This window comes from Clinocottus analis, unplaced genomic scaffold (genome assembly GCF_023055335.1).
Source record: "Clinocottus analis isolate CAN_PGR_092001 unplaced genomic scaffold, fCliAna1.0.p SCAF_10, whole genome shotgun sequence".
NCBI classification, from domain to species: Eukaryota; Metazoa; Chordata; class Actinopteri; order Perciformes; family Cottidae; genus Clinocottus; species Clinocottus analis.
This window is the reverse complement of record NW_027175821.1, coordinates 7,404,394-7,545,345: the sequence shown is the minus strand read 5'-3', so window position 1 is coordinate 7,545,345 and position 140,952 is coordinate 7,404,394. Positions and strand designations below refer to the sequence as shown.

At 42.1% G+C, this 140,952-nt stretch overlaps 13 protein-coding genes across 23 annotated transcripts; 7 read left to right on the top strand and 6 right to left on the bottom strand.

Moving 5' to 3' along the window:
• Positions 1–26,481: 26,481 nt before the first annotated feature.
• Positions 26,482–29,980, bottom strand: rhogd (ras homolog gene family, member Gd). The gene is made up of 2 exons (XM_068585255.1): positions 29,902–29,980; positions 26,482–29,308 (listed from the first exon to the last, which is right to left on the bottom strand). The coding sequence occupies exon 2, from the start codon at positions 29,277–29,279 to the stop codon at positions 28,704–28,706; it is 576 nt and encodes a 191-aa protein (XP_068441356.1). The 5' UTR covers positions 29,280–29,308; positions 29,902–29,980; the 3' UTR covers positions 26,482–28,703.
• A 1,768-nt stretch (positions 29,981–31,748) lies between these two features.
• Positions 31,749–40,629, bottom strand: fhdc2 (FH2 domain containing 2). The gene is made up of 12 exons (XM_068585242.1): positions 40,485–40,629; positions 38,799–39,386; positions 38,634–38,695; positions 36,968–37,070; positions 36,619–36,704; positions 36,266–36,366; positions 35,849–35,919; positions 35,524–35,631; positions 35,116–35,186; positions 34,514–34,631; positions 34,272–34,436; positions 31,749–34,184 (listed from the first exon to the last, which is right to left on the bottom strand). Exons 2-12 carry the CDS (start codon positions 39,267–39,269, stop codon positions 32,283–32,285), a joined length of 3,258 nt encoding a protein of 1,085 aa, XP_068441343.1. The 5' UTR covers positions 39,270–39,386; positions 40,485–40,629; the 3' UTR covers positions 31,749–32,282.
• A 17,108-nt stretch (positions 40,630–57,737) lies between these two features.
• Positions 57,738–71,779, top strand: LOC137790708 (UDP-N-acetylglucosamine--peptide N-acetylglucosaminyltransferase 110 kDa subunit). Of its 7 annotated transcripts, none has more exons than XM_068585196.1 (22): positions 57,738–58,121; positions 59,966–60,116; positions 60,768–61,011; positions 61,334–61,402; positions 64,690–64,806; positions 65,025–65,104; positions 65,402–65,630; positions 65,756–65,896; positions 66,026–66,126; positions 66,418–66,571; positions 66,960–67,061; positions 67,166–67,363; positions 67,671–67,829; positions 68,000–68,089; positions 68,242–68,367; positions 68,478–68,648; positions 68,778–68,894; positions 69,147–69,317; positions 69,734–69,886; positions 69,963–70,215; positions 70,381–70,504; positions 70,585–71,779. In XM_068585196.1, exons 1-22 carry the CDS (start codon positions 58,085–58,087, stop codon positions 70,763–70,765), a joined length of 3,168 nt encoding a protein of 1,055 aa, XP_068441297.1. In that variant the 5' UTR covers positions 57,738–58,084; the 3' UTR covers positions 70,766–71,779. The 7 variants fall into 7 exon arrangements, with proteins under 7 accessions (XP_068441297.1, XP_068441289.1, XP_068441281.1 ...); XM_068585188.1 differs by having other exon boundaries at positions 59,936–60,116; positions 67,166–67,345; XM_068585180.1 differs by having other exon boundaries at positions 59,936–60,116.
• Positions 71,780–72,715: 936 nt separating this feature from the next.
• On the top strand, positions 72,716–76,668 carry gcna (germ cell nuclear acidic peptidase). The gene is made up of 13 exons (XM_068590015.1): positions 72,716–72,873; positions 73,162–73,261; positions 73,546–73,735; positions 73,826–73,898; positions 74,010–74,053; positions 74,193–74,268; positions 74,370–74,440; positions 74,538–74,960; positions 75,065–75,203; positions 75,309–75,447; positions 75,590–75,725; positions 75,882–76,086; positions 76,212–76,668. The coding sequence occupies exons 2-13, from the start codon at positions 73,172–73,174 to the stop codon at positions 76,441–76,443; spliced, it is 1,818 nt and encodes a 605-aa protein (XP_068446116.1). The 5' UTR covers positions 72,716–72,873; positions 73,162–73,171; the 3' UTR covers positions 76,444–76,668.
• Positions 76,669–77,418: 750 nt separating this feature from the next.
• LOC137794190 (olfactory receptor 1B1-like) lies at positions 77,419–79,307 on the top strand. The gene is made up of 3 exons (XM_068590876.1): positions 77,419–77,634; positions 77,751–77,852; positions 78,702–79,307. The coding sequence occupies exons 1-3, from the start codon at positions 77,419–77,421 to the stop codon at positions 79,305–79,307; spliced, it is 924 nt and encodes a 307-aa protein (XP_068446977.1).
• A 329-nt stretch (positions 79,308–79,636) lies between these two features.
• cetn2 (centrin, EF-hand protein, 2) lies at positions 79,637–81,941 on the bottom strand. The gene is made up of 5 exons (XM_068585100.1): positions 81,604–81,941; positions 81,264–81,428; positions 81,043–81,171; positions 80,639–80,776; positions 79,637–80,432 (listed from the first exon to the last, which is right to left on the bottom strand). The coding sequence occupies exons 1-5, from the start codon at positions 81,691–81,693 to the stop codon at positions 80,343–80,345; spliced, it is 612 nt and encodes a 203-aa protein (XP_068441201.1). The 5' UTR covers positions 81,694–81,941; the 3' UTR covers positions 79,637–80,342.
• A 122-nt stretch (positions 81,942–82,063) lies between these two features.
• nsdhl (NAD(P) dependent steroid dehydrogenase-like) lies at positions 82,064–86,290 on the top strand. Of its 2 annotated transcripts, XM_068585087.1 has the most exons (7): positions 82,064–83,295; positions 83,400–83,561; positions 83,933–84,079; positions 84,182–84,310; positions 84,715–84,857; positions 85,380–85,482; positions 85,633–86,290. In XM_068585087.1, exons 1-7 carry the CDS (start codon positions 83,275–83,277, stop codon positions 85,963–85,965), a joined length of 1,038 nt encoding a protein of 345 aa, XP_068441188.1. In that variant the 5' UTR covers positions 82,064–83,274; the 3' UTR covers positions 85,966–86,290. The 2 variants fall into 2 exon arrangements, with proteins under 2 accessions (XP_068441188.1, XP_068441178.1); XM_068585077.1 differs by having other exon boundaries at positions 82,064–83,561.
• Positions 86,291–88,661: 2,371 nt separating this feature from the next.
• Positions 88,662–101,428, top strand: znf185 (zinc finger protein 185 with LIM domain). The gene is made up of 33 exons (XM_068590864.1): positions 88,662–88,721; positions 89,594–89,656; positions 89,941–90,052; positions 90,145–90,252; positions 90,366–90,392; positions 90,566–90,622; positions 90,715–90,765; positions 90,851–90,922; positions 91,008–91,088; positions 91,254–91,316; positions 91,410–91,517; positions 91,597–92,517; positions 92,981–93,046; positions 93,164–93,235; positions 93,491–93,559; positions 93,780–93,860; positions 94,066–94,146; positions 94,503–94,553; positions 94,689–94,742; positions 95,606–95,656; positions 95,764–95,808; positions 96,024–96,071; positions 96,844–96,909; positions 97,080–97,151; positions 97,278–97,340; positions 97,634–97,744; positions 98,002–98,049; positions 98,325–98,360; positions 99,033–99,104; positions 99,211–99,285; positions 99,398–99,463; positions 100,291–100,396; positions 100,899–101,428. The coding sequence occupies exons 2-33, from the start codon at positions 89,647–89,649 to the stop codon at positions 100,998–101,000; spliced, it is 3,045 nt and encodes a 1,014-aa protein (XP_068446965.1). The 5' UTR covers positions 88,662–88,721; positions 89,594–89,646; the 3' UTR covers positions 101,001–101,428.
• On the bottom strand, positions 97,795–106,554 carry fut11 (fucosyltransferase 11 (alpha (1,3) fucosyltransferase)). Of its 2 annotated transcripts, none has more exons than XM_068585063.1 (5): positions 106,434–106,554; positions 104,327–104,665; positions 103,808–104,188; positions 102,516–103,138; positions 97,795–102,349 (listed from the first exon to the last, which is right to left on the bottom strand). In XM_068585063.1, the coding sequence occupies exons 2-5, from the start codon at positions 104,663–104,665 to the stop codon at positions 102,199–102,201; spliced, it is 1,494 nt and encodes a 497-aa protein (XP_068441164.1). In that variant the 5' UTR covers positions 106,434–106,554; the 3' UTR covers positions 97,795–102,198. The 2 variants fall into 2 exon arrangements, with proteins under 2 accessions (XP_068441164.1, XP_068441155.1); XM_068585054.1 differs by lacking the exon at positions 106,434–106,554 and adding an exon at positions 104,980–105,390.
• Positions 106,555–107,047: 493 nt separating this feature from the next.
• On the top strand, positions 107,048–133,343 carry si:dkey-27i16.2 (regulator of cell cycle RGCC-like). Of its 3 annotated transcripts, none has more exons than XM_068585131.1 (7): positions 107,048–107,134; positions 125,564–125,671; positions 129,524–129,600; positions 130,596–130,754; positions 131,400–131,480; positions 132,133–132,195; positions 132,753–133,343. In XM_068585131.1, exons 3-7 carry the CDS (start codon positions 129,579–129,581, stop codon positions 132,758–132,760), a joined length of 333 nt encoding a protein of 110 aa, XP_068441232.1. In that variant the 5' UTR covers positions 107,048–107,134; positions 125,564–125,671; positions 129,524–129,578; the 3' UTR covers positions 132,761–133,343. The 3 variants fall into 3 exon arrangements, with proteins under 3 accessions (XP_068441232.1, XP_068441240.1, XP_068441223.1); XM_068585139.1 differs by lacking the exon at positions 107,048–107,134 and adding an exon at positions 125,434–125,452; XM_068585122.1 differs by lacking the exons at positions 107,048–107,134; positions 125,564–125,671 and having other exon boundaries at positions 129,471–129,600.
• rab9b (RAB9B, member RAS oncogene family) lies at positions 107,105–110,330 on the top strand. Its single transcript, XM_068585110.1, has one exon. The coding sequence runs from the start codon at positions 107,105–107,107 to the stop codon at positions 107,714–107,716; it is 612 nt and encodes a 203-aa protein (XP_068441211.1). The 3' UTR covers positions 107,717–110,330.
• Positions 110,881–116,988, bottom strand: plp1a (proteolipid protein 1a). The gene is made up of 7 exons (XM_068593236.1): positions 116,927–116,988; positions 114,739–114,925; positions 114,458–114,614; positions 113,946–114,114; positions 113,010–113,083; positions 112,824–112,889; positions 110,881–112,421 (listed from the first exon to the last, which is right to left on the bottom strand). Exons 1-7 carry the CDS (start codon positions 116,928–116,930, stop codon positions 112,341–112,343), a joined length of 738 nt encoding a protein of 245 aa, XP_068449337.1. The 5' UTR covers positions 116,931–116,988; the 3' UTR covers positions 110,881–112,340.
• Positions 118,844–121,852, bottom strand: LOC137794173 (protocadherin 20). The gene is made up of 2 exons (XM_068590853.1): positions 119,893–121,852; positions 118,844–118,854 (listed from the first exon to the last, which is right to left on the bottom strand). The coding sequence occupies exons 1-2, from the start codon at positions 121,850–121,852 to the stop codon at positions 118,844–118,846; spliced, it is 1,971 nt and encodes a 656-aa protein (XP_068446954.1).
• Positions 133,344–140,952: the final 7,609 nt, after the last annotated feature.

The window sequence follows — 140,952 nt, the reverse complement described above, 5'->3', positions numbered from 1 at the left end:
AAGAACTTTATTTTAAGAATCACATTTTTCAAAGGCTTCTTTTTTTTTAATCCAGCCTTTATTTTAAGATAATGTATGTGTTATAAGAGTATGTATTATTTATAATGAATCCAGTTCAATTAGAAATCTGTAATAAAAAATATTGTTTAGATGTTATTCAATTGAACTTTCTTTATTTAATTTGATAGTCAGTTGTTGATTACATGCAGACGTTAATACAACCGTTGGCTACTTCAATACATATGGCACAACATCATTGGACATTATTGTGATGTTCCAGACCTTTGCATGATGACATTCTCTCTAATTGGACCTCGCTGAGTTTGAGTTGAATACCCCTGCCCTTGATCGATTCTAAGATGACTTATTGAATGCAGCCTTTGTATCATCTTGTCTGTTTTTGGTCAGTTTTTTTTCTCTATCTGTCTCAATTGAACTGAGCAGAACCAAAGATCAACCTGCCACTGCCCAGTGGTCGTCCACTCCGTCTAGAAGTCCTAATGATGTTGTCTTATTGTGGAACTTCCTGTCAGCACCATGCCTGCAGCCTAATGCGATTCAGCTCTGCGTTGCCGCGGGTTAATATTGAGGTTAAGACATGAATCACAAGGTGTTGGCTGAGTCGGAAGTTGCATCTCGTTCAACATCAGATAAATAGAATGGTGTTATCAGGCACGCTGGTAACCTCTAAGAAGCAATGGAGAGATCCTCCTGCTCTGAGAAGAGGATTAACAACAGATTAGGGTTTGTCACAATCCTTAAGAGTCTCCAAACAGCAGGCTATTCCTCTCTCAAACTACACAATAGTGATAATTTACACCATCCAATCAGTCTTCGCTGAAACATTCCACAACGTCACTAACACTCAGCCCGTCTCCAACTGGCTGCCGATGGCTGAGAAATCCATAGAAAAGATTCTACTTTGCAGCTCATTAGAGAGTATTGCCTCATCAGCTCCTTTTCTCGTATTTCTCATCTTTCAGCATTGGCTTGGACAGCGACAGAGCGCTGGCCGGACTCCCAGGCTCACAGGAGAGTCTTCAGAGCGCGTCTGAGTCAGGACGCATGCAGAGGATTGAAACAAGTCTTCCCGACTTAAAATTCTTGTTTACTGTGGCAGAAGCAGCGCAGTCTGTTGTGTTGGAGTCCTGTTAGACAAAACAGACATCCCTGGCTAAAACCAGTGTTTGACTTTCATTTGTGCCTCTTCATTTGCAATGCTCTTTCACCCTTTGTCTTTCTTTCCTGCTATAACCCTCTGAAGCTGGCCTTTTGACTTATTATGGATGCACTAGGAGAATTTGAATTTGATAGGCTCAGCCACTCGACAAAGGGAATACGTATGCTTTGAAATGAAGAGGTAAAGCCGACTAGTGGGAACAGGGCGGACAGAAAGACATTCTTTGACAGAATATATAACCGTGAGAGATCAAATCTCTGAGTTGTAGCTGTGGGCATTATCACTGGACAGAGGTGGAGCTAACCATGGGGTCCCCCTTTAAAGTCACTTCCGAAAGTTTTTACTCGATTGGCACCCAGGGCCCAGACGATGAATTCTAAATCGAGCCCTTCCCTTATACAAACTGCTGCATCTGAAGCCTTTTCTATGGTGTCACCCGTTGAAATCTGATCTGATTAGATGCATAACTCTAAGGAGAAAAAGGGAAGACTGACAGAGACTGACTTTTCTTCTTTATTTCTCGATAATGCCCTATTGACCACGCTAGCCTTGAGAGAGAACGGGATGTCAAAGCAAACCTGCCAAAATGCTTCCTGGGCACAGCCTCCTCCTTTTGCCTTTTTGCTGACACACAGAGTGCCTTACATTTGCATGAAAGAGCACCTTGTAGATTTATTTCGAATGGCCAGCAATACATTAGCATCTCATTTCTTCAGAGCAGGAGTTATCTTCAGTACTGTCAGCCCTCCTGACAATTAAAGCTCAGCTGAAAGTGATCCTTGTAAAATACAGTGCTGCAGTTGGAGTCTCGGGATACTTTAGTATTTCTGTAGTCAGGAAGGGTTCCACATTTAAAGATTAACTTTGTATGCAGGCAGTGTGTATGTGTTAATGGAACGTGGCTTTGGAAGAGATAAGAGAACTGAGGCCTAATTGTTACGCCTGAATAGGGAGTGAAGAGCGGGCCGTCAAGCTAACACACTCACAGGTTTGCATTGGTTTCAAAACTGTAGCTTCTCATTTCTCATTGGTGTGACCGATTGCTTTGTTATAATGATTCTTAGTGGGCATGCATAGAACGTATTCTAAATAAAGATCACAAAGGATAAAAAAAGTACATTACATCCATTTGTCTGTTTAAAAATGATAATTGATTAAATACTTAATTTACTCCAATATTATTTTTAAAAAAAACCTAATTCAAGTTAAATCTAAGTAATAAAAACTAAGCTGTGTCTGATTTGATGTTGTGGATGCTCCTCAAAAGTAAGGTTCCTTTTTTGAATGTAAAAATGTATCACATGGGGAAATTGTTTGTCAGACAGAAAACCAGCGTTCACCTTGCATAGAACATTTTAAGATGTTCTGTAAGTTCATTAAAAAGATGTCTCCAGACATCTGATTCCTGTAAATCACAGAAATGCCATTACCTTAATCCTGTTATTTGCAGTGTTTAAGTTATGCTTTCGAATGCAAACGTGATATTTCCAAGCGTGTGCATGTGTGTGTGCATATGAAAGTGCACAGTCAAAGGATGTGAAAGTGCAACATGCACATGCAAAGGATGTGAAAGTGCAACGTGCACATGCAAAATATGCAATCCGCAGGGCAGCTGGTTGCTTTCGGAAACATGTGCTTGCCCATAAATGTTCTTTAAACAATTGTATGCTGTTTAATGGAGAGCAGTGCTGGCTCTCCCCGGAGGCCGTCCACGCAATCAGCAGGAGACACATGCTCTGGAAAGAGGCAGTGGGGAGGAGACGCGGGCCAGAGAGAATGTGTCAGACTCCGTTAACAGCCTTTCCATTTCCATCATTAAAACCTGGGGCCTAATCCTGCAGCTACTTTAATCTCCTAATTCCGCACCCTTTTCTCTTTATTCCATCTCTCTCTGTCTTCCTCTCCTTCTCTCTCTCTCTCCCTCACTGATTTAAAATCATGTGTTTCCATAGATTCAGAATGAAGTGAAGCTCCGGCACACACACACACACACACACACACACACACACACACACACACACACACACACACACACACACACACACAGTCCCAGTATTTCAGTTTAGTCACTTTACTTGCTTTTATCCCCTACATGCATTCGCCTCTGTGTGATGAGCGAGCGTAGAGAGTTTTCCTCTCTGCCGTCATTGTGAACCCCTGAATGTGATGAATGGTTCGTAAGAGGATATACAGCAGCATCATGGGTAGTGCTGGTAATGGTGGGGTAGCAGGCATGTGGAGATGGAGCAGCATGAAGTAGATGGAAACATTAGATGACTTGATAACCAATCGTTCACAGAAAAGAGTGAACAAGTGGGATGGCGCGGCAGATGGCTTGACAGTCCGATCTGTGAGCCAAGTGCTTGGCCCGCTACTTTTCTCCGTGGAAAATATGACATGGCCCATCTTAATGCGAGGCACATTGCCTTGTTGCTGTTTTGCAGAGAGTGCTGCGTCATTGGAACAGCCTCTCTACATGGGAATTATAACCAAATATAGAAACAAATATCCAACAGCCTAAGCCTCCTGCAGGAGAGCAGTATATTTATAAGTACTTGTAATAATTGGACAACCACACGGTCGAGATGTGATGTTCTTCACAGCTTTGATTAAAATTCAGCCAAGTCATTCGACCCGAGCGTTCTTGCTACAAATCATTCATTATTCCGTATTATTCTGTTCCATTGTGCAGATAGTTGCATTTTTATTCATAGCAATGGGTGCCCTGCTGACACGTCCCTGCAGGCCATCTGCTGTCAACGTGCAAAGGAGCGGGCCCGGGAACGCAGCTTGACGTGAGTTTATTCTACAGCATCAGAGCCGTCTGGCTCGGGCTGTCCTCTGACTGGTGCTGTCTCTCCGTGTTTTATGAACCACGGGATGGTTACTCACTGGAATCGTGTCGCGCTGCGGAGATGTCAGAGCGCTGTGTGCGCACAAATGAGGCGAGGCATCCAACGACTGGATTATTTTAGGTGAAGTCGAAACAGTGTTAAAAATACAGAATATATCTGACTGTAGGAGACAGACGCATGCCTCACTGAGAGTGTTGTGAGCAGCGGGAATTCTGCTGATGATAATGATGTACAAAGGCGTTTGTAGAAGATGTCTGTAAAAACAAGATGCACTATATTCCTGTACTGGCCAAGTGTATTTGTTATGAATACAAATAATGGTGACTGTTAACCCACTTACAATCAAATGTGAAGCCTCGGCTTGCAAACTTTGAAGTGCTTAATTGTGCTCAAACCACAGCTATAGCACACAATACTAGCAGGGGGCAAGACTATTGACATCAGACAGCGAGAAAGCTGTCTTTTAAACACCAATTAGCTCTTAATCCTATTTGACCCGACTTCACCTTTAATGGCATTTTCAAGACCGTTAAACCTCACCTGCATATCCCTCGTTAGCTGCAGTCTTATCTCTCATTCAGCAACAACACAAACATTGCTGTTTCACCACTGCAAAATAAGAATATTCCCCTGATGCAGTTTTACTTGCCTTTCGAATATTCGGCCAACATAACAAAATACATAACTCTAACTTGAGGAAGACATTTTCATGAGTTCTCATCATGAGTTTTAATTTGAGGCCTCAAATTGACTTTATGTGAGAAATATTTCCTTCTGAGCTTTGCCAACAAGTTCCATCTGTTACGAACATGAAACACAGTGCTGTCACCTAAACTATAGCATACCACACAAATCATCATCCCTATGCTAAGAGTGAATCATTACATATGGAAATATTGTAGTGTGTCTCATGCTGTGTCAATTGTTTAAGTGAACATTAAGTATACCCAAGCCCCAAATTCATGCATTCTTTATGTGGCGTTGGACAGCTCAGCCCAAATATTTTGTCGACAAACAACTGTAAGAGCGACAGAGAGAAAAGATGGCCTATTGCTCCAGTGTTCTCAGAGGACACTGCCCATATTGTCTGAAAATCCCAAGTGTGTAACGGTGACATTATTAAAAACTAAAGTAAAATAGTTTCCATCAAAATGTCAGAGGCTTTGGAGCTCTGGGACTTGCACTACATGTCGCTGTCATTAGCAAGCTTTAAACAAAATATTTCTTTTGGTATTATTGTTTAGTGAACATTATTTTACCAAAAAGTTCTGCAGGACCAAATGTGCTTTTTGACTCCTTCAGCACAGCATGGAAAAACAAAGAGACTATTAACCTCTAAGGGGAACAAAGAGGGAAAAACTCAGAATTGCAAATGATCAACATTCAGGGACTCAGGCAGCAGACGACATTAAACAATATTACCATTAACAATGAGGCCAGGGAGGCTTTGAATGGGGTGTGAAAGCTGCAGAGCGACATTGTTTCTGGCTGAGGAAGAGTTGAGGTGCACAGGGAGTAGATAGACGTTTCCTTGGCCCAACACTCCCGCTGTGTCAGCCTGAGTCACTGCGCTCTCCTGGCATTGTGTATTGCTGAGGAGGCTCCTCAACACACCGAGGCTGTACATCATCATCAGTCCCTACGTACATTATGTGTGTGTGTGCCTTGTCTGCGAGTCTCTCTTGAGACTCCGCAAACTCCCGAGCAACAAACAAACAAACACACTGCAGCAACAACAGAGGCTGCTCAAGTCCCCCCGCTGTTCCTGAATAAAGCAGGAACATCATTGGCTTTCTTTCTCTTTGCATCCATACGGGCGTTACGCATTAGGGATGCTGCTCACTGTCTACACACAATACACCACGAGTTCCCACCTCAAAACATATCGTAGAAAAAGTACAACCACCGCTCACAAAATAGACTTTACTGAGTGCTTTGTTGAAATGTTACAACAAATATATATATATATATATATATATATATATATATATATATATATATATATATATATATACATTAACAAATATATAAACGTAGCCTTTGTAACATATATATATATATATATATATATATATATATATATGTATATATATATATATATATATATATATATATATGTATATATATATGTATATATACATATATATATATATATATATATATGTATATGTATGTATATATACATATATATACATTAATGTACATTATATATATATATATATATATATATATATACATATATATATATATATATATATATATGTATATATACATATATATATATATATATATATATATATATATATATATATATATATATATATATATATATATGTATATATACATATATATATATATATATATATATATATATATATATATATATATATATACATTAACAAAGGATCCAATTACTTCTTTTCATTCATATGTTGAATTTCATAGTATGACTCGGTAAGGTCTACTTTTCTCAATTTCATTTTCCACTGAAAATAGTGCTGAATCCAAATTTGTAAGGTTCTTAGCAGATGGTCGTTGCAACATTACGTTAAACATCTTTAACACGACACAAGCGCACAAGCTCACTTTGTTCTCTCCATGGACTCTTTCATCGGCAATCAAACACAGCAACGTTTGTGCTCCGTCCAAAAAATTGCGGTCGCTTTTGAAATCTTGGCTGTTGAAAAATGTCAAGTTGTGTTGCACCACTGTTCATTTATTAGGCGATTCTCTCGGACCAATCAGTGTTCTGTGTTTTAACTACGGCCTCTAGTATCGTCTCAGCTCGCTTGGAAAGCCGACCAAGGTGATCCCATAAGAGTAGCAGGTACCAGGCGCTATCCATCACTTTAGAAAAAAACCTGTCTACAAGCGAGGCCAGTTAAATCGTGTCGTATCATACAATGGGAATTATCACTATACTGCAGCTCTCCTCAGGACGAAGCAACTGTTTGCTGATGTCAGTGGTGTCATCAGGATTATCTTGGATTAATTTTAATACAGAAAGCCTGTGATAAGAACATGGATCCCAAGACATTTGGTCATTCACAACATGACCGGTTGCAGTGTGGTGTCCAGTGTTTATAGCGCTAGGGGGGAGGGTGAGGGGGGGGGTCTCTCTTTAAAGGAAGCTCACTTACTTGTAGTGCAATGCTAAATTGCTTGAACACGCCCTAAGTAATTTCGTTTTTTTCCTCTAAACATGCCAAATATGTCTGTGCTTGGTAACAGTGTAGGCAAGAGAAGTGAGACTGACAGTGTGGCAGAGCGTCACAGTGACTGGCATGTGATCACAGTTTTGCTGGTGAACGTCTCTACTAAATCAAGCAGTAGCAGCAGCCTCTCCAAGGGGGGGCTCTCATCTTATTAAGGTGCCTAAGGAATAATTACCTCTAAATTAATTGGGAGGGAAGAACAATGCACTTCAGAGCGGACTGCTCTTGTGTCATCCATTATGTATAGGCCCTCCGACGGCTTTGAAGTGATCATCACACTGCCGTATTCTTCTCCCAGAGTTTTCTGAAGTCTCTATTATGGCCTGTGGCTGTGTGTCTCTGTCTCCAACACATCAAGGTGAGCAGAGCGAGAGCTCTTCCCTGCAGCCACAGCTATTACAATGTACAGACAGAATTCAATTAAAAAACACCACGAACTGAAAACGTTGGAGTTATTGAGATTTAATCAGTCTGTCGCACTGAAAAGCTCTTGCTGAATGCAACCAATTAATGGAAGGAAGAATTAATGGATTAATGGAGGCCTGAAAGAGCTAAATGCTAATTTCTGCCTGTTACACATATTCTCAGGACTGAATTTTTCGATTTTTGTATTGTTGTAAATCTCTAAATAGGAATGCATTTGAGATTTAGCTTTTCAGCTACACCCATTAAATAACACTTTAACACACACATCCTGAGTTCTCGAGATAATGAGTACAAGTAAAAGTCCAAAAGTGGGTTTCAAGCGTTTTTATGTACACATCTCAACCGAATTAGGTGGCCCCAAAAACGCCAGGTTCATTACTTTTTTAGGCTATTCATTGCTTGTTTTTAGGTTAACACAGGGCACATGGAGCTCCCTAATCTGGCCATGATGGCAAATCATGTCTGCTGTAAAATGTTTCACACTGAGATCATGAAACAAAGAGGCAAAGAGCAAAATATTGAGAGTTTTATTCATTTTCATATAATATCTCCTTAATTTATTTATCAGTCCTTTGTCCTAGTTATACATACGATGTGTAAATATGTAAATGGGGCATATCTGTCAACAGTAGTACAAGTATACATACTTGTACTACTGTTGACAGATATGCCCCAATATACATCAAACAAACTGTGATGCTGGAACATTATAATTTTTACATTGTAAACTTTTCCAAGAAAGACACTTTTTTTTAAAGACTTCATTAATTTGTCGCTGAGTAGGAAACATACTTGCACTGTCAGTATTTTTTATGCAGATGTGCCAGGACCAAGATATTGAGCCGTTGCCTGAGCCCTGTCATATTTCATTTCTCAGTATCTGTTTATCATGGTATTGTAGCAAAATAGTGTTTATCAACACTCCGCTCAAAAACAGAGCGATATTATTATGCTTGCATTATTAACAGTTTTTTTTCATTTTATCCTTCAGCTGTCAACATAGCTAAAAAAATTGCTTGAAATGACATTCTGCTGCAACGCGTCTCTGCTCAGCGCCTGTGCAGTGCGTCACACCGTGTTCCAGGCTTTTCTCACCACATTTTTCCGAGGACAAGGTCTTTCACAGAGGACACAAGTCTTCCTGAAGCTGTTCATTATCTCAGTGAATGCAACCTTGATCTGTTGATCCTTATCTGGAGTCATTCAAAATTTCAAAAGACCCATTGAATCATGTCAGTCATTTCAATATCATGGTTCTCCTGTGGATTCAGTTGAGCTTTTGGGGCGAGCCCAGATAATTGGATTTTCCAACCTCAGCCTGTTGACACTACCAGAGATGTTTAGGGAAATTAAAATCTTCCCTGTGCAGTGAATCAATATAAAAACAATCCCTACTCACTCTTAAAATGTGCTAGACATGCACAGAAAAGCAATTAACCCACTGCAGGAATTGATTTGGTCCACTTCGGCTTATCTGTTTTGGAGTGACCATGCTTTTACAAACCCACTGGGAAGATCAAAAGTTGTTCTTGTTTCAAAACCTGACAACATCAGAGGATTAGCGCTGATTTTTATCTCCGCCAAGCAATTACCTCTTATGGTAATCAATGCAGACCTGCTGTCTTTAATAGTCTGTGGTATTGCCTCCTTTGCAGGCTGTGCAAATTACAGTGATTCATCACCGCACTGCACTGCCAGCTACGCTGAATACTGTACACACACGCTGTCACGTTGCTGTTGCTCCTACGTTAGCTGCTATCTAGCGCTCTGTATCCTGGTGGAGAGTTCGCTGAGAGATTGTCTTTTGAAAGCAGGTGTTTCATCAAGACTATTTCAGCCAGAAATTAACACAGGCACAGCTTGAATGAAGACATTCACAAGTTTTCGATCTCACACCAGAAAATCCACAGACCCACAAACACAAGCTGCCAACAGTAGTGAAGCATCTTGGTGAAGCGGCTTTTCAAATTTCCAACAATAAACTTTACAATCCTTGAGTGTTAGCTAACATATGTTAACAGCCTTCATCCGGTGTCTTGCAAGCACGTCATCTAGATCCCACTATAAAAAGAGATGAGGAAACTATTTGTAAACACCAGTTTTATTAGGGACTGCGTTTGGCCGCTGCAGAGTAAAATTGATCTTAAATTCAAACAGCAACAGACGTCTTCATGAGATGGAGAATTAAAGAGGATGGCCTCGGGCTGGTTGGATGGGGTTGGAGGTTAGAGCAGCAGCCTCAGAGAAACTGATGAACTCCAGGACAAGAGCTTCTGCTCCAATGAGCTGCAATGAACACATCTGGCCATTCTGCTGAATCGCTCTCTTCTTTAATTTTGTATGCACGTGCGCCAGCTCATGGAAAGAAATCAATGGCAACCCCACCTGTTCCTGTCTCCAGGCAACACTTGCCAACTCCTGCAAAAGTAACATCTCACACCGAGACGTTTTAGACAAACACAGCCGTTGAGTAGTGCTCTACAGGAAAGAGCAGAGACAGAAAAAGTCCAAACAGAAGAGATCTGTGTGCTTCCACGCCTGACAGGCTGGATACATTCTGGGGAAAGTAACAGGGGGGAGGGGCTGTTTGCTTTGGAAACAGGATGGACGGGTGGGAACAAGGCACTTCCTCTTCTGGTGTCACAACATTATTTGGTTTATTCATGAATTTAGTGATGGGGGAAAAAGAAATTGGAAATATGACAAAGCTTTTGACACTATACGGCACTGCTCTGCAGACGACTGTGAGACCGTGTATAGGATTACATTTGATTCAGACTTTTTATTTTGTGATTATATGAAGCATGTTTGATAGTTCTATCACTGGGAAAAACCTGATTATGATCCTTACAACTCTGTTAGCAACTTGTAATCTGTGAAAAATATTATATTTATATCATATATATATATATATATATATATATATATATATATATATATATATATATATATAATATTATATTTTCATGTAATATGACTATTCTTGTCCCACACTTTCACACCACATTAGTTAAATTACAAGTAGAGCATCTCTCCCACCACTACATTGGAGATTGGTAAATAACCACTCTTAATTTAAATTATAAAAACTACCGAATGATGTGACTCTCACCCCATGGCCCTTCTTACACATTTGAACATGCATGCCCTCAGACAACAATGGCTCCATGATGGAACTCGCTCCTTGCTGCTTCGTGTATAGATGGATTGGGCTACGTCTGGATTCCTGTCTTCCTCTGTGTGCTGACATGGGCTGAGCAGAGAGACCCATCTTATTCTGAGCTCTGTTGTACACAACAGGGAACCGTATCTGAACAATATCCTCTGTGCTATTCGGTAATCCAAACAGATTGGCGGATAAACACTACCCAGACTAAATCCCTGGCTCACGATTGCAACATTTTCTTCAGTTCAAGCCCCATGGGTGAGGGATCAGCTGTGTGTGCATCAGCTGCCCAATTTATTTCGTTATGAGGCAGATGCCGCTGATAAGAGGCACTTAAGATGCCCACAGGTTGTATGTCTCAGTATTCCACTGTCACAGTATCACATGTATGCAGGGAAATGAATAGAAGAGATGGTTTGTTATAAAAACGAGGGACTTTTAGTGTCAAAACAGCTTTAAATCTTCAGTCCATCAAACGTGCATAAAACAAGACTCTCAGATGCTGTTAAATTGAAATTGCCGTCGTTGTGGTTAAGTGCATCGACATGAGCAGAATGTAAGAAAAAAAAAGATTAAAGTTTAAAATTGTCTGATTAACGGTGCAGCAACATCAAATCATAGATTTATTTGTCGTTATTTGGGGGTTTATTCATTAACTTGTCATCTGTTTATCATCAGCTGTCGTCTCAGACACAGCCACGCGCTGCCAATATAATCACCTCACATGATTTACCACACTCACCTGGTTCTCATTCTCTATTAGTGCCGCAGTGCATATATTATACATATTCATGTATTCACTACCTGTGTTTTCTACAAAGTATCTTTGAGCTTTGTGTCACAGCTTTCCAGCGTTGTGTTTTTGTTTAGCTTTTTGTAAAAAAATAAATTAAAAAAAGTGACAGTTCCAGTGATGAAGCGAGCTTTTAGATCTTTTACTGAAGTAAAAGTATCAATATCACGATGTCCTGCCTTCAAAATATATTGAATAATAAATTTAGATTATCGGCACAATGTTGCTCGGTTGATATGGATCGTAGATGTCGAAGCCCTTTGACGACTTCTCATCCATGTTGCCATCCACACAAATGCTGAGGAAGATCATGTGATCAGATTGAAAGCACACGATCAGTTATGTCATAAAACTTCAGGTAAAACTATGAACTTTGAACCTTAATATACAACTTGTTTATTATGATGTTCATATCATATTATTGATTTGGTACAACTGATGCCATGTCATAAAATCTGAATTTTAGTTGCAACTGGCTGTGCTGACAATACAATCTACACCACAAACTGCCAGTTATTTGATTTACAGTGTTCACAGCGGCCTGAGTCTAATTGATCACTGTCAGCAAATGATCATTATAACCTACCCCCCGAAAAACAATATTTTTTTCTAGATTCTCATCTCAATGAAATTCGCATAATTATTCCATGAAAATAAAGTAGTGAAACGGACAGCTTTACCATTTCCAGGATTTTTATTGACTGGTTCAAAAATACAGAACATCTGTTTTACGCTTTAAAACAATTTCCCAAATATTGTCAAGTATGAAAAGACCCCGAATGAACACTGTACTCAGTGGACTACTCGATTGTCATAAGTAAAAAAAAATCTGCAGACCACGGACACTTACAGGAATGCTCATATATATGCACAGACATGCATATTATTATATGGGGATACAGCAGAGTGTCTGAGGGTAAATCCCTCAGAGCCTGTGTTCAACTCTTCTTACCTCCATATCACAGATTGTGGATTAGGGTGTCACTTCATGGGCAGACCTCGCTGTAAAGAGTGGACTAATTCTTACTCTCAGAGTTCAAACTTCCTGTTGAGCAGCGGACAAGCATCAGGTGAAAGCAGCGCTTAAATTTAACCACATGCCAGAGCACCTGTCCACTGTTTACAGAAACTTAGAGGGCCTATTCACTGTTTAACTCTGGATTTCCGCATGGGAGCAGCACATTTTCTACAATGATAACATTTACTCTGCTGCAGGTGTGGTGTAAGCACAACTCAGTTTGACGTGAACATGCTGTGCGGAAGGGAAAAAAAAAAGAGGAAACTCAGGTTGAGAGTTAATGGAACAATTTGTAGTCACATGGCATCACATCCGTCCCATGACAGGTGGGTTTGTGGGACTTTGTTTCAAACACTCTGCCGTTCTATCTTCGCTCACGAACACCAGTGTGTTTCGGGGCTTTCGCGTGCCAGTGGGGATGTGTTGAGTGCTCAGATGTGAGCTGAGAATATGTCAGATCCTGCGCTGGATCAAAGCAGCCATCACTGCCACTCTGTCAGCGAAGACAAAATGCAAGCAGTCACATCTGGCTCGCTGGCTGCCGCTGCTGTAAAAGCTCAAACCTACTCCGACGTCTTTGTTATCGCAGTTATCATACATTATTGCCTTTATGTGCTTCTCTGCTGCTCCTCGCATCTCTATGTCTCTTTCTGTCTCTCTTCCACCACAAGCTGCAGGGTGAACCTCGACTAAGAGAACAGTCGTGCTTGTAGCCCCACAGGGTGGACGAAGGTAAGTCGAGAACAGGATGTCGGTGTCTCATGTTTGTGAGTGTTTACATATTCAGGGATGTGAATTTATACAGAAATCGCCTTTGCCTGACCAAACTAAATAAGAGCGGCTGCCTGAGACATAAAAGTATTGCTTTGGACAGAGCACAAGCTTCTATATGTAAACACAAGGGCTCTGTTTATTGAATTAAAAGAAAGACGGCATCCTCCGGCACTTTGATGACAGCGTGTTTGCAGGGAATGTGTCGCATGTAATACTGATGAGATTTGATTGCTCCTGATCTCACTGAGGTGGCAGAGTTTCTCCCTTCAAGCCAAGTTCATTTTTCTTTGCTCAGTGCATGTGGACGAACAGCTGACAACTGTCCGTCCCTCTTTCTTTCTTTGGCTATGCTCGATGACTCAAAAGGAGCAGTGGGGCTGTAGAAACATACAACAGCACTTTGGCAGCGACATGCATTCCTCCACTTTTCTTTTTCTGCATAAAATGTTCATACAGACCACAGAAAAGCCCCCTCCAAAATATACCTTTCAAAAATATGAGGTAATAGGAAGGTGACACGAGGACTGTATCTGTCTCCTGTCTGAAAAGGAAAATAAAAAGTGTACACAAGTGATTAAAAATACATTAGTGGGAGCCGTCGTCTTCTGACTTCATACCCTGCCAGTCTCAGGGGCTCCGGCGACTGATGCATGAAACAAGCTAGTATTTGTTTTTGTTCGATGCAGGTAGCTCCAGTTCCCACGAGAGGTTTGCCGTTAATGACTTAGCCCGAGAAAGAGCGTAGGCGTTGAGGTGGGTTGGAATTAAAGGAGAAGGGAATAAAAGCACAAGCAGAGGCTAATCACCAAAGGCTAATTAGTCTTTCAAATGTATGCAAAAGTGTTCAGGTTTGTAGTCTGGAAAGATTTTAATGCAATCTGTGTAATTTCAAGGTAACTCAGCCAATGACAGTTTGGCTTAATACTGTCAAATTATTTTTGCATCTGATTCCTGGAGACTATTTTAATTTAACGTGTGAAATGATGCTTGAGGCATCGGTTTAATTAATTCAAGGAATTTTGGGAAATAAACTGATTTGCTTTCTTATCAAGAGTTTGATGGATTGATACCACAACCATGTCTGTTCGTTCAATTATGTATGGAGCTGGAGGCCAGCAGTCTGTTAGCTTCGCTGGGCATGAAGACTGGAAACAGGGGGAAACAGCTTTTCCTAAAGGCAGCAAAAGATGGCGACATGTTTGTGCTCAAGATGAGGGGTTATGTGCCAGACTGTTTCTTGACTGAGGAGTCCTTAGGAGCCTTAGAAGGAATATACATTTTTTTTCTTTACATATAGCTATTCTTCAGGTACTGTGTATTGATTTATCAATATGTTTGTAACTTAAAACCCGCTCTGCGGCACATTTCCAGCCTCTGTTCTCAACGACTTCACAGCTGATATTTAAGACCCGGGCCTTGTGTTGCTTCTGGACTCTATTTGTGAATCATTCTCAAAACCTTTTGCTTTCAACACGGCCTGTTTCCACCGGATTGAATCCCTACCCCGCTGGTCACCTTGCCCGCCAGACATGCGTGCCCTACTCAATCCTCAGCAGCTTTATGTGTGTCAAGGCTAGGATGGAGTGTGCCTGCTCGCAGACAGACAGCCAAGTGGGAAAACAGCGTCCACCCAGCTCCGGGCTTTATTACCTCCATCTGTTTCCTGTGAGCGAACTCCAGCTGTGGCAAAATAACAGCAGTGCATTTGGGAAAAGCAGCAGCCTGATTTAGTAGTCGCAGCACTCCCTCCACTGTTCCCGTTTCCACTCTTCATACTGAGGCTCCCTGTGCTGCATTTCACATGGGCACGCTCCTGTTTAGGACAAATTATGTCTCTTTTTCTTTCTTTGTCTTGTTTTCCCTCTCTTATTTCCTGCTTCCTTGATGCATCCTCTGACCTCACTCGTCATGCTCTTCCACTGCCATCCTCTTCTCTCCCAGCACCTTTCACCCTCTCTTAGGAATACATGCTATTTAGGATGCCGCTCTCCCCTTAGGCCCGAGAGACGCCTGCCCTTAGTCTCCTCTAACCCGCCGTTTATAGATTGTTAAACTTCCTGTGAGCTCATTTGCTTGCACACATGCAATAGAGAACTACTGAGCCGTCTCCCCAGTTTTCCCTATTCTCCTCTCAGTCTTATCAATAATTCAAACCCCACTCATGGCGGCACAGGCAGGGTGAAGCGGTGGAGGCAGCTCGGGCTTTGAACAGAAGGTCAGGTCTCACCTGGGCCTCTGGGATGGCATTAATTAGATACTTCCTGGTGCCCCCTAAACAAACATCTCCACACAACTGTTCTCATTACCCTTCTCCTCGCAGCAGGTCCTGAAGAGTTTGACACATCCACACAATAACACCAAACGCTTTCGCCCTTAACTGGTAACCCGCCTCAACTGATGCCCTTACCGCCACCCCCACCCCCTCTGTGTTAAACACACACAGAAGCACACTCACACAACCTGACCTCGATCTGTTACCAAGCCCCCTGTAGCAGCTATTTCTGTCTCCCACTAATACCACAGTGTTTATGCTCTTCCTCGTCTCGTCATACCTCTCCGTTCTGACCTCCAGGCTGACCTCTGATGAGCTGATCCCTCCTCCTCCTCCCCACTACCCACTCACCCTAGTTTGTGTCCCAACAACTCATCACAAGAGTGATGGCTCACTCACGCTCCCCATCAGGCTGTCCGAGGCAGACGCCTCCATCCTGATCTGGGGCCATCCATCTCTCTGGTAAAAGGGAGAGGAAGGAGGAAGACGATAAAGTAAAAAGAGGGTGTTGAGGTAGACAGATATATTGAAGAAGAGCTGAAGTGTGGACCTTAAAGCTAGACAAAGTCTTGTTAAGTCTGTCTTGTTAAATGGATGGTGGAATAGAGTATCTTTGCCTTTTTCTGTGACAAACTATTTATGCGTTTCCTATATTTCCCTTTGGAGTACTGAACCACCAAAAATTCCACTCAAAATGTAATGCCTGTAAGCTGCAAGAGTAAACGTCTGTGTTGCAACATTTCTGTGCTGCCTACATTAGGTATTTGCTTTAGAATATGCATTATTAAAATATCTGCACCTGCTGGAACAAGATTAGTCTCAAGCAGCATAGAGGCTCTGTGAGGTCGTACTTAAAGCTAGAGCTGGTAACTTAAATACAAATATTACAATAACAATGTTGTCATATTTGCTCAAACTCTCACTATATTCTTTTAGTGGCTGACGAATAACAATCAATAACAGCCAAGAAGTCTCCAAACACTGCTGTCAATCACTCCTCGTGAAGCCGATCAAATGAGACTCAAAATGTTGTCACTGCATATAAATATGTTTCTCATTCAAACGTTTCCCGAAACATATTTAAGTGCTTAGCTGTCATTTTAGTTCTGTATGTTAGTGTGCCAACATGAGCAACTCGGCTTTGACTTCTATACACAATTTTGATTCCTTTTTCTGCAGCAGGCATGACAGTGCTCTCATTAAAGAAAGATGACCTGACACATCAACAACCCTCAAGGTCAAACCACAACAACAGCCACAGCCTCTCCGTTCTCGACGTCCTCCCTCGTCAACCGGTCTATCGGGACGTCTGACCAAAGCGGACAGAAATATGGACACACACATCACTCCACCGCAGGCTACATGGATACAGTTTATTGCTGAGGCAGCCTGGTAGGACAGTGTACAGCACACCATTTGCCTTGAGGCATTCCTTGGTCTTGTCTTTCCAGCAAGATAAAGGAGAAGGGGTTGTCTTATTCCCTGCATAGTAAGTATGATTTAAAGAGGAAACGGAGAGAAGCCAAGATACCTCTCCCTCCCCTGCTGCTTCTGCTATTGATTGAAGACTAGCAGGGGGAATGAATCGGCTGGCTATCCGTTGGTGTGTCAGCAAGAGCCAGACGGGAAGCTTAAGATTGGAATCTTGTGTTTGTCCAAACACCTGAGGCCTCCGGCATACTAAAGACCTCTCACGTCTTCATAAAAAACACCACTGGGCTAGTTGTTGTTTTTTTACACTCATTTTACTTTCAAAGGCAATTTAGACCTGAGCTCTCGAGTCATTTAACCCTGACCTCAAGCAGACAATGTCACAACATTAAATATTGGTTTTCATGAGTCAATTCCCCCCGGAGCTCCTCATTTCTTTTTAAATCCACTGCCGAAAAACAAAGGCTGGTGGAATTGGATATTAATTGCGTTCCATCAGAGTTGATTACTATGGAGGTGTGTGCATATTTGTTTGTTAAGTGTGCGCATGTGTGTGTGTGTGTGTGTGTGTGTGTGTGTGTGTGTGTGTGTGTGTGTGTGTGTGTGTGTGTGTGTGTGTGTGGACACTGTGTGGGCTGATGAATCATAAATCTATTTTGGTATTGGAGAGAAGAAACGCTGAGCATATAATTACAGTCATCTCTGTCAGTGACGGAAAGTCTGACGGAGACCAGGGCACGATGGGCCCTGCAGGTTGATTTAAACACACTGAGCAATTACTTACACCTGAACTCTAACACGGGCCTACAGGTGTACAATCACATAGAGAATAAGACTCTGGGAGAGCAAACTCATTTTCAGATTCTGTTACCAGGGAATCCAGTGGGATATATGAGGTGAGAATTAAACAAGATCCCGGCTTCTTCTTAAAGGCTCGCCCTCCAGGGAACGATATCTCCCCTCATCACACCAGAGGCTTCATGATGAATTCCTCCTCAGTTTTTGAAGTGCATTTTACACAATAGGTTCAAAGATGCCTTGCCCATTATTAATCCTCGGCGAAAAGAGACTGTGAGAATACAGGCTACTTCACATGGGAAGGAAGATTGTTTTTGTGGTTTCTTTCTTTAGATTATTCACCTTGAAAACCCTGATTCGAAGTGTCGGAGCTTCTTCACGGGGATAACCTAGCACCAGGCAGTATATGATGCATAATGTAGGATGGGACTTATATGGGAGAGGATACTTTTTTTCTTTAGCCGTGCAAGCAGCTTGTCAATTGTTTTTTATAATAAAAAATGTGTTTCTTACGTCTGAATTTATTTTCCCCCCCGCCCCCCATTTCATTCTGATCACCTGCATCTGGAAGTATTTATTAGGTTATGGTGACTTTGCATGTATCCTGGTTATGTTACACAATATTAAAGTTGTACTCATGGGTCATGAGTATTGTAACTTGGACTTGAGAGTCATAGTTGCAAGTCCTTATTTTTGTCCAAGTCTCTCTGAGGTCCACAGCTCTGGTCCAGACTTGTCGCTATATTTTGTATTTCTACTGTGCTGTTATGTGTGATGTTATATTGTCATTATGATATGTAATACATTCTAAAAAATATATAATATCAATAAAAACCCACTGTGTCCTTCTGGTCCTCGAGTTTTAAAGGCAACAGTCCTTTTTCGAGTTAGCCTTTGTGGCATAATATTCCTCCGCTGTCTCTCCTTATTGCATCTCACTGCTGTCACAAAACTTCCAGATAATACAATAAAAAGCATAATATATATAATGAAATAATATTTCTAAAATGTAATTGTAAATAAATCGAATAATACCTTTTAATGAACACATGGCAGCAGAGGGTGCCAATGTCTTGACGGGTATGAAACCGACTTAAACCATCCTAATAGATTTCTTTCTTCATCCTCATTTTACTTCTAAAGCTTGCACACAACTCAGCACTGTGGGCACTAGAGATTCTCACTCAATGTTTTATTCAGTACAAATCTTGTTCATTTACCAATGTGCTTTGTGCCAAAAGACAGTGTCGTCTCATCTCTTCAGCTGTGAAATTAAAAGTGGAGAAAAAAAAGAAAAAAAAACCCTGGAGGGGGTCGCAGAAACACTTTGAGGGGAAATGTGTGGCTGACCTTCCGAGTGCAAGCACATCTGTGTGAAGTGATGCAAGCACAAACTGCATGTCTGTGTCTGAACAAATGTTTAATGCAGGATAATTCTACGTACTATAAATACAGTGTGCAGCGCGTCCTGTGGCACCAAGTATTCCTTTCTGTGAGACCTCTTGTTTTCTAAGTGAACGCTGTGTGTGTGATTGAGTGTTTATAGTCATCCTGACCTTCATTACGGGAACAAACTGAGAAGGCAGGCAGGGGTCAAACGCACTGTGCCGGGTGGCGGTAGCAGTGGTGGGGAGGAGGTAGACTTCATTAGTGATTAGTGCAGAGCCCCAGGGGAAGCCAGCTTCAATTACTGCACACAGCTTGCTTCCCAAGCCATCGAGGGAGCTTCACCGCACACTACTAATCTGCAGATACCACATCTGGAAGGAGACATCTCTCTCTCGTGGAGCCAACCAGACCTCTGGTAGACTTCAGTAGAGCTCAATTAGCTGTGATTTAAAGTAAAGGGTTAAGCTCAGACTTGTTTCTGAGGGAACTGGGAAATGCACATAGAAATGTCAACACGTGAAGCGTTATCTCTCATTTTAGAGTTTTTCTCTCATCTCCACTCTCCTCTCCTCTTCTCAGTTACGCTCTTCAGGAAGCGAGTGTCTAAGTGTCAGCCTGCAGATTACCGTAGCCTGTGAACACGCTAATTTCCCGTTTCCATAGCCACAGAAAGAGCTGTCACTCTCAATATGGCATACGTTATAAAAGCAAACCATCTATTAGAGCACTCGAACATGCACTGTCGACACACGGCTTCACGGGCAGACATCAACACTGAGAACACACACGTTGAGTGCATCTCAGACAGTCTTTTGCAACGAGTATGACGCTGGAAAAGTTGGGCTCCTTAATGTTTCCTGTTTACAGATTGGGAGTCAATGTTTCAACAGATGTGCCATGTATCATTATCAATTATGTCTTCTTGTATTTGAGTTGAGTTATTCTTCCGACCCCAACTTCTGGTGTGTGTGTGTGTGTGTGTGTGTGTGTGTGTGTGTGTGTGTGTGTGTGTGTGTGTGTGTGTGTGTGTGTGTGTGTGTGTGTAATATGTAGTACATATTTCTAGTAAGCATTGCAATTTTGCATGATATTTTACTATTTTTTTGAAGACAGCTAAACCCGATATGAGAAGGATATGAGGTAGGTACATCAGGACTTTTGTAATGAAACCACTGAAAGGTAAAGTATGGGTATTTGCAGAATAATTCTCTCTCAAAAGACATCACCTTTTTTTATTACGTGTTCATGTGCTTCATTCAATGCATGTAGACCATTTTTTCTAACAGGGTGTAAAAACATTCATAAAGCTCTGACAGAAATGTTTCTTTTTTCTCTTTTTCCTGCGCTAGAAATTGACACTGAACCCTGATGTCAGAAAGCAGTGAGTGTGAATCACTGCAGGCAGTTTGTGACTGTGCGATTGTTGGTGTGCATACTGTACTCTATAGCTTTTACCATTTAAAGCTGTTCAAACGTAATTTCAGATGAGTCAAAGTCAAGTCAAAGTCTTTATTAGCAAATTGCACAATTGTCTGGTCTGCCTCTTCATAAAGAGTCCAAGGCCAAGACTTGACGCTCCAGCGTTATGTTACTTTTTGGGGAAACAATCCCAGCTAAAGGCTCTATTTATAGTAATCATATAACATGATAAATGTCAGCAGATGGATTTTGTTCCGTTTTCATGGAACTGAAGACTTTCATTGATTTCATTCCTGAGTGCTTGAGGGACTGCATGTTGACTTCAAAGTTGAGTTTTTAAGTTAATTCCTGATCTTTCTGTAAGCCCTACTCCGACTCATTTTTGGCCCAACAATAGTTTGTATCCCCCAAACTTTTGAAAATATGAATCCCTCTTCTACCAAGGAGGATAAAAATATCCATCCATTCATGTCTGGGTCCTTTTGGGTTTCCAAGTTAAAATCAGGACAAGAGACAAACACAATGAACAGAGCCAGATGTAAATGCAAACACTTCTCTGAGGATCCACTGAAGACAGAAACAAAGAGGACGAGGGGAGATAGGATAAAGGGATGCGAATAAAGAACGTCTCAATGCTTACTTAAGAGAAGCTGCTACCCCAGGGAGAGTTGCATTTTCCCTTGATCAGATTTAGTCCTCACTGGCTACCTAATTGCAGCTTAACACTAATGAAAGTCACAGTTGAAGCACTAGCTTCTTTTTCTCAACACAATAAGACCAACGTCAGATATTGCTCCTCGAGGGTAAAACAGCTTTTTGAAGCAGCACAGCATATTTCATTTCGTCTTTTGATGAAATGCAGCTTCACCACTTAACCGACAGGAGGAGATGAGGTATTGAGAGCTAAATACAACAGCCTCCAAGGCAATGACGTGTGGCCTGTCCAGAAGAGGCTCAACTGCAGAGGCTGACCTCTAAGTAATCCATAAACATTTCGGGAACACAAACACACTCACATGACCACAGAGAACCCAATCCCCTTCTCCTCACATGGGACTATAGACAATTGGATTAACACTTGGAGAGCGAGGGCTCTTTCCTCCACAGCTTAAAGCACCTGGAAGTGCCGTGACAGTGTCATCTTCAATGACAACAAAACCCTCACAAATGAAACCCCGCCAATGAGAGATACAAATGAGCATTTCAAAGAGCAGAGACCCGTAGTGAAAAGAGATTGCCTCGGAAAAACTCCAAGCCCAGCTAAGAAGAAAAATAGCTCCCCTTCTTCTGGAGAAAGCATTTTCCACCTGGTTTAACCACACTCCGATGTGAGCAGAACGGTAAAATCTGCTCCTCAAAGACAAGACGGGTAGGATCAAAGCCGGCACTGCACAGGAGAGCGGTAATCAAGGCAGCACAGGATGTTCTGCCTCGACACACACTGAGGCCGCAGTCTCAGAAACACCAAGGCTCTCTCTCTCCTGATGGCTGAATGGCTGAAGTGTGTGTCGTAACAATGAAGCATCAAGACTCCAGAGGAACAGTGTCTGATTGCGCCGTCCGTCCGTCCATCAGGTTGCAGGTGCATCTGACGGAGCGTTTGCAGATGTGTTGAAAGTTGGCGACCTTTTATGGGTCGGTTCAGTACAGGGCAGCCTAAATTGCTGAGTGACCTTTTGCTCGCTGCCTGAATTGGCAAGTTTTCTGAAAAGGTTCTGCTCGGTTACTGACAGATCCCAGGGATAGAAGACACTGACGCACACCAGAAAGCAAAACAAAGAGAACAGAGAGAGAGGGTGAAAGGAAAGAAGAAGATTGTGGAAATGTGGCTTGTTTGGATTTAACAGTGTTTGGTTTCACACCGTCTCGAGTTACGTCATCTCCGACAAAGCATAAAACCAGAGCTGGTAATAGTGAAGGGCAAAAGGCTGTCAGTGTGTGGTCTGTCATATGTCTCCTCCGATCTTAATAAAGAACCGCGAAGCTCATTCTCAGCTAATCAATTGCTTTTACTGACATCTAACCACGGCTTGTCCCACAAAGATCTCACCTTTTCTTTCTCTTCCCTTTTTCCCCCTCATTTCTCACGTCATCCCTCTGACCCCGCGGTAGTGTGAGCGTGCCTCTGAAAAGTGCCAGAGTTGACTTGCTCCGGCACCCTGTGCCATCTGGCCTCTCCTCACTGTGGCAATAGAGACATCGCTGAATGACAGCGTGTGAACAGCCTCTTGTGTGTTTAAAGGGATCGCACATCCACAATGGCCACACACAGGACATCTAATCAGCCCGGTTTCATTCTGCGTTTCAGAAAACGGGTTTGAGCAACCAGAATGCGACGGGGGCACTTGAGGACTTTCTGTTCCCGACGCTGTTCCTTCAGTAATTCGCAGACAGCAGTTTCCCGCCTCCGAGCTGCAAACCGACATCATTATTTCTTCAGTAGACCTGTCAGTCCTTTTCTGCTCCTCTGTTCGCGTCTCTTTTTACGCACTTGTTATAGTTCAGCGCCTGCAGGTCTTCATTTGGGTTGGTGTCCCCACAGCTGGTGGCAAACGTTCAAATAAACTGCCCAATTAAATTAAAGTTAAATAACTTGTTTGATATTTTTGGAAATAGGCTAATCCATTTTCTTGCTGAGAATTAGATTGGAAGATGGATTACACTGTGCGTTCAATTTGAATTTAGCTAACCATGCTAAGCCACGCTTAGCTAGCATTATGGAAAACAGGGGCAACAGCTTGTCTGGCTCTCTCACAGACTCCACCAATGAGCACTTCCAAAGCTCACAAATGAGCACATTGTAATGTTTGTTTTCAATCCAATCAAAAGCTGAGGCGTGAAAACAACAAATTTTGCTTTTATTTGTGGTCCTATGCCGGTTACAGTGACTTTCTGGAGTCTTGTCTTCACAATGAGGTTGCCGGGAAATCAACTACTGGTTTTCATTTGTCTACCTGTGGACAGAGCTAAGCTAGCTGGTTCCCCCTGTTCCCAGTCTTTGTGCTAAGATAATAAAAAAAACCGGGTTAGCGAACTGAACAAAACTATCTCCTAAAATGTCAAACTATTCTGTGAAACCAACCACTCAGCCCATGAGCCCTCAGGATGAAGAAAAGTGTCAAATCACCATTGCTTTTTTTCTTTATCCACCAATCTTTCCCTCCCACCAACCTTCTCTTTGCATTTACATCTGAAGACCAGAGTATTCTCTACTCAATCATTACTGTGGTCCATTTGCTGTCTTTCCATTTGTGTCTCAGCTCAACACTGTTTCTTCTCCACTGAGTCCTATTTTGTTGCAAACACAGCTAAAGGCTTTTACCCGCCTCTGTGTGTTCTTTTGCAATCACATTTTCCCTCTCCTACCGCTGGAACAGTTTGATTTTCATGCAGAACTGCAACTTTCTCAGTCTCCGTCTGGCTGCAGGCCGTCTACTAGATCAAGGCCTTTTGCTTTTTCGTCTTTAGACAAGCACAAGAAGAGGAATCTCCACAGTTCCTTGACTGAATAGTGCCGAGAGCTGCCCATCCTTTTGGCTTTACCCAGCACATCATCAAACGGACAGTAAGAGGGAGGAGAGATAAAGGGAGATTGAGGAGCAAGAGACGGAGCTGAGATCAAGGTCCCGACGGAGCCCAGCACTCCCACTCACTCCACGCTGATGACTCACAGAAAGCATATCTGCTGGTTGTCTTACTCTGAGCTGTATACTTCTATCAACCAGGAGGAGATGGAGCATTGAGGAAAATCTCACCTTCTGATACGTTCAAAGTCACAAGGTTCACTGTGTGACTATGCGGCATGAAAAACATCCACATTCATCGTAAATAGCACCCCGCAAACTAAACGCACATTCAGTTTGGTGACTCTAAAGATCTGAGATGACTTCATCTTTAACAGTGCAGTCTTAAGAGTATAAAAGCATGTCGGAGTAGTAGCGTAAAGCTATTAACAGCATGTATAGGAGGTGTGCGTGGAGCGAAGCCTCCCAGAATGCTCTAGGGCAAATACCGCATGGACTTAAGTCTAATTTTATGTACATCCCCACAGTATTCAATGCGCCCCGTAATGTTTCCATAATTTCCAAAACGTTCATTACGGATATATGATGATTTTATTATGCGCCAATGGCGTCAGACGTGAGCGATGTTTGTGCTAAATAGGCGAGCTTAACTCTCATTAAATAATAAAGCAGCATTACTTATAATAAAACTTAGCTCAGCTAACACACCTTTAGGTATACAGCTGTATTTGATCCCCTTTGTGTATTCCTAACAAGATAAGTCTATTGTTTATGGTTATAATTATATAAAAAGGAATTGATTGATTGATTATTAAGTCCAACAACATACAGCTGCAAGCGAATGAACATTTAATGCAGTTTCGTATTGATTTGACCAAATCACATTATAATGCTATGGTTACAAGCCATTTCTTTCTTGTCTTGTTATGGTGAGGTTGCTGGGTAATGTATTCTTTTTTTTTTCTCAGAGTATCCAAAACTAAATGTATATATTGTCATGTAATTGTCATGTAGTAATTTAAATCTGTATTGTAAATACAATTAAATAAAGAATAACTACACCAAATAGATTTCCATTTCTACTGAAGGGGGGGGGTTGATGTTTGGGCTTCACCCTAAACCATCTTGGTCATGATCCACCTAGCTGAATATGGTTTGGGCTAATGGTCTTGTTGCTACGACAACAGCTTCAGATAATTGTTTCCATTGCCATTTTTTAAGAACTGGAAAATCCAGACATGTGCCAAATTATCAACAATCAAGCTGACTAAAAATATCCACATAAAAAGAATGAGGCTCAGGTCTCTTTGAACCAGGATGAGGAAAAAGGAAGGAGGAAACTCCTTTGGCAGTTCACTCATTGAACAATGGATCACCTTAACCGGCCCGAGTCTCATTAATCCGCCTGCCTGAGTTAAGCACATTGCAGACTGCACCAGTAACTCATCCTCTCTCATCTTATTTAACCATCACTCTATACTCAGTTGTGCCTCCTGGACGTCTTTTACAATCACTTCATACTGGGCAGAGTTCACTGAAACCATACATCAAGCCCCCACACAGGCAGTAGCGAAACTTTTACAGGCTGTAAATATACGTTTAGCGTTGTCTTGGTTGTAAAACATTTAGACAAATCGCAAAATAAATGGGCTCACAATGTTGCTGCAGTGGTTTTGTAATGAGCCCTTGGTGGAGTTCAACACATCTGTCATTTGTCACAGCCACCACCCATAAAGGTCAAGGGAATTGTTCAGAGTATGCAGCACGCTGGCTCTTTAAGCTCCTGCAACTGATTGGACTTGTGGGTGTCGGGAGTTGAATGATGGCCCTGAAAACAGGAATGGGTATAGGCCATTAACTCCAAATTCATGGAAAAAAAGACAAAAACCCTGAAAAATGACACTTGTTCTGGATAATATGGAGCTGTGTCCATCTAGTGGTCGGTCATGGTATTGAAATAACATACAGGAGGGAAAATTAAGCTACGTTACAACCAAGTTACAATGTGCACGCAGTGTGGTTTGCTTTGCTAAAAATACAAGTTGCTGTGTGTAATGTATGACTGAGTTCATAGCATGACTTTATTCTTCTATTGTTATCATAAAGCAGTAAAGTGATGTTTTATTAATTATGTATAATCTTAAAGCTATTTTGTCAAGTCAAAAAACAGCAAGAAAATACAAATAGTGTCTGGTTTAAACCACCTTTTTATTTGGCATAATTTAAAATCATCTCACTGTTAGTTCATTTATACAAATATGCTTTTGTTATATATAAAACAATTACAAACAGATTTCTACAAATCAAGTTCCCAGTGTAAAAGCGTAGTACCACGCACACGGCAGAATACGGCTCCAGGACACAGAGAGCCCACAGGTGTATGTTCCACTTCAACAGCATTATCTGAGTGAAGGCAGGACATGGCAAAAAAAAAAAAAAAAAAAAAAACTAACCACAGTTGACAGTTTGACATATTGTGCACTTACATTCAACCCTCCACACAACGCTCTGGGAAAATTTCACACATCCTTTGACAGATCTCAAACCACATACACGTTGTTACACAAAATCTCCCGCTCGTGCTCGGTTATGCTCGACTTTACGCAGGCCACAATCTAGGTTTACTTGTCAAACATCCTGCTCGAATGAGTAAATGAATAGAACTGTTAAAAGGGATGCTGTTATTACTGGTTGCTGAAAGCACAAATGAGCAACCAGTAAAAAAAACATTTTATAAAATGTATAAAAATCTTCAGATGTGACAAGGCACGTTCCACCACTATACGTTGGTAACTGTATGTGCAAGTTCTGCTTGTGCCGATGCAGGGATGTAAACCACAATCTGTGAAAGAGCTGCGGGCCACGAGCGCGCCGCTTCATGTGCTTCGTTTTACAAATGCACACAGACGTGTCAGTTTAACACCTGTGTCTTACAAAGGGTGGAAGTGTTTACTGGCAGAAAGCTTCAGTATTTTTTTTAAGAATTGATGGTCTCGTGGCACTTGCATCACTATAATAAGAACTTCTGAGTTCAACAAAAGAGCCCTGCTATGGTCTTTGGTTTAGATAAGGCACCCGACCAAATAAAGGGCTTTTTAGATATAGATAACCTGCTCGTATACAAGATGAAAGTATTTATACAGCCTAACACATGTCAGGTAAAACATATTCTGGTATTATATGCTATACTGAATTTTTATTAGGCAGTGGTCATAGTCTGTTGACCTTAAATGTAAGGCAATAATGTAAATGACAAGGGGAGCATTATGGAGTTCTGATTTATAAAATATGAGTATTAACCATTACACACAAACATCTTACTGATCAAATAAACATAAGCTATTACAAAAAATATATTCAACTTTGGCCATAACCACACTCGTAGGTTAAAAACATTTGAGAAAAAAAAAAATCATTTACAGAGTCAATTCAACATAATTAGACAACATTGTCTTTTTGACCCCACCCTGTCAAAAAGTAATTCTTAGGCATGATTTAATGGCACTCTGTGTGAGCCTCAAGAGTTAAGACATAGACAGAAGAGCGCCGTACTACAACCTGACTTCCTGATATGCCAGCTCCAGAAATCCTGTACAAGTGTGGGTTAATTTGGCCGTGGCCTTGTGACACCTGCTCCTCTATTACTGAAGAGGGCAAATGGCCAGCTGCTTTCAATGGGTCCCGCTTATCTTCAAAGGCCTACTGGCTCTTCCATGCGTGGCAGTGAGAGAGCAGTGCAAGAGGCTGGAAGGGCAGCCTGCCAGACAGCTCCAACACGCCAGACTGAGCACAAGGAGAACTGCAGCTCGAGAGTTTAACCTCTAATCTGGGCATATTGGTTAAGGGGTACTGGCATTTGTCCGGGAGTCACCACATCATGTCTGTATTCAAGCTGCTTTAAATTAAAACTTGGTCACCCTCTACTTGGCTGTTTATTACATCTAAATGGGCAAATCAAAGCATTTTGACTGTGATGTTGCTTGATACTTATGAGATGCAACCTAGGTGAGAGTATGAGGTAGTCATTATTTCTCCACCTGAAGTAAGGCAGATCTCTTCTCTCCAGTCAATCAGGGTCCTTGGTTCCGATGTTATTATGGCTATTGACAACCATGATCAGCATTTATAAGGCAAAGCAGAGAAGCTACAAATCTAGAACAGTTGTAAAATTGGAGAAAAGTGTAAATATCAAAAGTTAAAATGTAAGGAAAATAGTGGAGATCCGGTCTGTTGCCCCAATTTTGGCATAGTCACTTTGGTGATGATGGCAACGGAGTAAAAATTCTCCAGGAGATGAATAAGGAAGAGAGAAGTAACAGAGGAGCTGAAATCAAAGTCTTAACTGCAGTTATGGAGGCAGCCAGACGACGACGTTCATTTCTCAGCCTTTGCATCTGTGGATCTCCAGCATCCTTCTCCACAGTCCAAATCTGGCAACCGTTATTACAACAGCACACACTTCTTGGGGTTCTTTTTCGTGACTGGATACAACACTGCCCTCACAGCTTCAGCAAAGACCTCTCTAACACCATCCTGCAGCAGAGCCGAACACTCCATGTATTTGACAGCCCCAATCTGCTTGGCCAGGGCATTTCCTTGCTGCTGGGTGGTCGGAGCCAGGCTTTGCTCCTTCAGCTTCTTTACGGTTTCTGCATCGCCCCTCAGGTCCCTCTTAGTGCCCACCAGCAGGATGGGCACATTGGGGCAGTGGTGAGACACCTCAGGGTGCCACTTGTGCCTGACATTGGCGTGGGAAGAGGGGCTGCCAATGGAAAAGCAGATGATGAAAACGTTGGTCTGAGGATAGGAAAGGGTGCGCAGTCGGTCATACTCCTCTTGGCCTGCTGTGTCCCACAAATTGAGGCTGACGGTGCGGCCGTCCACGCTCATCTGAGCGCTGTAGTTGTCAAACACTGTGGGAATGTACTCTTCAGGGAAGGCATTGGTGGTGTACGAGATGAGTAGGCAGGTTTTACCGACCGCCCCGTCACCCACCACCACACACTTTATGGTCTGCATCCTGCCTACGACCACTGGGGCTGCAGCACCTGACAACAAAAAAAGCACCTGGGTAACTTATATTATTCATTCACCGAGATGCTCATCTGAAGTTCTCAAGACCAGTGAGAATGACACAACAATAAAATTGCCCGCTTGTAACTTTAACCGACAGCTGCTTGTTGTTTTGTTTTGTTTTTGTACAGTATTACAACTTTTTACCCAATTAGCAGACGAGCTAACCGCCGCCAAAGTTAGCTTGTCGACGTAATTAACGTGACATAGGTGAGCTTCACTTCCACAAGCAAACACCGTCTGGAAAGTGAGCAGAGCCAACTGTAGTCCTTGAACCAAGGACAACGAGTGAAATAAAAAGGTGAGGCGTGTATTATGTCGCACGGTCAACTTATGATACTAGGCGTTCCCCCCACCTCCGATGGCTAGCGTCAAGCTAAGGAACTAGCGCGTTCAGCGGCTAACAAGCGAGCTAGTTAGCAAACAAGTTAAAAGTTTATTTGCAAAGCACTTCTCAAAGAGGTCTGCTCCCGATAACCGCCCACAAGTGACTCTAAAAAAATACATGTTGTTGTTATATAAGTCTTAGAAGTAGTTACTTGCTGTAACAGAGGATTTTGTGACTTACCGCCACTTGGCTTTCGATCTCTTTTTGCCTGGTCTAGTCAATCACAGCCGCATCCGGGGAGCTGTCCATTACGTTAAAATCGCCGTTAGGACGCAGTGTAAACTGGGAGTTGTAGTTTTATTTTTCAGCCGACGTTCCTGTGACACTCCATGGACGCTAGATGACGTTGTTGAACTGTTCTGTTTTTGTACTTTACAACTCTGTGCGTTAAAAGCACTGTTGTACAAACACTGCAAGTGTGGTGACATATTATCGGGATAGCAGGACATTTCTGGTAGCTTAAATAGTGATTTCTTTGTAGTGATGGAAGAAGTATTGAGACTTAAGAAAAATATTTTTACTTCTACTTTCCGGTCGTTATATTTAAGTTTCTTGATGCATTAAAATGTGTAAACTAATGCTGATTGAAGTAGAGCTCGTATTACTAGCTTTGAGTAGTTGTAACAATGCTTCATAGTGTGTACATCATATATTTTGTATTTAGAATATACATCTGCAAAAAGGTTTCAAATAAATGTGAGTTAAAGAGTACATTATATGATACTGAAATCAATACTACGCTATATGTAAAGAGAAGCAAGGTATAGAGATAATCAACAAAAGTAAGTCTCTATGTACTTCAAAACTGTAGTGAAGTAGAGTACTTACTATGCACCTCTGTCCCCAGTCTCTCTCTCTCTCTCTCTCTCACACACACACACACACACACACACACACACACACACACACACACACACACACACACACACACACACACACACACCTTTGCCTTCAAGGTCTTCAAGGTCATAACTGGTGGATACATTAGTATAGTTTGGCTTTGTTTCCATAAATGTGAACTATTGACCACAATTGTTAGGACTTTAAATACCTATTTTACACCTTGTAAAAATCATAGACTGTATAAGCTCTCTCAAAAGTGCCAAAAAAAGAAAAGTACATCCCTAAACCTTTCTGCATGGATGCCTAAAGACCTTCTCTGCCAGCGTGTCCCTTTGTGTCTCATATACAAAGATCGTAAACCAATCTTGTCTCTTGGACCTCATCCTCTCTTTGGTGAGCATTGGTCTTAAGGCCTATAAATTACTTATTCACCTTCAGACAAGTCATTATTCTCACAAAGCCAGTGCTTTCAAATACATAAAGGCAGCTAAAAGAGGGACCACTTCGGACTACTCTGTCCTGCATCCCTGGAGACCCGTTGATGATGTCACCTCTATACACTTGGGCAGGTTAAGAGGCCAATGCTGACCGACAACCGGACACTCAAAAACACAAAGAGGAACCGGTTTATTGCCTTTCCCAAGAGGTTCTGGCGTCACTGCAGCTTATAAAGAGAGAATTCCCACTGGGACCCTACAGCCACAGTCACCCTCCACCCCAACCCTTGCACCCCACTATTCTGCCAGGAGATTCCCCGGGACGTCTGTGGCATTTCCATGACAACAGCCACTGACAGAGTTGGGGGTGACTGTGTCAAGAGATGCAGATGCAGCGAGAGAGAGAGAGAGAGAGAGAGAGAGAGAGAGAGAGAGAGAGGAATGAGGTTGACTGGAATACAGGACAGCAAGATGCAAGAGCAGCAACTGATGAGGAAGAGCGGAAACCTTGAAAGAGAAAGCACTCATCGCAAGCACTCGTTTGAATGAAAAAAAACAAAAGAATAGATGCCAATATATATGAAAAACACACAGGTACTTTTTAATTTAACCTTTGATTACCATCTTTATTCATCTTCTCTTTTTTATTTTGTATAAATCCACATAATACAATGAATAACAACCAATGCTATTCAATTAAGTTATATAATCTTTTGATACAAAATAAAATGACAAACATAACAGTAATATCTCCTCGCCGTTTTTTAAAGTGCATCAGAACAATGAGGCCTCTCAACAAGAGGATAAACAGTCAATATTGTACCGAGTTCCTTGTTGAGTTCAGTAAGAACACTTCGGAAAGGGGTCACAGTATTCATAACATTTGGATAAAACTACTTTTTTTTGCAAGAGATTGAAAAACAGTTTCCCAAATATCATTTTTTTCAATGCACATGTGAATGGACTAGGCAGAGTAATGTCAGTTGGTTGTGTTTCACTGACCGAATTTGCTCCTGTTTCACTGCTGTTCTATATATATATAGGAGCAGTTATTGTAAGATGGGTGGTCTTGGGGTGTCCTATTGCCTGCAAAGGACACACATGGGTATAAAAAGGAGGTAGGATTTATTCTGCTATTGGGTAAAACACACGAGATAAATGGTCTCCGATGCCCCCTGTGCAGTTCCCTCTCACATATGTAGAATGCAAGCACTCATAACTACATACACATGTCATAACACACTTCATGAAGACCTACACTGTCTAAACACTTATTCGTCATCACCTCCATGATGGCGAAGCTGCAGTAGCCCTCGTCATTTTGAGACCAGGTATCCGTGAAACTGTAGGGATTTTAGAGCTAGCAGGAGAGGTGTTTGTTGTCTTAGCAGTTTTATTTTGGGCAGCAGAATTGACAGTTGTGCGTATGGTCTTGGCCGTGGCCGATGACGGGCTGTGAGCGGTGCGAGGCTGGTAGGGCGCCTGCGCCTCAGAGTTTGGGGCGAGTCTTTTTGACACACGAAGCGGGGTTCCTCTGACGAAGGCCAGCCGGGTGCTGCCTGAGACCTTCTCCGGTACGGATCTGTCTGAGGTCCTGCGGGTTAAGGTGGGCTTCCCTGTGGTCTGTGGCTCACTTAAAGTCCTCTCCCGTGTGCTATTACTGCGCTTCACATCTGTCTGAACCGCTGTAGGCCGTGTGATAGTTGACGAGCGCATGGATATGCTGCGAGGACTAGGCAGCCGGCTGGGAGTGGATGTGTTAGTGGGGGTTGGGTCCCCATTTGAAGGCTCAGTTTTGGAGCGCACCCTGGGAATGCTTGTGCTATTGGAAGGTCCTGTACGGGATACAAGTCCCCTTTTGGCCCCTATTCCACTACGCACAGGGATCTTCAAGGTTCGAGTCTCCTCCTTTGATATAGCAGACCCTGGAGTTGTCCCCGCTCGGAGGTTGCCCTCCCTCTCTTTCCTCCACTTGGAGCAGAGGCTCGGTGCTGGTCGTGGGAGTGGGATGGTTGGGGTTGACATGGCATCATAGGATCGTAGGCCTTTCACCAGAGTGTGGCACTCCACTGTTTCGCCCACGCGGGAGTACGGCCAGTCAGAGTACTCTTCTTGCTCTGATTGGCTAAACTCCAGTTGGCTGGAGGGCATCCAGTTTTCTTCCACAGGTGTGGACACCACTTCTGTGTTTGTGTGCTTTGTTAATCCTCCATCAGGCAAAGGTATCACAGCACTTGCTGTTACGGCGGGCGTCTCTCTCGCCTGTGGTTGGGACTGGATCTTCTCTGGATCATTTACACATGATTGCGATTGACTCACAAATCTCTGGTACCTTAACGACCCAGTCCTGGTGTCACTGTGAGAAACTATTTCACTTGTATGAGGTGCTGACTCATTCATACGAGAGCCATTCGATTTACTCTGAACCGGCTGAGTCTTGTCTGTACCTGGCAGGCCAAACCTCTGCCTCTGAATAAGGGTCTGGTTTTTCACACAAATGGCTGGTTTATCGGTGGGTATCGCAGCGGAGTTTGAACAAGATTCAGTGGTCATCGAAACCACGCGCTCTTGTGAAATCTCAGCTTCTTTTTCAAATCCTGTTGTCTTCGATTGGCCTTGCAGCACATAAGAAATTCTCTCAGCCTCTTGCTGCTTGACTTTAAAGCCACGTCCTTGCTGAGAGGGACCAAACATGGCGGTGTGCGAGCCCTCAACGGCATCCATGTTCCTGTTTGTTGCTCGGCTGTGCTGAGACCTGCTCCTCTGACCCAGAACAGGTTCTTGGCCGATGGGGGAGCATGTGCGGTCAGTCTCTGGGGAACTACCAAGCACAGCGGTGGTCTCGTGGTCGGAGGAGCTGTTGGAGTGATAACTGGTCGACGTGGGGCTGCTGCCCAGCTCGGGGAAGCCCTTGAGCACGGCGTCATTGTGGAGGTAATGGGAGTGTCTGCGGGACTCAGAGCTTCTCAGGCTGCGTCGACTCCAAGAGTAGCTCAAGTTCTTCTCCAGCAGTTTCTCCAGCTCTCCTTGGTTCTCCTGGCGCTGAGGCTCTCTGGCGAGGCTGAGGCTGAGGCTGAGGCTCAGGTCCAGCCCCGTACACACAGCCAGTGAGCGACGCTTTTCCACCATCTCCCGTTGACGCTCCAGACGTTTCTGCTCCTTCAGCTCCCGCTCCGCATTCTCCTGTAGAAAAGTGTCAGCGCAGAGTTAAATCTCTACTGTTTTTGACAATATGCAAGTTTTTATAAACAGATATTTTCTTCATCTAACCTGCACAGCTCTTTGGAAGCGAAGGCAAAAAGAATGGAAGACCCTGCACGCCTCCTCCAGTTTGAAAGTGCTGTCATCTTCACAGAAGAATTCCACCAGAGCCTGGCTAGACATCCTCATGCCCTCCACCTCATCCTCCGCCTCCTTCAGACGCTCCTCAGCCACCTGAACACAGTTTACACAGTCATCTTTGGAAATCAAGAAATTAGACAACGTTTTAATCTACAAACTAGGTTTCATACCTCCAGAAAAAGTTTGGTGTGCTCCTGAATCTCTGCCTCAGTCTGGACATTGGCTTTGAGGGCCACCACCCTGCTTTTCAACTTGGATAAGTCTTCCAGCACCGACTCCTCACTCAGCCTGCAGAGAGACAGAAGACATATAATAAGCAATTTGAATTTGAAAGGACTGTAGAGAAATGGCTCTTCAACATATCATGATAGAGGTCTCATTACCAAATACAGTTAATAAATACATACGAATTATTCAAAGTGTCCAGAAATGTAGTACTTTAAAATGGACTCGATGCTCTCAAAACATGATTGCAGTGGCATGCAAGAAATTATTTACTTTATAAAGCAAAATAGGATGGTCTTTCCTGAGCACCCTGTAGATAAACCTTCCAGCACAGCTTAAATATTGGCTTGGAGTATCAATATTGTCATGACCCACTTTCTCTCAGGCAGCTAGCTATTGCCAACAGCTGGTCGCCTTGTTCTGATATAAGAATGCTATAGATTTACGTTGTGTATATTTATTTGGGCTGTACTGAGGTTTTTAAGCTGGACTTCTATATTCCTTTAGACACAGTCACTGTAGGATCTGAGTTTTGGGAGAGACTGACCTGGAGGCGGAGCCAACATGGCCTATTTGGCTGGGAAATGACAGTAAACTCTGGTCCTTTTTCACAGCTTCCTGTGGAGACAAACACAAATGATTATCCAGCTATTGTTTCAAAAGAAGCAGCACGTCATTTGTTAATTTGTTGGCGGAACAGGCTTGAGAGACTAGTGTTCTCAAAAACAAATTGTTTCTTACAAAAACTGTGCTAAAATGAAATCCCCCTCAAATGTTTTTAACCAGAAATATTCACACCTTTTTACTCTAAAGCTTTTGACAAATACTTTTACACACAAGATGGATCCTTTTTATGTTTTGAATTTGATGAAGAATTTGATAAAGAAAAGGAGGTAGTTGACAAATAAATACTTCTCTCTGATTGGATACTATCTGTTCTTTTTTCAGATCTTACCATTGCAACAAAATGCAGCAGATTCATCCCCGGCTTGTTGGCTTTGGTGTCGGCCAGTTTGAGCAGCGATGAAATTCGGAAACCAGCAGCATTCCCCGCATATCCACCCTGAGAGGTCACATACAAGGTCAGAATAACACACACACACACAAACACACAATGTATATGACAACTTTAAACAAACAATGATACAAAACCCAGGTGCACAGTCAGAGTGACGCCCCTGAACACACACCCAGACCTGCATTGTACACCGACAATAAAGGACTGAGTCCGCTTTGTCTGACCCAAGAAAAGAAAAGAAAAATAATAAAGAAGCGCTCACAGCGTTCATGTAGTTCCCAGCTTTCAGCACCAAACGAAGGATGGAGTGTAATTCAGGACAGCTCAGCAGTTCTAGGAGAGAAGACAGAGATTCAATATTGTGCATGTGCCTCAAGGTTAAAGCATAATGAGGATCAACGTGCCTGCCACTGGCATCAAGGCCTGAAGATGAGTCAGCAACTTTGTTTTGAAGAACTGACACTAAAGCTCATCGGTGAAATAAAGACTTTTAGACCAAACAATATAAAACTGATTGCAGGTTTCTCCTTAATCAGTATACAACTATTCTAAATGCAAATTACATTTGTATTCAGACTCCAAACTTTACCACTCGAGGCTAATCCTAAATAGGAGCATTTAAGAGGGACACTTGGTCTTTATAGTGGTGGTGTACACAACTCCCTGCTGTTAACTTTACCTCTGGCCGCCTCCCTCAGACATCTGGCTGCCACACACAGAGAGGTCACAGCGGGGTCAAACTCTTGTTGCAGGATCATGGCATCCAGACGAAACCGAAAACTAATGGAAGAGGAAAGATGGGGACGGACGGATAGATGGGTGGATACTTAGACAGGAGTGAGTGATGGTGGCCACAAAAAGGCACTCATCATCAATCATCAGTTAAACAAGCACACGTCATCACAAAGTAAAGCATGTGAGCAGGACAAGTATCACATGAAAATAAACTAATGCTTAATGCTAAAAGGAGTCTTTGGAAATTAATGGGTATATTTCTGGTTCACTTTATCCAATCCAGGACCAAAGGTGTACCTGGGGACTTCTACCAAAAGCAGCAGGAAAAGATCAGGTTCTCCAAGCCAACTGCGCTCCCCACTGAACCTCTTCAGGCGGGACTCCTAAAAGAGAGAACAGATGCTAAGTCAAAACAAAAAAAAAAACAGCTTCATTTGTCAAAAGAAAAGAGAGAAAAAACTGCCCTTAACAGTCAATTCCAATATCTTTCAGTGTGATCCTTCTCCGGAAAAAGACCACATCATACAACATGGTGTAATGGCAAACTTTTGATCATCCTAACCAGAGCCAGATGATGAGTGAGAGAAGTGGAGGGAAAGGGAGGGGGGTTGTCACGCTGTATTTGTATGCAAAAAAAGCAGTTTACCTCCTCATTGTCAGGCAGCAATTTGCAAAGCTCTGTGAGCTTCTCTGCTCCATAACGGTCCCCAGCACCCTGCCTGATGTCCTCAACTATCTCCTTAGCAGGCCTGTGGAAAAATTACAACAGACATGTTTTTTGTATGACATCATTGTTAAGATGCAATGGGGGTTTCAGCCTGACACCCCTTAAGAAAACTCATGTTATGCACATTATCTGCTCTTTGGTTCGCCTTGATCACACACTGTTTAGGCTTATCCCATTCTTATCAGTCAAAGTGTTGGGGAGAAAGGGTAGGTTGACGCCACACTGGCGACATAAAGTGGCCTATCCACTGGGCAAATACAAGGCAGACACGCAGGGAACATGTCTGCAAGGCCTTTGGGATGTCAAGGTGAAAGAGCGGAAACAGAACTGACTGTTTGACCTCTGACTTACTTCCTCTGAGTGACACATCTGTCTCTCTCTCCATTTATGGCGGTCACATCCATATTCATTCAATGCTTTGACACCAACACTTAAATAGATTTCCTGATAGCTCTCTCTATCGAGACAGATCTAAATAAATTATTCAAACAAGAACTCTTTTTCAAAACTGGAACACAACTTTGTGATCTGTCCCAACTCGTTTTCTGCTGAAAACAAAATGTGTAAGGAAATAGCCTATAAAAAAACTATTACTTTGTATCACAATACAAAACCGTATTTTGTTTGAACTACGCTCACAATTCAGCAGCAGCTCTGTCTGTGTTTCGAACAGCGGGGCAAATAAGCTCCCAACAAGACGAGTGTTTGTGTGCACAAGAAACTCTTTTCACATAATGGCTTTCGCTACAAGTCTCGACAAATCTGGACAAAAGAAGAACTGCTCTTCCGTTGAGTCTCTGCAAACACATGGAGGCGTGACACGATCGCAACACAAGCACTTCTTTTCCATGTCTTTGTATCATCATTGCTGCCGGCAGATTTTCTAAATCGTCAACGTTAATTCCAAAGTTTCAGACATTAAACTACATGTAAGTGTGCTTCACGAGTCTTAAAACAGCCCTATACGTGACAAAAGGGGAAGCACTGTTTGAGCCATGCCGGCATATTAAGCAGGCCATGGGTGAATATCACAAGACACCAGTGGGGTCTCTTTCTGTAAAGGATTGCTTTAACATTAGACACTCTTTAAGGGCATCAGCAGGTGTCAACCCTGACCCCTCGGGCTAGTCCCCCAGTCCTGCTGCTCAGTGGGGAGTGTGCACCCCTGCACCTGGCTGTGCCCTGCAATATACTTGTGTCCACTCTCCGACACCAGACATCCTGAGACTTCACACTTCTGACACACACACACACCATCTTTGATCTATGGCCACACACTCTCATTTAACTCAAGGGACAGACTGTTCACCCGGGCACAGTTGTACATACTTCTGTTTCCTTCCCTTTCATTTTGACTGGCGGTGACTAATGGCACACCGATTTAACCTTTTCAGTCCTAATGCCAATACCAATACCTGGGCATTGGATTGAGAAGTTGCAAAAAAGTATGTCCTTCACAATTTCTCCAAGCCCGATGTCAAAGTTATTCAATTTACGATGATACAAAACAGCAAGTCATCATATTTGAGTCAGCAAATTGTGGTATTCCTCATTATTTCGGCCAAGTTAATAAAAGGAAGCTTACATCTTAAACTGCCGTAGAAATATTCCAATGTTCATACTGCGTTTGGAGTCCAACAAGGAAATCTGTAAAAAGGAAAAGGGCACAATTAAGGGGAAGAAAAGTGCAAGAAATCTCCCTGTCTTTATAAAGAGCTGAACAATATCGCCGCCATCTTCATGATCTGACCTCTTCCGAGCTGTTCTGAGGGGATCTGCAGCGCAGCAGAGCAGACCGGCGCCTCAGGGTGCTGGTCCTGTCCTGATGCTTACTGTCCTTCTGACCAAACAGCTCATCCAGAGAATGGAGGTCGATGGGGAACTCATCCTCGCCCGGAGCCGCCCCGTTCCACACACTCTTCCTGCCCTCCACCTTCTCCTTGGGGATGCTCTCCCAGTTCAGCTTCCTCAGCCGGCTCCGACGGGCGCTGTCGGACCGATTGAAAGGCGAGAGGGACTCTGGTGGTGGTGGCGGCGGAGGGGGTGGAGGCGGAGGTGGTGGAGGTGGAGGTGTTTGGGGAGGCGGTGGAGGGGCGACCAGCAGCGGACGCGACTCCATGGCTGTCACTCCCACAGTGTCAGGAGCATCGGCAGGGAGGGCAGGCTGTGTTCCATGAAAGGCCCGAGATTCCTTGATGGCCACCGTCAGATTGATGAGCATAGAGGCTGTATGGGTTCAAGAGGGAGGGGAGATAACGGGCGAGCAGTCTCTGCTCGGTCAGTCAGAGATGCCTTTTCCAGTTTCCAGTGAGTTCAAAGGTCCATCAATAGTTCCAGCCTATAGGAAAGGGGACAACAATAAATTGTAGCTCAGGCCACAGAGAAACACAGGAAATCAGTGTTGTCCCACAGCAAGACATCACTTTAACTAAGGCTGATGACGTCACTGACACCTGGCCTCACTTCTCCTTTCATTAGCATGACTCCAGTGCGTTGACTAACCTAACAAGTGGTTGGAGCTAAAAATGTAACCCCTGGTTCAACCTTCGGTGGAAGTTCAAGGTGTTCGGGGGAAAGTACGAGCTGAGCTAGAGGAGCTCTCCCCCTTTATAGGCTGTTTGAACTTCTTGTCCCATCCTGTTCAGCTTCACCTCACTGCATGCAAACACACACTTCTCCCTTCTAATTAAAATACATGGACCATGACACTACAGGCAGGGTAAGGTGCACAGTTCACAAAGATAAGAAATGTCGGATCTGCAACTTCCAAACTGTGACTTTTCCTCGTTATGGGGGGGTTAACATCTCAAAAACTGGTTGCACACGCTTGCACAAGCAACCGGATTAGTGATGCAATTAGTGTGACTCAAAAGGTTTAGATGGCTGGTTCAAAGAAAAGTCTTTAATCATGACGTGGCTTAGCGTTCGGCCAAAAACACATCTCATCCTGTCTCGCGCTCGTAACACGACTCGTAGCATGAATCAGAAGTTATGGAAAACGTGTTCAGGGATGCGCGTGAGTGCCATGCGGTTCCACCGAGCGCCGCACGAGAGCGCTGCTAAAACCGCATGCCGGTGATCTCGCTCTGCATCCTTTCATGAGATCTGTATCCTGACAAGCGGAAAATAAAATTCGATAAATCATGTTTCCAAAGAGCTCATGGGAAGTCTAACAAGTTGCGGGGAAAGTGACTCATCAATCAAATAAAAACTGCGGGATTAACCCCGATATTAACTTGTAATTGAATAATCCTTCTGCAATACAATTTTGTTTAAGCTTACAACACCGGTTCTTATTCCACGGTCATTTGTCCCTGTTCATTTTTAAGTTTAGCTTATAATAAAAGTTATGCCTCAATTAAAGGTTGACATACAACCGTCAATTGTATTACTTGTTCAAGTAATTCTCATAAGCCAATCAAGTTATTTCACTTACCTGCCGTTACGGCTGACGTAACTCTTTAGCGACCAGAGCTGGCGGCCAAATTGTATGGAAGACTTCGACAAAAGTACTCTTCAATCCCAGGTTTTCTTTTCCTGTGTCCCCTTTATCTCAGTGACTTGTGCCGCTCCACCCGCTGCTGTCCTCTTGTCTTTCTCAACTTGCAGGGAAACTTCCACACAGTCCACCGGGAACGCGCAGACGCGCGCACCCGCTCGCTTATATGCCTCATTGTATCCTCCCAGTTTTCCCATCGGCGAAATTTAGGGGTTTTCAGGTGGAAGTATACTCGCTCTTAACTCCCTTTACTCCATTTTTAGACTTTAAAATTTGTTATGATGGGACTGAATGACTGCAATTTTAGCAATGTTATTTTACATAATATATTATCATATCCAATATATTAAATAAAAATACCCTCAACACAATCAATACAATTGCAATTGTCTGTTTTTCTTTCATCTTTTCGAGGAATTGCTTTAATGGCAGTGATTTAGCACCTTGACAATAATGTAATCTAATGAGAGCTTGCTGTCAGGAGCTGTATTGTCAACATGATATGTCTCTATTTCAGGCTAATCATCATCGTGAGCAGGACTCTGATCTGTAACTGGTGCAGAAGGCCTTGATCAGGCTAAGAGGAGTATGCTATTGAGAACCTGAGAGAGGGAGCAGATGACTATCAGACATGGGAAATGATGTCTGCAGCTCCTCTCTGTATGAGCGGGTTATATACGTGAAAGCCAAGGAGACGAGAAGTCCCTCTGGGTGCTGAAATGGCCCAGGTTCTGGGACGTAGACCCATAACACAGACCTTTCATCTGAGGTGCTGGAGCGCTCCTGGCCCATGTCACCTGGTGCACCCGAGTCCGGCTCAGGTAGCCCATATCACAGGTCATGCTGACAAGCAGTCGTCGTCACTTCTGGGTCCTGCAGTAATTAGGGGGTTACGACCCCAAAGATCAGGCTATTATTGTGCCTGTACAGCAGGGCATGTCATAGTGTACCGGTGCCAGAATAAACCTCTCTCAGGAAACTTCACTTTCTCTTCAGTCACTCACTTCTCTGAGTACAGTGCACTTCCCAGAATACAAGGAAATGCCACTGAAAGACAGCAGCTTTCTAGTCCATAAAGGCTCCGAACAACCCTGCACGATTTCACATATTATGCCAGCATTCATGCAGCGCGGACATTACGACGTTGATTAATGAATGGTAAGGAGTTAACTTGGCAACCCTCACTTGTTTCACCAAGACACTTACATCGCAAGGAGACAAAACAGTCTGTGATGTGTTTACAGGCCCACTCCCAGCTGGTGCCCCCCTTTGCATAACAGTGAGTTTCAGTGCCTGCGCTTCACTCAGCCCATTCTTTAGTCAATGAATGTGCATGAGGGTGCTCATGTGTAAGATTTGTGTGTGAACTTGTGCGAAGGGGGAATGCATGCTTTCAAGTTAAATTCCGCTGCAAAGAAGGAGTACGTTGGTAAGAAATAGCAGTTTTTCTTAATCAAGGATTTAAGAAAACATCCAAAATTGCTAGTTCACAAGCAGGTTGTTTGTTTGATGTCCCGGAGAAAACCTGCTACCTTTTCCTCTCGATGGAAAAAAAGGTCTAACAGATGAGACCCCATCAGGTGCTCGGCGTTTAGTTTGGTGGAGTGGTTGCAGCCATGCATCCAGTGTTAGCCCTTCTTAATGTCGCTTTGAAGTCCAAGAGGGGTTACATGAAGGTGAAGGCTATTAGCTCCCTCCACCCCTAACTTGCACACACACAATCAGAGCTGGACTCGCACTGACAAAAACACACACAAATCACATTTGTTTGATGAAACTTTTGCTACGGATATCCAATTCCATGCGGTGGCCTCTGCTGCAATTGGCTTTTCACACTGCAGAAAATGACTCCGGATGTAAAGAAATCAATGCAATAGATTTTTTGGCCAGATGTCCCATTTATATAGCGTGTAAAAGTGGCTTTAGAACTATTCCATGTGAAACCATCGATATAACTGAATGGGGGCTTCGTATTACTCTGCCAGTCTGGTCAGCCCCCTAGGTCTTGGCCATTTTTGCGGTGGAGTAAATAGGTCAGTGTGACTGTGGCTCTGCGGGGGTATGAAACACAAAGTGTGTGTGTGTATGTGTGCGTTAAAACAACACACATGCATACGTACACCTAGGTCTGATCCCAGACTGGGGCAGTAGGTCTGAGGAGGTATTCCTAATCAAAATCAGCTTTCGAAGATCTCTCTTGGTTTCCCAGCTGCACTCAGACAATGTACAGTTATCCAGAACAGCGTGACAAGGATCTCTGGCTTTGGTCAGATCCCTGGCTTGATAAGGAGAGACAGCAAGAGACACCCAACACAGACACACACTGCAACAACACAGACTACACTTGCCCTCCTTTTCCCAAGTTGTCTGGCACACAAACACACATTTGCATTCACACATGGTTGCTTCATACATGAGTGCTTTGAGTGGATCCACTCCCACATATACATATGCTATACATGACAATAATAGACACACACTGCTGCTGCACAATGTGACTTTAGGGGTTCACAGACAGGCCATTAGACCATGATACAAACATTATGGAGACAGAAAGATGAAAGGGTTGTGAGTCAAATTGTGGAGTAAGGAAACCACACGTAGAGCTATCTGTGGAAGCTTTTATTACACCTTTTTTAGCATTGTGTGTGTGTGTGTGTGTGTGTGTGTGTGTGTGTGTGTGTGTGTGTGTGTGTGTGTGTGTGTGTGTGTGTGTGTTACGGCTGTAATGTTAATAAGTTAAATTCCCTCAGGTTGGATGGAGGGGAAGCATATGTAGATGCTTGTGGTCAGTTGTCCTTGCATTTTGAGGCTGTGTGCGAGTGTGTTCTGTGTTTAAATTCAAGTCAGCAGGAGGGCAGGGGGCTGAGGTGCTTGTGGTCAGTTGGGGGTTGGGTCGACTCTGTTTGTCTTTGCACATCTGGCCACTAGAGCCACTTCCGACTCCAATTAGGATTTCCTGAGACTCAATAAAGGGGATTATTGACCTGCAAAAACACCAGCCCAGACTCTCCCACCCTGGGTCGCCTTCCTGCCCCAGCTGCTACGGTCATTACACCAGCTAAAACTACAGTCGCACTCCACTAGAGGCTCACAATGACACTGTGACACACAGCGACATAACAAGTCATCCCTTTTCCCTATTTTTCTTGAATCTCTTTGTGAAACGAAAGACTCCTCTCATATTTGATCCGCGCTCCATAAATGATGTCAATGAAGCAATGGAAAGTAAATTTCTCCCGAACCGGCTGATGAGAGACCACAAGACTCTGTATACCAAGCTGTGGTTGGGCACAAAGCCCTGGAGCAGAGTGCAGGGGAGCTGGGCTTCACTGATAGGGGGTCCTGAGCGGCTGCTTGTGTGGCAAGAGTGATCACACAGTTAATATTCAAAGGGCCAGGTCTGTTGTAAAGAACCCACTAAATAGAGGTTGACAAAGCGCGTCGTACAAACAAAGGCTTCTTCCTAAGTAGGCTGTGTATATAACACCAAGGGCAGTGAACGGATGGGCTTTGCTGGGGTGGTCATGTATGGAGTCTATAGTGAGTTATTAAAGCAGGGCCTCCTGCGCTTCCTCCCCCACCATCCAAACCACACATTCTTCATTCCATGCCACTCTGGCTTTAATGCATTTTCTTAAAAATATTGCCAAAACACTTAACACCTTCCTATATGAGAGTGCCAAATTTATTGCACAAAAAAAATAAAAAAATAAAAATTTAACTGTATTTGAAGCCTTCCAAGAGCCTTCAGATGAACTGCAATATTTCCTTTGGGATCCATTTGAGTCACGATTGTAACGTCTACGTGCTTCATATCGAGTAAACTCTTGCAAATTCCCTTCTACATCAGCACACACACGCTCAAGATGCACATACACACACCCACACACACATGGTTACTTCAACCATCTAAACCTAATTATTCTCCCCCTGCTTCTCTGTGCCAACTGGTGATGTCACCCACAAAGAGACAGTGGAACTGTTGGCTTGGTGCCTGAGGGCGCCCATAGTTTTGGCTGGACCTGGTGTTGGGGCTGCAGGGATTAACCGGCCTGCTCTGCTGCTGCACCCACAGAACCTAACCTCCCCTTTCTGCCATCTATGTGGCCACGACAGACCTTCAACCAACACATTTAAGGCTGAAAGGAAAACACAGGGAATTATGAGGGCCAGGCCTCAGGGGGACTCCCTCTTAGATTAACCTAGCTGCTACCCTCTTACCATCATTTCCCCTGGCATTCACTGGGCCTGTGCTAGAACCCATTCGTCCTCACTAAACTGTTGCATAACAATGCAGCCGACCTTTTGCAGGAGCACTGGAGCTGTTGGTAAAACAAGGCACCCTTGGGCCTCCAGAACCCCCCAGCCAAAGGCCCGGTTTCTAGTGTTGTGGAGGAAGCTCTTGAGCCTGGAGAGGTTGTGTGAGCGATTGGACATTCAGGGCACACGTCATAGAGACAGAGCAGAGCATCATACTCTGAAAACCACACCCACCAAAACGGAAAAACAATCAGCGCTGGCACCACAATGTGCACCCAAGGGCTTAAACCAAAACATCATATTTCAGCATGTCAAAGGATTCTTTTGAACCATATGTCTACCAGAGGTGCACTATGAGAACTACAATGATAATGGGAAAAGAGTTATGCAGTATTGTCTACTACAGTAGCTTGGAAACAACTGATTGTTCCAATACTTGTATAGTGTCAAAATGCTTCAGTATAACCAAGCCAGGCTTACTGTTTCCTTTTGATTCCAGTCTTTATGCTAAGATAAACTGACTGGCAAGAAATGTGATTTGCATCGATCTGCTCATCTAACTCTGAAAGGGAATATTTGTATTTCCCCCAAAGTCACGCTATTCCTTTAAGTACTGCAGAGAGTATGAAGTGTTCTTGAACACAAAGGCCCACAGTCACCTTAAACGTGACAGTAACAGGCATTGTTGGAGAAAACAGCAGTTATAGACACATTTAAAATGACCAGACGATCTCAAAGGTAATGGAGAGCAGCAGAATAAGGGAGAAATGACTTAATGTGGGTCAGATAAATGAGAAGACAGCATGGGGTTTATGCTGCCCTCTGGAAACCACGTGCAAACCCTCTCTCCCTTCCTTCCTCTTTACCCGACACATGGAGATCTGGCATGTTTGGCAGAGGCAGAAAAGAGAGGGAACAAAAGGATGAGTGACCAATGTAGGGTTGCGACGGCCAGCTGAGTTATTTGGTCAAAACCCAGTAAAATGGAAGGACGGGCTGTTGCTAGGCTTTGGTGTGAGAAAGAGAGAGCACTCTGGCTGAGCTCATTGAAGGGAAACAGGCTTCTGTTTACTCACACAGATATACCACTTCAGAACCACTGCAATCCCCACCAATTACTATTATTACTACCTCCTATCACTTTCTTTGAGCCTTCATTAACCACTTTACATGATGAATAGGATCTGAAGGACTTACCGAGAGCCTGAGACAGAGCCTTAATAGTAGTAAATGATGGGTGGAAATAAACAATGGAAATGTACGATGCCACAAATATATGAAAAGGCACGGCATCGAAGCGGTTCAGATTTTGAAATTAATAAATTAAAGGTCAAAATCAGGGTGTCAGCATAATGGCTTCTCGGTCCTTGACAACCAAAGCACAACACACCCAAACAAACACAACTCGTACTTAGAACAAATCACACCCTTGTTTTGCGCAGGTAATTCTGACTGCGGTGGATTGTCAACATAAATCATAAATCATATAGTGAAATAGTGAAACCAAAATATAAATAACAAATAATCTGGTTCTGCCGAAATCGAGGACTGATGAACGGTTGACAGCAACAAACAGTTTATTTCTTCAGTATTTTGCAAGAAAGATTGGAAAAGGTGATATTTTTTCATTTCTTACACAACTATTTCTGTCACGTTCCATGTGTAGAGACCGAGTCCAACCATATGAATGTCTTCTAAGAGGTCCCTATATATAGATGATTATAACATCTACTCCCGCTATAATAACTTTTGCAACATTTTTGCCTCCTGACATGGTTGAAAAACCACAACGTACAAACTAATCCTTTTCTTGCATAACGCATCGTTGGTTTTGGTATTTTCATGTCACTTTTAGCAATGTAGAAAAATTAAGCAAATAATTCGATTTCATTTGGCTAATATCTTGTAAGAAATAGGGGAAATATGATTTGTAAATACTACATTGTGTACATATGAGAAGTATCGCCCCGCCCACGAAAGTTAAGAAAAAGAGATGTAGGCATTGCTGTTTACTCCTCATGTGTACACCACAGCAGCCTCTGGCTCTTTGTTGTGAAAACTCAAGATGGGCTCTAAAAGAAACAGGCTCAAAGGATTATCTTGGGCCGGCCTTAAACGAATACCAGAGGCAGACTGGAGAAGCAGATAGAGTGTGACTCGAAGAAGAAGAAAGCAAAACAGAGAGAGAGAGAAAAAAAGAGACCCGTTAAAGATATGTGTGTTGAATCCCTAGAGGCCAATGTCTTGTTTGAAGAGTCCCGAGGTTAAGGTCAGAGGTCACAGGTTGGGCTCAGGGGTTATCAGCAACTGTTTGGGGTTAACTACAATTGTCTGAATAGATGAACACTCCTACAGTTAAATGGATTAATTCAGTGAAGGTATTCAGGGATTAAAACCAGAGTCTAAGCCCACCTCCACTTAAACACAGAGCATACACACTCATACACTGGTGTGCACAGATACTGTACATTGGCAGACATACTGGGAGTTGTGTTGCTTGTTGCTCGGGTGTGGTTGAATGTGGATCTGGGGTGTGAGAGGAAGTCAGTGGGGAGTAGAGGTGTTGAACCCTGTCATCCTGTTGTTACTGGTCACACCTGCCTGTTGTTCCCAGAGAGGATAAAGAGCTGCTGCGTTTGTGTATTGCGACCAATGAAATTCAACACAGAGGAACCACTTAATTATACCATAACTTAAATGTGGCATGGAAATAATGCATCTTGACTGACCCAAGGGTTCGACAGAGTACACACAACCACAACAGACACAACAATCACCCCCTGGTACATACACAAATACACAAACACACACTTATGTGAATGGTAATGGCAGGGCTCTTGTCTAACGCCCCCTTCGTTCGGCATGCTGGGGGATGTACTAAAGGTGCATTCTCAATGGTCTTCCAACTGTGACCTGTGCAAGAGGTGTGGAGGAGGAAGAAGAGGTGGAGGCAGGAGGGGGGTGTTAAAAAGAGAGGGCAATGTCTATCAAAACAAAAAGCGTTGGCTCAAATGTATGTCCTCCACTGGTCTTATTCCAAGACATATAATATTAAACTCACTCATTTGTTTATTGTCTTGGTTTTCATCATAAATCAAAGTTGTTTGTTTATATACTTACTGCATTTGACTGATGCTTGTTTTTTAGTTTTTTTACGCACATTAATGCTTGTCGGTTGACTGAATTTGTCAGAGCTGCTGTAACTACACACTACACACCCACACAGCAGCTCTGTCAATGCAAGACATCCCTCTCAGCTTTGCCTTGGCGTCATCATTGTTTTGATTCTTGTTGCACAGGAGACCCCACAGTGATTTCTGTGTTTCTCAGACTGATCTCAGTCAATTCCAGTGACCCGCAGAGGAGTCGCATATGAAACACTGCAGTCGCAATGTCCTGCTCTCGCCGGTGCTGTGATCGAGCATAAACAGAGCATGCCTGATTACTTCCATAGGACTCAGTGACAATGTGGGCATCAAACTAGAGAAGGGTGCCACTATGTGGCACATCAGAGCTGCAGGGTCCAGGGGCACCGATCTGGGCACAGAGCGGGTCTTTCACCAGCCCTTTGAACCCTGACTGACATGGACATTGCTTTGAAGTGCTGTTTGGTGAGGCCTTAACTCAAAAGCTGGTTTAACATGTTGACATGGATCCTTTGTATTCCCACTTGATGACCAGAGATGACCTTGCATGTTAGGCCATGCTTGTTTTTGACTGATCAAAGTAAAATGTATACAGAAGATGCACATATGAGGAATTGTAATGACATGTTGTCGCCTCAATGTTAATTCTTAGCCTATTTCCCACCAGATGCTTGATATGGGTGCACAAATAGGGGACGGCCACAAATTGTGCAGCTACCGTGCTCCGCAGGCATAATAACATAGTGCTCCCATGAAAATAGCAGATAAGCTAAGGGTGCTTATTACAGCTGACAGCAATGATAAAGTCTAGTATGCAGACCAGTGGTATATATGGTGTTTTTCTTGCAGAGTAAATAACTAACTCATGACCATTTCCAACTGGACAAGCCGTCCAATATTTTTTTATTCTCACTATGTACAAGACCTTTTGTGAGGTGGTAACAATCAGGCAAATCGCATGTATACGACTCCCGTATAACCATTCATCCATTTGTCCCTCTTCCACTCCTATTTCCCCAGGTGCACTGGGCAGGTCTTTGCCAAGCAATGTTAATTATGAGCTATAGTTGGTTTCAGCATTGTGTCCCGCACAAAGCGGATTTGCTCCAAACCAAGGCCATGCCAAAAAACAGGCCTGCACCCATTGCATACCGGCCGCTGAGATGTCTGAATTACTTGTTATGTCACTACATAATGTTTTTGTACCTCCTTTTAACAGTAAAAATAACAAAAACATAACAACAACAGCAACCACTTGCATATACATATTTCTTTACAAATATTAAGGCAATGTGAGATAATAGTCAAACATGCAAGCAATGCAAATATTAGAGTTATAACATATTAGATTATTATATATTCAATAACAGTGAAGTATATTGAACCATTGGTTGCCAGTTTATATTTTGGCCATAGGCCTGTATCATTCTGACAACTACTCTATCAGCTTCAATCTGTATACTGATCTATTCGCTACATCCATATGCCTCATGAGCCTGTCTCACTCTGCAGGAATTAGTTAAAGAAAGAAAATCAGTCAACCATCATGTTTGACGTAGCGCAAATGACGCAGCGCGGGTCTCCATTGTCTTTAAGCTAAGTGTTTCTCATTTGGTTTTGGCCTGAAAATTGCCATACTTCAAAGTAATTAAACATTTGGGTCAACATTTGTTATCTGTCCTTTCTACACTGCTGTTGATATATTATGTTCTCATTTAGAGTTTTCTGGAACAGCCAACATCCTTCAGTTCCTTCACATGGTTGTGTTTTTCTCTTATTTTCAGCAGAAAAAGAATGGCCCTTATCTGAAACAAACATGCTCACTTGTAGTTGAGTCAGTGCTCTGTGCCAATATCCATTTCATACTGTATGCACTTCCCCTCCTCAGCTTTTTCCCACCTCTGGGCCTTCAAAGCCTCACCCAAGAGCATGCTGGTCCAGTAGCAATGTCGGGGCAGGCCAATGACAATCTGCCTCTGAATTGCTGGCTTTATTTGGCATTTTGTTTCAAATAGGTAAATTGACAATCCCTCAGACACAGGCGAGCATATTTTCTGACTATGCTGATTAGCTAACATTGGTAGTCAGATTCATTAGCCAAACTATTAGCTATTATTACAGTTTACCTCCTTAACCAATCCTCCTTACTGTCATCACATTGTCATAACACACATGTGTAGCTCGTCAAATTCTTGTTCCTTGCGTAACAATAAAAGAATCATTGGAAGCTGTCCCAGTGTATGAACTGGTCTTGTGTTAGCAAGTAGCTTGAGCTAGTTAATAGCTACCTTGCAACTTTTAGTCCATAGTTGTGTTAGTTTCAGGTTTAAAGTTTTTGACCCATAAGAGTCATCATTAATGATACATTTGCTGTACCTGCTAAAACAAATCCAAACGTCTGCCACATTTTAGCTTGATAGTCTTTATGTAGCGGTGCAGAGGACAGATTGTCAAACGTGCTGAACGAGACCCCTCCACGGGTTCATTGCGTGTTTTTAAACTACCTATATATTGGTATGTAATAAACTAGAAATGCAGACATGAGTCATTTTAACATGATTGGTGGCTCCAGATTTGGGAACTGTTTCTCTTTCAGTTGTGATGTCAAAGGTCACCACCTCATCCACTACCTCACTAACCCTTGTTGCTGCATCAGCAACCCTTGACCTTTAACCCCCATATTTCCCCCTGGTCGCTCCCGTCTCCTGGGGCATGTCTCTTGGGAGGGACCCATAGCTGTGGAGAGAGGGTTAGAGATCATTCAAGAGTACAGAGCTGCTAACAAGGGAGGGTAGATTTTAGTACACCTGTAACATTGCATAAAAGCACATTATTCAACTATTCTGTCAGATTCTTAATATCACTCTATGTAGTCACCATGGAGTGGACACGTAGATCATCAATTCAAAAGACAACTGATAACAAGCTGTGACACTGTTTGCACAAAAAAGTTGGTAAACTCTTCAAGCAAAGAGTGAAGGTGTGGACTGACCAATTCATAGAAAATCTTAATATGCAAAAAGAGTGCCTGACCTTGAACCCAGTTTGAATTCTTTCCCTTTTTATTCATATGCTCAGTGAGACAAAACTTCCCACGATTCCTTTCATTGTTTTGTAAGAGATAACACAGGAAAAAGAGAAGTCGTAATCCTCTAACTCTGAACAGCTTCCGGTTAAATAGAGCAATTATTCACTTATATTGTGACGTTCCAGAAAACAACTTTATCTCTTTGTGGACATCAGAAAAAAGCTTGCCTTGCCTGTATGATCATATTAGTCAGTAGATTGCACTATCCTCTGCTCTCTTGGTGGCATTTGACCCTTGCAGCTTTGCCACTACAGCTATGTCTGAATGTAATTGCAGGCTGTTTCCTTTACGGTTAATCTTCTCAGCAAAAGGACTGGTATACAAGAATAGTTCACACACTTTTCCGAAAATGTTAAATATGGTGAACATTTTTTTATTTTGTTGTTGTTAGTGAACTAAATGTTCTTTTGGATTGTTTCATAATGGCAAATTTAATTTAGGGTGTGTGCCTTTTAGTAGAATAGATAATGATATAATCACTGCATGTACCTAATAGCTCAATTTAAGGTGAGAACAGGGTGTGATCAGCGCATACTTTAGGTGACCTCAGAAAAAGTCTTATTGTACAATAGTCACCCGGTCCCACAAAGATTCATACATTTTCTCCATATATTTGCTTAACTTTCCAGGTTTTTGCTGCAACATTGTATTTTACGTGTGTGTGTGTGTGTGTGTGTGTGTGTGTGTGTGTGTGTGTGTGTGTGTGTGTATGTGTGAAATAATCTGGAGGGTGTTTTATTGCACTCTGTGGCAAGGGCAGTGAAATTGGTGGACGACAGGCAGCAGTTACGCCTTTTCCTCCCGACTCTTTCCCGGTTCCTTCCACAACCGCTGTGGTCCAACCCGTTTCCGACCTATGCTGTGCACACATAGATACAGAAACACAGAATAAACATACAAATTGGCCAGATATGATCGCACATGTACACTATTGCACGTGCATAAATCAACACACATGCATATTATTGAAGAAGACAACACTGTAGGAATCTTTTTAAGATCCAAACTTGCAAATGGAAAAACGCAACTCGAGCAAAGTTAGATCAGAGTGACAATATTTACAAAATCTTGTCAAAATCTTGTATTCATACACACTCAAATCAAACATGTATTGTGTCTCGAAATGAGTCCCGGTTTCCGCAATATTTCTACAACTGTGTGTGTCATATAAACAGGATACATAGAGAGGAAAGGAACAGGGTGGGAAAAAGACACACTGAAACTTGAGGTACACTGTTCAAACAATTGCATGCAAAAATAATTGTACAGTAACTGTATGATTTGAAATAGTGAGTCACCTTGGGGGAGATGCACAAATAAACTGAGCCATATGAGAATGAGACTCCAGACTAAACTGCTTAACCTGTGAATTATGACTGGGCTCTGCAAATGGTGATAGTGAATGAGATTATAGATCAAACATAAACACACCGGAGTTCAGAACACCATCGCTACTGCTTATTATTATTATTATGAAGCTTATCTCCTCAAAGTGGGTCTAATCCTTTATTGTGGCATAGTGTGCAGTTACATAACTTGGAACGACATCAATAAGGTAGAGGGGGGAAAAGTTCTCACACACAGTGAAGGACCATAATAAATTAGTCATGCAGTATGAACTGTCAACTTAAAAAGCAAACAGGTGCAATAAGTACAATTCGAACACGGGGGTTTCCTCTTTAGCAGCTTATACGAACGCAGTAAGCGGATACCTTTAGTTTTGGGGTGAACAGTGGCGTATTGTGCCCTGATCCTGGTCAAAGGCTGATTTCAACTCTCCGGCAGTGACCTTCTTTCCCGAACAAAATGTTCCCCCCACAATGGCTGACTCGCAAGGTACGGACGATTACGCAACCAGTGGGAGGAAAGGGGCTACAACAGGGTAGTGGCGTTAGGGATGGATGATCCATTTTTCTGGATAAAAGGTTTGACAAAGTGGATGACTTCTGCGTGAGAATGGGGCACAACACAAGTCCTATTTGCTCAAGGCTGGCCACAGGTCAATTACGTTGTAACTGTCACTGGTAAGGAAAGCTATGAATGATGCAGAGTGAAATGGAAAGAGGCAGAAACTGAAAGGTGAATGACCAGTCCTGTGAATCTAAAGAGAGAGGACCATCATATAGTTGGTGGAGTCAGGGTGTGTGAGTACTTCAGGCCCACGGAGCAATCAACCTGAGATTACAGTGTTTATAGTGCATGTACAGTTGATAATTACAGGTTAACCTCTGACAGCTTATTTGTGTTTTCATGTAAGTTTCCACCTCTGTTTGATCTTAAACCAACAAAGGGACAGGCCACAACAAGTGCTCTGTTTACAGTGGGAAAGAGGAGAGACGTCACAGAGGACCACGTTCCCAGTGTTATAGAGTGGAGACGCCTGGTTGGTGCAAAGTCAACTTCATTTTGCAATAGAACCAGCAATAAAATGTTAAAAGGGTATGAAATAAAGGCTGAATATCTAAACGAACAAGTTAACAACACTATAAAACAACCAAAGCTAAATCATGGAGATACGTTTTTACATGTCGACAAAGTGTTTTAACAAGCAAGTAAAAGAAGAGATCAAACTCATTAAATGCATCTAAAGAAAACAGCTGCAGGATAAAAAAGATACAAATTGTCTTAATAAAAGAGAAACGACACGACAGACAAGTAAATAAAAAATGAGAGTGATTCTGCTTGTCTCACACTGGTCCAGGGTAGAATACAATATCAGACGATCATCTTCACAGCACACATCCACACTGGCAGCCAGGGGGAGTCTCCTCTAATCCTTCCCCACCCCAGACATCCCGTCTCTGGGATTGCACGTCACTGGATGCCCCCTCAGGTGGATCTAAATGAGATCTGGCAAAGCCGGGATCAGTGGAGTTTTCCATCCACAGAGACTTTTTACATGGGAGATTTAGTCTAAAACCCTTAGAGAAGTCACATATTCACCATTAAAATGCAGTGCAGTGTGAAACGTACCCAGTGTTTTCTTTAAAACATTGCCAGAAGAAAAGCAATGTTCGACAATGCACTGCTCTCTTCGGGCAATAGAAGGAAGTCTTGAAGAGAAATAGGGGTCTGCAGTAGCGTGGTGATTATGCCAGAGGTGGTTGCTGTCGTAACTCCACAGGGTGAATAAAAGCCATCAGGGTTGGAGAGGGTGTCAGTCAGCCGGTGTAATTGATAGCAGAGACTGACAGCTGCTGTCATGAAAGGTGTCACTAGGTCCTACATACTGTCAGTCTCGAGGGACACATAAGAAGAGGAGCAGACAAGGTGAAATGAGAGAGGTCAGGGAGACAAATGGACAACATGATGAATGCAGCGATTCAAAGGATCTCAAGGCCCGGCCCGGCCCGGCCCGGCCCGGCCCGGCCCTGGCACCTTCACTGCACACATCGCCACTGGCCTGGCCTGTTCATGCTCTCTGACTCTAATGAACAGGAACAGAAAGGGTTAAACCTTATTAGATGACTTGAATTATGACAAACGATGATAATCTTTCAATTTGTATTTCCCCCCCCATCTCAATAGCTTCAAATGAATGCCACTGGCAGAAGGTGAAATTAACTTAAAATAGAGCCCATCTGTATGTTTCCACCTGCACATAATAACTTTTAATCAATAACCCCAGAGAAATTAAACTTAACTTCAAACAGATACAGACATTTTTACAGCAGTGCATTTTTCTAAATAGTTGTGTTGTTCAGACACAACTTCCAACCACAAAATGTGCGGCTATAAAACATCAGTCTGCACCTGACAAATGTCTAAATAAAGGCCAGGAGCATGAATCAAGCTGCTAGTACCTGATGATTAACCTGGATGGCAGCTAGAAGTTCAATATGCTGGCCTGTTTTCCACAAAGTGCGGTCATTCTAGCGCACTTAAAAAAAAATAGGGACAGCAATACCCTCAATCAAGATATTTTTAAAGCTTCACACACAAAAGTGTCTCAACTTTGTCTCACTGTGTTTGAGTGTCAACGGTCACAGTAGGTGTGCTGGGCTGCACCACAACACCAAAGATGCTCCTGAGGAAATGACTGGTCCTGTCTTAAAGAGGGGAAGCTTCGAGTAACAAATATGTGCATTGCTGCAGGCTGTAAAGCAATAAAGTGTTGCACTCATGCAGACACACACCATGGTAAGTGCGGCCATTTCTTTCTTTTTTTCCACTGAGTTCTGTGTGAAGACAGCTGACACATTCTAAAAGCACATAGTCCATCTCCTGGCCCTTCTTTGAAAGATGCACTCGGTGGAATTGGGTCACTAATCATTGTCACTTAGGTCTTGCCAAGTCAGCATCATAAAGTGAAATTCAACTTGTTTGTGAATTTTTAGTTGATGGTTTGAATCTATTTATGTCCTAAAAATTAAATAAATACTTGTGTAGCATTCCCGTAGGGACAGAGCATCATTTCTGAATTATACTACCTCTGGAAAACATTAATAACACAAAACAAAATCAGGAGGACTCATTGATCAGAAGGCCTGAGATACATGATGGCTGTTCCAGATGTGTGCCAGCAAGAGAAAAATCCCCCATTCCAGTAAATATGTTTTCTCTTAGCTCATGCAATGCAAGACAGCTTTCTGTTATGAGTCACCAAACAGAGCAAAAGAATATCTAACTAATGAACGAATAAATCCCTCTGTGTCCCAAAGCAACCCTATTCAAGTATATTTGAAAGCATACCAAAACACCACACACAATGTGGGTCATCAGCTTGCATTGGATCTTTTCCTCAACTAAATGGGCTGAAATAATTTAGGCCACTCTTTTGGTAACAACAGTTTTCTGGCCTGGCAATTAATCGGCACAAAAAACTCCCAATATCTCATGGATATGCTGAGATTTTAATAATGGCTAAATTGACCCGTGTGTAAATGAACCGCTTGCGCTCACATGTTTCCTAAAATAGCTTGTATGAAAGCAGGGTCTGTTGTGGAAAGCTGTCAACGACCCTTTAGGCAGGGGAAGATGCGTTCACCCTGACCGCCTTCCTACTCCTGCACAAAGATAAAGCATGTCAGATGCAATTGTCATAGACACACAGTGCCCATGACATCATTCTGTGCACAAGTGACCACTAAGCAGTGTGAAGAGTGAGAGCAAAGAGGAGGAACGCGAGGAAGAGTACACAAACCCTGCACCATAGGCATGCTTTGAGCACACAGAGCAAAGCCAACATGGGCAATGATGTCAACTACTTTCCCATAGAGGGACTATGGGAAAAACTGTGGTGCAGCAAGCAGTAGCCCCCTTTTCAACATCTTCAGGGCAGAATGGCATGTTAATGACTATCACTTCAGGGGCCACATCCTTAAAACTGACGTGTTGACCATGAATTCATTGAGACTATACTGTGCATATGGGAGAATAACATGAGGGCCTGGGTTGCCTTAAATCCCAAAAGTTTCAATTTTATATTGATCGAAGTCTGTAATAAAACTGGGATATTGACCAAAATGCTCATATATGTTATTAAACTGAAGCAAAGTATCCTTCGGTGGTATGAAATGTGCAACAACTATGTAATAATTGAAGACTAACCCCATATCATAACACCACCCAGGGAACTTTATTGCCAACGACAGATGAGTAAATGCCATGCATGTAGGACCTGCAAGAATAACTAATTCTAAGGCAAATCTATATTCAGAGACACTTTGCATGACGCCAGAAAACTTTATTTCATATAGGTTTACAGAGGCTGCCCTCTGTTGGTGATTCTGAATCTTGCATTTGTACAGAGGCCCACATTCAGTAGTACTGCTTTCACTGGATGCCTATATTGGACACATATTTGGTCAAGCTCCAGATCCCTTATACTAACATCAATCACAGATCAACAATATTGTTACACTCAAGTAGGATTCTGGATAACTGGGCGGGTTAGGGTTAGTTAGTTTTCTTCTTTTATATAATTCAATCTTACAAATAATGTAATTAAAAATACTGTATTCCCCTGGACATTAGAATGGCACATGTGCTACACAAAACGGCTAATGAAATCGAGTTATTACATTATTGTAAATTATTACCAAAGCAAAATATATGGAGTTATGTTCTAATTAATGAAATGGTTCCAGTTCCTCTTTGTAAACACAAGACGTTTGCAGTGTTAACTTGTGGTACTGTTTGACATTAACTGTTTCTAGGAATCGGAGCAGCATTTCTAATGTAACTACAATAAAAAAAAAGCGCGTACCTTAGTGTGTACAGCTGTATACTTAAAAGTGTGTAAGGTACATTTGAATGTACAGCCCACTACAAGTAAGTCTACAATACAAGCCTGCATGCATGATTGAATCATAAAAGTTAGTATCTTGTATTATTCGTTCTGTAACCTTATATATAGACTGCAGACTTTGGGCATGTCAGACATATTTATAAGTCATGCCATGTTGTAATCGATAAGCAAACCATGTCATGAACATGTTCTCAAGAACACTCTGATATGGATATGACTTGCACTCTGGCTCACTGCACCAATGTGTTCTTCCGCGCAACATCATTTTCCAATCGTTTTATTTTCAACTATTAAATGTATAACGCCGGATTAGCAAACACTACTTTTATCCTGAATTATACGAATGATTGTTTTGCTAATACGACATGTATTACAATTCTGCATGCTTGTCTCTTCGTAATGACGATAGGCGGAACTAGTTTCTCTCAAAAAACGAGTTCTACCAGTTCCGCCATTTTATGTTCCACAGCAGCTTTGTTGTGAGGAGAAACCACCTTGAATCACAATAGCACGTTTTTAGTATGAGGTTAGCTGTTAGGGATTGTAGAGAGGTTAGATGATGCATTAATACACGACTATTCACACACCACTGCAAGAGCTTCACCGAGCGCTGCACGGAAAAGAGAAGATAAGTCTCACGGACGCTAGCTAACGTTACTTAGCTTCCCTGGCAACGTGTTTGCTGGTCGCAGCCGACAAAGACGACTGCTCGTCGCACACCTTTCTCTGGAACGGTAATCTGCCCGAAGACACATTGACGACCACCGTGAAATACTCGAAGACTGAGGAGATGGCGACCTCAGTGGGAAACGTGGCTGACAGCACAGGTTGGTTGATATTATTAAGCTAAACATTAGCGAAATGGAGCTGCGAAGACGACGTTATCTCGTGTTAAAACGGGATGTTGGCTGTTGGGAGTGCCTCGAAAGTAGCTCACAATTATTCTGATTAATATAACAAACAAATGTAACTTACCAAAGGTTATGTTTTCACCAATGCAGTACGTATTGACACATATCAATACATAACGCTCATTTTATTGGCAACGTAGGCCCAGTTCATGCCCCTCCACTCATATTCTTGCTTTAGTCTCCTGGTACGCTATCGTAAGGTGGCGTTGCTAATTCGTAGCAGGCTGAAATGGATATATTGAAATAGTTTACGAGCGTCTATTTGACGGCCTAACGTTACATTTCGGGCAAGTGTGCAAACATCAGAGGTATTCCCTCGTATACAGTCTGTGGTTTAGCCTCAGACAGTTTTCATTGACGCCAGCTAGTTAACTGTTAAGTAAGCTAACGTGCCTGCTAGTCATAACGATGCCGTTGTATTATTTCGCTCACGAGGCTACTTTAATGAAAATGTCCTTTCGTTAAAAATGGTTCTGGGTTCTGATATCTGTTGGAAGGCGCGAGAGATCAGTATCATAACCAGCGCGCGCGGCCCCTGCAGAGTCACGCTTCTAAAAATGACCGCCTAGACGTCATTGTCTGTCGTAGATTCACATGGTTAATGACGTTTTTTTGGTGTTAAAACCATTTTCGTATTTATCCTAAACGAGCTTACTGGTCGTGCATCTGAATGCAGCCAGTTCTTCACGTTATTTAGCTTAAGGTTAATGTTGCATTATGACAGGGTGCTTTATGTAATCGAGGCTGTCCATCCTACGTTCTAGCATATTACGTAACGTTTATGGGTGTATGAACCTGATCTGCCATAATCTTAGTGTGCTCTGGCATCAGTGTGCCGTTGCGTGCATCCACTGTACACCAGTTATACCATGTCCCCAAAACATCAGTGCTTCTCCACCCATCTTTCTGTACACAGGCATGCATGACATGTCTGTGGCATGTTGTTTATGCCACACCCTGTGTCATTTGACCCAAAGTGACTCTTTAGTTTCATCTATATCAATATATTTAATAGAACAATGGTTCATCATAAAACACGCACAGGATGAGGAGTAAATCAATATCCACAATCTAATCTGTCTGCTATATTAAGACTGGTATTGAAAAGCAATTGAAGGCTGTACTGTCAAGCTTTTATTGATCTTTTAAACCTTAATGTCAATTTGTTGTCAAAACTTCTGAATTTCTCCCAGTATATCACCCACATTTCATGCATTGATTGAGGTTTATTTGAAATAGTATCCCATTAATATATTTTTTTGTTAATCACTATAACATATTGGAACTGATCTGGAAACCTAGCACACTGTAGCTCGGAAATTCTTTGTATCTGCCCTTGTTGAGGTCTTTCAGCTGAGTGTTCTTGTTTAAAATCATTATACTGCTGAAACATATACACTAAATACAATATAGTGTGTATGCAGTTTGTCTTCAAAGGAGATTCATTCTCCAAAGTTGTTACCAACAGTATTCTGCAATTAAGTAATGCAATTTTATGACAACGTTATATTTTGTCATGCATTAAAAAAAAAACAGTAACACTGCAATTAGGTATATTGAACAGATAATTAATCTTTAATCCAATCTACGGCCCCAAAATGGAAATTTGCAATGGAACATTCTTTAAGATTTGTCTCTTATTTAATTTTGTTTTCATTTGTCTGCTTTAATTTCTTCATCACATCTAACATGTTGTTTTCCCCCCTCCTTGGGATGTGTTGGTGCTCCAGAACCGACAAAACGTATTCTTTCCTTCCAAGGGTTGGCTGAGCTGGCGCACCGGGAGTATCAGTCAGGGGACTTTGAGGCCGCTGAGCGCCACTGCATGCAGCTTTGGAGACAGGAGCCTGATAACACAGGCGTGCTGCTGCTCCTGTCCTCCATCCACTTCCAGTGCCGAAGACTCGACAGGTGAGGTGTGGGGAGCTGAGTCGACGCATACTGAGCAGCAGGCAGTGGCAGAAAATAATGGGACTTTAAGTGCACACATCTGGCCTGGGGAGTCAATTACAGCAACTAATCGGTCCTATGGAAATCCTGTTGCTCGATTTGGTCTCGCTCTGTTGCTTTTGTGATTCTAACACTGTTTCGGTGGTGGCAATATCCTTGCTTTACAGGTGCCATGGTTTCGGGTCTTGCAAGTTACAGGTTTAAACATTCAATTTTGTTCACTTTTTTCTATTCCTCCAGTGTGCCCAATGCCAGCAGTATACTCCGAAATAATTTAAATTTCAGGTGTTGTCGTATTATTGTCAAAGAACTGAGCAAATAATGGCCGTTGGGTTACTTGTCTTTTATACATTGTTGAATTTGGAGTATACTGCTTGCGGTACTAAACTTTGTATTCTGTGCACTCAAATAATGGACTCTGTCAGAATGGAAGTTAGTGAACTTTGTGTTTTCTTTGTCATGTATCCATATTTTCAGCATTTTAAGTCTATTCATCTTGAAGTGCTGTTTCAATATTTATCCACCTCTTGCTGCTGCTACACAAGGCATCCAGCAAACACTGCCAGCCGCTCTCTTCAGGATTGTGACCCATTCTGTACCCATTCTTTACAGGTCTGCTCACTTCAGCACTTTGGCCATCAAACAGAACCCAATGTTGGCTGAGGCCTACTCCAACCTGGGGAACGTGTACAAAGAGCGTGGGCAACTGCAGGAGGCCATAGAGCATTATCGCCATGCTCTGAGACTGAAACCAGATTTTATTGATGGCTACATCAACTTGGCAGCTGCTCTGGTTGCTGCAGGAGACATGGAGGGAGCAGTGCAGGCTTATGTGTCTGCCTTACAGTACAACCCTGTAAGTGCGGTGCCATTTGTTGAAATGCATTAAGAGTAACTTAACACTGGCTGAAAATCAGTTTATATACCCTCTCTAGTTGTCTCTGTTTTACTTCTGACCACAGCTGTTGTCCTGGAGTACATTTGTATTTTACCGCAGTAAAGTGAGAAGTGAAACTACAGGCGGACAGAAAAAAAATAGGCTTTTAGTGGGTGTTCCGTTACTCTTGAAATTTACAGCAAACTATTTGCTAATAATGCAAACATATTTTGACCAAAAACATTGATCTGCAGTTAATTGTAGCAGTAAAATTTAAAATGTTTGTTTCCCCCTCCCACAGGATCTTTATTGTGTACGTAGTGACTTGGGCAACTTGCTTAAAGCCCTTGGGCGTTTGGAAGAGGCCAAGGTATGTTACAGCGCATTGGCCTTTGTTTATATGTTTGTATTCTGCTGTAGTTTTTTTTCTTTTCATTTTTGTACATACACTTTTGTTTTTAGTGCCCCCACACCAAACAAAAAAAAAGCCATAGATATTGTTCCTGTTTCCTCTTTTTTTAAATTTTAAAGCCAAATCAAGTCCTTTCCCTTCAACCCTCACAGACCAGTGAAGGACAGGACATCTCATTTCTCGGAGTTGCAGTAAGCTTCTCATTTCATACTTACTTTTGAAGGTTTTCGGCTCCGATAAGTTTAAAAAAATAATAATATATATATATATATATAATCATAGTACACACTTTCTGGTGTTTCCTTTTTAAACAACTAGATATGTTTTTGTTTTTTAGTATAGTATACATATCACATTTGTCCCCAACCTGTATCTCTTTTAGTCCGAATGTCCTTTGGTTTGCCCCGACCTTTTACCAATGGTCAGCCCCTCTCCTTTCAGGAAGAAAGGCTGGAGTTTTTAAATTGAAACAGTTGATCTATATCGTCAATTTTGAACCTTGGCTAATGCATTTTCATATAGATTTTGGAGGGAAAATGCTGGCTCGGTCTTTGAAGAATATATGAACTGATGAGAAGCTAGTTTATCTTTGCAGTGCAAAAAGTAAGATGATTTCTAACCTAACCACTACACTCCAATATGGTTTATCAAGTGCCCAGTGACAAGCTTTTGGTCTCAGTTTGCTGTCAGTAGAGTTGCTGCCAGTGTGGGTTACACTTCCCTTTTGTCATTTTAAGACTTCGGTCTATATAAATAAAGGGGCTCCCTGGGATGAGTTTAATGTGGAGTTGTCTCAGTGGTTACAGGCCATCTTATTTCGTGCTAGAGGGGGGTAAAGGAGTGGGGAGGAGCATCAGGGAGTCACAAGCTCCCCTGCTCTGTCGCTCCACCCCCCGCGCGCTCGCTAAGGATTGGTGGAGTGTGCGCGCTGAGAGCTGCCTTCCTGACCCTTCAGCGTTGCCCTGTCAGTGCTGTGACCATGCTTTTCAAGCACACCTGCATTAGTTCTTCTTTTGACTAAGCTTGATAAATAAAAAATAAATTCAGCTGGCTATCTAACTGATATCCACTGCTGTTGAATAGTGTTAAACTGTGGGGTTATGAATGAATGCTCATTCTTAAGTGCCTTTTTAAATGGTTCCAAGTGTCGTCAGGCAGACAGCTCGCAATCTGCATTCCACCACCTGCGTCAGATGCTGGGTTAGAAAGACAGGCACGCGCAGCAACAGCGATGACTTCTTTATTTCAGAGCTTTGGAGGCTTCCAAATGCCAATAATTACACCACAGACCTTTCTCCCCACCCATTGGCCAGGATTCAAGAAAGCAAGCCAGGATAACGAAATCAAAGATTTATAAAGATTCAATGAAAATGCGTAAAGAAATGATTAATACTTCTTCCCTTTTCCTTCAAATATGTAATACTATTCCCAAAGAAATGGGATCAGTTCATTTGGCCAAGATCAAGCCAGTAACTGCCCTCCTTTAGTTTAATATGAAACCTGAATTCAACCTATATTTAACTGATGAAACTAAATATATCAAAGCCTTTCTTCCCTCCCACTTACCCAAAAGCATTTATTTTGTTTTCTTTGAAATGAACTGTCATTGCATGGATGAGAACCTAAGTATAGTCTGTTTAATGTTTGTGTTTTGGAGGAACCTGTTTTATTTCCATATTTAAAAGCGAATGTATTGTTTGAAGACTTTTACTAACGATCTTGTTTTCTGATTTTGTCTCTTTTGGTTTTTCCACAACTGATATTGTTATTTAGAAGGTTTCAGGTGGGTGACAGACACTATTCCTGCGTAGGTGCCTGGCGGAAAGGAACACTAGGGCAGCCTCAGTCCTCTCCTCTTCTTCCAGCCAGCTGCGGCCACAACTCTGACAAAGTCCAAAAATATGGTAACGGGTTTGTAACTGACAACAAAAGAAAAACCACCTCACTTCATGCTCCTCTGTCTTGTGGCTTCCTTTTGAAGAGCAAAAGAAAAAAAGTAGCAAAACAAATTACAGTGAGCATTTCTTAAAATATGCTATACTAATAACCCAATTCACTATTAAGTAAAAAGAAACTAGGATTTGGAAGCAATAATCGTGAAAAACAAGTAAGAACCCTCTAACTCTTATGTCTTGTTTATTTTTCCTATTTTGTTTTGTTTTTCCTTCTTTATTTGGAGTTGCAGCGTTCTGATGATGCAGATAGTGCGCTGTGAGTCTACAGTAGCGCAGGGGCCGCGCAGCGATATCCTCCAAGCTACCAAAAAGGCGGAAAGCGCAAGCGTGCGACCCACAAACCTTCACTCCCTTTGGCCTGTTGGTTGCGGACCTCTCCCCACTCAAACCAGCCTCGCTCCCAAATGCCCCTCGATCTCAGACATAATTCGATGTTGAAAAACACAAATTTTGTTACATACAGTAAAACTGTTTGACCAATTCCATAACATTGTATTTCTTATTGGCTGTTTATTTCCAAATGCCCCCTATATTACCATCCCAGCGTAGCCACTGGTTGAACCCTCAATCCCCCCCTAAATTCTGTGATTTTTATGGGTGCTGAGTGTGTGTGCTAGTCTGGTGTTGCAGGTGTTCAGGGGTTGTTGGTCTGCAGCTGTTTACCGGGCCATTTAGCGAGCGCAGCAGCGAAAAATTACCTTTGCTATGCGCAAAGTCAAGCAAACGGCATGACATGGGGCATTGTGGTGGTGGCAATAAATGCACCACGCGCTCGCGTTTGTTGCGCATGCATTACAGGGACCATCACTTGCACAAACTGTCCAACATCCCAGGTTGTGAGATATCATACCCACATGAAATTTGGGCGCTTTTTTTTCTTCTCGATCTTAATATAATGTCCTACTTTGGGGGGTCAAACTAAACAAAGTTTATTTTATTAAGGACAGCATACTGTACCTGTGGGGACCACTTCATTTGGTGAGAACGTGGTCATAACTGATGGATGAGGGCATACGTGTGGGTTTTGGTTGGATCCGCGCAGCGTAGGAAAAAGCAATGCAGCTTAGCGCAGCAGAATTATGCACACGCGAGCCCATGCTGTAGACTCACTTTTTGCCATAATGGAGATTAGTCACTAATTTTGCTTTCTCTGCCCTTTTTGTTTTTTCTTACTTTTATTCTCAATCTTTTATTTGTTTTTATTTTACCATCCCTCCCCTCTACACACTATACCTCTCCCCTTCTACCTCTTCTCCTTTCCTATGGTTTTTCATTATAAACCCTTTGAAGGCATGCTACCTGAAAGCCATTGAGACTCAGCCCAACTTTGCAGTGGCTTGGAGCAACCTGGGCTGTGTATTCAATGCTCAAGGAGAGATATGGCTGGCTATACACCATTTTGAAAAGGTCAGTTGCACACATTTTTAGGGCTCTCGATTGTAACTGGAAAACCGGTGGTGTGTGAGTGTGCACGCATCAAATATATACATACATCTGTCATAACAGCGAGATTATCAGTGAAAATTATCTTTAGAAAAGAATGAGAATCTTGATTTTTGCATCCTGCTACTTTGTGGTCTATATTCTTGTTGTCCCATGTTTTTAAGCTTGGTTTAAATTTTTAGGCAGTGACTCTGGACCCAAATTTCCTTGACGCATACATCAATTTAGGAAATGTTTTGAAAGAGGCCCGCATCTTTGACAGGTGAGTTTTAACATGACCTAGTGTACAGTTTGACACTCCCTTTTATACATCTATGTCTAATCTTTTGTCTTTTAAAAGCACCACCCTACCACACCTTGTGGAATTTGAAATGAGTCAAGAACTTTGTAAATTCCTGCAGCTGTTCGCATACCATTGTTAAGGCAGGGCAGATTAATTGCACCTTCAGAATTCATCATGGCTGGAACTCAACTGCTGTATTTTCTGCTTTATTTTTAGAACTGAAGTTGTGTATGCTCGAATAGATGAAATGATATAAAATTGTCTACATTTTTGCAGTTGGACCATGAATGGCTTATCTTTTGTTTCCAGAGCTGTGGCTGGATACCTAAGAGCCCTGAGTCTGAGCCCCAACCACGCGGTTGTCCATGGAAACCTGGCTTGTGTTTACTACGAGCAAGGCCTCATTGATCTGGCTATTGACACCTACCGCCGCGCTATAGAATTGCAGCCCCACTTCCCCGATGCTTATTGCAATTTGGCAAATGCCCTCAAGGAGAAAGGCAATGTAAGGCAGCACTTTGTATGTCTCCTCTCAAGACAGTCTGACATACCACCATTTTTGAATAGGTCTCTAAAATTCAGAAGGAATTTAATGAATGTAATTTTTAAAAATGTGAATGTCTTTCCTAGGTGTCTGAAGCAGAAGAGTGCTACAACACAGCCTTGCGTTTGTGTCCAACCCACGCAGACTCTCTTAACAACTTGGCCAATATTAAGCGTGAGCAGGGCAACATTGAAGATGCAGTTCAGCTCTATAGGAAAGCACTTGAGGTGAGTTAAAAATTGACTGATATTTTCTGCTGCGAATAGGTCTGTTCAAAGAGACCATCATGTTTGCTGTAAAATTTTGCATGCTATTTATGTACAATTATTCTTAGTAACCCCTTTTTTTTAAATCAGGTGTTCCCAGAGTTTGCAGCAGCTCACTCCAACCTTGCCAGTGTCCTGCAGCAGCAAGGGAAACTGCAGGAGGCCCTCATGCACTACAAGGAGGCCATCAGGTCTGTAAAAATATGCTATAGATACCTGCTGACCTAGTTTGGATTAATGTTTTATTCTACAATATTTGATGCAAAACCTTCAATTCACCTGATGATATTGGTGTGAGGCCACGTCACTCAGATATTCATTTGGTTAATATGTACAATGTCCATGTTCTGTAGAGTTTAACCTGATGGTTATTTTTCCCATGTGCAGTCTTTTCGAAAGTAGAAGGTCATAAACTAAGTACAATTTTCACATAATGTAGTTGAGTGATGGTGTTGTAAACCAGACTTCCTGTTTGTTTTTAGAATTAGCCCTACATTTGCTGATGCCTACTCAAACATGGGCAATACACTAAAGGAAATGCAAGATGTACAGGGAGCGCTGCAATGCTACACCCGTGCCATCCAGATCAACCCTGCCTTTGCTGATGCTCACAGTAATTTGGCCTCTATCCACAAGGTAAGAATGATTCTTGATTTTATCTTTGGCAATATTCTCTTACAAGGCCCTACCTATCTCCAGGTTTAGCCAGCAGCAATGACATTGCAATCATTTTCTCAATAACATGTCAATTATATTTGCACATATGTATAAACAGTTAGAATTAGTCAATAACAGTGGAAGGGCTAATTGATTCCGTCAAGACCTTCATTTCTGGTTGAGGCAACTGATGATTTAGTTCCTAAAAGGGAAAGGATAATTGCAATGTTACTGTTTTTTAAAGAACATGATTGCTTTGTGGAGTTTCTTGCAGAATACACACTCATGCATACATGCCCATCTGTTTATGTGTGATGTAATGCATTTTGATTTTGTATTGTAATATTGTCCTTTGACTATTGACTAGGATTCTGGAAACATCCCAGAGGCCATTGCATCTTACCGCACAGCCTTGAAACTCAAGCCGGACTTCCCTGATGCTTACTGCAACTTGGCACATTGTCTGCAGGTATATTTATGGCAATGGATTTACAGTACATACAATAGTTACTTATTTTGTGCTCCTGTTGAATTAAAGTAAACTTTCTAATGTCTTATTTTTGTCACTCCCAGATTGTGTGTGACTGGACAGATTATGATGAGCGAATGAAGAAGCTTGTGAGCATCGTGGCTGACCAGCTGGACAAGAACCGCTTGCCCTCAGTGCACCCACACCACAGCATGCTGTATCCACTCTCTCACGGCTTCCGCAAGGCCATTGCTGAACGCCACGGAAACCTTTGTCTGGACAAGGTACACGCACTGATCAAAGCAAGTAAACTTTCATTCATTTTTGGGGGGGATGGAAGGTGGCTGGTGATGGCAGTGGCTGTCTGCAGGGATATGGGGAAGGTAAGGGATGGGCAAGATAATGGATGTATTTAAGTTTTGTAGATGGGAGGTGAAAGTTGGTGGTGAATGGGTTGCTTGCAGGGCCAGGGTTATGGTTTAAAGTTGGACATGAATTTTGATGAATCAATGTTTGTTATTGATGGATTATTCCAACATTGCTACAGTATGTGAAACAGTAACTGCCTATCCTGCTGTAGTTTTATTCTTACACTTTCTAATTCTACAGATTAATGCACTGCACAAACCTGCTTTTGAGCATCCAAAGGACCTGAAAGCTAGCGGTGGTCGTCTGCGTGTTGGCTACGTCAGCTCTGACTTCGGCAACCACCCTACTTCCCACCTCATGCAGTCCATTCCTGGAATGCACAATCCTGAGAAATTTGAGGTAGGTGATCTCAATTGTAATATACATTTTAGAAATTTAAACATTGACTGACATGGTAAATATATTACATTTTACAATGTATGGTCTTGCCAGTATTGGACTGAAATATTTGATAAATTGCGTGGAAGTAAATTTGAGCGTATGAGTCACCACTTTCTTTTTCCTCCAAGGTGTTCTGCTATGCGCTCAGTCCTGATGATAGTACCAACTTCCGTGTGAAAGTGGTAGCCGAGGCTCATCATTTCACAGACCTCTCACAGGTAACTGTTAAGATCTAGAGATGCTTCTTGTGTCTATTCACATTTTTAGTGATGTTTTTTTTTTAACTGACTGTTCATTTGAATATAAGTGTTGCTGTATACAATGTCAAAAACAAATATTTTTTACTAAAACTGGAACCTCTGTCTTGCAGATTCCTTGCAATGGCAAGGCAGCTGATCGTATTCACCAGGATGGAATTCACGTTCTGGTCAACATGAACGGATACACCAAGGGAGCCCGAAATGAGCTGTTTGCCCTCCGCCCTGCCCCCGTTCAGGTGAGCAATACATATGATTCCTGATAGACACAGAGTGGTAGCTTGGGGATAAATGTTACATGTGCAAATACATAACTGCATCTTCAGTCATATCAATGTCATTTCAACAGACTATGTGGCTGGGTTACCCTGGAACTAGTGGGGCTCCCTTCATGGACTACATCATCTCTGACAAGGAAACATCACCTTTGGATGTCGCTGACCAGTATTCTGAGAAACTGGCCTACATGCCCCATACTTTCTTCATCGGAGACCACGCCAACATGTTCCCCCACCTCAAGGTTTGTCCAGTCTGTCGAACTCTGCCGTTTGCATCTGTGAGCTGAGAGTCTTGTTTAAATACCAAACAAACGCAAAACAGGAAACGCCGTAAAATGTATTCAAATATTTGTTATTTTTTGGCCCCACAGAAAAAGGCTGTGATTGACTTCAAATCTAATGGACATATCTTTGACAACCGCATTGTTCTAAATGGTATTGATCTCAAGGCTTATTTGGACAGTCTGCCAGATGTGAAAGTGATAAAGGTGAGTTCAGAAAATGTCATGACGAAGAAATTGTTATTATAAGAATGTAAATGAAAAACCAGTGAACTAGTGAATTGCAATTTGAGCAAAACAATAAATAACTTTGTAATTTCTTTCTGACAATATTTGCCAATATCTGCTGATTCAGTTAAAGTTTTCTGGGTTAAAATATTTGCAATAAGTGATAAATTATGAACCTATCATATTGTTGAATGATTTTGCATTTAAGTTGAAACTGTTCTCTGTAACCAGATGAAGTGTGACAACAACCAGGAAACTACTGGGGACACAAACGGAGCTCTGTCTATGCCCGTAATCCCCATGAACACAGCAGCTGAAGCGATCATCAACATGATCAACCAAGGCCAAATCCAGGTCACAATCAATGGCTTCACTGTCAGCAATGGCCTGGCAACCACACAGGTATGTGTTTTAAATTGGACACTAGTCCATGTACATTTGAATCTTGATGGGTATAGCATGTGTCCAAAACATCTAAAAATGCAGAAACAAGACGAGTGTCAATTTAGCATGCTGCTTTTCCTGGTCGTTTCAACAGATAGGGTTTTAGTCTGTGACACTGGCCTTGCGGGGACAATGACTTCATGAAAGTAAAGTGGAAGACCAGAGCTGTTTGTTAGAGAAATGGTGGCACAATGGATTTGCTGTCAAAAAAGAATAATACTGTCCTGGCTTTTCAACCACAATATTATCACCAGTAGGCTCAGTACCATCAAGTGGCTTAAACAATTGAGATCTTTACCACTTGGTAACTTTCCGGGATGACAGCATAAAGATGAATCGCCTCCAAGCAATACTGTTTTTTCTCCCCATTTTAGATCAACAACAAAGCTGCGACTGGGGAGGAAGTGCCACGCACAATTGTTGTGACAACCCGCTCCCAGTATGGTCTCCCAGAAGACTCCATTGTCTACTGCAACTTTAACCAGCTCTACAAGATTGACCCCCCGACTCTTCAGATGTGGGCCAACGTAAGTTGGGTAAACTTGGTTAAAAAATTCTTTGGATGTTCCTCTGTGCTGTTTTAAAACTCTTCTCTCCCTGCAGATCCTGAAGCGTGTGCCCAACAGCGTGCTGTGGCTTCTTCGATTCCCGGCTGTTGGCGAGCCCAACATCCAGCAGTACGCTCAGAATATGGGTCTGCCTGGCTCTCGCATAGTCTTCTCTCCTGTGGCCCCCAAGGAGGAGCATGTAAGAAGGGGCCAGCTGGCGGATGTGTGTCTCGACACTCCTCTGTGCAATGGTCACACCACAGGCATGGATGTTCTCTGGGCTGGAACACCCATGGTCACCATGCCAGGTTAGGAAACTATCAAGGGACAGACTAACAACTGTTACTCATTTGATACAAATGTTTTAGTCAATCTTACGCTGCAGTTGCAGCCATTTAACAAATTTGAAAATGTTGGATTTCCTGTGACAAAATACCATGTATGCCTTTTAATTGTAAAATGTATTTTTCAAGGTGAGACCCTTGCCTCCCGTGTGGCTGCCTCACAACTCAACTGTCTGGGCTGCCCTGAGCTAATAGCACAGAGTCGTCAGGATTATGAGGACTTAGCAGTCAAACTGGGCTCTGACATGGAATTGTAAGTAAAATTTGATCGACTTCTTTTGAGGAAAAAAAACTATTTTGTTAAACTCTGACTTTTTTATTTGTCTCCATCAGCCTGAAGATGGTCCGAGCGCGCGTTTGGAAGCAGCGAATCTGCAGCCCTCTTTTCAATACCAAGCAGTACACGATTGACCTGGAGAGGCTGTATCTGCAGATGTGGGAGCACCATAGCAATGGCAAAAAGCCGGAACCCCTGATCAATATCCATTCAGTAGAGGCCAGTGAAAATGCCTGAACTGGAAACGCGCTGCATTTTTGTCCCTTTTTATACCCCAGTCAAGTCCAGCCGTCCTCACCATCTTTTTTTTCCCCTCTTTTTTTAAACCATTATTGACACTCTTGCTTGGACTGGTCAGTGTCCACTCCAACCCTCTCCCTCAATGATTGGCTTTATTGCTCTCATCTAATATAATTGGGACTCTTATTTGTAAAGGAGCCTACCGATGTACACATTTTTTCCCCCATCACATCTGTTGTTTCATCACACCTGCATTTCCTGAGCCAGATGCAGCCTAAGACTTTCTGGCATCTCGTCTGAGACTCTTGTCCTAAAACACAGTATATTTAGTGCGCATGAGAGGATTGTGAATGCCCTGCTAACCCTTCTGTATTTGGATGTGTGGACTTTTTTTTTTCACCTGTCAGTGTGTGTACAGGATTACCTGCAGCTTGTGGAGAGAATGCCCAGCCGTTATTTCTTGTTGATCTATTTATAAATGGATTAAGAGTGTTGTGTTTTAAAAAGACAATGTTGCATCGTTGTAACTTTTAAGTTCCATCAGCTTTAACATGCAATTGTAAAACTTGCATTGCGACAAAGATTGCTCTTTAGTTTGTCTTAAACTGTTTAAATACTACAATAAGTAGATGTGCAAGTTTTGAGGAATGTGATCTAAATGAAGACTTCTTCCCTTCACCAAGAGCCAGATTTGACTAATTCTGTCAGTCGAGGAATATGTTCAATGGCTGTTGTCCTGTTTTGATGTCAGACCACGCTTGTGAAAAAGATTGGACAAAGCTGGTCAAAGGAGCTTCAATTCATTGGAAAGAGCATACGTTTCAGTTTAGATGTCAAAGCTGTTCACAAATTGATCTTGTTTTTTAATCACACAAACCAGGAACGGCCTAGGTAAGTATTTTCTAAGCGTTTTTTTGTTTCTTTTTGTATTGTCTGTTAACTGTATGCTGTCTATGATGCCGCAAAGTTCTAAATATGATTAAAAAGAATAAAAAGATGGCAGAACTCTGATATTGTCTGAAGCAGTTTCTTGATTTAGTTGTTGGTAGGAACAAGTAAAAAAAGCCAAAACCTTTTCGTTGTTTAAACGGCTAGCATACAATGCTTGGTAGAGATGATTGTAAATGACAAATGTACATAAAAGTAACAGTGTGTCAGATCCACACTAAAAGTTTGCGTTCGCACTAAGTAGGTAATACACGTACAGTAAAAAAATTCATAAAACCTTGTGTATGTCTGCCAGTGAGCGATTTCCTTTTATACATCCTAAATCAAAAATGTTAATGTACGCAACTGGTTCAGGCTCTACATGCCCACATTTACGCATTTACGGTCAAGTCAAAGCACTTTATGAATGTTGATGCAAAGCAATGAGTTGATCGTTGTGTCGTTATGGTGAATCATAGAGAGGAACACTCGTTCACTCCCAGTTCTTCCATCTAATCAGTCCTAACAGTGCCAGAATATATATCATGCAACATAACCATTATAAATGGATAAAAGAGATGAACGAATTAATTATTATTATAATTGTCAGAATCAGAATGATTTATTCCCATGTACGCTATCACATGCAAGGAATTTGTACTGGCAGGAGGTGCATACATTTAACATTGAGACAAACATTTAACAGTAAACGGAGTGCAATATTTACAAAGAAATCTAAAAATCTGAATCTACAGTAAAATACAGTAAATACAAAATTAATGTTAAAATAAGTATCATGATTATATTAAGGATTAGTGTTATTAATACTCTATAAGAATTATTGTTATCATAATTATAATCATATTGCACATGTGGAGGGCAGCATTCTCTAAATCTCACTTTGTATTTGTAAAAACAGTAAACGTTATTCAGTTCTCAGTCTTTTATTTTGACGGGCGGCTAACCGGAAACGACTCTTACTGCAGTTAGATGGACCCGCAGCAGGCGGAAGCAGCAGAGGAGCAGAACTTGTTGCACAAAGTTTTAAATTGTCTGTTCCGGGAACGTCATCTCGACAACTTCCGGTCTCATGGAGCACAATATTTGAATTTTACCTTCGCTTCGATCTCCGTTTATCACCGCCACGTCTTTTATTTACAACAGTACAAGCGCTTTCGGTAATCATATTTAAAATTACATTCATATTATTTGAAAAAATGATTCATTTTTAAAATGTCAGCTCGATTCCAAAAATTAAGTTAGCGAGCGTATTGCTAACGGTAATGTTAACATTTGTCTTACCGTGAGCGCGTGTGCGGTTTTAGAGACGAATTAATTAGCGTTAGTTAAACTTACAGGTTTTTTGGTTATTTTAGCAATATTTAGCTGTACTGTGTGTTTGCATAAAGGTTTGACCCTCGCGCTGGACTTTAAATGTTAAACGTCGTATTGGTTTGTTTTGACAGAGCAGGAACAATGAACGAAGAGACCCGCAGCCTGTTTGAAAGAGTCGCTCAAAAGTTGGGTTGGGGTGGTGAGGAAGGCCTGGACACCGCCGAGAAAGAGGTTGTTACACACGTCAATAATTGTATTTGTCGAGAAGTATTTTTAGTACTCGTATGCGACGCTATTGTGCTTTTATTTGCCGTATATCCTAGCAAAGGGAATAAATATTTATGATTTGATTTTTGGTTGAATTAAACGAGTAATATAAAAAGAATACTTAACCGATTTATCGAGCATAATAATCCGCAGATCTATTTGTAATGCAAATAATCTTTAGTAGCAGCTCCTTTTATATCTTGGGCTTGTTTATTATGTCATAATGCTGGTCTGTGTCTTGTTTCTAGCTGATAAGCTTGATTGGCAAAACTCGACATACTGCCACAAGTGAGCATCGATCTGTAGCTCAGTCGTCTTCTCCAGTCCAGCTTTCCCTCTCTGACAGTGAACATAATTCAGAGGAGAACCAATACTCCAAGACCAGTAATTACAGAAGCAATCCCTTGATTGAGTCCAGTGATGATGATTTTGACGATTGTGAGTTGAAGTCATATTCCTGAATTATATGACATTGTTTCCAAGTACACTAATGCACTAATCTGTTAATTTGACACTTTAATTTCTTAGTTCTCACAGGAAGAGCTACGCCAAAAGCTAAACCTGCCCCTCTGAAACCATCTAGTGTTGCAAAGAAAGACAGGTATAAAAATGGAATGCTCAAAAATACGTCATTAAGCAACATTTTTATGATGTTTCTGGTTTGGGTGAGTGATAGTTCTATGCTCATCATTTTTTATTTTTTTTATTGTAGTTCACATGTGGTGAGCTCAGATGAAGACGACTGTTTCGAGACATGTAAGGGACCTTTCTCTTCTGGGTGCAGTTGTCTGTATCTTTAACCACTGACAATAGATTAGTCATCATCAGTTCGATGACGAGGAAAACAGCGTGATATACTTCACCTTTCTCTGTATTTTCATTTTGCACATTGAAGTTCTGCAACGAGTGAAAACTCCTACTGTCAAGAAAATCACTTCACTCTCAGAGAGTGTGAGTAAAGATAAAGATAGGTGAGTTTTTGTATTTATGTATTTTGTCCTAAAAAAACACATTGTCTATGTCTGGAAATGTGTGTTTAAAAACACATGCATGTTTTTTGTTTTTTCTGAAGCCTCAAAAAGTTTATCGTGGATGACTTCTCATCAGATGATGACTTTATGAAGCCAAAATCAACTTTGAAAGGTAACTTTGAATGACGTTATCAGTACTGGCGTCCTGTTATATTTCAAAGAATGAAACGCACAACTATATGTGATGTTTTGTGTCTTCTGTTTTGTAGTGTCTAAGAAGACCAATACTCCAGCATCCTGTCATCCACTGAGGAGACCACTCTCTCAATGTGCCTCTCCGGTCTTTGTTAGTGACAGTGATGATGATGATGAGGATAATGTTGTGATCAAGAGCACTTGGAGGACTCGGCATTCAAAACCTAAAACCCAATCAAAGGTTAACAAGAATAATGCTCTGCGATGTGATGAAGAGGACCATTCTGCATCACTGCCTTTCTCTTCCATCAAGTCTCCGTTTTCTTTTTTCCCCCACGACACTCAAACATCACTGGCTTCTCCAAAGCGCACTCTATCTGCACCTTCTAAGCTGCATGAATCAGACAGCTCGGAGGAGGAGTTCACGTCCCTACTGGAAAGACTGAAAAATAAAAACAAGTTCACTGGTACTACATTCTCACCGAAGAGCACCCATGGTAACTTTTATTTAGATTGTCATCTTTGAAACAGCCACTAGCTTTTGTTTTCATTCTGGCTGATGATAGTGATTCTTTTGTGGTTAAATATTTCCCTATGTCAGTTCCACCTGTAAAGGGACCTGAAACACCAGCCTCTAAAACATTTGGGGAAACGCCTCTAAATGTGAAGACACCTGGAAAATCCACCATCTTGAAGCCCATCGTCAGTCAGACGGAACCCAGACACCGCCCCGCCAGCAGGTACCTCTACTGAGCAGTTTTTATATCCAGACTTGAATGTCGTTCACTTGAGTTTGTCTTTCATACAGACATTTTGCTCTTGTTCACTTGTTCTTTCTTTTCTAGGTTGGCGCCATGTAAGACCCCCGGGTGCTTCTTGCAGTCTTTATCAAACCCTGACTCTGGCCGCAATTTCAAGCAGAATAAGGAAGAACTCACCAGTAGACTTTACCAGCTGTTCAATACCAGTGTGTTTGACAATAAGGTGATGAACAGTGTTTTCCCCCTTTTCTGTCAAATTGCATAGAATGGTCACTCGATTTTGAATGTATTCATATTGCACGTTGTGTAATTGCTTCATTAACATGTAAAATATGTTCTTTTTCCTTGTCTGACATGACTTCAAGCTCCCCACTAATATGTCAGTGACTTGGAATAAGAAGATGCGTAAAACAGCCGGCTACTGTATCACGGGTCAGGAGCGAGGTGGAGGGAACCGCTACGCCCGCATTGAACTGTCAGAGAAAGTCTGTGATTCTGCAGGTAATGCTCGAGTAAGACAGAAATATGAAAGTAATAAACTGTCTGCTTGAAAGTGCCTGAATGTAAATATGTGATGTCATGCATCGTAAAATCGTGACCTCCGTTTTACATTGGATTGGATCTTTTCATCACAGTGTCATTGTTGCCCATCATTAGATCGTCTCAGGGACACACTGATTCATGAGATGTGTCACGCTGCAACCTGGATGATTAATGGTGTAAGGGACGGGCACGGAAACTTCTGGAAGCTGTATGCGCGCAAGTCCACCCTGGCGCATCCCGAGCTACCCATGGTCACCCGCTGCCACAGTTATGACATCAAGTACAAATTCCAGTACCAGTGCACCCGCTGCCAGAACAAGTACGTGTGACTCTTTTCAGATTGAGTCAAACCATTAACTATCCATCGTTAGTTAGTACCCACCTTGCATTGACAGAGTTGTGTGCCACTTCCCACTGAGTAATGTATGGCATGATTCTTCACAGGATCGGGCGTCATTCCAAGTCATTGGACACGCAGAGGTTTATGTGTGCCCTCTGCACAGGACAACTTGTCTTACTGACGCCTGCCAAGCCGCGTGCTCCCACAGCGTTTGCCAACTTTGTCAAAGAGAACTTTGGGACGGTACGACAGGAGCTATCGGGAAAAAGCCACGCGGAAGTGATGCGGAAACTTAGTGCAAACTTTGCCTCCAACACTAAACTCAGTCAAAGCTGAGATCTTGTTACTTTTTGTACTTGAAGCACTGGACTGAGATGCACAACATGTTCACATTCTGAAATACCTCAGTCAACTAATCTTCTATTAGTTAGAAGCTGTGATTATTCATAATTCATTATTTGTGTTTGTTCTGTACAGTAATTGTTTCATTTGATCCACACTTGACTTTTTTTTTATCTTTCTGTTATGAACTCTATAAATAAAGTTGAAATGTTTTTTGCACATTTTGATTTTTCTTTCTTCCAGAAAACATTATAGATTTTAAAGATACAATATGCCATTTTATTTTTTCTGTCCCGTGGTTTTAAAAGGGTTCATAGTAATCCACTTAATTAACTCCTACTACATTTATGTCTTGACAGTTTCTGCTCTTTCCACACAAATAATTGTAGGGTTAAAAATGACTTGCAAGTAACATAAGAGACTTAATTTTCTAGTCCAACTTTGACATATCTTTCTGAAATATGGTAATGTCTATGTGTGAGAAGACGGTGTTATGTTTTCCATGACTACCACCGCTATCGGGCAAATATTGACAGGTAGAATACGAATCTGTACCAATGCGTCGATATTGTCCCAGACCTTTTGTATAAATATGCAAAGGTGACCCTGATGACAAACACCGGCTGTTGACACATCACTGTCCTCTGTATGCCTGAGCTCTAACGTGTCGACATGGGGGAGCTGAGTAAATGGAGGGCCTGTGATGCTGGCACATGACAAGTAGATTCAGCTTCAATCAGTCATCAGAAAGACCATGTGTCCGCTGTGCGCACTGGAAATGCTCAAGAGAGGAGAGCGTCTCTGACCCAGATGTGAGTGTATAACATCTCATCTTTATTTACGTGTTTCAAGATAAAGTACAAGTGACTGTTATCTCATCTTTAAACTATTCAGATGCTAAAATGTGTATGTTTAATGATTTTTTTCCACAAGACTTTCTGGCGGGCATATCAGAGGGCGCTTTATGTCATGGATACATCCTGCAATGTGACCTCACTAGAGACTCACACAGGGATCAACTCCACCACCTACCACCTGGTTAAGATGGTCAGCATGTGTGTGAGCTGCTCCTTGAACACTGCACTCAGTGTTCCTCTGCTCCTGGTTATCACGCGCTCCCCGTCCCTCCTCAGACACCCCCGCTTCCTGCTCCTCGCACACCTCCTCTTGTGTGAAAACCTCCAGGTCCAGCTACACTTCACAGTTTTCAATCGTTCCAGTACACAATGTTTTATTTTAATCAACTGACGTGATGAAAACATGCCCTCTAAGCTAAATGATCACCATCATTACCTTTTCAGCAGCTCCTCTGGACAATCAAAGCAGTTCTCGTAAGATCCAGGGAAGGTATGCCTGCGATCCAGTGTATGATCTTCTGTTCTGCTATCCAGGCCTGCTCTTTGGTTCGTAACACATTGATTATATTATATTCATGAGATTCATATTTGTTTTAGTCACTCTGAGCTATAAAACAGTCTGGTTCTTTGGGATATGCATCGGCAGTACTCTTGATTTAAAGACACAATGAGTAGGATTTGTCGATTGCGGTTTGTAATCACAAGTTGGCCCCGGCTCAACACGGGTGAAGGGTCACACCTCGGGGGGAAAGACAAGCACAGATTCAACCTCATTTTGGAACCGGCTTTATCTGCTTGGCTTGCCCTGCTATATTTGCAGTGCTGTGTCTGACGTTTTTGTGGCTTCCTCTTGGATGCTTGCCTGTGATCTGATATCTGGTTGCTACGTTTTTTGGGATGTTGAAGCCCCGCAACGTCCTGAAAACAGAAAATATAGACAGATGGCAGAGTCTCTGCTCGTGGGTCATAGGTCATTTTTTAGGAAAATCCTACTCATTGTATCTTAAACTAAAGGATGGGTTCACATTTTTTTTTTTTTCAAACCTTGTATGCCCTTTATGTTCCTTCTTGTCCATATCTGCCAAGACATCTCTTCTTAATGTGAGTCCAATATTGGTTTGAATTGTGAATTGTGAAGGGTCAATTATTCACAGAAGAGAGAATATCTGACCAACGGGTCAGCATGGTAATTCAGGAAGAAGAACATGACTCGTTTTATTTGGAGGCCTCTTTAAAAGTACTGTGATGGCCATGAATGTGGCCTGAATTTATAATCTACTCTTTCTTGCTCTGACTCGCCTATTATGAAAGCTGCACTTCTAAAACCTTGACATGACAGGTAACAGAAGAAAAAAATGCATCTACTTTGTTTCCCCACTTTGTGTGTGTGTGTAGGTGAACCTCTTCCTGACCACAGCTCTGTCTGTAGACCGCTTTATAGCCGTCAAGTGGCCCCTGCGCTATGAATTCTTGATGTGTCCTCAAAGGAAGAGAGCAACTATTGCAGCCATATGGACACTATCAGCTGTGCTAAGCTGCGTGGCTTTGGGCATCAGCCTCAACTCAGTCCAGATAGATTTCACCCTTTCCCGCTGTCGTCCACTCATCCTTTCAACCTGCCTGTCTGGGACATCGGCTCTGGTACTTTACTGCACGGTGGGAACTGCTGTTGTGGTGCCTCTCTGCTCGCTGACCATCCTGGGATGCTTCTGTCTGCTTTGCTGGGACATGCGTTCGGGACCACTGTGCACCAACAGAGGCTGTGTGACCCTGACGCTCCAGGTAGCTCAGATCGTCCTCTTTTCGGTTCCGATGGTCATGAACAGCTACCTGATCCCTGGCTACCTGCACAGTGACGCTCTGGATATAGCAGCCACCATCATCTACGACCTTGGGGTGTCACTCATCCCTCTTGTTTATGGCTACCGCTCACGGGACCTGCAGCAAAGGATACGACAGGCTGCACTCTGGAACAAAGTACACAACCAAAATGTGTCATAAACATTTGTTTACAGAGATGCTATTAATACATACTTGTTTTTAACTAGGCTGCCTGAAAGAAAAGAGACATATCTTTCTGTTCAGCAAAGCAGCTTTTCCACATTTATTGCATCTCCCTTTGCATTTACTTGAGTATTTGGAATAGAAGGGTTGGATAGCTGAATCAATATGCTGTGGTAAGGTAGCATCTTTCTGTAAACCATTTATTATAGCGGTAAAATGAATGGCGTGAGTTAGAAGATAATGACAGAGTCAAGCTGTTCAGACACTGATAACTACGTGATTGATGAGGGATGCTTATAATAAGGAAATATACAAGGCAGGACAAACTGCTTCAAGATATTTAATTTGTACTGCAAACACTTATACGCTGTTTATCTACTCATTAAAGTCACAATGCATCTTACAAAACATTCAAGGATACAGAGTATTTTATACAGTAGTTATACACAGGGATAAATCACCAATGCTACAAGAAAAATACATACACAATCAATCATATTTTAAAGATAGTGGGAGCACCTGTTTTAAGAGGCACAGGCACAAATCCACAGGTAGCACTGAGGTGAGACAGTGTGCTCCAATCGTCAGCGGTTACATGAGACGAACATGAAACACCAGCGTTACCAGTGAAAACCAAACCTAATGTGCATACTGTATTATCAATCAAAGCATTGGAATGTACTGTGTTTGTCACCATATTGACATAGGCACTGAGATTTCATGACTATAAATAACCTTCATGTTATTGATGTAACCAATGTGTTCTTCATAAAAGTATGCAGCATCCCAAGCAAGAAAGAGAGGGGTCTCTTTCTTTTTTTGGCAAATATAATGTAGAATATCATGTAAGTCAAAGGACCATGAGTCTTATGACTTTATTTCAGTGCAGTATGTGTGACAGTTAAACCTTTTGATTGACTCATAAGTGGAAGTGAATGGCACAACACAATATTACGAATAGGTAAATTAGATGTATGAGCAGCATTACATGTGAAACCCCCACATGAACAGACCCATTGTCGTGCACTTCCTTCAGTACAGGCAGGTTTTCTTCATAATGCGCAGGAACTCCTGCTGGTTCACTTCTCCGTCTCCATCCCTGTCTGCTTCATCTATCATTTCCTTTAGAGACACACAATATAACAGAAGATGAAAGGAAGAACGAAGGAAGCAAATCAAGCAAGTGTAGTGGTATTCTTGAGCAGATTTGTGTGTTGACACAATTTAAAACCTTTGTGTTGGAAACAACTAGCCTGTGAGCTACAGTAGTCAGCTGTGGGGCTTCATATATCTTAATGTTGGTTTTATTCCACAATGATGCGCTTTACCTGCAGCTCTTCATCTGTGAGGTTCTCTCCCAGCTCTTTGGCAACTCTCTTTAGATTCTTAAATGAGATCTTGCCCGTCTCGTCATCATCAAACAGGCGGAAAGCTTTCAGGATCTCCTCTTTGGAGTCCTTCTCGGCCTAAAATCAGAGAAGATGGAGAGTTTTGCCACAAACTGACATTCTGACTGCAGGTGGTATGGAGTCGTAGAAGAACAGATAGTGGGCCAGTGAAAAGCAATACCAGTATCGCTAACAGTAAATCCTAATGTGGTAAATAAACTGGTTTAAAATGTACATTCTGCAGACTGCAGGACAAAACCGGTGACTCCTTTTGAAACTAAAGACCAATTAAAGACAGTTGTTGGGGTTGCATATTTTGTAAATATTTCATGACATATATTTACCATTTTCTGTGTCATGACAGAGAGGAAGTCAACGAAAGAGATTTTCCCTGTGCCATCCTTATCCACGTCGCCGATCATCTTCTTGATCTCCTCTTTCTTTGGTTCAAACCCCAAAGCTCTCATTGCAACCTGGCACAGTGTGAGAAAGGCCAGAGGGTGAAGCACTCATAGAAACCTTTTTTCTGACCCCTCTGACACACGTGAGAGGTTTTTACTTTTACCTTGAGCTCCTTGACATCGATGTATCCGGATCCATCGGTGTCGAACAGCTCGAAGGCCTCCCGGATCTCCTGCTTCTGCTCCTCGGTCAGCTCTGGTTTGGGGGTCGTCTTCTTGCGAGGAGGTGGCACAGGACCCTGCAGGGACGGCCTCTTGGCACTGGTTGCCTGGTGGGGACACAGGAGGGAAGGCGGAGAGGGAAATGTTCTCAGTGATTCAGACGAGAGACAAGAGATAACGGAATCAGAGAGGTGCCTGGGGGGAAAAAAAATCCCATCACTTGTGACTCAAATGCAACACACTAACAAACATTCAGGTTCAAAATAAAACATTTAAACTCACCATGAGTTGCTGTGTATTTAATTGACAAAAAGGAGCTGCAGATCTATTTGGCAATGTGGTTTCCTCTGGTCTATGAAGCCTTCCTATCATTTAGGGGGGAGGAGATGATGACACGGTTTGCATCAGTTGCTGGCATTACCCGTTTAATTACCTTGACTATAAGATGGTCTCCTATTCCTCAAAAGCTTTTTTTTTCCGCAGGCTGCTAAAACGCGCAGAAAATGTACGTTTCTAGCTCAACAACATGCACAGGGTTTGCTGTCAATGAGCTGCCGTCATTGAGCCATAGGCGTTTCATTCTTCCACCATTTGTGCAAGAAGACAAGCGGATTGTTGTCTCTCCGTCGAGCAGTTGAAGCAGTAAAGTCAGGCACAAGTGGGAGTAAAAATCAAACGCACCAGTCGGGCAAAAAGGTGATTGGCTGCTGAGATCACGGGGCGCAAGGCACGATGACAACATTCAGAGCTGTTGGAGACTGAAACGAAAACTCCTTTGATTTCCTGAAGGAATATAAAACACCGAGACGGAATATGAATCACGGGGAAGTATTTGTTTCATCTTTATTGCGAAATACATTGTATTGCATTACATACATGGTGCGTTTGCTCGTGCAACTATGTGACATTGCCTCAATACACCCTCTAGTGTCAGCAGACCTCAGATCAGAGCTTCTTTGAACAGAACATAATATGGTATTAAGACAATAATAAGACATAGAGACCCTTTCTTTATTATGATTAAAGGGTCAACATATGAATGATATACGTACGTTATGTAACAGTGTAAAGTCAAAGACAATGTAAATTTAAAAAAAAGAAGTATACACAAGTTTCAGATATGGCTTCTCTGACCAAGTAATTTTTAAAGAAAGCATATTATTATTGTAAGGGTCTGTAGTACACATATACTTCGTGGATACCCTATGGCTACTCAGATATTACTGTCATCAATTACATGTTTAACTACTTGTTTCTTTCAGTTTTTATAGCTCTTTCTTTTTCTCATTATTTCAATATTATCCCTTGCTCACTTCTTTCTTCTATTCGCCTACACGTTTTCCGCAGTGCTGTTCTATTTGAACTAAAGTAGAAATCAACTGCACATTGGCTTATTATCTCAGTGTTTTCCATTATGTTTTACTGAGTGATATTCATGGGAAAACAAAATACACAAATTAAGACAAAAAGGCCAGGGGACGAGAAAATGTTCTCGGAAAAAAATCAGTAGGCTGCTAATGTAAAGAAAGATTAAACATTAAGTTTCTCACGTTTCACATCGTTGATCTGACGCTTACCATGGGGCGTTGTCTCTTAGCGAGGAGGCGGAAATAACTAGTTTGTGATCTACGATTGGTTTAGATTGTGGCGTTCTTTGACGTATCCTGCACGCCATTGGCTACTCTCAAACGTCATCCTCGTGCTGATCTTTAGCTCGACCAATCACAGAGCGCTTCTCACTCGGCTCATTCACACAATTCATGGTTTATATGTGTTTCATTTGCACGCGCTGACCACAGATAACTACAGTAGCCTATCGCGTGCTCCTTATGTTAAAAGTTGTCACATTGAAGCCCCGCGTTGATTATTACTGCCCATTTCACCTGTGAGGGAACACATTTCCACCACGCTACTTGAGACTCTCGCTCACCTGTTAGCCACTTTTCAATCACCATGGCCACGCGCGCCCGACCGGTGAGTTGTGACGTTTTTTTCTATCGTGCAACATGTACGAAAGTTTAACTTTTCATGATGTCTGCTCGACCTGTGTCACTATTCTCCGCCTGCGTGTCACACAGAGCAGTAAACGGTGTGCAATCATCGGGGGGTCTGGCTTCCTCGGCAGACACTTGGTGGAGAAGCTGTTGGACAGAGGCTACTCCGTTTCTGTTTTTGACATCCGTCAGAGCTACGAACTGCCCGGTGTCACCTTCCACTTGGGAGACCTGTGCGACAAACAGGTGAGACAAGACGAGTCCGATCTCATATAGATACTTTGTGTATATATTATGTATATGTATACATAAGTGTGTCTATGTATATATGTGTGTGTGTAACAAAAAACTCATCTTTTTCGACTACACCTTGAATAAAGACAGTAGCAGTAGCACTTTGGCAGCACTAGGATGGCTCTTACTGATAGCACTTTGTAGTTTTACTTTATCAAAGTACTTTATTGTTTTTATTAAAGTATGATGTACTCTCTTGATTCTTGTTTTTCTGAGTTCGTACTCAAGGTTGAATCATGCACTTATTGTAAGTCGCTTTGGATAAAAGCGTCAGCTAAATGACATGTATGTGTGTATGTGTATGTGTGTATGTGTCTCTCCAGGCTGTGCTGTTGGCTGTGAAGGATGTGTCCCTGGTCTTCCACTGTGCATCCCCAGCTCCTGCCAGCGATGACCGCAGGCTGTTTGAGAGGGTCAACATTCAGGGCACGCGCACCGTCATTGAGGCCTGCGTCGAGGCCGGAGTACAGGTGAGGCAGTGGGGCAGGCAGCCTGCTATTAAGTTTTCAGGGATGAAAGCTGCCGTTGACGTGGCTAAACTGATCTGTTATTTTGTTTTTTGTTGTTGCCAGAAACTGGTCCTGACAAGCAGCGCCAGTGTGGTGTTTGAAGGGAAGGATGTTAAGAATGGGAGTGAGCACCTACCATACGCCAAAAAGCCCATTGACTACTACACAGAGACCAAGATTGAGCAAGAAAAGGTAGAAGAGTGGTAGTTTCAATATTGGTCTCACCAGTTTGTGCTATTGCCCCAAACTAGATTGTTTGGGTTGTTAATTTCTTTGCATAGTTTGCATGTTTTCTCCACTTTAGTATATATGACCTTCCTGTGATATACTGAACCCAGTGGATGCTAGCAGTCTTCACCTCTTTTGAAAAAGGATTACATAATTTTAATGAAAAGTTTATAGTTAATAGTTTTCGGAATTTACTCCTTACGTTGTTGATTTATTTTGTTGATTTTGTTAGATTTATTTTCATCAGCATCTTACACCAACGCAATAAAACCTCCAGCAGTGATGAGTACATCGGCTACCAGAAAGATGAGCGCAGTAATCAAACGGTGTTGCAGAATTGAATATTTTCCACTGTCTTTGTGTCTCAGCTGGTCCTGGAGGCTTGCGACAAGGAGAAGGGTTTCCTCACAGTCGCCATCCGGCCTCATGGCATCTTTGGTCCTCGAGACCCACAGCTGGTTCCTATTCTAGTGGACGCGGCTCGCAGGGGCAAGATGAAGTTCATCATTGGGTAAGTCGTAGGGGTTTAACCAACTAATAAAATATACTAATATTAATGGACTATATGACTGGTTTCAGCAATAATCAAGGTAAATAGTTAGACGTATGAATACATATCTAGGTGCATGAAGTGGTGCATGCTGCTGATTTATCAACCACTCGTGAGGCACCACTATTTCGAGGCTGCTTGTTGTGCTCACCTTTTCTAGCGTTACTAATGCCAACTTGTTTTTACCATAATACATTTCTAAAATCATGTTTGCATTAATTTATGTTTTGACACTGTACTAACTTATAAAAAAGTATCTCTCAATCCACCTGCTCTCCACCCTCCCTCTTCTTAAACTGCACTCTCACTGGCCTACCCACTTCTCCCCTACACTTGAAACATTTCAATTACTTTGAGGCAGGAGCTCAGACCCATGGACCAGTGTGCTAAATTAAACTCTTTTTTATTTTATTCATTTATTTGTATTCTTAGTGTTTAATTGTATATTTCTTTTTTTTGTCCTTCTGTCTTTGTTTTCTGCAGTGATGGGACCAATTTGGTGGACTTTACCTTTGTGGAGAATGTAGTTCATGGCCACATCCTGGCCGCTGAGCACCTGAGACCAGACTCCCCCATATGTGGAAACGTGAGTTAGAATAAAATCCAACACAGAGCCGGTTTAAAGAAATGGATACAACTGTTGATTTTGCTACTTCGGATTAGAATTTCCATTTGTGAACGCGTTGCAAACTGAATTTTGAGTTAATACGTCTTGTATCTTCCGCTCTACTTTCAGTCATACCACATCACCAACGACGAGCCAGTTAGATTCTGGGACTTCATGTCTGAGGTGTTGGTGGGTCTGGGATATGCTGCTCCCCGCTACCACCTCCCTTACACTCTGGTGTACGGTCTGGCCTTGCTCCTCTGGCTGCTGGCCTTGATCCTGCACCCTCTAATGTCCTTTAAACCCACATTTACACCAATGAGAGTGGCTCTGGCTGGAACCCATCACTACTACAGCTGTGACCGTGCCAAGCGGGACATGGGCTACAAACCGGTAGTCAGTCTGAAGGATGGCATCGCACGCACCGTGCAGAGCTACCCTCACCTCAGACAAGGGGCTTGAGGGTTTAATGGAGGCCAAGACTGTTGAGACATGTAATGCTGTACAGTTACACTCACTAATAATGTGACCCTGAATGGACAACTAAAATGAGGGAACAGAAAGTTTATCTTTATCCAAACCTCCCAATCTGAAGCAGGTTGGTGCCTTTTCAACGTTTATGTTCCATTTTCACCAGCAGATGGCAGCAAGGCATTCTGATTTAAATCAACACACTGCAGTATGGCCTATCCAAAGATTTAAAGCACTGAGTTAACAGTTAAAACAATAGACTCTGTGGTCACAGCTGGCCTATTGGCCAACACCACAGACCACCACTGAAATATACTAATCTGTGAATTCTAACTGTGAATTCTGCAAAGACGTAGCAATATTGTTTTCTTCTTGTGCTGTACACACATTGAGATGCTGCTTTCTATGTCAAAATGCCTTAATACATTACGCTACCACGATTCTCCCACAACACCTTGCCTAAAAATATTGTTTAAAATGACTGACTCTACATTATACATGGTCATACGTGTGTGGACTGGGATGTGTGTATTTTTGTCCAACTTTAGTTAGTTTGGGATTGTCCCTTTTTATTGTTTCAACAGAACAATACCCCTGTCACCAGTTTTCTGTGCTTTGTGTTGAACTTGTTGACGCTCTGACCGCATCCCTATTCAACACCATCCCATAATTTAGAGTGTAGGTTCACCATTTTCAAGTCTGGCCGATTCCAGTACATATATTCACATTAAAGAAATGTTTGCTGGCTGTAACTGTTCCTCTTGTCTATACTGACAATGAGAAGATCTCTTCCTAATGGGATTTGTCACCCTAAGTGGGCGACAAATTCAGGCTTTTTCATTATATCAAAGTTCAGCCAAAGCTAATATGAGTCATTAGCAGTGTTTTAGATAAACACATTAAGGTGTGATATCCAAACCTACTGTGTACAAACAAGTCCAGGAAGCCTAAACAAGGAGACACTTTGATGAAAACATGTAACATGTTTAGGTTTTCCATGATATAACTAAATGACTTGTGTTAGTGTTGCATTAGGAATGTCTCGTCATTGGTGGAACGGACAGGAGGAATGCAGCGATCAACAATTTACATATGGAACTGGTTTCTGTTCTCATATTTTGCTCGTCGAGAGTTTTTCTATAGATACATAATTCACGCACATTTTTCACGTTCCAAACACTTTGTACCTTCACGGCGATACTGAAGTATCTCTGGTATACTGTATATCATCCGGATGGCATGCATTTCTAGGAGTTGCGCTCGGTATTAAAAAACTATTCAACGACAGTCATCCAGTACAATGATGGGCTGGGCTAGGACGAGACATCGTGGGATTTTGTAATCCTTCCATTTTTACATTCCAGCTTTTATTTTTGTTTTCAGTGATGACAAAGTTATAAAAATGACAAACTTGTCAAAACGATTTTGCCTTTTCTCGGTGAAGCATTTTTCTCATTCTGGGTCTTGGTGTGGTGACAACAAGGTGGGAGTAAAGTTCAGATAGTTTGCATTCTCTGTTTAATTCCGCGCCTGCAGCACCCTAATGATTCACTGCTTGAGTCAGCGTCGCAGGCAAGGCCGTCTGACTGGTTTCTCGCTTTGGGGAGGGAGAGAGAGAGAGAGAGATCCAGGTAGATAATAGACCTCAGGTTTGATTCTTGAGTGAAACTTTGTCTCTCAGACATGCTTATTCCCTCTTCCACCCCCTCGCTCGTGTGTTGCGAAATCTATTCACACTCTTCTGATTTGAAGGACATTTGGTAAATATATGTACATGCGGGGGATCGCTTTTTGTACTGAAACAATGGTCAGCCAATCTGTGCATACTGCGGCTTTTTTGTTGCATTTTATGAAATACATTGTTGGTTATTGTAGGAGTGAAGACGTATCCATTCTCTCGTCCTTTCACTTAAAGTCACTTACATTGATCAATTACTTTGTTTTGTGTTAAGCCTTGTCTGCCCTCCTCACTAGACTACAAACTATAAAAGGTTAAACAAAGTCACGACTGTCTTTTACTCAACTCTGCAAGTTTTTAGTTTTCTTTGTACAGAAACAAATGAAAGTACACTTTTTATTTCAAATATAAAATTTGAATTCAATACCATCAAAATGAGATTGCTTTGATGTTTTTTTTATTGACGTGTGGGCCACTGTTTCTGTTTGTCTCAGTTCGGTTGTGTGTGCTGTTCTTGATCTAATTTTAATGATGTGTGTGTGTGTGTGTGTGTGTGTGTGTGTGTGTGTGTGTGTACGTGCTTCCTAGGTTTTCCTACCCAGTGAGCATGAGAGGAGCGTTCCCACAGGAGGTGTTGCTGCAAGTTGTTTCCTTCATGTTTGCTATTCTGTGCACCTCATTGCCCTCTTCCCTTTTGCCTCGCTCCTCCAGAATTGAATGTCAGACACCTGTACGACAGGTGTGTGCTTGCCAACTCCCGTGAATATACATACGGATGTAATGAACAAAAATGAGTTCATAGCAACCTCTATTACGCACACGCAGAGACACACACGCGTACACAGAGACACACACACGCATAAACACATTCGGCTCCACCCCACATCTACCTTCCTTGACTGGCTTGGCTTGTTAGTGATCACGCCCATACCTGTTCGCTAGCACGGAGGCCGAGACACCTGTCGGACAAAAAGACTTTCCCTTTGCTCACAGCAGACACTCAGAGACACACTGGTCACAGACTCAACTGAGCTTGGACATTTCTCTGCTGGATATAAAGTAAAAGCAGGTATGTACTCAGGCTGGTTAGTGTGTTGTTCACAACATGATTTAAAGTATAAGGATAGATTCTGTAGTCAGAGTGTCAGTAATCAGCCGCTGTAAGAACAGAAAATGTAAAAGTAATCAATCATGTTACCATAAACTGTTTGCCGGGAGTCTTAACTTGTTTGCCCTCTCATTTTCTCTGGGTGTTTCCCTGTCATTATTGCTTGTGAGTAGAGTTGTCTGTCCGGCTCCTTGTTTATCTTAAATGCTGTTGTCGTTCATCAATCATTTATCCTCTCTGGACCGGTGCACTGAACCTAAGATAAATATGCTCTCTGAGCCCTCAGTTTATTTGTTCCGTCGCCAATATCGTGAACAATATTCTCCACAGATATTGTGGCGACATGTTTTTGAAGGAGTGAATTCACAGCCCCGGGAGTTTTACACATTTGCATTGTGAATTTGGTTCTACAAGTTTGTATTAGCTGTTGTCCGCACCTACTTTCTTGTTTAGTTCTCGGGGGGGGTGGGTTTCCCATCGAGTATTTCACTTTTGGCCTTTTAAATAACTGACTGGTCATTGATTTTGAATAAATGAAAGCAATGTTTTACCACTTAAATCACTTGGTTTTAATGTGTTTTGTATCCAAACACAAAGAATCACAAACGTGTGTGAATCCATTTATATTCTGGCAACGGCAGTATTTCTTTGGAAGGTGGTAGGACAGGCTCATCGACATGTCTGAAGGATGACACAAAGGAATGCTTTACAGAGCAGAGTGTCTTTTCATGGGGAGGGAACATGTCGTGGGAAGGGCCCTTTTGAGACAAGACTGTGTCACAATAATTTAAAAAAATCTGCAAATTCACAACGTGGTTTTTCCAAATTATCAGGTGGCTTGTAGAGATAACGAAACAAAGAAGAGAGAGACTCCCTGAGAACAAGCATGTCAAAAGGTGAGTAGCTGCCTGGTGTGATCTGAATGTGAGATAACGCGTTTCCTCCAACAAAAGCCAAGTGCGTACGTCCGTGTGTCTCTGCGCCAAGCTGCTAACTGACATTTCTCTGCAAAAATATAAGTGGTTGATTATGTTTTGTGTGTTGGCCCAAAGGGGACTGATTGTCGCACATGCCATCAAGCGTACAGTGATTAAGATGTCCTTAAGATGCAGCCTACCGCGTGTGTGATCTCTCAGATGGCGAGTGGGTACGTGACCCGCATGTGTTTGTGTCTCGAAAGGGGAAAAAGAGTCTGTGTTCATTACCACCAAAGTGCGGACCAAGCTGAAGGGAGACAGCTGGTGGCAGCGCAACAGTGATGCTCAGGCTGAACCCGACAAGGAGAAACCATGGTGAGACGCATGTTTGAAGTCGGGCTCTGTACATGTCATCCTTTACTCTGCCACTCGAATAGATAAGACCAAGTTCCTGTGATAACATGCAGGTTAGCGGAAGTAAGGGCCAGCCGTGTGAACGGAGCCCCTATTGAGAGCAGTCCAGTGTCGTCACCAACAACATCCACTCCGCCACCAGCCAAGTCGGACGCTGAGAGGTAAACACAGATGTCTAATGTCACAGAGTTATCTAACCCCCCCCCCCCCCCCCCCCCCCGCTAACCCAACACGACACCACTGTGCTGACAATGAGTCTCTGTTTTGAATTTAGAGCACCGACCTCAGGATACCTCATTAGGTAAGATTATCAGTTGCTTAACACTTGCGCATTTAGACATCCAATTTGAAACCAAAGTGTAGATTTATTGGAGCACTGTCAAATGGGACCGAAAGGGGTATTTTGTGATTGAACTAGATGTTATATTGATGAAAAAAAACGAATGAATTTAGTGACTTTTGTTATTCTTTCAGAGGCGTTTTCACTAAACTAGACAAGTCCCCTTCATCTTCAACAACTAACGGCGTTATGTAAGAGCTTCTCCCGCTCAAACAAGCAAAGTTAATTGTGTGACTAGACATTCCCACTTTAATGTGAATTCTTTTCTTTATTTTTCTTACAGTCCATCAACGACACAATTCACCAAAAAACCCTCAGAAAGCTACAAGAAAATGTGAGCGCACACAAATCCGATTCCCAGTTGACCGCTGGCAGAGGAGTGAGAATGTATTTTCACGAGGTGTGTGTTTGCTCCTTAGAGCCCCTTACATCGTGAGGCCTCCTGCAGAGAACCAGGAGAGCTGGCTTAGCAACGAGGAGCAGGAGAAACGGTACGGCTGTCCTCACGCCGCGCAATTTGAACTCGCATGCCCCGGAAAAGAGATTACATTAACATCATAATGACTCATTTTGCAGAACGGAGGCTGCCAGCAATGTCCTGAAGAAATCTTCAGTCAGGCAGCGGTCTTATGTGCTTTCTGCTGCTAAGAAATATGAGTATGTATGTCTTATGTCACTCCCCCTAAGCCAATCTTAACACTCAATAGCACTGAGTCATATATTTTTTAAAGACATGGAGAAATTGTGCTTTTCATTCGTGCATGAAATGTTGGGCATTTACAGAGGAATTTCTGAAAAAAATGTTTGTTGTAAAAACCTCAGGTCTCAAGAAACGGCCCCTGAAACCTCTGTGGTCAACAGCAGTCCAGCGTTTGTGGCTAGAAGGTAAAGACTCCCTCTATCACCTCTTAAAGTCAAAAAGACAAACCTGTGAGTCGACGTTTCAAGTGTTACTTTGTCTTTGTCTAAAATGTGCAGGGTGGAGATTATCGATGATGATGGGAGCGTTGCGACACCGGCACCTTCCAGCGCTCTGCCCCCGTCCCCCGTCGTCGCCTCCGCACCCGACCTCAAACCATGGAAAGCGTATGTCCTGTCCAGCGTTTCTACATCCTGCGCAACAAGCGCTTTCTTCAAACGCATTCATTCCCCGTGTTCTTTACAGGATCGACACCCGGGTTAAGACGGCTGTTGATGTTGCTGTTAACGAGCCCGTGGCACCAAAGGCCGTGGAGCCTGCCCCAGAGCCCGTGAGGGAGGATCCGCCTCCAGCGTCTGTTACAGCGAAAGAACCATTTGAAGACGACGTGGAACCAGGCTCCCCCAAGCTGGCCAAGCCTCTTCCTGTGCGCATCCCGAAATGCTTTCAAGTAGTCTCTACAGAGCCGGAACCCAAGAATTCAGGCATTTCTTGGCCAGTAGACAGCGCTCTGGTCGACCTCCCCCCAGCGTCACCAACCCCAATGTCAGCTACTCAAGCAGCCCCCGCCCCAGCTTCACCTGTCACCCTCTCACCTGCCCCAGTGTCTGTTACAGTAAAGGACCCATTTGAAGACATGAAACCTCTCCCTGTGCACATCCCAAAGTGCTTTCAAGCAGTCTCTACAGAGCCAGAGGCAGAACCCAAGGATTCAGGCATTTCCTGGCCAGGTGACAGCTCTCTGGTTGACCTCGGGCCAGCGTCACCTGCCCCGGCTTCACCTGTGCCTCTCTCACCTGCCCTGGCTTCACCTGTGTCTCCATCACCTGCCCCTGCTTCACCTGTCCCTCTCTCACCTGCCCCGGCTACACCTGTGTCTCCATCACCTGCCCCTGCTTCACCTGTCCCTCTCTCACCTGCCCCGGCTTCACCCGTGCCTCTCTCACCTGCCCTGGCTTCACCTGCCCCGGCTTCACCTGTGCCTCTCTCACCTGCCCCGGCTTCACCTGTGCCTCTCTCACCTGCCCCGGCTTCACCCGTGCCTCTCTCACCTGCCCTGGCTTCACCTGTCCCCCTCTCACCTGTCCCAGTGTTTGCTGCGACAGAGATCCTAGTGAAGACCGAACCAGAAACAGAAATGACACCGAAACCATCTCAAAAGCCAAGGTCAGATTTCCACTCAACAAAATCAGTGCGGCCGCATATTTCAACATAGCATCATCGGTGGAAAGTCATAACGTAGATTGTGTGTGTGTGTCTGTATATATATATATATATATATATATATATATATATATATATATATATATATATATATATATATATATATATATATATATATAGTAAAGGACCCAACTTAACACACCCTTATACTTCAGTAAAGGATCTAAATACCTCCACTACAGTGTTTTCATCATTATACTTTATCCTGAGCCTCAAACATCAACATAGTGTCTTCCAAGATATTTTCGATATAATATGGAGAATGAATATCACATTTGCTAAGCAAAGCTTTCATGCTTCGCCTTCATGTGGTTTTCTTTGTGCACGTTTTCTCCGATTCTTTTCTTGTGTATGATTGAAAGCTGCCTTGGAATGTCATGTGTTTGCTCTCCATCTATTTTCACAGCTCCAGTGTTGACACGCTCACCACCTTGTCCGACACTCTCATTGCTTTCGACTCAAGTTCAACCAGGTACTGGAAAAACAAACTAATGAAAACAGCAGAAACCAATATGACATTTATTTTTTTTATTCCTTTATGTTGCAGCCCCAACAAGCATCTGATAACATGAGTGTGTTTCCTCTCCAGCTTTAAGGATGACGAGCCAGTGCTGGCAGAGGACGAAGCAGGTTCAGCAAACATTCAAACCACAGAGAACGGGTATAAAACAAAGAACTTCCTCATTCATGTCGTAGGATTGGCAGAATAGAGATAACGGGCATCTGCCAATGTGTTCACTTTGAAGTAATCACAAAATAACCCACATATCTGTTTTAGGTGCCTTAAACCCCCTCACACAAGAGGGTCTCCCGAATTAGACTTGATTTAAATGTGGTACTTAAAAAATGTAATATATCGACGTACGTGTGCGTGCTAAAACAGTTGCACTCATTTGTTTTCTCTTACTGTCTGCAGTGTTGAAGAGGAGCCAGAGCTCAGCAGCTCTATACCAGTGACAGATGATCTCCTGGCTTTCGCCAATGGGTTCGTTAGAAATACATTCTTGCTGTTTTAAGAGAAGCCTCACATTAGACGTCGCTTTTAATATTCCCCACAAGGTGGCACTGTTGGACTTCTATTGACCCACATCTCCTCTACCTCAATTGGCCTGTTCGTGCCCTGAAATCTCCTGTATCCTAAACCCCCCCTTTGTTCATCACCACAATCTCCTCTTCCTCTTCCTCTCATCCTTCCGCCTCTGCAGTCCAGAGGAGTCTGCAGAGCCCGTCCCCTCCAGTCCAGGACGCTGGAGTCTGGATCTGCTTAGTGGACCAAACAGGGAAAGGTATAAGAGCTCTTTCCCACCCAAGCCCTAAATACAGATGTTATGCAAAGAATTATCCTTTCATCAGTAGAAAATCAATAGCTCCCTTGTCCGGAACAAGCAGGGGCATTACCCTAAATTACTTTGCCAGAGTTTGGTACGGTTTCAAGGGAGCGTGCGCTCAAACTCTGCTCTGTGTTTGACTTCAGCGTTTTGATATTTTTAGTGTGTTAATCCCAGCAAAGTCAAGCGGCACCCTGGATCTGCTGGCTGACGATGTCATTCCCATCAACACACAGACACACAGGTGAGAAAGAGACAGGCTCGTGGTGGCCTCTGCTCCCTGTCCCTCCCATCCTTGTGTACCATTAATTCTTATCACTGCAGATGAAGGAGCAAAGTGTCCCAGCTCCCTGAGGTGTAGGCTTTTTAATAAACCCCATCCGCCTGAAGTTTGATCCATAAATCAGGGCTCCTCCACATCCAGCATTCTATTTTAACCCCTGCACCGTGTTAGATGGAAACAAAGTTGCAGATTCCTGAAGCAACTGAGCAGTGCTTTGAAACAGAAAGCCACGTCTTATCTGCGGCGCGACTGGAAATAGACGAGAATGTTCTGTACTGATTAGTATTGCTGCTTTGTTTTGTCTCCACCCGCCTCAGCATGCAGCGAGAGGAGAAACAGACAGATGAAACAGCCAAAGAAACACAAAGGTAGAGGGAGATGACAGGCTGCTCTTAAACAATTATCTATCTATGCAGAGATGTTCCTGCTCAGAAATGCATTCTATCCGGATATGCCGTGTAATGATTTATACCAACTCTGCTGTGTCTCTCTCTTCCCGCCAGCCCCACAGAGACCGTCACTACAACCACTAAAACTGTGATCATTACTGACAAAAGGTATAAGAACACACACACACACACAGACACACAGACAAAAAAAAAGGCGGTTCTGTCCTATATTCAGATGTTTTTCATGCTTGTTAAATTGTTCAGTGGGTTCCAAGCTTTTCTAATGGACTGGCGTTGTAAATAGTGTATGAGAAGAACCACACTCACCTTTACTTGCCCTCTTTTCCCTTCCCATCACGCCATTCATCCGTACCACTCTTACTCACTTACTTTTCTGTCACGCCTCCGCGCAGCCAAGAAGACAAAGCAGATCCATGGAGCTCACGTGAGACGACCACGTTCACTGAATCAAGGTAGTTTATTTACCGCCATGTCAGATATGGAACTGGTGTTTAAAGATCTCTGTGTTAGAGTGATTGCAATATGTATGTAAATGTGTTTAGGAAAAGTTTACTCCACTGACACTGAGTGGGGGAAAAATAAAATAATCGTAAAATAGATCCTCATTCCACTTAAATAGGCAATTCAGTTTTAACGCAGTCGATACAAATAAATTGTTTGGGATATTGTTTCTTGTTTGTAAAAAAAAAAAGAAATCTGAAAAACAGATTTGATCATAATCATGATCTGTTTTGTTTTCAATAATTGGTACAGACTAAAGCCAGGGTTCAGCGTGGGCGGAGGAAAGCTTAACGACTCTGATTTCTCCATTCAGCAGCCGAGGAGTCTCTCCATTTGTCAAAGACATTCTGATTTTGATTGAGTTTGGCCCTGGGTTCCTCCGTGTTCCTGTTTACCATTCTAACTGTATTAAATCTTTCCATTATGAGTCAATGTGATCAGAATTCCTCTGACATGAGATGGGCCATGCTGACAATTGAGAGTGAAATCAGTGTGAAATTGTTTTTCAGCTCGGCTGATCCGTTTGATCCATATCCGATAGGGACCACATCCTCTAACAGGTAATCATATTGGTTTGGAGCTGTGACTGTTTTCCAGCCAGCCAGATAGCATCTCGGCATGCATAATGCAGCAGTTTCTGATTATGAGCCACTTTTCTCTATTGCAGAGCTTCTGACCTGCTCCAGACTCACTCTGATATTTCCAGCAACAGGTACTGGAATGATGATGCGAATTCCCTCTTTTTCTGTTGTAAAGCGGGTTTGCGGCATCGATATTATCACGTTGCGACATAATATTAGAATCTGTACAACTGCTTCGCTTTATTGTTCATTGTAATATATTGTATTCATAATCAGCAGCTGGTATAGCAGACAGCACCTCTGTTGGCACACCTTATTAACAGTTTTTAAATTATTATTTCTTCAGTGCATCATTTACTTTCATGGGGAACGAAGATCCAAGTCCAGAAACTAAGTAAGTTCCACTCATCTAACATCTTCTCTGTGATCCAGCTAAATATAAAAAAAGTTAAGAAAAAGGCCATGTGAGTTTTTTGAAATTTCATTTTATTGTTGCTTATTTAGTCTAACTAACAGTCTAAAACCAAAATGTATTCAAATTATGATTTAAAGCAGAAATCTTCAGATTTGAGGATCTGGAACCAAAGTTTTCTGGGTGTTTTTCTTTTGATAAATCAATTGAAATTTTGACTCAATCAGCAAAAATATTAGTGATTAATTTTCTGTTGAGTTGATTAACTTTGAAATATGACTTCAATTCATTATTTTTCTTGATATTCAGTGAGGCAGAGACATGTTCCCTATGGTGCACCTGCAGTTTTGTTAAAGTGTGTTTGGGCACATAGGATATATACTTTAATAATCTAATAAGGGGAAATGTGGTTGTGGCAGCAGCAAGCATAAATAAATAGAAGACATTTAAAAAATAATAATAATAAAAATGCAAAGTATATGAAGTGTGTAAATAAAGTATATACAGTGATGTTATTGATGTTGATTCAATTGACGGTGGATCTGGCCAGAGATGATTTATTATACAGTCTTATAGCAGTTGCTATGCCTTTTTATTAGGGAGTTGAAAGATGACAGGAAATGGCGTGCAGCAAAGAGCGGGGCGTAGTGGTTCATAGCCGGTGCTTTAAACCCCAGGGCAACCCATTTCCTGAAATTCTAATGTTTTACTTCACGCCATTGTCCCCTTTTTTTTGTGTGTGTGTGTTTGACAGTATTAGCAGTAATGCGTTGGAATCCCTTGCAGACGACGTCGTCCCTATCAACACTGAAACCACAAGGTATTAAACTGGGTTTAGTGCATAATTGTGTTATGAATGATACATGCAGGGAAATGGAAATTATTCTCTCAAAGTGCACACATAACGGTCTGAAATGCTTGATCTGTCATAACTGCTCCACGATCTCTCTCTCTCTCTCTCTCTCTCCCTCCCTCTCCCTCTCCCCACAGTCTCAGCACTCAGAGGTCATGGGCACGCACGTGGGAAACCAGCGCACCTCAGCAGGATAACACAGAAGAGAGGTGATGACACACATTGATTTACTCTTACGCGTCCACACAATATCGTCCACTATGTTTCATTCATCGACATGCACCCATCCATGTCCATTATGTGCTAAAAGCCTTTCAATGTATGCCTCCTCTCAGCCAAGAAGCTGTACCAGAAGGCCAAACTGTAGATCAGGAGACGGTGGTCATGTTTGAAAGAAAGTAAGTCATCTTTTTTTATTGAAAGCCCTGTGTGTCTATCTGTTCCTTTTTTATTCCCATAACCTCCTAACGAGGCTTTTGCAGCATCTACTCATTGAGCCAGAAAACATTGTGCACTGGTGCCGATGGAAATAGGTCAGATATATATTTGTAACAACTTTTCTTCACAACTTTGATAAATAGACCCCCTTAAAGGCTTCAAACAAAGATATATATATATATATTTATACACAATATAAAGTGTGTAAATGTGTCAACTTGTGATGTGACAACTTGATGTCTTTGTGCTCAAGGTCCTCTGAGAATGACTCTCCATGGGACAGGTGGACGTCACCCACTGTCTACACCCGCACTACCATCACAGGAGGAGAAGAAGAGGAGGAAGAGGAGAAGGAGATGGAAAGGTATTCCCATGGCTCATTAAATGCATATTTAATCACTTTATTTTCACAATTTCAGCAGGAAGTCATTACAGCATCTTAAAATGTGAGGCCTGTCAACCATTTAATTGAAAGCAAGCTAAATTCAAGTTAAAACTTCTTCACAGCTTAGCCTGAGAATAATCAAATCCTTTTCAACTTGTTATGTTTTTACTTTACACTGTTACTTCTTTACCTGTATTGACAGACCGTTTAATGCAAGATTGTCCTCTGTTTAGTAGCACGGGGTATACAGAGACGGAGACGGTCACAACCATCACCACCATCAGGTTTGAATGATTGATTTGATTTTTAAAACTCATTTCTTATGATGACAAATTTGGGAATTAAGAATGAATTTCCAGCGCGAGAAGCATTTGGGTGATCTTTACAATTTCAATGCATGGGGAAGAGAGGGCTCCGGGTGCAGCAATGCCGCAGTAAAATAGAAAAGAGACCCCTCTGTACCAGCAGAGAAAGAAAGATCAGGTCATACTGCACAATTCTTGCTTGTTGACTGCTACAGCCGACACTTTAAGTCTAATATAGTTTTCTTGCTTTCCAGGGAGGTGCACAGTGGACAACAGCTCGCTATGGATCGGTAAGTTTATGATCTTAATGTCAGACACATCATATTGCAAGGATACTTTCTCTAGAGGGTTATTTTCTGCTTTTTGGTCTGTTGATTTTCCTACTTTTGTAAAGAAAGTCTCCTTTTGACTGGAGCTTTTCATCTTGTATTTTAAGCAAGGATCTGGTACTGCATGATGATGAAATTTATTTGAATACACAAACCATCTAATATTGAGCCATCTGGGCTTGTTTTACACTTCCACCACCCTTTGTGTTGTGTTTGTAATTTAGGGAGTGAGACATTTAGGCCAACCCCTGTGGGAATGCAGCTGTATCTGCTTATCGCTGCAGTCTGGCTCTAATGCTACCTGCAACTCCTGCTGCATGATTCCTGGTTAGACAGACGCCTGACTATTACTGAAGTTAAATGACAAGATCTGCTCTCCCATTGTCTTTCAATTTGCCCTCATTTCCTTCCCCCTAATTATCAGTCTCCAGATGTCAGATTAATGGCGTGTATTAGGGTTGTCCTTTTGTCAAATCACAGCCCGTTAAACAGCACGCCATTATCAAGCGATGGCAGAAAATGATTACCTCCTGAGTTACATTTGACAGATGTAAAATCCTTCCGTACGACCCATCACACCGCTGTCGTCAGTGAGTGAGAGATGAGGCTTACACTGCTGCGCTCTGTCTCCAGTTATGAAACCTATTCCAGGAGCGATAGAGAAGAAGACCAGCGTGTCCAAACACCAGAACCCGAGGCCAAAAAGTGAGTGATTTTAACAAACTAGATATTTAAATGAAAGTGACGGCTAATATTTTTTTTAACTAGGCATATGAACTCAATCTTTCTTTTGATCTGCCCGCTGCTCAAGGGGTTTTGTGTACGTGAAGGAGTATGTCAATGCGTCAGAGCTGTCCATGCATAATGCCAGAGACTCATCTGACATGTAAGACCAATGCAGAACAATCAAATAACACTATTGATATAAACAAAAATTCTGCTGAATAAACCTTTTCAGCGCTGCGCTTATGACATACTAATTGCTCCTTTTTCCATAGCGGGTCAGATTATTTGACATCCAGCTCTGCCGATTATTCTTACAGCAGCCCCTCCACTTACTCCAGGTAATAACACAATTCAGCTGCTTTCATCTCCTGCTCTTCAGACGACAATTCAACTGCTTTCACCAATTACACATCAACCGACAGTTTGATTCCTTTTAATGCTTCCACTTCGACACACACTTCAAACCTGTTTTAGATCTTCACCTTTTGAAGAAAAAAGAAACTTCCGCGCTTTTAACTTCCAAAAGTTCATTGTTCATACACAAGTTATTTAAAGTGCTCTGATACACGTCAGTCGACACTTCTTGCACGGACACAAAACTACATTTTACTCTAAAGGGTTAACATTTATCGTAAGATTTAATGCATTTCATTTGATGCAAGTAAATTCATTGCCTACAATTCAACTGCCGCATTATTTCAGCGCTTCTATTTTAAAGTGTAATTTAAATTACTTCCAGCGTTTTGTATTGACTGCTATACTTCAACTGCAAATTCCCAGCGAGAATACACACACTCTGTTAAGATTTTCAGTTTGTTTCTGCAGTGAGTGAAATGATTTGCCATTTCTCTTACGCAGCTCCTCCACTGACTTCTGAAAAAAAAAAATATACAATTCCCTAACCGGCCTTAAACCAGCCATAAGCCTAAGTCCTTTCTCCCCCTGCCTTGTTACTTCCAGTTCTGCCGGAACTAGATACGTGTAAGCACTCGGGCAGACATCGCAACGAGCCAGCTCATTAGGAGGCAAAGCAGAGACATCAAAGGATTATTTGCACTTATTCACTTCCCTTGCACAGGAAATAAAAGGTCACAGGTTATTTTTGCAGACAGAGCTGCTTGAGTCGTGGCCAACGTAACTTGTCTCAATCACTGCGTCTCCCCAGTGGCCTGCTGTCATCCACCTGTAATTTCTGCGGCGAGCCGGTGGGTAACGATGCCAAGATCACCATCGAGCACCTCAATATCAACTGCCACCCCAACTGCTTCAAGGTAGTTCATCCGTCTGCTCCTTTTTGAAGATGCAATCTGGTATTTATTGGACTATAAAAACGTCCTTCAAGGGCAATGACCTGGAGGAAGTGAGCTTTTCGTCCCTTTAAAAAAGATATTTTGACATTTTGGTAAATGTGTTTATTTGTTTTTTGTAGAGAGTTCGATGAGAAGATTGATACTACTCTCTAATGTCTGTCGGGTTATTGTGACGTTCCACACGGCAGCAGTTACAGCTTTAGTCAGTGGGAACACTATCCATTGGGCAAGGATTTGATTTTGACTTGTACTACCTTTTTTAATTCTTTGTGTTTAAGACTCAAGTCCTAAATACAAATTATATTTTGCTATTGCCAGTGGAGGAATCAATGGTATAACCATGTTATTGCGTTTGGTATACTGTGTATCATGGAGCAGTACATTAGTATGAGTAAGTTTAAAGGATAAAAACACTGCTCTTTTTCATAAGTACATTTCCTTTTACATTCTCTCAATGTTTCAGTGTGGTGTGTGTCGGAAGCCAATGGGAGACCTTCTCTACAGTATGTTCCTCCATGATGGGAAAGTCCACTGCGAGATCTGCTACAGCAACGCCTTGGACTGATGATCGGAGCCCGTCTGCATCCTTCCCTTATTGATCATTTGCATAGAAAGTGGGAACTCGCATCTTTCTCATTGTTTGGACTGTTTGGTTTGAACTTAGGAATCATGTGGTTTGGGGTGATCAAAAAGGTTGTTATAGTGAACAATATGACTATTGAATGTTGATTTTGAAATTAGGTGATATGTCTCAAATGTGTTATAGAAGCTTGTGTAGTGTTTTCTTCGTGGGGAAAGCTGTATCTGCCTCCGTAAACTATGAAGGATATGTATCATGAACGGACTAATACTGGCTCGTGGGGAACAAAGATATGATTTAGCTACAGTCGAAAAATGACTTTATTAGAAAATGTTTCCTTTTTTTGCTTCCTGATACAAAATAGTGTGTGCACATGTGATGCTTTGTTAAAAAAATAAAAAGATTTATATAATCCTGTTATAAACATGTGATGCAGTCTCACTGAGTTCAATGTTTTGAAAAAGAATATCTTAACGTCATGTAACAGAAAACTGTTCAGACAATATTATAAAGTAACTGCCGAAGAAATTAATTAGATGAGCGGTTCCTGAGGACTACTTTGCGAAAGCAGTGGTGAATTCCCACAGGGGAGTTGTGTTTAACTTTACATTTGCTTTTCACCACTCCCTTGGTGAAATAATATTTTCCTTGCATAGACACTTAAAACAGCTGTGTACATAAATGTGACTTTACCTAATAACCATCAGCTACCTGCTGTAAACTGTAAAGAAGCTCAGGCACTTCATTGGTTCCCGTCTGGATGGGCTTCACACACAGTTAGACACAGATCCCTTGGCTCTGCCCCAGTCCAATGAAAATCTGCCTCCCGTGAGAATGTGCCTCTGTGGAACAACTGCATGGCACACAGTTAATGTTAACAATGCAAGGCGGAGTGAGGGCAATGATAGCACCTCAGTTAGAGCCATAAAACGACTTGAAAATATTAGCATACAGAACATTATTTTCCCATCACTGAACTTGGGATAAAGGACAAACATATCAGCTCAAGAAAATATCAAAATCTATTATAATGTAACTAAATTGCTCATAACGGTATCGAAGTTTTGGCTCGGGTGCAAAAGTATTTGTGAATTCTGCTTCATTTCCTCATTTAAACCGAGAGGATGCATAACCTCTGTAATCCTGGAAGTGCTCCAGCCTCCTGTTTGTTTCAAGGCATGTGTCAGTGTTTTCCTCTGGCTCTGCTCACAGCAATGTTTTGGATGTGCTTCCACAGCAGCGAAGGGTCTGACTCGTTATGTCTTATCAAAGACTCCAGCCCCTCTGCTTGGTCCAGGCTCTGCCAGTAATCCTGAGGCCATATTTGCAACCATCTGCGGACAGATACACGAACAGATTAGGCTCATCACAGAGAATATTTTAATTAGACCATTAAAATAGACTGATGTCTCTTCCCTTGGGACGTTGTTATTCACATTAAAGCGCAGAAAGTAGAAGGCTTTCACACCTGGCACAGGGAATAATTTAAGACAAACTCACCCATCATCTGCTGGTAAGTCTTTGACATTTCCGTACCCCGGGCTTGGCAGGGGGCAGCCCATGTGAGAGTTGTTGGCCATTTTAAACTGAGGCGGTTGCTTCTTTTTCGGGCCTTTCCTGTACGCTCGTTCTGCTGCCAGTCGTGCATTCTCCTGGTCACACACGTAACATTCAAATCCATTTAGGTAGTTGGGTTTGCTCATGTCATTAACCCCCCACTCACGAGTCTCCAGAGCCTCCAACAAACGAGGGTTAGTGATGCGGCTGGGGTTTTTGAACTCTAAATATTTAGCATACTCGTCATCATTCTCGTCGAGACGTTTGAGGAATTCACCGAGAGCTTTTGGTGAGGGGAAGTTATCTATGATGATTGCAGAGCGGTTGTTGGGCATCCAGTCTGCCACCACGGAGGAGCCTCGATAGACGGGCACACAGCCCTGATGGAGAGGCCGCCACAGCTTCTCTGTCATGTAATCTGGACATAGGCCGTTCTCCAGCGCCAGATGAAATTTATAGCGTGCAACAAAATTCATAAAGTTAGCCTCTTCGCCAGTAGCAGTGGCCGTGTCCTCCAGATGTACAGGCAGAGGTTTATTGTTCAAGCATTTCCCATAGGAGTCCACCTATGGAGAGAAAAATAATGAGTGAGAAAGTAGAGAGCACACAAAGGAAACCTTGAGGAGATTATTAATCTCACACTTTTAATGGTCTGCATTTTTCAAAATATCCTGATGAGACATTTAATTCCTCGATGGGGGATTCACAAACATCACACACGCTATATTTACAAATCATTTACAGAGGTGTTACTGCAATTTTGAATTCTTGACCTGTGTGCACAAACATGTGCAAGTGTAAACGAGGAAGAATATAAAGCTACAGATTTTTAGTCAGTGTGAACCAGTTGAGCTGTATTGTAAAGAATGGCTAGAGGAGGATTATAGTCGAGGAGACTACTGAAAATTGTATTCAACTACAAGCAGATGCAAATTAAGACAAAAAAAGGATAAGTGCAAATTCAAGAATACTGTAACAAACCTTTTTTTTTTAAAGGAAGGAATAACCAAGGAGATGTGCCTACTAACTACTTTACATACAGCAATTTTACAGCATGTGAATTGTGGAACTATAATCCTCCTCGCTTATAATAATTGGAAAATTGCTTCTCACTGTGCAGCATACAGCTTTTATATAAGAGTCTTAACAAACCAGGTACTTATCTGGAAACAGCTTCACTCTTCAAGCATCCATCTTTGTAAATAATGGCCTTAACGAGCAGCTCTGTACTGTACCTGAATGTACTTCATGAGCTCCTGGACATATCTGTTTCTGTCTGATGGTACATCGCAGTGAGACTGCATGTAGAGCACAGGACCCAGGCCCTCCCTCCTCAGCCGGTTCTTCTCCACCAGGGACACAACCACCGGTTCCAGCAAGTAATCCAGAGAAGGCAACCACTGCAGGGTCAGAGGATAGTCGGACTCCCTGCGAAACGTGGCAGTGTAGTTGAACAGCCTGATTCCCGGTCCGTGGGAGAGGATGTAGTTATTCATAGGTGACTCTTCATGGAAAAGTGCCCAGGTCTGGTGGCGGAGACGAGGGAGTGGCGCCTCATATGCCCGAAAGTCTGTTCCATAAAAGATGATGGATGCGGTCCGTTTGTACAGCTGGACCTTTCAAGATCAAACTCAAGATTACTGGCAGTCAGAACGACTTCAGATCGTGATTCTTGTTAATGTGAGCATGCACCTTCTCCTGTCTGAGCCAAGAGTTCCAGTAAAAGGTTTTATGAGGTTATATATCTTGGGTACCTTGCGGTTGCTTGTGACCAGGCAGGAGGATGTGGCACAGTCAATGCGTTCAGAGTCCCCAGGGAAATGTGGGAACAGGCCCCCACTCCACCAAAGGAGGATGGGCAGCTCCCTGTTGTTACGGCGGTCTTTGTTGCCAGGTCCTCTGTATGGACCGATGGAGGCAAACTCCATCTCGGACAGAGCACTCTGGGGCTGAAAGGCTCCTCGGTCCACTGCATCCAAGGCCTCCAGGGTAAGTTGGTCATCTGGAAAGGAGGCAAAAGAGACCCAGACCCAGCACAGGATACCGAACAGGCCCAGACACGCACAGGGCACCAGCCTGACTCTACCCGCCATCTACAAGGTTGAAAAAGAAGAAAAAAAAACATATATTACAGAGACTTGCGTTACTCCGATACAAAGTCACCATTCAAACGAACGAATCAATCAGTTGTTTATGTGTTTACAATAAGCGTGATTTCTAAGTCTCTGTTTTGGTGCTCAGCACAACCCACATTAAAGTATTGTGCATGCAGTTATTGCTCCTCGCAGCTAACGTCGGTGAACAAATATGAACAATATTGACTCAACATTTTAATCATACGTGTCAGTGATGTCTGAGCAGTTATCGAACGAATATCGACACACAAAACAGCTTCACTGTTTCCTACCATTAATGCCGCAGCAAACACATGGAAGGGCGTTTTTCTCGATTCTTTAAACGGGAAACATACAGCTAGTCTCCGTATGAGTTGGTTTTGTGGAGCATTAATAAGGAAAGTGGAGTCTGCTGAGCCAACGGTGCAGGGGGAATAAAAACAGCTGGATTCTTCTTCTACGTTTCAGTTTTTCCTTCGCCTTCTTCTTCTTTTTCTTCTTCTTCGAGTAGCAAACGAACTGCGGCTGCACAGCGCCACCTGCAGCTCCGGAGCGCTTATCGCTGTATTAAACGTCACTGCAACCTGCAAACCATCTTTGTTCTCTGTTCAGTTTGGACATGTTCAAACCGAAATGTACGAGCATACGATAGGCTCGTAGGATGTGTACATAAAACCAAAGATGATGTTTGTCAAGGTAACACATATTCTACTTCATACATAAACGAATAATTAATGATAAAATAAAATCTAGCCATAAGTCAACACAGCTTTGAAATCTAATAATATGAGTCAAGAATCAAGTGTAAATGTGAATCAGCGTCACAAAAGTTGTCCTAATTAATTTTTTACCAAATTATATGATTTGTTCATGTATGAAAGTTGTTCAATTAACTTATGTATACATCATTAATTGCATAAAGGTCAAATACTTTTATCTTTCTCTGTAAATAGTCTTGTACCTTTATCATTGTCAAATATATTTCTTTAAAAGGCACTGTTGACATAGTTCCTCTGCTTTAAACATGTGTGGGGATCATACTTACCAAGAGTAAAAATAGGCTACTTATTATGAGCTTGTGTGAGTCTTTTCCTTTATTAGTATGACTTGTGTTTGGGTAGCTTTGATCTATACAGTGTTAGGAGAAGAATCTTAATCTGCAAAGTGATTAGTAACAGCTGTCATATAAATGTAACAGGGCTAAAATTATTTTTTAACGTATAAAGTAGCACAGAATAGAAAAATGTTCAGGTGAAATACATCAAAATGCACTTTGTGCAGTAACAACACTTCACATTGACACTTTGTCGTCACCATTTATAATAAAATAAAAACAAATAGATTTAAATTTGGGGTTTTAAGACCTCGGTTTGTGTGGGCGTGTGCACGCGTAGCTTCTCGATGGGGGCGCGCACGTCACGACACTAAACCTCGGTCCGATGTAGGGGACGAGGGAGGACCACGCAATATCAAATATTAGGAACAGGGTGAGTCCACATTTATGTATTGTTTTTTATATTAGTATTGGACGCATTCACTCATAGATACATAACCTTGTTGCAACACGTGTTTTTTTGTTGCTTTACTTCTAGTTTGAGTCTAAATGCACTGAAGCTAACGGTTAGCCTGCCGGGGCGGTATGTCAACAAGCACCACACCGGCCGGCTAGCTTGTTAGGCGGCGGGATGCTCGCGAAGCCGCCGCACTGTTACTCTCCGTTGCATTGCAGTTTTAAAAAGCCGCTGACTTGTTTCGGTTCCTCGTTAACTTCCTCTCTGAAAGCGCTCGGTGAACAGCTGCATGGACCCACGACGAAGCAGTATAATCAAAGAGTTTTAGCTGCCAGTCACAACACGCTTGTGCATGTTCGTGGTCTGCGCATGTGCGGTGGTCTTCTTCAGAGTTGGCTCATGATTTTGTCTCACCCCAGTTGTGGCGTAGGAAAAAAAGAACTTGGATACAACTAATGTTGTGTTAAGGCTGTCTAGCAGAGTACACGTGTAGGTTATCGTGAGTCTGTATTACTGTCATGTAGTAAACTAGTCATACAACCCAGAGACCTCTGGCAGACATCTCGGTCCTTCACCCCTAATGTGTCCCTGAAACTAGTCAACCATTACATGTTTCCATTTTTATTTGTGGTCAGTAAGGCCCAGGTGAGGTTAAATACAAATGTTGCTAGGACAGCGGTCGTTTTGCCTTGTTATTTCCACTCACTTATCCACAAAGTCAAGCCCATAGACTGGTTTGGATGTTTAATCGTTATCTGAGAATTCAGTATGTTTAATTTCCTATACTCCATTAGTGATTTGGTTTCCCTTTTTAAATGTGTAGTATTTCTGCATTTCTTACTCTTTCAAGGTTCAGTTGACCCTGGTCGGCCACCTGGTGTGGAGGCCTTGCTGGGTGGAAGGAAACATGATGAGCGGAAAGAGCCTACTCCTGAAGGTGATCCTGCTGGGGGACGGTGGAGTGGGCAAGTCCTCACTAATGAACCGCTATGTCACAGACCGCTTTGACTCCCAGTCCTTCCACACCATTGGGGTGGAGTTCCTGAACCGGGACCTGGAGGTGGACGGGCGCTTGGTAACTCTTCAGATCTGGGACACAGCTGGCCAGGAGCGCTTTAAGTCTCTGCGTACGCCCTTCTACAGAGGCGCCGACTGCTGCCTGCTCACATTCGCTGTGAATGACCTGCAGAGCTTCCAAAACCTGTGCTGCTGGAAGAAGGAGTTCATGTACTACTCGGATGTTAAAGACCCTGAGCGGTTCCCTTTTGTGGTGCTGGGTAATAAAATAGACATGGAGAAGAGGGAGGTGGGGGAGGACGAAGCACGGGCCTGGTGCGAAGAGAACGGCTGCTGCCCTTACTATGAGACCAGTGCTAAGGATGACACGAATGTCACCGCTGCATTCGAGGCAGCAGTCAGGGAGGTTCTCGCTGCTGAAGACCAAATTGACCACGCACTACTGAGTAGTACTATTGATCTTCATGGCAACCGCAAAACCTCTCGTGCGTCTTGTTGCTGATCCGTCACTTGTGACGCCACCTTGTCTTAGTGTCTCTGGCTAAAACTCGCCCATGGCAGTTTTGAAAGACCAGAAGGGTATTTTTAATGGTAAATGTACTGTAGGTACAAGGTACTGAGTATGGTTTCCCCTAAAGATAATGTGGATAAGATGCAGATGCTCTGTGGAGGGCTGGGTCAAGGATTCAGCCGGAGTCACGGTTGTTGAATTATTGCGCTAACAAAGGTACAGACCTATGGTACAGGCACAGTGTGACAGGCACACTCTTCCGTTGTACTCTGATCTACTTGCAGTGGTGTTGCACAAAAACATTTTCTCTCAGCTTCAGCTTGGTCTGCCTATGCAGGAGTTGTATCAAATAGCGCTTTCATAGCATTTATTTTAAATTAAATGATTAATTTGTTGGTTAAAACAGTGGACGGGAGAAAATGCCCCTCCTCTCTTGAATAGCACACTCTACCTTTCAAGCAACATACTGTCAAACTTGTATCTGCTCAGCAGTTTGTCCATGAGATGATTTTCTTGGGTTTTAGAGGGACTTTGAATACAACGTCACGTTTTCTTGTCTTCGGATCTTTCAGCAGAAGTGGAGCGCTAATGCATTTTCTGGACACAGTGTTTGTGATAGTGTTTCCAACACAGGCGAATATTATGCATGTGAACTCTCAACATCAGTATAATGTCCAGTAGGATTTTAGGTACGAGGAATTTAAAATGATTGCTACTCACAAAAGCAGGATGACCTTGTTTGTCTTCAATGAGAAGGAAACTGTAAGCTTTAATTTTGCATCTCTTACTGTCAGCACTCTGTATGCACTTTTGTTGTGCCCTTATCCATTTGTTATATGTTTTACCAATGCTTTATTGTGTAGCTGAAGGAGTCAGTTGTACGAGTTAGGCATTATTTGGTTATTTCCCATGATTAATGTACATGGGCCTGTTTACTAAATAAGGTTCAGTGTTACTCAAAGTTTAGAAATAATACTGCTTGAGCTGCTGTTGTTGATTAACTGCCTATTTTTCTGTGAAGCACATTTTGATCCTCAGTCCGACGTGTTATTTCATTTGTAGAAATTGTGTGATATTCTGTTTGATCAAGAATTGATTTTAGTCTGTTTCTGATGTATAGAGGTGGTTATAATTTCCTAAATGATCAATCATTTTCATAATATTGGCATTTTTGTAATCCTGGGACTGCCTTTACATTCCAGTCCTTTCACGTTGCCTGTTCTGAAGGTTTCCTGTGCTTTACTGATACATTACATGTTACATGTCTGGTTATTCTAGATCTCAGCTGAATGTGAATTAACTTGAGCACAATAATAAGGCCATTATGAGTAATGCATGCGTTGGGCATCACCTCTCCTGTCCATTCTTAAAGTGTTGAGTGCAACATACGAGTATTCTGGAAATTTAACAATGTTTACTTGTTTTCACCTAGGTGATACTTTGCTTTCATTTGAATGTTTACATACAGGCTTCCTTTTTGTTTTTACTGCTATGGGCCATGCAGGGCTTTGCCTGATATTCAATGGCTCAAAAAAAGTTTAAAATACTCTAAATTCACTCTCATCTGTATTTTGATTGCTGCTGGAAGTGTTTTTTATTGCGTCTAGTCAAACATCCAAACCTGTGGGGTTTTGTTGGAGATCTTGTGTATTCTCTCAGCCTGAGATTTTCTTTTCAAGTCAAAAATTGCATCTTATTTGAATGCATTTGCAGACTAATAATGAACGTTACAAGAGCTTCACTGTTAAAGTGAGCCAAATCTAATCAGGTACTGTCATATTTACTTATTAAAATGGTTCTTTGCTTTAATGTAGGCTCATAATAGCTTGTTCATGTGGTTACCGTAGGGGTGTCGAGTATGAGTACTCGCAGCAGTATGAGAGAAACTTAATTAACTGTGAACTGAGTAGGGCATTTTAACAAAATGAAGCTGGTAGCCTACATTAAGCTAAAGCAAAAATTAGGGCTGTTTTCATTTGTCAGTGTTAATGTTTTCTGGAAACAGATTAACTTGTCTCTCGACCATTAAAAAAATAAATAAACTTCAGATAATGTAGCTTATTATCCGTGTTTACCTGAGAACCGGTTGGTACTTAGCAGCTGGTAGCATAACCATACGAGTGTCCCATGATGCTGTCTTCACTGCAACCCTGTCTTATGTCAGTTTTTTTTTTTTATCTTGCTGTAATATTTATGAATGTAAAAAGTAATTTCTTTGGGCTGTCCATATTAATGGAGTATGTAAATTGCAAAGGGCATTCATTTTGTAATGATGTACGAAATGACACTGAACGTCTGTCTCACCCTCACTGCTCAACCCATGAGAGTGATTTAAGATACGTGAAAGTTAGACTGTTCATCTTGATTATGTGTCGATCTAATGGGCAACTCCCCTCTCTCTCTCTCTCTTTGCACTATAGGGGATACAAATGGTTGTGCCAACATGCTGGCAAAGCAGTGAATACTCTCCAGAGCTGGGCTACAAATAAAACATGCAACATACCAAATGGAGAAACAATCTTGTTTGAAATTCATGAACGTGTGTGCCTTTTTTTTTAATGACGAAAATAGGTCACTCAAATGAATCAATATAACTCAGCTCTACACCTTTAGGAGTCGTTTCACCATCTGGGGGAAAAAAAAAACTAGATTTGCAGCAGTGTTTGATTATTTTTTTAACTACATTTCTCTGCAAGAGCTTGAGTAAAACACTGGTCTTGAATTTTGATCCCAAAATTTCCAGTGAATACTGTTTATTTCCACTTCAAAAAAGGAAACCAAGCATGGTGGAAACATTTGAAATCAATGTCTGATTTAAGGAAATATACAGAAATAACATTGTAGAAAATTAGCTTTTTTTGTTGACTCCTTGCATTTTACAAAATCAGATATGAACAGAGAGTATCCCATCTTTCTCATGACAACTTAAAAACATAAGAGTCAATTTACCAAATAATATTAAGACATACACTTTTTTTCAAATGAATCAAAGTTGACGGGTTGATGACCCGCTCAATTATACTCAAGTCATAACGCTCCTGCACTGTCAGGAGATGTCGGATGTGTTTGCAGGGTACGGAGAACACAGTGTCCCCCCTCTGTCTCTCTGCAACCTCCCATACAAGTCGTAGCCTCTCCTCTCTTTTTCTCTGTGCCCCAGCCTCCTCAGGTACACCTGGTTCATAGCCAAGTGCAGGGAACAGTGCACCTGTGGACACAAGAGGAATGAATACAAGACACCTTACAAAATACTTTGGCCCCTTGATATGGCAGAAAGCCAGGGATGGAGCCCAGTTAGACATTGTGGCACAGCAATTATGACTATCAACAAATGTTTTCAGAGGCACTCTGCAAAAATACTTCCAAAAAAACAGTCTTTTTATTATCACAATTTAACAACACAAACAAATCTCAAACCGAAGGCTGCCATTTGACAAATCCACCACTCACAGCTGGGTAAAGTTTACACCAAATTGAAAAATCTACTCATTATGCTGCATAATACATCATTAGTAATACCCATAGTTTGAAAAAAATAAAGTTGTAAATTCAGCTAGAGTAAGTAAAAATATGTGTTATACAATAACTACAACAAAATTCCCAAAGGATTAGAGACAAAACAAAGCTGTCCTATCTCTATAAAAATTTAAAAAAAAAGTAATACCTCAGTCATGCATTAACAGCAGGGGGGAGTCACACCTGAATGTGTTTTAGCTCTAATATAAGGGCTCTCGATAAGTTAGCACCTAGTGCTTCTGACATCTCAAAATTATGAGAAATAATTTCAGACCTTTCTAGATCAGAACTAAACATGCATGTCCCTTTGTCAGAAAGAAACTACTTAAAAAAATCATCTAAAATGCTTTCAGTTCCCTCACTTCAACTATTGATAGGGGGGAGGGGTCATGCAGCAGCAGCTTGTGGGTGTGTGTGTTGTCCCAGAAGAGCTGCATTGAGGCTTTACAGAGGTTTAACCCTCTTTGTCAGGAGGACCCTCTCCCTTGACATGTAACATAACCCTTGGCAGAGACCCGTAGTGCAGGTGGCCCCCACAACTTGCTCCTTATTGGCTAGTTTTTAAAAACGGGCATGACTTCATTGTTGAGGCTTTTCTCCGGCCCGTGAGAAAAGTCCTGAGGTCAGCGTGACACTGCAAATGCATGCTTGTCTGCCTCCATGGCAACCAGATGTGAAGGACGGTAGCCATTGTAACCTAGAATCGTATTTCTCTGCAACAGCTGCATATTAGCAGCATGTGTGTTGCAAATTGGTGGTTACTTCCATGTTAATTCATTAGTGATGTGTTATTTGTAGGCAACGGGAAGCAGAAATTAATTTTAGGACATTAACCTCAGCATGCAACAAGAATAATTTACAAATATTTTGGTGACATGGCATAGGAAATACTGAAATAAGACTAACTGCATGTAAAAACAGACAACCCCACACATAAGAAAAACTAACAGTCTTTCCAAAAAGTAAAAATATAAAAAAGACATTTTTAAGAGTCCGTGACCACAAATGGTTTCTGTGCAGGTGATGTGGAAGGAGAGAATTGTTGCCGTCCCCATGTTGGTGGTGGAGTAATGATAGAGCAGACAGGAAGCTGGGGAGCCTAACACCGTGCACCCATGCCCTTTCTCCCCAGATACCGAAGAACCGCAAAGTTATAGGTGGTTGACACAGTATAGGTCAGCTATGGAAGGACAAGCAGAGACAGAAAGTGTCAGAACAGAAGTAAAGAGGATACACATCTACAACATCCAGAAACAAGACAGAAATATGATTAACTGCTAATGGCATTAACTTGACAGCAGATCCCATCCGTATAACAGCTTCTGTAATGGAGCATGCTGGCATAATGGGTGCACCATTTGCCTGGCTGGAAAACCACCAGACATTACGGCACTATTATGATGTTTGTGTCAGCTGAGAAAGAGGAACAGAGAGCAATAGTATAAAAGTCATCAGTCGTGGAGGTTTGAGATGCCTCGCCGCCTACACTTTGAGCGTCACAGAGTCACATGAGCCATACCACTATTGTGCCCCACTGTGGAAGAGAAGCCACATTATCCCCATCTGAAGCATAATCACTCACCAGAGCCAAGAGAGTGATGCCCGCACCGGCAAAGGCAGCAATGTAGAGGTCATAGGTCATTTGGTACTAAAAGGAGATAGGAGATTTGCGTTGGTGGCAATGACGTGCGTCTTTGTTTCATGTCAGGCAAACTGCAGAAAGTTGCAGGATGTGACTGCAGAGCTTTTATCATGTCCTGGTTCTTACCTCTGTGGTCTTGCAAACAGAGGACAGAGTCATACCACAAGCTTTCCCTGGCACCGCATTCCAGGGCAGAAGCCCTGTCAACAATAAGATTTCCACATTCAAGTCTCTCTATTACATATGGTGACAATCAAAAGTATGATGGCATTGTTCTATATTCTTCTTACTTTCCACAAATAAGATGAAAAGACCCACACTATCAGTGTAATTTATCTTTTGCAATACCATTTGACTTTCCTACCTTGTCTGTAGCGCTTACTATTGAAGATGTACATTTCTTAAATTTAGCTATAGGGCAATTGTTGGGAAATATTTTCAGCTGCAAATGAATACACATTTCAAGAGGTGGTGAATATTTCCGGCATCCGTACAGTGAATGTGGAATATGCTACTGCATGCTCATGTTCATGGTAATGAAAGAACATGCCACCTAGTGCAACAGTGTTGCTCATTGTGTGCCTCGAGGAGCTCTAGAGACGTCCATGTTGGCCGGGCGCACCACTTTAGTCCAGACGGAAAGATCATTTTCAGAGATCGTGTCCAGAAGATAAATCCTATTTCACGTCAGTGATCCCCTGACTTCTGTCTCAGCCATTGGATGGATCGCATTGCAATTTGGAAAAAAACCATTACATTTTTAACTAATACCTTGATCCAAGTTTTGACCAAATACCTGCTTAAACTAATGACATTCCCATCAATCTTAGCTACACTCTGTGTTTGCCATTGTCATTGTTTGCATTCAAGCCAATTTCAGCATCTGAACCAAGGACAGTTTCCTGGAGTTAATGATGGCTGTTGGTCTTTTTTCTGACAACTATGGTGTCACATTGAATATAGGAATACGCTTTGGCCACAAAGGCCTTCAGTAGAAACAATTCATTGTTGGTTTATTTGTGGGATTTGTTCATCGAACTTGTGAGAAGCTTGTCTCGTTACCGTATTGCCTTGCATCAACACAGAGCTGGTTGATACTCGCTGGCGTCTCAGCCAGAACATCAATAGTGTGGCAGGTGGCGTCCATGTTGTAGAAGAAGTAGACTGGCAGGGCCGAGAAGGCAAACACCAACAGCCACAGCACGGCTAGTACGTATGTCAGCACTATAAACTGTGAAAGGAGGGAGCAGAATAAACATTAGGCCGCATCGTCATAATAAACTGATTCATAGTCAAAGAGGGTTTTATGAGCAGTGACTCACCGAGTGACCACAGTCACTTCTATTTCTGATAAGCTTTACTTATTATCTCACTGTGTCTTCTTACTCTTCTTCCAACCACTCAGCTCCGCACAGACACGTACAAACACACACACACACACACCCCTTATCTTTGCATGTCCCCAAAGGTTTTTTAGCAACCTTAAGATTTTTTTGCTCAGCACCCACAAGGGAGTGATACGTGTATTAATCCCATCCAATCCCCTTCACTTGTCCCACTCTGGGCCCTCTCACCGAGGAACTAAGACAGCGGCCACACATGGTGCTCCTGAACTCTCCAAAGGTTTGCTTGGCAGCGCTTGTGGTGTAGAAGCCCTCCGCCAACAGCATGATGCAGTAGAGGAAGAAAAATGAGGCCAAACCATAGATGAAATACTGGAAATATTGAATGCTGAGGAGGAAAAAGGGAAAGTCAAAATTTACGGTTACAAAGAACCTGAATCTTTTGAATAGAACCTGATGGGGGTTGAAAAGATGTCTCTCTAATGATGGAAATGCTCAAATTCAGCACTTACATGTAGGCGAGGGTGATGTAGTCTTGAAGGTTACGGGCAAAGTAAGTCTCGATGAGTCTCTCCGTCTCTGTGAGTGCCTGGTGCCCACAACCACAGAAGAGAGCAATGCCAGAAAAGCACAGCAGTGTGGCGACCAAGGAGCAGTACGGCACGCCACCCAAACAGCGCATACAGCAGTCATAGCAACCTGGTGGCCGGGACACAGCATCGGGACAGGCACATCATTAACTGATACAATATGACAGACAGGGACAGACTTTGTGCCAGTGCACAACACAACGTAGAGGCGGTGCTTTGTGAAGGAGGAATGTCTCTTTTTGTAGAATTCCTTCCTCTCAATTAAGGTAAGGACATGTGACCTGCATGTGTAGTTTACCCAACAAATTAACAATTGCTTAAAGTTTTGGCCATGCAGATCTGTTTTGGTTGTACACTGGTTTTGATATCCTTCCAAGAGATTGTTTGCCTCCACTTCGTTACAGTGAATGGAATTGTGTTTGTGCCGCTAGTACCTCGGGTTGTCATTGACCAATCTGTTTTAGTTTAAAACCTTAATTAAATATCCATCACAATTATCAACAATCCCAAGTTGACATCTTCAAAATAATCAAATAGAAGCTCGTTATGGAATTATATGAATAATTATTGGCGATTCATTTTCTGTTGATCCACAAATGAATTAGTCAATACATGTTTGTTTTGCTGGATGATTCACAGATCCGTCGTGACCGTTTATTTAATAAACAGGAAAAAAGGAATGTACAACGAGTTGGATTATCCAGAGGAGCGCTATAATGTTTTAATGGTGCGAACGCCACACGGAATCCATTAAACTGGACCAGAGGGAGAAATTTTAGCAATGGTTCTCAAAACCAGGCTACATGAAACTGAAACCATCTCCACACCTAGAAATAAGCAAGATTTAATTTAAAATCCTGAATTTGTCACTGTGGACCGAGCTGCAGCTGTTAACACTTTGATTCTCTAGTAAAGCGGTGCATTCCCTTATAGTCATGTGCCCGTTGAATGGATGCCAAAGGGACAAGGGCATGGGGATGCGTCTGCTCTGACCCCAGCTCACACCCTGACTCCATTCACTACCCAGCATGGAGAGTGTGAGAAAAGGGGGAGGACGGAGAGGAGACACAAAGTGAAAGAGAGAGAGGCAGCTTTTGTGACTGCAGAGACAACAGTCTTTGTCCCACTGCATCATGGGGGTACAAGGGGCACCAATGTCAAGCAAACAAAGGCCAGAGGCACCTCTATGCTGGACACACACATGGACTTCCTTCTGGGGAGACACAGGAACAAGAAAGCAATAGTAGGGAGCTGTCTGTGCTGGAAGAGGATGGAAAAAGGCAAAGCTATAAACAAACAATGCAACTGTGTACATGTGTGCCATTACACGCTTGCATGCGTGCATCCACACGGACACGCACAATGGTGGCAGACAGACTGTGGTTGGTACCATTACAGTAAACACAGATGGCAGGAGGGGCAAATAGATAGCTCTTTAACTACTCAGAGTGAGTGGGAGACAAACTGTGATCACTCTCATTCAAATGGCATAACTTCAATGGTATGGATGAGGGAACCGGACTGATATAGTGTCAAAAAAAATATAGTTAATATTACACCGGTTCCCACAGTATTGTTATATTAGGAAGGACGTAAGTTAAACTCACAAAGAACTCTGGGACCACGAGTAACGTTCAGCCCACAAGTATACAGCATTATACTAGACACCAATATAGCTCCAGACACACCTTGTGCCAATTAACTAATTAATGACATCACCAGTCCGAACAAACCGCGACGGCAGCCACTGAGCCAGAGCTGCCCACAGTCTCTCGATTGTGACTCAAATGAAAACAGGCCTCGTTCTGGTGGAAAATGCAAAGTTGAAGCCAAGTTTCGGCTCTTTAAAAATTGAGAAAGATTGCGACCGAAAGCAAATGCGACAAGTCTGCTCTGAAAGTATCCCTGCCACCTCAAGCATGAAATAAATCTCATAATATCAATGGAGCATCAGCCAGTAAGTAGCCGACCTCTAAACTGACAAAAGAAACTTAACTTCTGACGTCCTTCCACAATCCCGTTCACATGTATCGGCGTGAAATATAATGCAGACGACATAATGTGACGTATTCTATCTGGTAAAGGTTAAGAAGTGGCTGGAGTTTCTTACCCATGTCTGGAAGGATGCGTTCAAGGCTCGTCGGCTACTGCTGCATGCACCGCAGCTGGTCCACTGATGATATGCGCAACTGGTCTCCGGCCCCCGTATATCAACCTCAGCTCGCTTTCTGTTCGCCCAACAATGGACAGACCCGCTGATGACTGCGACTGCAATCTTAAAGAAACAATGTCGCTTTTCAATGATCTTTAAGGCGGAGAATAATGAGGAGGTCAAGGTTCTTGCGCTTGCAGAAATTTCCTTAGTTCATTGTTGACTCATATTTGCATATAGAGAGAGCCACTTGCGACTTCATATGCAAATACAGAACAGAGAACGTTTCTCCCCACCATACTAAAACCACTTTCCTCCTCTGTGAGTTGGCCATCCCAACTCTAAAGCATTCTGGCCTTGCTTCTCCGAGGCCTTCTGTTATAAAAGTATAGCAACGTTTTCACCCTGATTACTAAATGAGGAACAGCTGATAGATAATGCAGATGGTCTATGGGGAGGATGAGATGCTGTATATGTCTGTGGTCAGTGAAGAAGATCTATCTGAAGTTATGCCATCAATATAAGCCTGTGGACAGTCAGGCGATGCACTCCAGGCTTCGGAAATGGTCAGATACTATCTGTTTGACTGCAGTGTTTGAGATACAGAACTGAACATGAGAAGATCCCAGCTGGCAAAACTGATATGAGCTTTATCATTTATCTCTTAAATGGGTCTATTTAGTCCTGCAATGTTCTTTTTAAAAAAAAAAATGTTTTATTGCAAGCTTAAAGTGGCATTCAGAGACCATGAATATGTGGATTAATCAAGTGAGATAGAGCCTTTTAAGCCGGATAGTTGAGGGGCAAAGAGGGGTATTTCATATCATCACTACAGAGTTCCTTTGATAAGAAAAACATCACTGCTTTTTTAATTAGACTGGATTGTTATGTCATTTGTGATCATAAAATCCTTGATGTGGATCTCGGTAATAATCCACTGGTATTTGGGGCGATGCCAGCTAGGCTCTTTGTCCATGTCATCTCATACAACCCCGTAACCCTCTATCAAATGTTCAGCTTTAGTATAAAAGTGAATTTGTTTAAGATGTGCTGTGAGCAGAGCAGAGTAGCATGCAGCAGGGAAGCATTACTGATCTCAGGTGACCTGACTGTGGCAGAGTGAGAGACTGCCCTCTGATTCATCTACACCCTCTGGCAAAAAAACAGAAATAAAGGACCGGATCTGGCTTCATCTGTGACCAGCAGATGGCAGGCTTTCTCTTGCCATTAGCAGTTATCCCACATACTAGTTATCCCACATACTATTTCTTTTTTGAGAAAATTCAGGATAGTCAAAAAGCATGATTATATAAACATGATGATCCGAAAATACAGTCGGTACGGATGTTAGCCTTTTTTTTTTCAAACAGGTCAAAAATGTCTCTCTTGAATCACCAAAGGCCTTCAGTAGAAACTTACTAATTTGTACATGTTTTGAATCCAATGGGATTTAAAATTTCTTTTGTCAACATGCTTCTTCCATTTGTAATGTGGCCCTTTAATTATTATATTTTAATGCTGTTAGTGTGACAGCACAACCCTATTAGATTATTTATTTTGGAGCTGCTAGCTCAGAAATCCTCAGAGACTCACCACTCATGTTATACAAGCCTTGTTCTCCACTAACCAGCTTGTTGTACATTCTGTTTTACAGGCATTGACTCATGGCTTTTCTCCTTTCTTCTTAGACAGGTGTATCTTAAAAGCCTTGCTCAATAGTTTGATACCGTAAAGATAAAAAAACACATTTTCTTTCGTAAACGCTAAAACAATTATTCCACCCTCTTTATGTAATTGTGTGTTCACATATTTGTAAACACATTTTTACCCTGACTGATTCATATTTTATGCATCACTTAACCTGGTTTTGATATCTCAATTGTTCCCTATGCACACAAATGTACCAGTAACACATGCGAGCAATTGTCTTTTGTAACAATTTCTTTGAACACAGTGTGATTTTGCTCCACACAGCTGTCATCAAAACAACGAGTCTGTTTGGTTACTGCGTGCAGTACAGTAGGGTTTTCTGCCTTTTGGGTGCAATCCAGCACTGTCGGGGAGAAGCAGCGCTATCGGGTAACAGGTGTGAGGCAGTGACTTGAGATGGTGGTGTGCCTTCCCTCTGCCGCCTCTCACCTGTCCACAGCTGCACTCTGCCTCCTGTGGTGGTCTCAGAGGTGCTTCTTAAGGGACTTTCATCACTTCTCCAGTGGAGGAACATTAAACCTCTTTGTGTGTCTAAATACTTTAGACTCCCCTCCGCTTTGAGTTGGAAATCTGAGAGACACAATCAACTTAGCGGATCATTACCTCCTTCTTCTTGTCACTGCAGGTGTCACGAGGAATAATCCCTGACGATAATGACTGGTATTTTAGCGATACGCTCCATTTTATGATGACCACACTGTACACATCAAATGTCAGCTTAAAGTCTTTTACTTGTGTCGGCAAGTCTCTGCTTGTAACTTAAAACACTACACTTATCAGATCACCTTTTTATACTTTCTAGTCTGCTTATCAGAAAATGGATCAACTTTATTTCCACAGAATGTTGCAGTTTTACAATGTTTGAATACACTGTGGAGCTGAAGATTTCAACAAATGTGATTATCAAAATGCAAGAAGCCTTCGACAAATATTCAGAATGTAATCAATTCACCGTCTGATTTCATCCTTGACAAAGTGCGAGTGAGGATTACACACATTGCTTGCTTTATTCTGTTAATCAGAGTAATATTTATCTTTGAGCCTGAGTGGAATCTCATTCTCCTCAACATTCCCCCTCCTGTTCTGTTGGAGACTTTTTCTCTTCTGTTTCAGGTATAAAACAACTGTCGCTACAAGCAAACAAATGGATACCAGCATCATACCAAGGCCTACTAACAATGTCAGCTGACAAGACCTTGTGTCCTCCACCTCACAGATAGGGGCCTTTGAGGGGGTTTGATCCAAGTCCGAAGTCCCTGTCCAGGTGGGCGCCCTGTCTAAGTTGCAGGGCCCCATGCTCTCATTGACCAAAAGATTAACCCAGATAGTGGTATAAAGTGGAGCTGGTTTCCCCCCATCTCTGACCACAATGAACAGGTGATGCATTCCCAGGTCTTTCTGGAGGAGTTGCTGACCGACGGTGATGTTCCCTGACCTTGAATCCAACCGGAATGGGCTGCTGTTTTGCACCGACTCCGGTGCCACAACAGTATAGGTAACCTCCGAATTCAGCCCAGAGTCCTCATCGATGGCATAGATCTTTGTTACAAAGGTGCCTGCAATGGTTGCAGGGGAAACAGTTTGACATGAGGAGTTGCTGCTGGGGAGGATCACTTTTGGCTGGTTGTCATTGATGTCCTCCACAAAGATAGTTACTCTGGCAGCAGAAGTCAAAGCGAACGGGTGTCCGTGATCGCTGGCCAGCAGGTAGAGTTCATAGCGATCGTCTGTCTCGCGGTCCAAGTTGTTGGTGGTGCGCAGTGTCCCCTTGGTGTTATCCACAACAAAAGGTCCAGTGCTGTTTACAACGCGCAACTCTGTGTTCCCATTCTCTCCCTCGTCTAGGTCTGTGACCCCAACCCCACCCACCGGGGAGAACGGTGGTACATTCTCATGGATGAAAAAGATAAAGTGAGGGGTTAGAAAAGCAGGTGCATTGTCATTCTGGTCCAGAACACGAATGGATACCGTGGCCACTGACTCCAAGGGAGGCGAGCCGCTATCTTGTGCAAACACAGTGAGCTTGTGCACACCCTGCTGCTCCCTATCCAGAACGGCTGACACGGACAGTTGACCTGTCTCGGGGCCAATGTTAAAGATGGTAGATGTGCGTTTGTCCAGCCTGTAGGTCACCCTTCCGTTGTATCCACTGTCTGCGTCCGACGCCGAGACCCTCAACAGTAACTTCCCCGGCTGGTTGTTTTCCTCCACCTCCAGTTGATAGTGAGACTGGAAGAAATGTGGAGCATTATCATTGACATCTATCACCAACACCCTGATCAGCCGCCTGGAAGAAATGATCACAGATCCTTCAGCTGATCTCCCCTGTACGACCACATAAATATAATGTTCACTTTTCATCTCATAGTCTAGGGGCTTTGAAGTGGAAAGCAGATATTTGCCATTTTGTGGGCTCAAAGTGAAAGGCACTTCGCTCTCAATGGCAAGAGATGAGCCTTTAAAGCTGCTGTCACCCTCAAGCTCTAAAACAGCTAAGACGGTGGGGGGCTGGTTCTCTGGTAACACCATAGTCTGGTTTTGATGCTCTGCTATGAACCCGATCTTGATCGTGAGCTCTTGGTTTGCCTTGGGGAGGACGGATACGATTACCTGAGTGTCTACTGGGGGGCAGTGATGGCCGCCAGCTAACACGTTCAACAGCAGCACCTCAGATTTGTCACTCTGGAGGTCCTGTGTTAGTCTGATGTACCCAGTGAGGCTGTCGAGGATAAAGAGCTGCTTCACTCGCTCTGAGACTTTGGGACTGAGGGAGTAGACGATGGCAGCATTCAGGCCTGAATCTTGGTCTGTGGCTCTGACCTGAGCAACCAGCATGTTCTTCAGGGAGTCTCCTGGGACGGTGACATTGCGGGGGCTGTCAGCGTCAAAGCTTGGACAGTTGTCATTAACATCTGTCACTGTGACTATTAAAGTTGCTGTCGCACTCCAAGGCTCTGGGCCACAGTCGGTGGCCACCAGTGCCATCCGATACATGTCCCGAGTCTCCCGATCCAGAGCTGTTTGTAAAACCAACATGATGAGACGCCCGTCTTCTTCCACTTTTAAACTGAAAACTCCATCAGAATCTTCGAGGTGATAATGCAGCTTGCCGTTTTGCCCAGCATCCCTGTCCTGAGCCTGGTCATCCAGTAAGAAACTGGTCCCCACAAGCATGTCCTCAGAAACCCTCAGGTGTATTTCACTGTTTTCAAAATGAGGTGCATTGTCATTGATGTCCTCTATGATCAGAGGAAACTGTATAAGGTCTCCAGAGGCCCCAACCACAGCATTGTGTAAAATAATGCATTCCTCAGCTTCTGTCTCCTTGGGGCAGAGGACCTCACGATCCATCTTTTGCTCAGTGGTGTAGAAATTCCCTGTGTTTTTGTCCATCCTCAAGTACTCCTGGGTCAGGAGCTGGTACGGAGGTGGAAAGTGTTTACTAAGTGACCCTGCCAGAATATCAGGCTCTTGCTCCTCTGGGATAGAAAATCGGACAGACCCACATATGACCTGCTGCAGATGGACCACAACCAGCAGATTCTGATGAGAAAAGAGAGAAACTTTAAGCAGTTATTCTTTGTTTTTAAAAGAACCAGTATTTTTGATTTGGATTATGATTGTACTTTGTTTGATTTGTCTTTTCGTTGCATTTCAAACCGGCAGACTATAGATGCTTTCCTTGGTGGTGATGAGGTTCAAAGTGAATGCCTCAGTGAGCTCTTTTAAAGCAAGCAACTGTACAATGGAGGTAATGCGATACCCCTCACTTATATCCATTCAATTACTCTCACACACAAACCGCACAAGAGCAGGTTTGGCTTTACCAAAATACAAATAACATTTGCATACATATCTGCATTTTCAAAAATATTCCTCTCAGTTTTTCTTTTAATCTGTACAAAGAAAAGTTTTAAATTTAAAAAATAAAAAAAAAACATTTAAGTGCCTCTCCAGCTACTCACAACAAAATTGCACAGAAGAATAACATTCCAGTTGCACCCTGTCTCTCAATCGGGAGCACTGACACAGTATTTAGAAACCATCCGAATGGAAAATCCTTGCATTGCTTTTGACTCACTGACCTGCAATAGTCCAGCCCAGTTCATATTATCAGGAGTCCCATGGCCCATCGCCCTCACACATGCTACCTGAGTTCCCCCGGCAGTGAGTGTGTGCTGAGGACGGGCAGCAACCTAAACCTGCACAGCTGACGGCATAATTCATTACATGCCCCGCCTACAACACTTACCTAGCGTGTCAGACTGACGCCAGAGAAGTCAGAGGAACAACAGGTTTACCTGCATGAGTTAAACACGCACATGCTTTGCGCAATAATAAAACAATGAGCAAGTGTGGGGCTTATGTTTGTGTAAATATCTTAGCACAAAAATATACGGGACAGGATTAATGTTTTATTACCAAATATGCTAACACACCTGTTTTTTTATTTGCACACCTGCCTCCTGTTTATTTGATAATGGTCTCTAGTTCTTTTGTTTGCTTCAAATTACCAGAAGCCTCTATGACGCCTCTTTAAATAATACAAATACAGTGGAGACAATGCTTAATGTTTTTTGTTGCATTGACTTTTGAATGTGTAAAATAGTAGTTTCTTCTGGATGAGCATTAATAATAAAAAGTTAATACTTTGATAGTCTTTATTTATACAGTATGTATTTATATCTCAGGCAACCTTGATTCATACTTCATGTTGGTTTAAAACCCTTCTGTCTAAGCCATGGATGGATTGGACCCTGGACACACTCATATTATTCATTCAATTTAATATTTATAACTTACTAAAACATTATGTGCTCGCCTCAATCGTTCTCACACACAAGGTCAGCAATGCCGTACTCAGTCAATTAACTCAGTCAAAAGTCCATATGTATTGAAAAAAGATAGGTGTAATCATTTTCAAAATTCACTGCATATTTCATTTGACGAATTATTCTGCTTCAAACCACATTTTCTGGCACTTTACAAAAACAACAGTTTAAAAAAAACCCAAGGGAAGCATGCAACAAGCCGGTCTAGCAGCAATAACAGCTTCATAAATTACATTTATATAACCACAGTAACACAAAATCACATTCCCCCATGTTTTAAGGTGATGACATCATTAAATATAACAAGTTTTTTGAAAATATATGTCTTATTTTGACTTACTAAAGTAAAGTTTGGCCTGTTTTGTTCTCTACGTGCTGTGTGCAGCACAGTATTGATCTTTCGGAGATAAAACACACCAAAACTTGAATAAAACTAACGGAAACAAACCGTAAGAGAATTCATGAATGAACATCATATTAAGATGGTAGAGAGACATATACAACCACAGGACAAAAACGCAATGAAAAATATCTTCCGACCTAACTACCGTCTTTTCTGGACTTTAAAAGTCATTGATCAGGTTGTCAAAGTCAAACTAACAGATGAGATCCGATGCAGTTACCATGAGTGACAGCAAGTTGAGGCGCCTATGTGTCATCCTTTTAGTTCATTTTTGTTCCTGGACATTTGCGAAAAATACCGTTCTCCCTCGCAGTTGCTGACAGGAAGTTCAGTAACAGCCTCACCTTCCGTGTTTTGATTAAAATATTGAAACAGAGGGTTTGCTGTCCCAAAGCAATATCTTTAGGTCCTTTTTCTTTTTTTTGCGTTTATGCAAACGTACTTTACATCAGTAGGCGTTTGCATGAATGCAAATTGCTCGCTCCCCTACTGACCTTACGTCACTTGGCCTATGGCATTATGACATTTGTTATTTATTCAGCTAATTTACAAAACATTCAAACAACTTCATCATCATACAACATTTAAAAATCACATTTAACCCTTTTTTTTTTACAAAAATATTATATTGATAAAAAGATAATAATAGATCTTAAGGCCAAGAGCTTCCCATCGGCTCAGCGGCCTGAAACATGTGTCCACTTTACCCGGACCATTTTTGTATTTTTGTGTATAATCCATGGATTGCTTAATATGCCGTCAGCGCATGCTTTACAATATCATCCGAGTAAAATATAATCGACACATTATTTATTACACTCACATTATTCTACTTTTTTTGTTTTGGTTGAAGCACAAATCCAAATGATAGCAGTAGTTGTGAATGTTCTTACATTGTGTGTGGCCTCTGAGAGCAGCACTGTCACTGGCACTGGTTGGTAACACAGCCTCTGATTTGTCAACAGACTTGACCCAATGCATCTTGGGATACATCTTGCCCTCAGTAGGCTGCAGCTAATGGCTAAGAGCAACAACAACTCCTTCCAACAGAGATACATGCTGAATTATGACAGAACACATACTGATATTGTCAGAATGTGAACAATTCTTCAAAATACTCTGTTGTCCCACATTGAATTAATAAGCATCTGAACAGTACACGGACCGGAGCCCTGAAAAAGCTGCAGTATAAAGCAAAGTGACAGAGCCTTAAAATGACTTTCTAGACTGAGCCATAAATAACCTTTCAGTGACACGGTAGGATCTGTAGTCTCTATTTGACAAGTGGAAAACTGCATTTTATGGGTTGTATTGTCCCTTGAGAGGGCTTTCAACAGGTAAAACGGACTGGGTGGGCTGTAATCTGTCTCGCGTGCGTGTGTGTTTGTGCATGTCTGAGGCATTCTTGAGACAACATTTGGCAGCATATCTTTTATTTTTTTAAATCCCTCTTTTTCTATGTGATACAATTGCCCACAAAATCCGACTTTTATTTCTTGAATTGTAGGCAGATGCCAAGTCACGGTGTCACAGAAATAGGTATTTTACCATCTGAACACAGCTGGAAACTGCAACAGTCAAATGACATGATTCCTATCTTAGAATGATTTTTTTGCCTGCAATGTATTTTTTGGTGTCTTCATTCTCCAGAAAATGCCAAAGGAGCAGCTGGAGAACCACAGGGGGGCTCATCAGAAGCAGTTCAGTGTACTCCGAGATGCAATCTAAGACAAGCAGAGGATGCTGGATGAACTCAGAGTAAGGAAACAACCTGTTAAGAAAAATGTTGTCTTTTAACTTTGATTATAGTATCATTATAGTTACAGTATGATTAAGTCTAGTATTCCATATAACGATCAGAAAATCACATAATAACCTAAAAGAATATAATACAAATAGAATTGTATAATATGTTATAGATATGTTATCACAAATATCACTGTATAGTATGTCATGAGCAATGTCATGATATAATAGTCCATACATTTTTTTTAAACATAAAATATCATAGTATGCCATGGCATGTAAAAAATGTCATAATTTAAAATGCCATAAATGGGTCAGAAAAGCTACAGAAAAATAGAATATTCGTTGTCATAAAAAAGTCATAGAAATCTCATGTGATAGAAGGCCATGAAGTAGAATATGTCTTTTATATGTCATATCAGATGCCATAACAATATGGCATATTATACATTTTATATGACATTACAGATGTCATATAAAATTTCATCGCCATAGAAGATGCCTTAGCAAATGTAATAATATAGTGTAAAGTGTCCTAATATCGTGGTTCTTAAAAACTAATTAAAAAAGTCACAGCATTAAAAAATCACGGTATTATCATAATATAGTACATCACAAGTCATAAAAAAGGATATCAAAATGTCATAATATAGTATCATAAAATGTCATCTCGTGCGCCCTAACAATGTAAAAAAAAGTCAGAATTTACACTTTTTCTGCGCGACTCCCAATCATGTGATCGCTCCCTAGAAGGTCACCGAGTCATCCAAACCTTGATAACCTTTCTAGAAGTTGTAGTAATAGTAGTCGTAGTTGGTGTTGAAGAAGCTGTTGTACTTGTGTTGGATGTTGTAGTAGCTGTGGAAGAAGTTGTTGTTGTAGTTGCTGTTGGCACAGAAGTCTGAATGGGATTTCCATTTTGATGTCTTTCTCTTCTTTTCTCCCCAGATGACGGCAGAGTTTCTGGACCATAACTGAAGACAGAATTTATCCGCGACGTTCAGCGTCTTGTGCTGCATGAACTCAAAGGTCTTAACCACCCCATGTTGGGTTGGCCTACCGCATTTTCATTAAAACAGTTTGTTTTCTGTTTCATAAGCCCCTCCTCCTGTCTGTCCAACACAACAGGAAGAGACTCATGTTCCCTCTGAACACTAGTGTGAGAACTCCAACTCGACCTTTTGCACCTTACAAACCAGTTATAAACAACGATTCCATTTGCACTCACTATTCTCTCCCTGTATTTGATATGTTCATAAGGTAAATGGACTTAACCCACCCGCTGTACCTTCTGAGCCACAGGGCCTGGGTGTGAAACCTCTAAATGCACTGTACCACGTCAGGGTTGAACACATAACCTTCAGTCTTCCGTTTTCTCTCACGCTGAGCAATACTAACTATTACTATTATTGTTTGGCTTCTTCACTTTAAGTGAGCCTCAAAGGATCTAACCCACAACCAGGCAGTCATCTGTCATCCTGAGCAATGTGATCGGAGACATTTGTTTATGATTTCACTGGGCTTTTGTTTTGAAAGACAGGGGAGCTGAGATTTGATCTTTTCACTTGAGACTTTTGTCGTAGTTTTCCTCATGAGCCTCTTCTATGGTCAAATATGAGCTTTTCATTGATGTTCTCGCCCACATTAATGTCAAAAGATATATTGGAAACTGTAAGGAGTGGGAGGACAGAATTTGATCCCTCTGTTTCACATCTATATCATGTTTCTCTCTCCATTTTCTTCCCACCACCATTAAGGTAAACCTACGAAGGAACTATTGCTCGAAGGAACGAAATGCTTGGTCCACTGCAGAAGGCCCGTTTGTAGCTATAAAAACATGTAACTTATCCACTGAATAAGAATTCATCTTTCATCTTACGACTGGGCCTATATATATATATATATATATATATATATATATATATATATATATATATATATATATATATATATATATATCCTTCCTCGCTGACAATGAGTGATAAATTGAAGCGACTGGAAGTAGAGACACAACTCACTGCTGCTGCTGGATTGGTCCAATTATTGGTCCAATTATTTCATAGGTGAACTGAATCAAATTTATGGATTTATACAGCAGGGCTCTACAAAGCGCACATTCTTATTCACCATTTAATTCATACTTTGATCCTCTAAGATTGTTTGTTTCTTTTTGCAGTGCACTCTGGGATTTGTAGTTGCTTACCTTTTAAAGCTAAACAGTCTAATCTTTCAGATTCAAACGTCTGGAGCAATGCAAGATTTCCCCTCGAGTTTTATGCTCATCCAAGTGTTGAACATTGACAGTCACTGGATGTTAAAGTCTATTCACACATTGTTTTCAACTGAACTCTTTGAAATGACAACTGATTTGTTGTTGTTGTTGTTGAGTGCACTCGTTCCTTTCATTGTATGCTGTAACGCTCCTGTTTTGATCCAGTAGTCATTTAATAAAAGTTATAAAATCAATTAGTACAGTATATTTGTAAAGTCATTTTTTAGTGTGAATTATATTATGGAATTCTTTGGCACAATTTTGAAGTAAACTTCCTTTTTATTTGTCTTCTCACTCAAAAGTTGAGGAAGTAAGTTCTTTCTTCAAGCAAATCTTTAAGAAGTCTTGTCTCTACATCCTCTTTTATCCAAAGCAACTTCCCAAAAGTGCATTCCACCATGTAGACATAAACCCACGATTGCAGAAATCATGCAAATACATCACCTTCAAAAAATAATCCAAACTGCTTCCATTGCTATTTAACAACAAGAGACAAAGAAGAGTGTTGTGTTTTATTTTACATTATTTTATACACCGAGGTGCAGTTTTTTTTTTACTGTGACTGTTTTATGATTTTGTTTTCGGCAAGCTATACTATGACTTTAAAAAAAATACATATTTTACAAGGATTTTTACGATTTCTTATTTTGTAGGAATATTGTTTATTAATATGCTCTATGTAAAGAAAGCAAGATCTAAATCACACTTACAAATTGGGTACAGCTTTCACAAATCTGAAAGTGGGTTTCAGACAGAGGAAGGCTTATCCTAAGCTCGCAGCACTGTTAGAGTTGCAAAAAAACCTTCATTCTCAGTTTTCCAGTACCGTGCAGAGCTGGAAGCAGCGAATCAGAAGCTAGGCGTTAGAATAAATGAGCTATATTGGAGTTTGTTACCCCAAATAGGCCTAATATCTTTACTTCAAGTTAGGAACCAGAGCATTACGTCTGTGGGAGTTCTATTGATGGAGCAGAGTGCTGCACCAATTATGCTATTAAAAAGTTTTATGACTAATGGACACTTTTTTTTCTATTCAAGTGCACAATATTCAAGTGAGTTCACTCCAGTCAAGATTAAGAATAAGTAAAGTATACCAGATGTTTTAGAGGATGATATGATCTGACTGCAGTTTGACAGCCCCATTACAGAGTGGTTGCACATCATTCCCGTTTGTGTTCTTCAATAATACTTCACTCAAACTCAGATTACTCTATTTTAAATGTAAAATCTTATTGTAGAGAGATCCACGTGCCATAAAAAAAAAACCCCGACAGGCCTACATCTATTATGAACACGCAGTCTCTTTCTTAATTTCAAAGCAAGGAGAAACAAAAAGTTACGTAATGGCTTCTTCTCGTTTGTCTGTCTGTCTCATTTGCGTAGAGTTTTCCTTTTAACTTTCAGCCCACTTTTTCCAGTCACAGCAGAACGCTGAGGTTTTTCTGCGACATGATTGGTTGTTTGCGTCCGCCAGCAGAGCACGTGGGTGTGTGTGTGTGTGTGTGTGTGGGACAGCGTGTGTAAGTGCGTGCGTGTGGCTGTGTGTTCGTGTGTGGAGGGCTTCATATTAAAACTGCCGCCCTGCCTTTCAGCTTTAAGCCGTTGTGAAGACGCGCAGCAGCCGGTGTTTCACAGCCTCGCTCCAGCATGGCCGCAGACATCACCGCAGGTGAGCCCGATGACGACTTGAGCCATTAGTTTGAAATGGTGACTGCGTGATAGTGCGCCTGTTGGGCCTGTAACAAACTGCAGACGCCTGGATAATTCTTAGGCTGAACACTATATTGTTCACGTCTTCCAATTCCACACTTGCCTCGTCCTTTAAAAAAAAAAAAAAATCATATATAGTAAAAAAAAAAAAAAGAACGTTACTCGTCGAAAGTGAGCAGTTTTCTAAATCATATAGCTTGATATGTTTTCGCCTGCATTCTTTCCTATTTGTTGATGCATTTTGATCAGACTACAGGGTAAATTACACGTTTGAAAATATGTCATATGTCATTACTTCCTGCCGTCTGACTTCCTTCAGAACGTACCAGACATTGGCATTTTTGAAAGTGTGTGTGTATATATATACATAGAAAGTGAGTCATATATATATATATATATATATATATATATATATATATATATATATATATATATATATATATATATATATATATTTAACTGCTACTATTTGTTTTCTTTACCCCATAGGGGACTGTTGAAAACTCTATCATCATAATCATAAAACGCGGTTAAACAGCGGTCTGATCATCCGTTATTTAATGACATTTATTCAAGGAATGGCCAAAAGTGTTGTTTCATTGCAGCCCAAAGCGTAGAACTTTGGATCTAAAATGTAATATTTATGTATCACAGTGAGCAGACCAGATGTTTTACAAGCTATTAGCTGTTTTATATGGCTCACGGGTTGTTAGGTTTATGTTCACACATCAAGTTATCTGATACAACCCAGTGACAAACTTTAACTGCATTTCATTTGATTAGGACATATTTCTCATTTCTTACTATTTCTTGTATTTAAGAGATTTTAGTTGTTTAAAAAATATATGTATGTAAATGTTATTTTGGATTTCTGAAAAAACAAACAAACTTGAGAACATTTTCTGTTAGTGGAGTAATGTGGTTTCTCTTCAACTGCTGTCACATTTTCCGCAGACTTGGAGTTGGGCGAGTTGCTGCAGGAGTTCCAGGATGTGGTGGAGGAGCTGAAGGCCCCTTCTCAAAGCAAACCTCATGGGTACCAGCACGTCCTGCAGGAGGCCAAAGGTCGCACAGGGCCCGGGGACGACAGCGGAGTCGAGGACTCGGACTACAGTGAGTGGCAAAATCGTCTTCACAGTAAAACATTGCAGCTGTGATTATATTTGCTTACTTTACAAAGAAGGAAGGAAGGCCATTATTTACTGCATCCTTTGCTGGAGCTCCCATGGGTGCTGGTTGAGCCCCTTTATCAGCCCAAATAACTGCAGCTTGACACTTTTCATTTGCATGAAATTAGAGTTACAAGAGGACACATCACTGTACACTTCTATTGAAGTGGCTGTTTTGCTCATGAGAATAGCGGTGGACCAGAATGAACTGCAATTTCGCAAAAACCCCTCTACCGTAATTCTCTGGAATTTTTGTGTGTTGCTGTTGTGCATTTGTCGAAAGTGGTGAGATAAAAGAAGAAAGTGTGTTTCTCTGTTCCCATGCGTCGTCATTATTGAGAGCATTTTGGCCCCCGAACGTTTCAAAAGCTGACACTTGGGAGTCTCTAACCGAGAACACGCGTTTATCTTAAATTTACTGCATGCTATTATCATTATGAGCAGCTCCTGCATTGTTTTAAAGTTGTTGTCATTGTTGTTGTTCATTTGCACGGGCTGGCCTTAGTGCTTGTCTTCTGTTTATTATCTCCGCTCCCTCTCTCCTCCCTCTCTTCCTCCTCCCCCCCCCCCCCCCTCCCCCCCCCCCCAGGCAGCGAAGCTTCTTTGGGAAACAGTTTGAACACCAGCGAGGAAGAGCTTCACACAGCAGGCATAACGCTGGCACGGAAAGGTACTGGAGGCTCCCATCAGCCTATCTCCATCCAGATAGCTCTCGTTCTTACAGTGATCACTATCGCTTTTGCTCTGATCACTATCACAACCACACACACAAAAAAAACAACTTTACATTAGGCTGGGAGCTCTCTTGTTTTTACATAACAAAGCTCTTGCCGCTGCTCTCGCCGCCCTCCTTCTTTTCTATGTGTGCGGTTATGTAGCAATGAGACGTAGCAATGTGTCTTAGGTTTGTGTAAACTAATGAGCTGTTGCGTGCAGCTGCACATAACACTACAGTTAGGTCTCAATGGATGAAAACAAGGAGGTGCGTAAACACAGACAAAGTTAATACTCTGTCTGTGTTCACGCAGAATACCTGAAGATATTTACAGTAGAGATCCTGGTAGGAGCATCAAGCTGCCTGGGTTGTACAGCTTCATCTTAGATTCGAGAAGAGGATCTGATTATTTTTCCTTCTTTTTCTTTGAAAGCTTCAGGACCAAAAGCAGTTTGGTCCGAATGCAATTCTGTGATTTAGATTAGTTTAGCAGCTTTTTCCTTTCCAAAGGAAATACCATTGAAGTGAGCTGCATTTCTCCACAAATATGTTCCACTGCTTTTCTATAGTTTCTCAAATTCCATTTCTTTCTGTCCTCTTTCTACAGCCAAGCTGGGTGACACAAGGGAACTTGAGAGTTTTATCGACATGCTGGACCGGGAACTTGCAGGTGCGTATTTAAGAGAATTACATCCCCTCCTACTCAGTCTTTTCTTTATTCCTTTAGCACTTAAGCTGACAGCTAGCAGGCAGCAGTGTGTAATGTCGCAGAGACCCAGAGAGAGTGCATGCTTTGTTACAAATTGAAAAACAGAGTCCCCAGTAGTAGCCACCTTGTTTCTACCCTGTACTATCCAACTCCCCTCCACCCTTCACCCTCCATTTATATCTGAGCACCTCTTGTGTGTAAATGCCATGTCTGGGGACTCAGGTGGACTATCTACACAACCTTTTGTGATAATGGCATACTTGACTTCATGAGCACCATGATTCTGCTATCAGCACCAAAGCAGTGGTGTTTCTCAGGCCTGGGCACACACACACACACACACACACACACAACCGTCAATGAATGAATGTTACGAAATGAATTGTAACCCCTCCCACTCCACTGCATCTTTACATACTCACCTTGGTGCATGTTTTTGTTTGTGTTTAATATGCCGGTGCTTCCTCTTCTTCTGGCTCCTGAGCTTTTGTAGTTTTCTCTTCCCCTCTGTTTTGCAGAGATGTGAACAGAAAGAGAAAGCGAGCCACGTAGAGGGGGGAAAAACAGGCCGGGGGCGACATGGCTGGCTATTGCAGAGCAGACAGGCAGATCTACACCAGAGCAGATCTGACGGAGCAAATGCTCCCCTGGCTGCTCCAGGGGAAAAGGTTAACATCAGAAATTAAAAGGGCACTCCATTCCAAAATGCAAGAACACCCTCAGACCCCTGGCGACGCTGCGTCCAGCCGGCAAGACTTCATCCCTGCAGCATCGCATCCGAGATGTGAGACATATTCAAGAAACTAGACACAGCTTCCATCTGTATGGCCCAACAAGAAGACGCTGCACAGAGTTTAGATGCCATTTTATCCCACAATTCAAATAAATACTACGCCAGTAAACAATTTACATTTATAAAAAGGAGACTGTAACAAATTAAAGACGGCATTTGGTTTTTAAGTGGTTCAGATCTGTACTATTATGTGATAGCAGGTATGTGCTGACATTTTCAGTGTATAGTTCTTGTTAAATATAGGTATTTTATTTTTTTAATGAATTGTTGTACAGATGAATGCACATAAATAAAGATACATTTTGATTGAATTTCATAGACGTTTCCTTTTAGTTTGTTGTTGATATATCTGATAAATTCAATCTTGTTTCAGATTGAGTGCAGAGAGAACACTAACCTTGCTGCCCATGTCTGGTTCTAACATGCAATGCTGAAGCCTTTCACTTTCCTGAAAAAAATACTCCTGACAGTAGTGACAACACATTGTATTTCATGTACCTCCAGCTCCAGCATCTCCTGAATTGACTGTTGCCACTGTCACACCACACGTCTTTGGAGCCCTACGCTCTACTTTGTACCCAGCTTCCTGTATGTCGGTCCTAATTATGCTTTGAGTTTCACTTCTTCCTCTAAATCCGGAAACCCACAAATGTAGCTCAGACACCATGTGAAGACAGCTTAAAAAAGGAAGTGCGTCAGTTGTGCTGTGAGAAACAATGCTCATTATTACGACTTTGTCCTGTAATTCTTTGACTCTGCTGTAACTTATTACTACAAATCCAAGCTTTCAACAAAAGGAAGGAACTTGCTCTGCTTGGTTTCAGTTGCTTGTAAAAGAGCGTCTTGCACTTTCGAAGCAGTGACTTTTACACTGTGGTTTTGTTGATATTTCGCTGTCATTTGCCTCCACCGGGTCTCATCCATTTACAGGTGTCTCCTCCCTGTTGTCAGAGCAACACGAGGTGAATGTCGCGGTTGTACGGTGTGATTTTTCACTCGTGACTTGTGATTTCACATTGAGTGACGTGCTGCATAATCCAGTTGAAGAATGCAAAAACATTTTTATTCTGCGAAGGAGCTGTCAGATTTCACTTCAGGACGAGGTTGAGTGAGGATCTACAATCAACAGTAAACAATCTCTGAAGTATTAGCTGCACAGTTTATTCTAATCCCACATAAGACTCTGGTTGCAGAGTGTTGAGAACCAAGGGAAAGTATTGGCCTCATGGAAACGGAGACGTCACGAACCAGCAGAATATTAAATTGTCATTGTTTTCTCCTTAAAAATCCCTGGACAGCTGCTTGATAAGGCCCGTCATCTGTACCCCCAGCCCTGGTGATGTATTGTCGTTGGACTGCTTGGGTGGACCTGCTTTTTGATTTTATGTCAGTGGCAGCGGACAAAGCAAGGAAGGCTGAACATTCAAGATACTGTTTCCTGTTTGTTTTTGTGTCATAAAAAGACACTTTTGTTCTGTTTCAGTTCACTGCTATGAACTCCGGCCCACTACTTAACCCTGGTGACTGGGACGAGAGTTAGCGCAGGATCGAGGAGAGAGGGATATGGTGGTGAAAGCAAATGAGCTTAAAATGTGACATTACAGTAAAGCAAAGAGGAATAATTGGAACAGGGAGAGACCAAGGGGGAAATGAGAGTGTTCAAACAATGGGGGAATACACAGGGGTGGTATAAAGTAACTTGCTTCTCCGGTGTTGTCTGTTCTACTTCGGGGAAGTCGAGGATTACTGATTGAGGACACAGCTGTTCAGCATAGTAACAAACAAAGTTTGCTTGGAAATGATGGAACTTCACAAACGAATGGCACATCCTGTTTTCAGAAAAAAAAGAGAGGCAAGAATGCAGGAAATGTGACGGGGTAGTACAAGTGAAACTAAAAGACATTTGATTAATTTGTGTGTCCCATTGTGGTTTCATACAGCGTGTCTCAGGTTTGCAGCTGTTTCTGGTCTGGCACTCGACATCTCTGCCGCACTTCCCTGCTCTTATTCACACTCATTTAATTGTAGGTATAAACTCGCCGACTGCCAATTACGCTGTATGGTGTTCACTCGCTTGCTCTTCATTGGGATCCCCATTGTTTTGCTAATTACTAGGAGAACAATTTGATTGGCAGCGCACCAAAGTAAGGGCCCAATATGTCAGCCAGTCGCCTTGTTTAGATAACAGAGGAAATGATGAATTAACTGAATTCATTAGCTGATAAATTGGAATGAATTAATGTTACGATTGGACAGGATGGTCTTAAGAGTAGATGAAAACATAATAAATATCCTGCTACGCCCCTTTTGCCGTCACCTATAGACTCAGGCATCTTGGTAATAACTGTCACATCAACTTAAAATCTTGACACACAATGCGGGTTTGTTTTAAGCTAGTTAGCAGGCTAATGACGATGTAATTGAGTATAGCAGAAAGGAGACACTTGTTATTATCAGACAATGAGTAAATTAAGCAGAGATATGGCCTGTGCAGTGAAGCTATCACGGCCTAGATGAGTGCAGCATGCAGAGCACGCAGCCTTCTGTCATCTGCCTGATGAGAGAACGGAGCAGCGCCTCTCTCCTGAGAGATCCCCAAATGGTCCAGGCTAACAACGCTCTCCCAAGGAATTAGCTGGCTCAACCGTCCAACACACACACACACACACACACACACACACACACATACGCAACTAAACCACCAAACACACACGCACAAACTGAATCGTCAGTTTCTGACTGGGTCTTGCATAACTGAGGCCCGTCCCTGAGCCCGGATCAAGGATTGTGATCACTGCTTTGTTATTCTTGCTCAAACTCACAACAGGCAGAAATAGGAGCTTGAGCCATTAAATTACTTGGTGGAGTGAAATAATATCTCTCACAGGACACCAATTTAAAGGGAAGTGAGTTATTCATGTAAGCCATGAATACTGTAAAACTATTTCTTGGTTATTTTAATGTCATAACAGGGCAGTAAACGACTGACTGCAACAGTTTTGTAGAGTTTAATTTTTAAGCCGTGACATGGCCTCTCTGGGATGGCAATGTCAGTTGGTTGATTGGTTGGTCGTCCACTGCTTCTTCTATTTAAGTGATATTTGTATACTAATTTAAAAATATATCTTACTGATGCAACATCTCCATTTTGTGCTTGTTAACATATCATAATTTAACATTTGAACAGTTTCATTGCTGGGTTTACAAAAATGACTTTCAAAGCATCAGGACCCATTAATAATTCCTCTGTTGAGTATAAGTGAAATAGATTTACGAGCCAATACTCGACTCATTCAAGAGAACTTAATCACTACTCCCTCATTTAAAAGTGCAATGAAAACATATTCATGGCTTATTTGGATATTTTGTAGTTGCTGTCACGTAAATCCGAGTCTCGACCTATAGTCCATGTAATTTCCTGTTTTGGTCTCTTACGCTCCAGACTTCATTGTATAGAACAGGAAACCAGTGTAATTACTTTCAGAGGAGTTCATTCTTGAAGAATGTGACTCATCCAGCCTTCACTGGACTTCAAATGAGCCATAACATCACTGCTGACTGGGGATTTCTGAACACCACTTCACCCTTCCTCTTTCAACTCAGACAGGCAATTTACTTGAAATCCTTACAGCGTCAAGCCAACAACACAGAGTTCATCAAAGAGCGCAAATATTTATATTTAATGATACATTTAAGTTGTAGTTATATATTGAACACTGGGGAGAATAGGGAGTAAAAACAGGCCGTGAGAAGATGTGAATGTGTGAGTGGAAGTGACAATGAACATCGCTTTAACAAATGCTATGGACTCCAGCACCTAGTGGGAAGGAACAATGTTCTTTATTGTATTGTACCAAGCTGAGAAGCTGTCAGTCACACAAGGACGTCTCAGTGCATCTTTTCAGCGGTGGAAATGTTTTTAGGGAATCAGTAGTTTCAGGAAAGTGAATAGAAACAGCATTTTTAAGATCAGACTACTGCTGAATTTTCTTATGTTTTTCAGTGGTGTGAAACATTTTTTGTGGTTGAAATGATACTTCTTTCTGATCCATTAGCTGTCATCTTTTTCGCACAAATAATAACACACCAGGTACTCCAAATGTAGTTTACGGCAGAGCATGCATTGTATTGTATTGTGCGTAAACACTGAAGTCATGATCACCTGCACTTTGAGATGTGGTGGGCTTCAAATTAGATTCCCATCAGCAAAACTATTACATCTTTAAAAATACATTTGTAAAAGTTTTGTGAGGTCAGACATTTATTAAACTTTCTGATTAAGTTTGAACAATATCTGGGTCTATTTGGGTTAAAAAATTACCATGCAATCATCTATTCAATTTGTCAGAAAAATTGGAGAATTCACTTCACAGGACTAACATTTAGGCATCACTGACAAATGAATGTCTCTCCCTCTTGGGGCAAAAATAGGCTTAACTTCAAAGGATGTTTCGAGTAGTTTCCACATAAAAAAAATGGTGCAGATTTTTTTTAGGAGTAAGCTCAGATATTGATGTGAAACTCGCTGTGTATTTGATCTGAAAGATCTGTGAAAAGCCTGGTAGCCTGGATTAGCACTTAAAATCAAATTGGTGCCACTGAAAGTCATTGTAATGTGATCTAAGTGATAAGATACGATTGGGAAGTCCTCTGGGAGTCCTCTGTATTCTGTGCGAGAGCACCAAAGAATGTCGAGTTCATACACGAAAGGTCCACTGACGCAACCTTCCCCTGCCACTAGTAAGCCACATCTGAGAAAGGCATTAGTGGACTGCCATCTGATGGTGAACTCCAGCTGATGCAACTGAGAGATAGCGGCTTGCGTCTGGCGTCAGCTGGCTAGGAAACGCCTTTTCAAAATAGCTCTGAATCTGCAAGATAATGCTGTGAATAACAAAAGCAGTTTCGTGGAGCAGTACAACATTCTAGAAATTGTGAATGTAGCCATGAAACCTCCTCTCCAATCCCGCTGGAAAACTGGGCTAACCAAGGTAGGCAACATTAGTCGTCAAACTGCGTCTTTCGGGAACAAGGTTTTCTGGACAGGAAACAGAATAGATGCCATGTAGAGGCGTACAATGTGCTTGTTGCCTGCTGTTGGTACTTCTCTCACATACACTTAGAGCGTGCAAGCTTTATTCTCAGCAGCCTCAGTGGTATCTCCAGGCTATCCATCTTGCAGAGGGCAGATCATTATGTAGTCGACAGGCAGCTTTAGGCCGGTTGCAGGTGGGACTGCTTGTACTAGATGAACTATGGGCTGCTCCTGTTCTTTACTAGACCTCCATTAAAACAAAACCATCCCCTTTTACTGTTGAATAGTACATTGCACTTGAGATTGTTCCACTCTTCCAATGCTGCTATCGTTTGTTGCACCCAAAGCTGCATAAAAGGACCAAGCTGGTCTTCATCTTTATTTTATTTTATTTTTTACCAACAAATCCCATTAAAAGAGCCAAACATAGCAATGAATTTGTCCTGCTAACAAGTGCTGTCTGTGCAGCCACAGCTTGTATCTTATGCCTCTGCGCCACAGATCTCCATCGCCATCCAAAAACCATTAAAAACATATAAAACTGCAACACCATTGGGTGATAATGTAGTTTATTTTTACACAACTCTGCAGCAGCATTTTCTCTGGACAGAAGCTCCATGTTGGGCAGATTGAACATGCTGGGGGATGTGGCTCTTTGCTTCGCTAGTTTGACGAGCTGTGAGGAAGGAGCTACACTGTGTTTGTTCATTGTAAATAAAGAATATGTCACCAAATGCACCAGCCTGGCTCTTTTTATCTGTCTTTTTAATAGTTGTCAGACTGCAATGGGTTCAATGGCACCGATGCATACCATACCTCTGGCTGTGAAGTCGGTACTTGTTAGCAGGATAAATTCATTGCTGGTGGATTTGTTGATTATAAAATAAAAGATCAAATATGTTGGCCTTATTCTTTCATGCAAAAGCTGTGTGATTTAATTTTTAGAAACAGAGCGCTCGAATGCAAGAGTTACAAAGATGCTCTCTTGGATTGCAAAACTCTCTCTCGAATCATTTTGCTGGATAGAAAATATACAAACACACTATTATCAGCACTAAACTTCACACCCGCTGAAAGTGAATATCATGTTCTATATTCATGAGAAGCACAATAAGATACAGAAAGAATAGATATTTTATTTTTGATTACTCCAGTTTGCGAGATTATAAATACATTCTATGGACACAAACATAGAAGTAACAGGGCATCTTTAGTAATCTGTACAATGACACTGAAATAACAGAGATTTATCAGGATGTATTTGGGCTCAAACACTATTGGCTTTGTTGTATCATTTCGAGTTTCTAGTGAAAAATGTGTGAGTATCTGGGTTTGATGCCACCAAAAAAGCTCCAGCGCAGGTTGGCTCTCGTTAGAAAAACCTGAAAATATGCCAGTGGTTTCTCTATGCTCTGTGCGTACAAAAGGAAATTGTCGAGAGAAGTCTTTTCACATGAAAATAGTGGATTATCGATGTTTGACAGAAAGCAGAATGATTTCCCTTTAGAGAAAAACAGGCTATTTACGTTTCAACTACAATAGTTTTGCTATACTTGGCTTCCCAATAAGTCATCTTAATTAGCATCTTAGTCAGCAGAGAAACATAGTAACTCAACAAAATTAGACGTTAAATGATTGGAAATAAGCGGGGAGTCCAGATTATGGCACTTCCAAAGCAGAAGAAAGAGAAAATGTGCCAGTTGTGTCCATGTGAGAGAGAGGTAGAGCTGCTCAGATCGCATTTTGTAAGGGGGAGGATTAAAACAACAACAAAACAAACTGCATGAAAGAGGAAGGAGAGAGTAAAGACAAATTAGATCACAGGAAGAGAGAGCAATGAGGATAAGGGAGCGGATGATGGAAATATAGATAACAACACGTTGGCCATGGTAGAAATACAATCCTCAGATTCTGCACACTCACACACACACGTGCACACACACGTGCACACACCTGCAGCTCTCTCCCAGCGGGTGGCCCTGTGTAATTTGGCACATCCATATCCTAGGCTGGGTTTGTCTTCCATGCTGTCGAGGCAGGAGGCAGTCACAAACCCCATCAGGATATTCCAGCCAATCCTTGAATGATGTCACTTTCGAAGCACACTCACTGAACTGCAAACAAATCTCGACTGTGGGAAAGTGTCTCGCTTATAACTGTCCCATTTTTCTACTGGTGGTGATTCTTGTCATAGGGGGGATGGTCTAATTTCATCCAGCCTCCAGGTGTCTGATTGCTCAAGGAGTTCGACCCCGTTTCCTCTCACTTCACCACACCACTGCACTTTCCATGGTCTTCCCCTTTGGTCTTTTATGTGGCTCTTCACAGGGGCATGTGTCCCAGACCGTGTCCCTTAGGCCAGCAGGTCTACCCCTGCCAATACTCAGTGAAATCTGTCTGCTTTGACAGCATATGGGTAAAATTACATGGCAAAAAACAAGTTGCCCTCTCATGACATTTCTTCCCTTTGATACTTCACTCTCAACTCCGCCGCTCAATTTTAGCCCCGTGCCACAGTGTGTGCGTGTGAGTTGGAGCCAATGGAAACTGACCTCCCACCACTGCAGACGGATCAAAAGAGGAGACTACTTTGATTTAAATTCTGTCTTAAAGGTTTGGGTCACTTAAATAACCCGACAATCAAATAAAAGACAACATATTTATCACAAAAGATATTCAGGGCTTTTCAGCTACATCCTGGCAAATGACTTCTTGTTTGTAGAGCAAACAGCATACTTTTTTATTTTTTTAATTTTTTTTTATCTCAACACCAAATCCTTTTTTTGGTCACACAACATCATATTTCAAGTTGATAAAGTGAACTTGTAGGCAGACAGTTGCTCATTTGCACATCCAGGAGCTCTATTCACTGGGTGCAGCAGCTGCTTGC

Coding starts and splice junctions, on each gene's coding strand:
- fhdc2 (XM_068585242.1), bottom strand. CDS start 39,269: ATGCTCATCAATCTGACGGTGGCCATCAAGGAATCTCGGGCCTTTCAT. Junction 36,367..36,618: donor CTTTTGGTAGAAGTCCCCAG/GTACACCTTTGG, acceptor CTCTTCCATTAG/TTTTCGGTTTCGTCTGGATG. Junction 35,632..35,848: donor CTGGGAACTACATGAACGCT/GTGAGCGCTTCT, acceptor GTGACCTCTCAG/GGTGGATATGCGGGGAATGC.
- LOC137794190 (XM_068590876.1), top strand. CDS start 77,419: ATGGATACATCCTGCAATGTGACCTCACTAGAGACTCACACAGGGATC. Junction 77,635..77,750: donor TCTTGTGTGAAAACCTCCAG/GTCCAGCTACAC, acceptor TTACCTTTTCAG/CAGCTCCTCTGGACAATCAA. Junction 77,853..78,701: donor CTATCCAGGCCTGCTCTTTG/GTTCGTAACACA, acceptor GTGTGTGTGTAG/GTGAACCTCTTCCTGACCAC.
- fut11 (XM_068585054.1), bottom strand. Junction 103,139..103,807: donor AGCTCATGAAGTACATTCAG/GTACAGTACAGA, acceptor TTCTCTCCATAG/GTGGACTCCTATGGGAAATG. Junction 102,350..102,515: donor GACTTACCAGCAGATGATGG/GTGAGTTTGTCT, acceptor ATCTGTCCGCAG/ATGGTTGCAAATATGGCCTC.
- cetn2 (XM_068585100.1), bottom strand. CDS start 81,693: ATGATAGGAAGGCTTCATAGACCAGAGGAAACCACATTGCCAAATAGA. Junction 81,172..81,263: donor TCGATGTCAAGGAGCTCAAG/GTAAAAGTAAAA, acceptor ACACTGTGCCAG/GTTGCAATGAGAGCTTTGGG. Junction 80,777..81,042: donor CTGTCATGACACAGAAAATG/GTAAATATATGT, acceptor CTCTGATTTTAG/GCCGAGAAGGACTCCAAAGA.
- plp1a (XM_068593236.1), bottom strand. Junction 113,084..113,945: donor TGTTGATGCAAGGCAATACG/GTAACGAGACAA, acceptor TATTGTTGACAG/GGCTTCTGCCCTGGAATGCG. Junction 112,890..113,009: donor CTGTTTGCAAGACCACAGAG/GTAAGAACCAGG, acceptor ATCTCCTTTTAG/TACCAAATGACCTATGACCT.
- si:dkey-27i16.2 (XM_068585131.1), top strand. CDS start 129,579: ATGGCCGCAGACATCACCGCAG. Junction 130,755..131,399: donor AGTCGAGGACTCGGACTACA/GTGAGTGGCAAA, acceptor CCCCCCCCCCAG/GCAGCGAAGCTTCTTTGGGA. Junction 131,481..132,132: donor CATAACGCTGGCACGGAAAG/GTACTGGAGGCT, acceptor CTCTTTCTACAG/CCAAGCTGGGTGACACAAGG.
- LOC137790708 (XM_068585180.1), top strand. CDS start 58,085: ATGGCGACCTCAGTGGGAAACGTGGCTGACAGCACAG. Junction 65,631..65,755: donor CCCTCAAGGAGAAAGGCAAT/GTAAGGCAGCAC, acceptor TGTCTTTCCTAG/GTGTCTGAAGCAGAAGAGTG. Junction 67,062..67,165: donor ACTTGGCACATTGTCTGCAG/GTATATTTATGG, acceptor TGTCACTCCCAG/ATTGTGTGTGACTGGACAGA.
- znf185 (XM_068590864.1), top strand. Junction 91,518..91,596: donor GACCTCAAACCATGGAAAGC/GTATGTCCTGTC, acceptor TGTTCTTTACAG/GATCGACACCCGGGTTAAGA. Junction 94,147..94,502: donor ATCAACACACAGACACACAG/GTGAGAAAGAGA, acceptor CACCCGCCTCAG/CATGCAGCGAGAGGAGAAAC.
- rab9b (XM_068585110.1), top strand. CDS start 107,105: ATGATGAGCGGAAAGAGCCTACTCCTGAAGGTGATCCTGCTGGGGGAC.
- nsdhl (XM_068585077.1), top strand. CDS start 83,328: ATGTACGAAAGTTTAACTTTTCATGATGTCTGCTCGACCTGTGTCACT. Junction 84,080..84,181: donor GCGTCGAGGCCGGAGTACAG/GTGAGGCAGTGG, acceptor TGTTGTTGCCAG/AAACTGGTCCTGACAAGCAG. Junction 84,311..84,714: donor CCAAGATTGAGCAAGAAAAG/GTAGAAGAGTGG, acceptor TTTGTGTCTCAG/CTGGTCCTGGAGGCTTGCGA.
- gcna (XM_068590015.1), top strand. CDS start 73,172: ATGAACGAAGAGACCCGCAGCCTGTTTGAAAGAGTCGCTCAAAAGTTG. Junction 75,204..75,308: donor AGACACCGCCCCGCCAGCAG/GTACCTCTACTG, acceptor TTTCTTTTCTAG/GTTGGCGCCATGTAAGACCC. Junction 75,448..75,589: donor CCAGTGTGTTTGACAATAAG/GTGATGAACAGT, acceptor CATGACTTCAAG/CTCCCCACTAATATGTCAGT.
- rhogd (XM_068585255.1), bottom strand. CDS start 29,279: ATGCAGACCATAAAGTGTGTGGTGGTGGGTGACGGGGCGGTCGGTAAA.
- LOC137794173 (XM_068590853.1), bottom strand. CDS start 121,852: ATGCTTGTGGGGACCAGTTTCTTACTGGATGACCAGGCTCAGGACAGG.